At 37.4% G+C, this 143,700-nt stretch overlaps 1 protein-coding gene and 1 long non-coding RNA gene across 7 annotated transcripts; both read left to right on the top strand.

Moving 5' to 3' along the window:
* The first annotated feature begins 44,804 nt into the window (after window positions 1-44,804).
* Window positions 44,805-111,313, top strand: MACC1 (MET transcriptional regulator MACC1). Of its 6 annotated transcripts, XM_023639342.2 has the most exons (7): window positions 45,199-45,320; window positions 63,982-64,056; window positions 67,636-67,747; window positions 87,616-87,739; window positions 89,498-91,539; window positions 94,769-94,957; window positions 107,808-111,313. In XM_023639342.2, exons 4-7 carry the CDS (start codon window positions 87,625-87,627, stop codon window positions 108,009-108,011), a joined length of 2,550 nt encoding a protein of 849 aa, XP_023495110.1. In that variant the 5' UTR covers window positions 45,199-45,320; window positions 63,982-64,056; window positions 67,636-67,747; window positions 87,616-87,624; the 3' UTR covers window positions 108,012-111,313. The 6 variants fall into 6 exon arrangements, with proteins under 6 accessions (XP_005609307.2, XP_014594661.1, XP_070120765.1 ...); XM_005609250.4 differs by lacking the exon at window positions 63,982-64,056 and having other exon boundaries at window positions 44,805-45,320; XM_023639343.2 differs by lacking the exons at window positions 63,982-64,056; window positions 107,808-111,313 and adding an exon at window positions 101,435-102,117 and having other exon boundaries at window positions 45,187-45,320.
* A 7,404-nt stretch (window positions 111,314-118,717) lies between these two features.
* LOC111773185 (uncharacterized) lies at window positions 118,718-132,446 on the top strand. Its single transcript, XR_002807450.2, has 5 exons — window positions 118,718-121,093; window positions 128,106-128,285; window positions 129,301-129,355; window positions 130,728-130,839; window positions 131,541-132,446. It is a non-coding gene; the product is annotated as an uncharacterized lncRNA (long non-coding RNA).
* The last annotated feature ends 11,254 nt before the right edge of the window (window positions 132,447-143,700 follow it).

Genomic DNA, 143,700 nt, shown 5'->3' with positions numbered 1-143,700 from the left:
CTTCCATATCTCTCAATTCCGCAATTTGCATAAAAACTCAGAAAATGTTTAAGCAGAAGTTCAGAGTGGTAACTCATTTCTCCAGTTGAAATAAACAAGGGAATGAAAGCAAAAGGATTTGTATGCTATTAAGACCAGTTTGTGCTTTTATTTTAATCCAAAATAAACCTGAAGGAACTTTTATGAATATCTATCCTTGGATTCCTTCATTCAATAAATATTAGACCAATTATTTGCAATATATTCTTCCATTTATCTATCCAACTTTCCTGAGAAATATTTTATACTTATTTTGTAGCTTGTTACTTTAGGTGTTTTATTAGTTATCTATGCCCATATAATAAATTACCCCAAAATGTAGTAGCTTAAAACAATACATATTTATTATTTTCATTTCTGAGGGTAGAGATCTGAGTTCAGGTTAGGTGGGTGCCTGTGGTTCAGAGTCTCTCACAAGGTGGCAATCAAATGTCCTCTGGGGCTGCAGTCATCTCAAGGTTCTCCTAGAGTAGGTTTGGCAGCTTTCAAGCTCACTCATGGCTCATTTGGCTGTTGGCAGGCCTCAAAGGCTGCTGGCTGGAGATATCACTTCCTTGTCACATGGGCCTCTCCATAACACAGCCCACAACATGGCAGGTGACTTCCCTCAAAGTGAACAAGGAAAAGAGCAAGAGAAGGAGAGAAAGACAGAAGCCAGAGTCTTTTTGTAACTTGTTCTGGGAAACAACACCCTGTCACTTTTACAGTGTTCTGTTTGTAGGAAGTGAGTCACTAGGTCCAGCCCAGTTTTGAGGGAAGAGAATTATGCAAGGGAATCAATGGTAGGAGGTGGGGATCACCCGAACAACCACAGTGTTCCAAGGATACACCCTATGGTTCCTTGCTTTTGAGGTGTTTGCCATAGCCTCTGTAGAAAGCACACATATTTACACAAGGGTAACTGATAAGGCAATATGTAAATTATACAGTCAGTGAATAGCAGAGAAATTCATAGGAGGAAAAAGTTCGGTGGCTGCAGTTAAGGAAGTTGTGGTGTAATGGACTTAAATATTTTGGCCTGGATGTATGGATAGACTTTGGACATGTCCACAGAAAGAGAGAGAATATTCAAGGTTTGAGAAAAAGCAGTTGTAAAAAGCAGAAGAATCTTTAGGGATTTAAAGGGACTTAAAATGACTAAAAGTGAAATATAATCAATAACTGTATTCTCTTCAGGATAAAATTCATACTCCTTACCATGTTATATATATATGTATATATCTCCATGGTTCTTCAGCTAGTACCCTAAGATCTGATCATGCAATGTTCCAAATGAACTCTGCTTTCTTCACCTACGTGCTCTGGTAGATATTTCTCTTTAAGCTTTCTTATTCTCCACAATTTGTTTTGCTAACGTCTACTTAGCAACCATATCAGCAAGCACTGTTTTCTAGAATGTTACCATTGAAGAAGCAAGAGAAAGCCATGTCCCACCTCCTACAGCAAGATTTCCTTCTCCTCCCTGTGGTGGGTGCTCCGCCTCTGGGCTTGTCTGCCTCCCCTTTTAGTAGGTACAGAGCTTCTCCAGAACAAGAACTGTGCTTGAACTTCTGTCTCTCTGTGACCAACACAGTGCCTAGTAGCGTAATACGTGCTCTTTTTGTTGCTAAATGAAGGAATAGAATCCAATTAATGAGACTGAAGGACAGTGAAATAGATCAAACTAATTAGAGCAGAGGGACTGGTCTGGCGAGAAGTGCTATAGTTGAAAATAACCATTCACCAGAATAGAAAAATAAGAAGCATCTTTCTGTGTCTCTGTGTCTCTCTCTCTTCCTCTCACCTTCTCTTTCCCCTTGATGATAATTTAGATGTGCCCTTGTCTGAGACAAGTGTTTTTTTTGGTCTTATATCATAACATGAGGTAAAAGAGAGATGGTAAGTTTTAGTGGAGCATTTCCCAAAGTGTGTTTTATTAGTATAAACAAATACTTACTAAAAAAACAAAAGACAAAAAGTAATATAGAAAGTGATGCTGAGTTAAATAACATTTTTGTTACTTTTTAATTGCAGGACTTCGCAGAACCTTTAATGTGTGCACTGTTTATGTCTAGAGGCACAGAGTTATTATGGGAGATTACTCAAATACATTTGACTAAGAAACCATTTTTACAAAAATATCTCTTGGAACCCTTGGGTAATTCTTTGAAAAATGCTGGGTTTGTGTATTTTATCCTGGTCAGAGACCTAGGTCATATACTCCTGTATGTTCTGCTTGCTTCTAGTATGACATTCAACACCCAACTGAGCTTTACTCTTCCTCCAACCTGTAAATGAAAATAATAAAACCTGACCTTCACCAACCTTTGAGGGGATATTAGAAGATTCAATAAAATAAACACAGCGAAAGATAAAAAGCAGATACTATCCTTGCTCCCTATTGCATCTTCAGTAGAAACATGCCAGAGCAACATTTCCTAGTGCTACCTTTCAATCACTTAAGAACATAGAAATCAAAGCTATCCTAATATCTATTAATATTGCTACAGTGTATTTAAAATGAAATTTAGAGAAGTAGGAGACAGAGATATACAATTGCATGGAACTCTGAGAGGAAAGGACCGAAAGGAGAGAAGACCACTGCTGAGTATTCCTTTTTTCTCCAGTTCTTTCTGCTTCTCTGTTTGCTTTCAACTTTAGTTTCTTTCACAGACTGAAGAGAGGGGTCACACTGAGTGACTTTATTCTACTGAAAGGGGAGTGCTCCTCCCCAGTGACCATTCAAATCCTGCTGAGCCACTTTCTCTAAAGAGACTGCATTTTTTAATAGAAGCCAGTCTATTCACTAATGAACTGACTGAAGTATCAGTTGACTTGAATAGTAGTCAACCAATACTAAATCTCAAGTAACAAGAACTGAAAGCTGAATCTAAAGAGTAAGTTTAGAGGTGAAAGTAGAATTCTTACTGGCACTATATTTGGAGGTGGTGGAGCACGTTTCTAATTCCTTATCTCCCACAGGAAGATTTTGGAGTAAGTCCATGAACTTGCTTCAATTCCACTTTGAGGGCTCTATCATCTCTCAGAAATGAGTCCAATTGTAGTTTTGCTGGTGATTGGGGACTTCATCTCTTCATCTTTAAAAATGAAGTTTTGCTCACTTTGCAGGGTTGTTGTGAGAACCAAGTGAAATAATGAAGATTCAACCAAGGGCACTTAGGCATTCAATAAATAGTAGCCTTGGGTTTTCCTTTATATTTACAGGGTTCATCAGCTAACACACTTCAGGCCTAACCTTTCGGCAGCTCTAAAATCAAATTGCTCTGCTGACAATAGAAAGGTAAAATTCTGTTCCTTGGAGGTTTGCCTAGTAATTTATGTAGTAATTCTTTCTTGATTAGTGCATTTTTCTTTCTCTATAAAGAGTTAAGATTTCATTTTAATTTTAATCTACTGTGTGTAACAGAATAACTCTTCCACGTGTGTGCTTTTTTATTAATATGTATGTATTATATGTTAATTATTTGTTGTGGTTATTGCCCAATTAAGGTATTACTAAACTGTGCTCTTGTAATGGACGAGGTGAAATGGAAGCTCTGATGTGAGCCTCTGTAACTCCACTAATCATTTACTGAGAGGGAGGGTCTAAGGAGGCTAGAGTTTGATTTTTGTCATTCCCTGAGGGCCAAGTATGTCCAGTGATTGTACTTATGTGGTGGGAAATATATAACATAGAAAGATAAATGGGAAGATGGGAGGAATTACAGAGATACCAATTTTGAGACGTCAAATCAATGTGTTTTAGCTCCCAGCCATCCCCAGTTCTTAGGTATCTGGTTTTGCAAACCACTGGATCAATAGCATGCATTGCTTCATGAGGAAAGTATAGCCTTGTTACAAACAGGGATGCATTGGCTTTGAATTTAAAAGTGGAATATTTTTTATAGTGTGAAAACAAGAAATTTTGATCATTCAAAATGCCTGTCTTGCTCGAGAAGGGGATGATTTTCTCAGAACTCGCAAAGCAGGCATATAGCTTGAAGAGGATCAGGCAATTTATATGAATGACCTATGGAATAGGAGGAAAAAAGATGCAATGCAAGGAAATTGTTTGGTATATAAAAAGAGGAAAGCCCATCTGGTCACTGAGAGATAGAGCCCGGGACAAAGACAAAGAGAAGAACCAAAGATCAGGCCCTAGTGTTCTGATTCTCCACTTAAGGGTGAATCCCAAAGAAGGAATTAACAACATATAAGTAAGTTTGGGGATTACAAAGACCATTGGGGCTGATGCCTTGCTTTCCTGGGCATAGCCTCAGAAAACAGAAAGTTTCACAAACAAGTCCCATGCATCTGAAATGCCAGGAACATTTACATAGCAATAGTTGAAGAAGGTATCAAAAAAGGTCAGCCTGAGCAAAGTCCCACTTTGGTGTGGTGTGAAGAAATAAAACAAAAATTTTAGGCCCCCAAGGCCATTCATAAATGCTACGTGCCCTAGTGATCATCAGCAGGACTACTATAGCCATATAGACTATAGAGTAAGGAATCCTTGTTACTGGAGGCTAGGGCAAAGTCCATGGACATCAGCAATGGTAACAGGATGCACTCTAAAGACCAAGCAGGATAACCTCAATTCAGAAGGCTGCTCAGTGGCCACGTGGTTACACCATTGCAGAAGCAGCCATGATAGAGACCAACTCAGAGACCAAGCAGGAGTGATATGACACCTAGAAACTCATATGCTCTACCCCCATGTCTGAGGACATGTTAGCTTCATTCTGAACCCAGTTACTATTTTTGGAAGGAGAATGGAGAGAATTTATACCATAAGAGAATCTTAAATACAAAATAAAGATGTATATTCTGACTTTTGTGGTAAGGAGATTTCTAGAGTAGATAGAACAAGATATTAAACTAAATCGCATTGATATCTGGATGTATACTTGTTAAATCCATACCTGTCCTACAGGCAAGAGAACTGTGAAGTTGTGTCAGCCCTTCTAGGATAGAATTCATTTGTCTTGGAACAAGAATTCTGAAATCTGAAAAATTAACCAAAAGCTATTAGGATATTCTGTAATTGATTACTTTTGTTTCCTTCTTGGAATTTTAAAATTATCCTCTGTGTGCCAGGGCAGCTGAGGCTTGAGTTTTGAAAGGGAGATTAGCATCTTCTTACAGGCTGCATATTAGCCTGTGGGAATCAAAGTGAGAAAATGCTGATGCCAACATTATAGTCTGTGGAAGCACCTTAGGAACTTCTCCACTTGTGGAATCGCCTATAGCTCATGTCTGCTCAGTCTTCAAGGGATTTCCCTATTGCTTATTCATGGAGGCCATTCCTTAATAAACCTCCTGGGAGTGGTGTCCTCTTCTCTAGCCATCCCACCATAGTCTCCTGAGTAGGTGGAGAGGAGAAGCCAAGAGTGATTGTAAGTGTAACACATGGATGGCTACAGGACTGGATTGAGCAGGAAGAGCCAGGAATTGAGGTCTCATTAGACATAGAGGGTCTCGAATATAACAGGCTTAGGCAGGCAGGCAAGGTGAAGTCCAGAAAGCTGTGCTAAGACAAGGAGAAGTAGTCAAGTATTAGGGACGTCCAGCCCTCAGTAGATCCAACTGTAGGTGAGGGGTTTGGATACTGAGCGTTGACTTAAGTTTAGTACCCAGTTCACTGTGAGAGGCAGTGAACTCCAGTCTGCTTCTTGCTCAGCTGTAGAGATGGACTGAGTATGGATGAGCCTGAGGGAAAAAATACCAGAAATGAGGCATAAAAATGGAGTACACTGTGAACATGGTAGAATGGCTTCTCCTTGTTTTATCCCAAATGGTGTATATCTGAAGGCTTGAGTTCAATTGCCTCCTGCTTGAAGGCAGATCTCCATGCCAATCTTCAAGACCAACGTGATCCACTGCCAGATAAATCTATGCAACTCTTACCCTTACATACTCTGGTGTTGACCAGTTCCTGCCCTGTATCCATTCCCAGTGTTGATTAATGGACTTCTGCCTGTTTGCTGTGCCTGAAGCCCATTCTTAGTAACTGCCTGCTCCAGCTGTCTTCTAGTGCCAGCATTCTATTTTGTTTTTACTGTAATTCTCCCCAGTAATTTCAGCCTGGCCCTCAAAGCTGTTTGTTCTTGGTATTGATAGTAGTAGTGGTGGCATGCCCTGTTAACTAACAATGGTTTATATTGAGGTTTAAATGAGACTTTATAAATTAAAGTATATAGAATACTTGGTACAGAGTAGGACTCATAAATGCTAGTTGATTTGAAATCCAATTTTTATTGAAAATCTCACATAAATTGTATAACTCTATTAAATAGAATATTAGTAATAGTATTTCATTCACCAACTATGTCTAAAGATAGGTATTTGCACAAACTTAGCCTAAGAAAAAAGCTAAAAAAAAAGTGGTGCAAAACCAGTATTTTAAGAAAAAAGAATACTGAGATCACAGCTGGACTTTTCTCATTTTATCCAAATCATTGACATTTTAAAGATACAGCTAAATACCTGGCCAGATAATGCAGAAGGTATTTGATGATCCTGTACTCCAAACACTTGGTTATGTCCTTTGTTTGTTAGATTTCTATGAAAGTCTAGACGGTGGGAAACAGAAGGCAATGCAACTAAGAATAGTACAGCACCAATCATTTCTTTTGACAGCACAACTGTTTCATCATAACTTGGTTATTAAGCAGATGAATTAAGCAGATGTCAAAATAGACTTGAAGCTCCAGGGACTCCAGCTTTGTAAAATTATTCAAAATACAAATTAAAATGACATTCTGCACGATGGGAATAATGTTATGAATTATTCCTCCATCAGGAATACTTTTTTCCAATTAAATATTTATTATCATAGACAATAAAGAGATAAAATAAATGACAGATAAAGGAATTGAACACATATAATAAGTAGACAGATAATAAATCTAGTTTGAATGCAAGAAAGTAAACTCTAAGAAAATAAAGCAATATAATAAAGATACATATTCTTAAAAAAGTGAACATAGAAATATTAACGCATTGTTCCGTAAAAGTGTAGGTAGCAGCACATCTTCCAAACCTTTGAATGAGAAAGCAATATATTACTTGGCTTATTTATTTGTATCTGACACATCATGGCACAAGGCCAACTGGACTCAACAGCAGGTCTGCATTTCTGCATAATACTCTATCTGCCTACCTGAAGGTATAATTATTCTCATTTGGAAATCAATGTATGGTTGGATGTCAAGAACTCTTGGCACTGTCATGATTTTTAGTTAAATAGGCATGTGCATGTGAAAGCTTTTAATTTTCAGGAACTTATTTTTCACATTTAATTAAGGAAATATTTTGTATCTTTTTAAAAAATCTTGTCTGGAAAATTGTTTATTTCATATAAAATGATAGAAGTATAACCAATAGTATTTAAAATAATATAGGTTGATTTAATCAAATGTAGTTTAAATAATAAGTTAAACCTCATGTATAGTTATTTTTTAAATAAGTTACCAAAGTAACAGCTTCCCTCATCAGTCCTATTACTGCCATCTCTCATTCTCTCTACATTGTCGGAAAGGTCAAACCACAGCACAATATATTAGAGAATACAGGGCATTCTAGTTTGGTCATGGATAGGTTAAATAATGAAATAGTTGTAAAGTGTTAATAAATCATAAAAAGAAATAAATTCATCATCACAAAATAACCGAATAATCACAAAAGAGCACTGGCTAGATAAGAATTTCCATGTGAGGAACAGAATTATAAATACGTTACATGAAGAAAACCCATTTTTTCGTAAGTCTATGTTGTGTTTTGTAAGTTTTATAACCACTCTCCACATAATAGCCTTCTGACTGTTGTGTACTTTTTGAGAATAGTTACTTGCCTGGGATTGCATTGCTATAATATGCTAAATTTTTTATTGAAACCAAAATTTTCTTCTGACTTTGTGTGTACTGTTCTTTTTTGTTATGTTGGATAAAATCAAAATCACACAGAACTCAGATTGCTTACTTAACCAATGGATTATTCATCAAGTAATTTTGGGGGCTTCAAATTTGCAATCTAGTCAGCAGTTTGTTGCTTATGCTCATAAACATTCATACTTAGCAGATCTACTCTTTCCTATGTTTGTGCCTTAAATGAGAATGTCTGATCTTTGAGTCGCTGTTAATATTTGAATAATGGAGCTGTATCAGTAAATTAAGTTACTACAATGAGGTATGACACAAAGGTATGAAAGGCTTAACTTCCTGTTCTCAGTTCATTTTAAAGGTAAACTTTTATGAACTAAAAGCATGCTTAATAACAGTGACTTATTCATTCAACTATAGCTTCTGGTACCAGATATATGATTACCTACGCTAGTACGCCAGTTCAGTGTTACACAAAGAAAACTAGAGGCTTTCCTTTGAGAATAGCAGGTGAAGTAGAGAATGCTCAAATTACATGAATTAAGAATCAGTCAAGTCTAGTGAACGTTATTTATGATTAAAATTATATGACATTTTCTCTAAAAGGGCATCCAGGCCTACTCTTTGTATCAAATAGTACAAAAGCAATGTGTTCCCCTAAAGATGCCAAAAATTTTTAAAGACATTTTTTTAATTTCTTCTTTAAGACAGCTACAGAGATTTGCTCCCTTTAAAGTGGCAGGCTTCATGTTCAATTTCTAAGCCTTTCCTCCCTTCCCTTCCACTCTCCCTCTGTAACTATCTATGGTAGTCCAGTCTGTGCCAGACACTGTGCTAAGTGCAAGGGATATAAGAATGAACAAGTCTGACATGAATCTCTGTCTTACAAATACTCCTAAATTTTATTATAAAGTTATTACAGGAAGGGTAGAAAGGTATTCTAAGGTCTACCAAAATTACGAATGCTTCCATTCTGTAGGCAAGAGCATATTTTAGTTATTTTATTCCAGACAGTGAGGTAGAAGCTGCATGACACCAGCTGCATTATTGTCAGGTTAGAAAATGGATCCTTAGGAAGCCTCTTTTTAAAACATGAGAGTTTCATTTATGTTTTATCCCCTTTCAAATTCAAAACCAAGTAACACCTCTATCACTGGCACTGCTCCTGCTCTTTGCCTAAGAAGTCCCTTTTTGATTTCCTGAAAGTCCTGGACCCTGAGAGGTGGCATGGCTCATTTGGCCTTGGATATTGATGACAAAGGTTGCCCAAGGTGCCCTGAAAGCACAAACAGGCAATCTTTCCAAGAAAGCGGAGCATTCTGACCTCTTTTATTATTCTTCTCAGGGAAGAAATTTTGGTCTTCCTGACAAAAAAGTCACAGCCTATTCACCCAAAAGGCAGGAGTTCTTTCTTTTTTAAGGCTGTATAGTATTCCATTGGATATATATGCACATTTTCTTTATCCATTCATCTATACATGAACACTTAGGTTGTTTTCACGTCTTGGCTGTTGTGAATAGTGCTGCAATGAACTCGGAGGTGCAAATATCTCTTTGAGAAAGTGATTTCATTTCCTTTGGATACATATATCCAAAAGTGGGATTGCTGGATCGTATGGTAGTTCTATTTTTAATTTTTTGAGAAACTCCATACTGTTTTCCATAGTGGCTCTGTACTAAGTTACATTCCCACCAAGAGTGCACAAGAGTTCCCTTTTCTCCACATCCTCATCAACACTTATGATCTTGTCTTTTTGATAATAGACATTCAAATAGATGCAAGGTGATAGCTCATTATGGTGTTAATTTGTTAATTTCCCTGATGATTAATGATGTTGAAGATCTTTTCATGTGCTTGTTGGCTATCTAAATGTCTTCTTTGGAAAAATGTCTATTCATGTCCTTTGCTCATTTTTAAATCCTATTATTTGTTTTTTTGCTGAGTTGTATAAGTTCATTATCTGTTTTGGATATTTACCCATTAATAGATATATGATTTACAAATATTTTCTTCCATTATGTAGGTTGTCTTTTCATTTGTTGATTGTTTGTTTTTCTTTTTGGTGTCTTTTTGTTTTGTTTTGTTTTTGCTGTGCAGAAGCATTTCAGTTTGATGTAGTCTCATTTATTTTTTCTTTTTTTTGCTTGTGCTTTTGTTGTCATATTCAAAAAATCATTGTCAATGCCAGTGTCAAGGAGCTTTTCCCCCAATATTTTCTTCTAGGAGTTTTAAGATTTTAGATCTTGCATTTAAGTCCTCAATCTATTTTTAGTTAATTTTTGTGAGTGGTATATGATAGGGGTCCAGTTCCGTTCTTTTGCCTGTGGATATCCAGTTTTCCCAACACCATTTATTGGAGAGACTATTTTTTCCCCATTAAGCATTTTTATCTACCTTGTAAAATATTAATTGACTATCTATGCATGGATTTATTTCTGGGCTCTCAATTCTGTTCCATTGGTTTATATGTTTGTTTTTATGCCAATACCATACTGTTTTTATTACTATAGCTTTGTAGTATAGTTTGAAATCAGAAAGTGTGGTACCTCCAGCTTTGTTGTTCCTTCTCAAGATTGCTTTGGCTACTCAAAGTCTTTAGTTGTTCTATGTGAATTTTAGAATTGTTTTCTCTATATCTGTAAAAAATGCCTTTGGAATTTTGATAGAGATTGCATCTTTTTGATAGAGAATCAACAGATGGCTTTGGGTAGTATGCATATTTTAACCATATTAATTCTTCCAATCCATGAACATGAGATATTTTTCCATTTATTTATGTCTTTCTACAATTTCTTTCAATATGTTATAGTTTTCAGTGTGCAGATTTTTCACCTTCTTTGTTAATTTTATTGCTAAGTATTTTACTGTTTTTGATGCTATTGCAAATGTGATTTTTTAAAATTTCTTTTTCAGATAGTTCGTTGTTAGTATATAGAAACACAACTGATTTTTGTACGTTGATTTTTGTATTCTAACAGTTGAGAATTTTTTCATCTATATTCATCAGGTATGTTAGACTGTGGTTTTCTTTTCTTGTAATGTCCTTATCTTGCTTTGGTATCAGGGTAATGCTAGCCTCATAAAATGAGTTTGGAAGTGTTTTCACCTCTTCAATATTTTAGAAGAATTTGAGAATGGTTGGTATTAATTATTCTTTAAATATTTGGTAGAATTCACCAAGGAAATCATCTGTTTTTATTAATTGTATGCCATAATTCGCTCTTTTTCATTCTTTTTTCCTTTTGCTCCTCTGACTAGATGATTTCAAATGACTTGTCTTCTAGTTCACTAATTCTTCTGCTTGGCTGAGTCTGTTGTTGAAGTTCTCTACTGAATTTTTCAGTATAGTCATTGTATTCTTCAGCTCTAGTATTTCTGCTTCTTTTCTTAGGGTTTTTATTTCTTTGTTGGACTCTCACTTTGTTCATTCACTATTTTCCTAATTTCATTTAGTTGTCTGTGGTTTCTTGAATTCCACTGAAATTCTTTATGAGGGTTATTCTGGATTCTGTCAGACAGTTCATAGATTTCCATTTATTTAGGGTCAGTCATTGGAACTTTATTTTATTTATCAATGGTGTAATGTTTCCTTGATTATTCATAATCCTTGTGGCCTTGCATTGGTGTCAGACATTTGAGGGAGTAGACATCTCTTCCTGTCTTTACAAACTGGCTTGGGTAGGGAAATCTCTTTATAAGTTGGCCCATACGGAGATCTGCATGAGCTGTCTGATGCTTTCTGTGGGCAGGGTTGCTGCTGGAGTCTTTGGGTGGGCAGGTCTGAGGCTGGGTCAGCAGGTGGGCAGGCCTTGTGCTTGAGCCCATGGGGCCAGGCCTAGGTCCTAGATCAACAAGGGCAGGCATGGAGCCTTGTTTCACTAGGGCAAACCTGGTGCTTGAGTCTGTTGTAATGGGCCTGGGACCTGGATCCACATATGTGGGCCTGGATCCTGGGTTGACAGGGACTGACTAGGTGCTGGGGCTGAGTAGAGGTGGGCCTGGTGTCTATGTCTGCATGACTTGCCGCAGTGCTTGGGCAAGTCAAAATCCTGGGGCCATGGGAATTGACCTGTAGACTGAAGCCTCAGGGGTCAGCCTAGAGGCTTGGGCTATGGGAGCCAGACTGGCGTTTGGGTAGGATGGAATCCTGGGTCTGCAGGAGTTGGACTGGTACTAGGTGGGCTGGGGCTTTGGGGCTTGGGAGCCAGTCTGGTGCTATGGGAGTTGGCTTGCTGCAGTGGTCGGCTAGGAGCCCAGGTCTACTGTAACTGGCCTGGCACTGGGTTCAGCAATGAGCCTGGGTTTTCAGGAGCCTACCTGGGGCTGGGAAAGTCAGCCCGGTGCTGGAACTGGTGAGTGCTGTGGTCCATGGTGAAGTCAGGTTTTCATTTCATTCTCCCTCTCCCTCATGGGATGTGTTTCTCTCTGCACTGGGCTGCCCAGGCTTGGGACAGGATTGACAGAGGTAATGTGAAACTTCCCTTCCTACTCTTTTTAATGCATTTTATATCTGTGCTCCATCCAGGTGCTATAATCCCTTACCTGGCATCCTTAGCTCTTGCGGAGGTATTTTCATGCTTGTAGTTGTTCAAAGAGACATTTCTGGGAGGAGACAAGCACTAAAAGTTCCTATATCAGCACTTCATTGACATCACTCTCCATTCATGTGCCTCCTAAAACACTGCATCCCAAGATGGCCTCAGCCTGGAGCCATAGGACCTCAGCAGAAAGAGTTTGGAAATATATTATCAAAATCAGGCGTTTGAAGAAGAGGGAGCAAGTTCCTTAATGACATCCATAAGAAACTTTAACTTTGTTAAGGAACCCCTTTCTTTGGGCTATTTCTAAATATCAAATCAACTTTCAAAAGATAAAGATCTGATTTCCACTTCTGGGCAAGATAGAATAATAAGGACTGGATTATCTTCTCACCTGCCTCAAATTTATTCCTTCACGTACTATTGCACCTGCACTCTCCCTCCTCCCCCCATTCCAAGGTGGTCTCTTTTTCCACATTTGAAGTCTGCTTTTTCTTGAAGCATAAGACGAGCAGCCTTAGCAACCTCCACCTTGAAGCAATTCACGTATTAGCTCTTTCTCATTCTGTCTGAGTATCTCACTGAAGTGGAGGTAAGTAAGAAGAGGTCAAAGCTGGGGGACCTATAGTTTCTTAAACATAGTAGATTGAAATAACCATTTGTTAAGAGGAGGAATAAATGAATGAGTGATAATAAGGTAATATTTTTTACTATTCTTTCAAAACTTTTTTTTTTGCATTTGTTACTCTTCCTTCAAACTCTTTTTGGCCCTAATAAACATTGAGAATTGTCCAGCTGATATTCCATATTCCATTGTGTACACTTATACAGCTGTATAAACCATAAGCAGGTTCTCAGAAGTTCTAGGCTTTCAATATCTGGCTTTTGTATATATTTTGTATATTTTATTTCCTCATTCTAAAATATTATTTGTTTCACTTTTTACTTACCTATCTCCTATCCTTCCTTCAGATATCACTTCCTTCAGGAAACCTTACAACTTAAGGTTGGAATAGATGTTACTTCTTTGTGCTCCCACAATATTCTCTGTTACATTTACTGTAACCCTTAAGATTCTGTATTGAAATTGCCTATTCTTTTCTTATTCTCCTATTAAATTTTAAGCTCCTTTGGGTGAGGACTATATCTTGTTCACTCTTGTGTACTAGTCTAGTATCTTAAAATCTAGTCTTGAAATTATTGTATGGTACAAACTGACAGTCTTTGTTAGGGAAAGATCCACAGCTAAAGTAAATTATTCTAAATCCCTCCACTGAAGTGTGACAAAAGTTGGCACCACATGTGATATTTCTACTGCGGAGTGCTTTGGCCAAGGAATGGGCCTTGATGCATTTCTCTTGTGATAGAACAATAATAATACCTACGATCCAGCCATGTGGAATGGATATGTTACGGGTGAATTGCGCAAATATGTCCTCCCCCAGTCAAGGTTATCCCATAAAATATATCTTGTTCATTTATATGAGCAGGTGTGCTAACACTGTGGGTTTCTAATAGTGAAAAGAATTATATTTTAAATCTTTTCACTTAAGTGTATTTTAACTGGGTTTTCATCATGTGTTACGGTTTATAATGTATTTGTGCTGCAAGACAATCTGTCTTTCACTCTCAGTTGCAATGATGAATTATGCAAGATTCTCTAAGAGTTTTTTCTTCCTAATCACTTTGATGTTCAACTTTCAGATTGTGTTAACATTACAGACTGCTGCAGCTGAAAGGAGAAAAAAGAATTTGACGATAATTCCTACTGCTGTACAGAGTGTATTTTATACCCTCATTAGTAAGAAAGTTTATTTGTAATTCAGATGAGACAGGCTGAACACGTAATCTGTTTGTTGTAATTGTTCACCACTTTTAATGGATTTGATGTTCAACTGAAGACCTTAATTGCCAAGTATCTACCTAGAGCAGAAGTAGTCAATTGCATGGTATTTTAAATAACATTGAGTTAAAAACTTTAAATTAGGAGATTTAGCTTCAAAATACAATTTCTGAGATCTCCTGAAAAATCAAGTGATCTGGAAGCAGAGGCCACTACAGCATAAGATCCTGGAGTGGTGTAGCTGCTGCCCATCCCCTTTCAGGTACGGGCATCTCTAGTGCCTTACACCCGCACATTTTCCCTTTTATGTTATCTCCTTGGCCCTCTTGGCATTGATTTCTTGATATTTGGACTAAAGTACTCCTGTTTGTTTAAATAATGATAACTTTGTCAACCAATCAAATGGATCCAAACAAAATCTATTTTCAAGATTAATAGCTACTGAGTTATTTAATCTTCTTTAAGTGCTGGGGAATATTTTTTAAAAATAGAATGACAACACGATGGGAATAAGTGAACGTTCGGCCAATATTATTTTGTGTGTGACTTAATTTAGTTCAGTAAGAATTTATTGAACATTTGTGAAGCCCTTGGGGTATAGTCATCTTCTTTCAAGGAGCTTACAGACCTTCTCTGCCTGTATCAGTCAACTCTCAACAACCAGTAATAGGACTGCGGATTTGAGGTAGGGTAGGCTGCAAGATGTTAAATAGAACAGTTGGAAGAATTCAACTTTTTTAAAGCTATCTTTTTAGAAATGTGTTAGTTCGTAAATAAAGATCATAGACTTTTCATCAACATTTTTAAAAAAGCAAACCCTTAAATTATATTCTTTATTTTAAAAAAAACCCTAAGTGTTTTATGAGTAAGCATTTTTATTCTTGGGGAATGAAAAAGAGTCCTTGCAAAGTAAGGTTCACTTGTTCTCACATTCAACATAGTTATAGAAAGTAGGTCATTGCTTTCTTCACCAAATTAACTAAATATGTTAGCCCTCGAACTTAAAAAGAAAAAATCACATTGTTAATGCTAGAATTGCCATGGTGTTCTCTCTGTTCCCTAGTTGGGAAACAGCTGTTTACATGTTCTTTTTCCTACTTTATTGCCTTCAGAATGCTTCAGTGTTTCTTCTACTTTCAAGATACAACACAGAGATTTGCTGGTTCCTGGCATCAACTCTCTTGGTTATGGCCATTACGTGGCATTTTGACTTTGGAATTTCTCATTAGTTTGATCTAATTTTCTACAATCATGGCAATGTAATGAAATGAATCCAGAGTGAATAGACAAACTTATAAATCAGTTGTCAAACTTGAAGTCTATCAATTTATATTTTTACTCCAAAACTACTTCTTAATCTCCTTTAAAAGTCCTGTGGTCCTTAAAACCAATACCTCTTCCCTATAAGATGATGGTACTGATCTTGTAGGTAAGTAGAAATTTTTATGTTTACTGGTATTTTCCTACCGCCGTGTTGACTTTCTTGAAGCCTCTAATAAACTCTGCACACACAAATCAGTGTTTTTGCTCCTGACTGGAGTCCCAGTACCTTCTTTGTCATTCAGTGAATTCCTAACTTTCCAAACTGTAGCACCACTTCTGCTTTCACCATTCCATCTGTGGATCTGCTGTAGCTGAAGTCTCTAAGGAGATGCATATTGCCAAATTCAACAGATCCTCCTTAGTCTTTCTCTTGCTTGACCTTGCAGTGTTTGACCTTCTTCTGGAAACTTCTGTTACCTTGTGTGACACTACAGTCTCCTAGTTTCTCCTTCCTTCTTACTTAGCTTCTTTGACAGATTTCTCTTCCTCTGCCTATCCCACAAATAAAATAAAACATATTTTATTTTTGGACTTTTCATGTGCTCACCTATTCCCAGAGTGATCTACTATATACATATAACTAAAGACACACTCCTATGACACTAGCTTTCAAAGCTGTATTTTCAGTCTAGATCTTTCTTTCTTGCCTCACACTTTTGTGCTCAACCCTTGAATACATGTATTCATTTACATGGACCACATTACGTCAAGTTCAGCTGGTTTTTTTTTTTTTTCCTTATCATGGTGAAGAATACCTTAATATATGCAAAAACCCAAACTAAAATCTGGGACCAATCCTGATCGGCTTCTTCTTAATCTTGAATCCAATCATTTACTCCAGGGAGGTGTAGAGGAGTTATAGAGACCACTAACTTTCTGTTTCAGTGGCCTGCTCTCCATCCCACCTGTTGCCATCTTGGAATAGGCTCCTCAGGTCTTTCACCTAGGCAGTCTAATTATTCTTAGCTTCTGACCTAAGGCTCCTTCTACCTCCACTGAAAATTCAATCAATGACTTCTTAAAATGTAAATCTGTTCTCATTACTCTCAAAAGAAAAGCCTTTCATAGACTCATTGCCTATAACAGAGGTTTGGAAACTTTTTTTCATAAAGGAAATCTTAGGTGAGGACCTAAATAGATAAAAGCTAAGAAGCTTTTATTTCCTAGCAAGCCCGGAGGGGACTCCACTCTGTAAGTTGAAAACCACTGGCCTGCAATATAAAATCCCAATGCTTCCATATGGCGAACAAGGCCCTCCCTATCTTAACTTCCCCTCCCTTACACCCTCTTTTAACCTGCTCTCCAGGACATAGATTTCCCTACCTTTCCCTAAACTGGCCACTTTTGTTTTAGGCCTCTCTGCTGTTCCACATTCTCTCCTGGCTGCCTGAATGTTCTTCCTCACTTTGTATGACTGATAACATCTGGCTCATCTTTGAGACCCAATTAAACTGTCCCCTCAGAGGTGTATCTCAGTGCTCCCCCTTCCTGCCTATACCCTGTCCCCACAGCAGCATTGACCATTCCTGCTTCTGAGCACTGTAGTATTTTTATATGCATATATTTTTATTTTATATATACCTCTATTTTATATATGTTTATTTTTGGTTGTTTATAGGTTAATTTCTCCCATGATATTGTGAACTCCTTTAAAACAAGTGCTATATTCATCTTTGTATTCCCAGCTGCTAGCAGAATGCTTGGATCAAATTCAACATTTGGTAACATTTACAATGATTTTAGTTCTTTTTTCTGGATATATTGCTTACAACATCTAACTCTTCTCCTCAAAAGCACAAATGTACTCATCCCCTTTTGCAAAGTCTGCAGCGTCCTACTATGGTTCTTTTAGTCATGATTTCAGTAAGTACCAACCAAGTGATTCACCTTTATAGATTTATTTAAAATTTTGAAAGTTTTTTTAGATTGTCCATTCATTTGCTAATTAATCCAACAAGCGTTTATTGAGAACCTATAATGTCCTCCACACAGAGAAGTAGAGAGAAGCAGGTATAGCCATCTCCCTTGTTAAGTCTTGCTGTCCATAGTGATAGCTTTCAACCTAAACACATTACAGATCCTTTGAAGAGAAACTAAATTTGGCTTTCAAAACGCAATTCCTTAGAATGGATGGTGAAATTCAAGAAAGGGAGAGTAAAGCCTTCACAATTCTGCCTTTACTTTTAAATGTATGTACCATGTTGAAGTCACTCACTTCAGAAAAGGATACTTACATGATGTAAAACTAAAGCCAGAATTCATTTTCTGTCTTAAAATTCTATGATGTCTTCCTTTTATTAAGGTAACTATGAGAGTTCCTTCGGATTTTAGTATTTTATTTGTATTACTTATGTATATGAGCAAAATGGTTTTTATCCATTTTGGTGGGGTGGTTTGTGTGGTTGTAGGTCGTTAAACTGGGAATTAAAAAGTGATGATTATTTCTATTTTCCTGAGTTGATTATTTCTTAAAAATCTTCTGATTAAAGATTTCTCATGACTCCCAAATTCAAGCTATTTACTGCTTGAAATGTTCAAATTTTTATGCAGTCAGCATGGAAAACACTTGACTTTCCTTGGACTGCTTTGTATTTTTAGAAAAGGAAAATGGGAAACTAATATTTATTGAATATCAGTTATGTGCTACAATGGTGCCAGATGCTTTTGCTTTAATCCTACCAATAAACCTTGGAGCAAGAGGTATAACCTCCATTTCTGCTAATGCAGAAAATGGATCTCAAGGGAAATGAAGTAATTTGTCCCAGATTCCTCCCTACAAATTGGCAAAGTCTGATTTAGAACTCAGCCCTTCAATGTCCATCCATACTGTTTCTCTATGCAATATCGCCTCAGACACAAATGTTCAAGGTCAGCAATGAATAATATTACCCAAGAAAATGGGCTAAAATATGCCGTTTTTAAAATGATAACACTTCAGGCCTGACTTTCTTGTTGTATTTGTCATAGTGACACATTCTATCTATTTGTCAGTATAAGTCACTTTTCACTATCCATAGCTCATTTCTAGTTCTTTCCTAAGGCTGTGAAGCTCGTTAGAGTGTTTTCATGATGTAATGTTTAGGACATATAGGCCTACTAAATAGAAATCATAATTTAAAAAATTATTGTGGCCATCAGTATAACAATCATGTGCTTTTCTTATTGTATAAAAGGGAGTATGAAGTGAACAATCCCTTTTTCTGACTTATTTGACCCTGACGCAAAATTATTCTTCTAATTTTCAGATTTTTAAAAATTACTATATGTTTTTTGGTTACTAAGGCTTTCAGAAATCTCGCATTCTTTTAGACTGATATAGTACACTGTAGTCCAGTTTTTATATGTCATGAAAAGAGATCTGCTGTCCAAATATGAGTCTGCTGTAAGGGAAGTCAGTTCTAGAGCAGAAAATACGCAGGCCTGGAACTAGTGTGAAGTTTGATACTTTTTTATTGGACTGAGAATTTTATATTATAATTTTATTTCAAAGCATTAAAATACATTGTGACTGACATTTCAACAGTGAAATAATCTGGGACATTTTAAAAGATGTGTCTGTTAGCCCTGATTTCCAATATTTCTCTTCAGATCATATTAAATAATCTTGGATTTCCAAATATTCAGACAATAACTAAATATACTTCATTAGCATCTATTCACAAACTTACTATAATGCCACACATCTATCATGGGAATAAAATGGATACAAGCTTTTCTTAGGAAAGCAAAAAATAAGAAAATTGCAGATTGTGCTTTTCATTGAGCTTTTGAGCAAAGGGAGCCCATTATTAAAACAAATTGCAATCTCAACCAATGGAAAGTTGAATGGGAGGAATTAGGTCTATATTTTAATATGCTTACTTTTATGTTTCCTTAAACTTTAATAAAAAGCCTAGGGGGCCGGACTGGTGGAACAACTGCTAAGACTTCATGCTCAGCTTTGGCAGCCTGGGGTTTACCAGTTTGGATCCCAGGTGCAGACCTATGCATTGCTAATCAAACCATGCTGTGGCAGGTGTCCCACATATAAAATATAGGAAGATGGCCATGGATGTTGGCTCAGGGCCAGTCTTCATCAGCAAAGAGAGGAAGATTGGTAGTGGATGTTAGCTCAGGATTAATCTTCCTCAAATGAAAGAAAGAAAGAATAAAGAAAAAAATTAAAAAGCCTAAATTAGCAATACTTCAAATTATAAATTAGTAACGGAATATATGAAATGCTTATACTATCAACAACTTATTATTTTCTACAATTTCAATTAGATTCTGCTTTGAATTCTTACCAGTTTTATTTTGCAGAACAGAGAATCAGAAGAGGAAACTCGTTTTTTTGTAGGTAGTAATGGAATGACAAAAGTACGTAGGTGCTTATCCTGTCCTCCTCTCTGCTAATTGCTAATAACTTCCTGGGTCTGAAGATTCCTTTAAAGATGTTGACTCTCTCTCCCGACTGCTCATCTCCTTCCCATCCCCTTGTAAACCAAGCCCTCAAAATAAACAATCTGAATCTGTTAATAGGCAGTTAACAGGGTGTAATTTTTAGTGAACTGAATCAAGCACAGCAGAGAAAATGCTTCCCTTATCATCAATGTCATTTGGCACATGTGAAAGCCATACGTTCTTTGCCTAAATTCCCACATTTGGTGACAGAACCAAATCTAAAATCTAGATCTCCAGGCTAATATTTATACCACACCACACTGTTGCTTATATTGAGTTCAACCAGTGATTCGTCTAGAGTCTGTGCTGTGCATATAAATATATTGCCTCAATATTTTACAGATTTTAAGAGATATTCATTCATTCCACAAATATTTATTGAGAACCTACTGCATGCTAGAGATATAGCTATGAACAAGATGGACAAATTCTAGTAAGGGAGATAGACCATAAATAAACTGACAAATCTATAATATAAAAATAGATATTCAAAGCAGAGTAAGGAGATAGAGTATTTTGGATAGTAACTTCATGAATGCCTTGTTTGGCTTTATTACTTTTTCAAGTGAAGATGGAATTGAGACATTTTTGGGGATGTATTAACAGAAAGTATGCTTTTATCCATCTTGGCCTTTGGACTTTATTCAGTGTATTCATATACTCATGAACACACACACATGCACACACACAGTGTGTTAGTAAGATTGGCATGACAATGGCTTTTCTGATGAATTGTTAAAATGCTATTTAAAATTCAGATTCATCTCTTTCCCTTGTAAGTTTTGCCATTCTCTCTTACTCCAATCTATTTCAATGACATTGTCATCTAACACTGTTAACATGTCTAACTATTGATGCAAAATTTGAAAGGCCAAGAGATATAGAAAAAATACAACAGAATGACTTAGCAAAATAGGAAACACATTGGGTTCTCCTCAGTACAACTGTGAAGAAGCTTTTCCCATTCCTGGGAAATTCCAGTGTGCTGTGGGAAAGAAAGTTCTTATGCTCCCTCTCATCTTGTTTTATCAGGAAAGAGTAATGATGGTATTCATAACTCCTGAATAGCCATGAGGCAAGTGGCAAAGGTTTTCTTTTCTTCCCTCTCTACTTTTTTCAAATACCTGAGAGTTTCTTTCCACAATTGAAAAATGAATATCAAGTAGATAATGACAATAGCTAATTCCCAGCTAACATCAAGCCCTTACTATGTGCCAGGTGCTAGGAAGTACTAATCACTAACAACTTCCTGGTACAGTCCATATACAAAGCACTTTACAGGAATTATTTCATTTAATGAAAACAAATCTCCATGAGTTAAATGTTATTATGTTCATGTTATGGGTAGGAATGCCAAAGAGGTTAAACATCTTACTCAAGGTCACATATGTAATCAGGGGAGTCAGGCATGGACCCTACCAAGTAGACTTAGGGCCTTAAATGTTGAACACAGCCATTTGTGTGAATCTTTTATTCTGACAAATAAACTTGTGGATCGGATTCTAACTGAAAAGTGGGAAAAAAATGAACTGCATAGCCTAAGGCACAAAACATCTGAGGATGGTCACTGGTCATCATCAGTAGGAAAGTCATCCAGTGTGGTGAAAGATCGTGGTTTTTCTAAGTATTGTCTACTCTTCCTGAGGGTGATCCCCATGAGCACAACAGAGAAGTTGTTGAACAGAATAGCACAGGTTGATACAAACAGAAACCTTGGAGAAAATTAGATAATTTTTTCACTGCAGGAGTTTTTTAGACAAGCACTCTCAGTAAAGCATTTGTAGGGTGTGTTTGGAAAGACCAGGGAAAAGCCTTGCAAATATCAACCAAAATCAAAAGGGTACTTGTGGTTGGTGGATACATAGGCTTTATAACATGACTTTCTGCTCCCTGCTTCTTCTTCTGTCTCCTCTGGCTGCATAGAGTGACATTGTTCACATTTGCAGACAATTCTTCCATCATACATTCATTCACTCAAACAGTATTTATTGAACACCTGCTCTATGTCAAGCATGGAGCTACAAGGTTGAGATATATAGAAATTAAAGAGCTAATTCCTCCTTTAAAAGTGGTTATGGAATGTTCCTTCTCTCCTTCCTATAATCATTTAACACATATTATGAGAGTAAATTGTATGCAATATATCACTTGGTCTGGCTTACAGCCAAAAACAGGGGAGAAATTCTATCTGAGCTTATACACCAGGCATTCTAAAGAAAAGTCAGAAAATAATGAAGTAAACACACACAGACAGATTATGATTATCACTATGATGGGATTAAGCAAATGCTGTGAGAGAGAATAATAGACTGTTCCATTCGTGGGGAGGAGATTAAGAAAACCTCTCTGAAGAGATGACATATAAATTGAGACGGAAAGATGAGGTGGAGACAATCATGGAAAAAGTCAGTCAAAAAGAAAGCCAGACAAAGGAAATGAAAGACTTAACATGGGAAGTAGGAGAAATGGAAGGAGGGGGGATTTAGTGACTTAATATAGATTTTTTTAAAAAAGAAACTTGTTATTTGAAGAGCCAAGAAAACCAAGTTTTCAGAGACTTATTCCTATGATTTCCGTTATACTTTCCTGTTTCTAAGACAGTAAGATGAGAATTTTAAATGGACTGAAGAGCCATGAGTAGGCAAGAGGAAAAAATTCTACACAAATTTTAGCAGATCTTTCTTTAAGATACTAAGGGATAAACTGTATTTCTAGAGAATTAATAACTCTCTGTAGAGTAATATGTCAGGGTAGAATATTAGGATAAACATGCTATATTTGCAAAAATATGTTATTTTCCAACAGTAAATTGAGACACTAGGGATGGTAGATTTGTTATAAAAAGCATTTTGAAACTTCGATTAAAAGGCTTTAAAATTTATTTAAAATTTATTAAAAATGTTTGTCATTACAATTACCCCACTTAACTTTTCAGAGAAGTTGTTGCTGAGGTCAATATCTATGGAAAAAAATGACATAATTTTTTTTAGGTCAAAAATTGCAGAAATAAAATTTCGCTAATGATTACTTCCTCATTTTAACGAGGTACTTTTTAGTATTGTCACCCTAAGGTGCTGACACCTCATTACTTGGCAAATTTATATGGTTTTCAGATCTCTGAGTTATAGAAAGAAGTATTGTGAAGCCGTAATTCACTCGGTTTCAATATTTAAATGACTGATTAAAAATTAAGTCATGAGGGAACCACTAACAATGTGACTGAAACTCTGTGGTTGACTACTAGGTTGTCAAAAGAATCAAACATGCATGCACACATATGCACACACACATGCATGGACACACACACACACATGAAAACCATTTTTTCACTGAGCATGGGCATAGGAAGGACAAGAGGGTAAGAGGCTCAATGTTGCTGCTTCATGCTTACACTAGGTGAGTCTCTGGTCAGGATGGTCTAGTATTCTTCAAAGAACATTGGAATGTTCCCAAATTACTCCACAATATTGCCTTGTGACTCTCTCCTGGAGAAATGGCTTATTACAGGGGGCCAAAGAGGAGCACTATCCTAGAATCTCTAGTTTTCATCTCTCCTTTCTTTGCCACACCTTCAATCTCATTCTTTCTCATATACCTAATTCTCTAAATCCTTGCTTCTCAAGGGGAGGTCCACGAACCAGCAGCATCATCTGGGAGCTTGTTTGAAATGCAGAATTTCAGGTCCCACCCCAAGATCTGCTGAATCAGAATTTGCATTTGAACAGCAAGTGTTATATGTACATTAAAGTTTGAAGCTTTCCTCTACATTCAGACATGCACAGGATTTCCCTATCTGGCAAAGTTATCATCAGAACTTACCTCTGTTTCTTTACTATAATTATATTTTCCTTTTCTTCGTGGCTAGACCTCCATGTGCTGCTATATATTTTCCAATTGCTTTTGCTTTCGCCCCATAGCACTATGGAATCTGGCTTCCTGTCCATAGTGCACACGTCAGAGTCATTGCCCCTCACCTTTAACCTTAACTCACCTAGCATCCACCACTCCTCCTTTCTCGGACCATAGGTTCACACTCCTTCCCCAGGGTATAGCGTATAACCAGGTTAAGCCAAATAGTCAACCACATTCCTCCTAGCCAAGGCAATTGGTGCCAAAAATGGTATGGGCTTATGACACTTAGAATGAATGAGGAAGAGCCAGACTTGATTGGGACTTCTAGGGAGGGAGATTTCTTACTTTTATTTCTGTGGGGTTTTAAGATGATAGGATGTAAGTTCTGGAGCTCCTCCTACAATCCATCCTGCCTTTAAACCCAGGTAGAAGTGGCCTCTGCCATGGATACCATGTTCTGGTTCTTCTCTAGCTGTGCTTCTTCCCACTGGTCAAGGAATCTCCAGGGCCGTGGGGATGGACCAGCCAGAGCCCGTGACACCCCCTTATCCAGGAACCCAGGACTCTGGAATTCACAGTCCAATTGACTTCAAGCCTTCTTCTGAGGCTTGTGCAGAAAGAAAGTTTCTTGTGCTGTCTCCTGAAGTGCATCTTGCTGCTGCTGGAGTATGTACTTCTTGACCTGAGGGGTTACCAGGAGAAGCTTTTTGTGAGGGGTATGGACAAAGTTTGCTCCTGTGGACTGTGTGTTCACACATCTGTGAGAATCCCCTCTGTGGTACAGGGTAGAGCCAAGGTGAAAAGAGAAGCAGCCACCAATAGCCGTCACTGTTCATTCACTGTTGGTAGCATATGAGACCTGCCCCACAATCTGCTCGAGAACGTCGCTGGAGTGGCTTCTACATTGCCACACCTTTCCCTCTGTTTTCATCTTCTTTGCACGCTTCCCTTCATTTGGCCCTATTGACTCACTTAAAACTTAGAAAACTCACTTGTCAAGTACTTGTATTGTATACATGTCATAAACCTGAGAGTCAACCTAGACTCTCCCCTCCTCCGTGGGTCTCCTCCTCACCCGTAGGTCCTTCCAATTAAAAACTGTTTTGAATCAGTCCCATCTTTGCCTTCCTCACTGTAGATGTCCTGGATTAGTTACTTCAGTAGATTTCAAACTATTCTCCTTCCTCTCAAATGTGTCTTCTACATAATCTTGAGAGTGACCCTCTAACAGGAAACTAACTGTATTTTTTCCTACTTATTAATCATCAGTCATTCTTCTCCACCTATTGAATATACATAATCATTATGAAAGCTTACAAATTGCTTCATGCTCTGTCCCTTGCTTACACATCCAACCTACTTCATTCATTAACCAAATATTTGTTGTCTACTTTGTGGTATACAGAATTCTAGGCAGTGGGGATACTGTGGTAAACAAGATAGAGTGTCTGCTTTCAAGGGACTATTGGGACAAATAGTTTGTAAACAAATAAATAGATAGCCAATATGGGAAATTAAAAAATATTGGTAAGCATTGGTCACAGAATGAAAAGAGGGTTGTTTGCTAGAGAGTGACAGGGTCGCTAAATTAAGCTGTATGGTCTGAGAAAGTGTTCCAGAGATGTGGCATTTACAGCTGAGACTTGAATGACTAGAACACATACCCGAAGTACAACTGAGTAAACCTTCTGAACAGAACTCACAGAGAGTACAAAGGCCTTAAAGGAAAAACTATTGCCGACTCTTTGATTCACATTGTGTGCTTCAACTTGACCTCAAACTTGCAATTCCTCAAGCATGTCAGGCTAGTTCAAGCCTCTGGCTTTGTGCATGCCGATCTGTCTGCTGAGAATGCCCTGTTCTTCATTCTGCCCAGCCAATTACTACTCATCTTTCTGCTTTAATCCACCTGTTACCTCCTTTGTTAGGGCTGCTTCAACTGTCCTTGCCAAGCAGATGGAGTTGCTCCCTCCTCTGTGCTCTCTATTTTCCTAGCATGAATTTCCACTACAATAACCCTGTTATAGTATTGAAATTCTCTTAAAGGGAAAGAACATGTTTTATTGCTTTTTTTTTCTAGAGCCTTGTATATATTACAGACTCAATGAATATTTATTTAAATGGATGGAGGAAACTCTTTTGAAAATCTCTCATCTATTCAAATCCTTGTGCCACTTTGTTCTAATTCTTTTCAAAAACTCTTTGACTTGCTTATTTTTCTCCTTAGTGGGCTCTTCTTTCTCTTTTCTCCTCCCTATTTAGTCTTTAGGATTCTCAAGGGCTGAAGACTTATAGCTTTCTAGTTCAGAGAGCCTTTGAATTTTCAGAACTTCAATGACAATTTCTGTTGTTTTAAAAAATTTTATTTTCAATAAGATGCTAGTATTTTCTTTAAAAAATTATTTATGGGGCCAGCCCAGTGGCGCAGCGGTTAAGTTCGCATGCTCCACTTTGGTGGCCTGGGGTTCTCCTGTTCGGATCCCGGGTGCAGATATGGCACCACTTGGCAAGCCATGCTGTGGCAGGCATCCTGCATATAAAGTAGAGAAAGATGGGCACAGATGTTAGCTAAGGGCCAGTCTTCCTCAGCAAAAAGAGGAAGATTGGCAGAAGTTAGCTCAGAGCTAATTTTCCTCAAAAAAAAATTTATTCAGTTGACTTTCAGTTCCTTGTTTTATTCCTTGTTCTTAAGATCTTAAATATTATTGGGAAAGGAAAAACAGAGAAATAGTAGGCATAAAAATCAGTCAGTGTGCATTTTCAAGGAATCCCTAGTATCTACATGTGTGGTAATTGTCGAATAGCTTTGAGTCAGAAATGCTAAGTGCCTTGTAAGTATTAGTCATCTAACCGTCACAAGATCTTTTACAAAGTAGGTACTTTTATTACTTCCATTTTACAGATGGGTCAAATGAGGCTTAGAGAGATTGGGAATTTGCTCTCAGCTGCCACTTAGTGCTGGAGCCTGTATTCTAATCTGCATCTGTCTGATTTCAGAGTTCAACCAGTAGGCCAGCATTTCATGACAATTCTGTGCCTCCTCAATTTCTCACTATATAGCCATATTCAAGTAAAACTAGGAATGCAATAGGTCTTAAATTCCTTCAGCCATTTAGTAATCCGGACTTGTATCCAGCCTTTTACTACCTTGTTTTGTCTCATAAACAAGAGACAAAAGCATTTCTTTCTGAATCCAGCTACAACACTTCTGTGTTTCTTGCATAGAATAAAACATTTTTAGTATTGGAAAGGGCAAGAATATGACTCAGACAGTGGCCTGACAAAATTTTTGCTATATGATTTGTAGGGTGGAAATTTAGGATTCACTAAGGATGCTAAGAAAGGTACATTTTGTAAATCAAACAATGCTATAATCAGGCTTCAGGTACACCAAAATGGCCTCTTCCAGACAATGTTTTTGAGATTAAATATGCTTCCCTTGGAGAACTGTATTAAAATGTGACAGCAATCAGATTCCTTGACCAATTAAATACTTAGTGAGCATTGAGATCAACTTTACATTTTCCTCCCCTGCAGGCAGGACAGAGGCTTATACGGGGCCATCACAGCAGCCATCCTGTGAGGAGAAAGGCAGTTAGGTGATACCTGGTCACTACAGTAATTCAATTATGCTCCAGAAACCCACCGACAAAAAGAGTACATTCCACCCTCCCTCTCAGGAAGAGGTAAACAAGTTGTGACTTCAACAGCAAGTCAATTCACAGACACTCCAAAACTTTTGATTTCTGAAGGAATTGCTTTGATCAATTGTGTGTTCTCTTTTAATCTGGTAAGGAAAACCAGTTGAACTCTGTAGGGGCGAATTCTTGTGACAGTAAATGTCAGGTCGTGTTCATACCACAGTGGAATCGAGGGTGATCATGAAGTTCTGTGTTGTTGTGGGCATTGTAGAGGAGGTTGCTAGGGTAATAGTCTATTTTTGAAGTAAAGAATGATGCAAGCTATGCTCACCTCCAACTTTAGTTCTGACTTTCCTCTTCAGAACAGAATTGCATGTGAATATTAGGGGATTTTGGGGGAAGTGCTATAGCACATTTGGGAAAACTGAGACTCTGGAGTTAGGTTACCTGGGGTAGAATCTTGACTCTAAGAATTACTAGCTGTGTGACCTTGGATGAGAAATTCACTAGCTCAGTTTCTTCAACTATAAAATGGAGTTGTCAGAAATACCTGTCTTATAAAAAGTTGGGAGGACCAGAATAAAAGATTCATGTGAAGAAGGTGAAGGACTTCGTGCGTTATTTGGCACTTAGTGATACCAACACGCATTCCTTCCCTGCAGTTATACTCTCAAGGAAAATGTAAGTAAGCTGGCTTTGCTTCAGTTCGTATTTAATAATGGCGAAGATAATGGCCATGCTATTCCCCATGCAGGAAAGACTTTTACACATCAACATGCTATGCACCAGAGCACAAAGAGAAGTATGCTGGACCCAGTTTATGTGTCCCCACCACCTAGATCTGCTTAGCATCACCTGTCTTCTTATGGCTTATACCTTTCCCATAGTCATCAAGGCCATCACAGTCCTCACCTCATTTCTGAGCAACACCAGTTGTCAGTGCCTCCCCTGAGATGAGATGAGGACTGGACTTTAAGGGAGCCATCATAACTCATCTCCAGCATCTAGTCCCAATCTGACTGGACCCATAGAGTCTCAGGTTTGTCTGTTGGCTTCCCAGAGAGGCTGATAACACACTGTGGAGGACTGGGAGTTAATGCCTTGTGGGGTGACTCTTGACTAATGAAAGAGAGAAGAATAAATAGATAAATTTCTTGTCTTTCTTTTCTAGATGGCCTAGTCTGAGGCACAGTGGTTCCTCATGATCAGTTCAGTAACAAATCATCTGCTATTTGCTTCACTCCTTTCTTACATCACTTCAATTTCACCTTCTCTCTTGCTTCCTTGGGATTATACTCTTTAATAAAATGTTAGTACATTAGCTTTGCCTCAGGCACTGTTTTCTAGGGATCTAGGGACTAGAGGCAAGAAATGCCATTTTTCCATAATAAGCGATAATTTGACTTAATAATCATAAATATTTTAACAGCAACTTTAAAACAGTGTGCCAATGGCTATTCTATTGCCATGGCAGCACAGAAGATGGAGGGATATATTTCACCAAAAGGAAGGAAAGAAATGTCAGACAGACTTCCCTGAGAAGGAGAGTTTTTTGAAAGATGAATTTGAAGGATGAATAAAGATGGGAAAGAAAGGCAGAAAGAATGAATTGAGTGAAGGCAAAGGTATCTGAACAAATGCAAACTTGCATGCAAAGAATAATGGGTCGCATATGACTGAAGTGGAGGGTGTGTGGAGGGGATGGTATAGATGAGCTGGAAAGCATGCTGCTTCTGGCTGTGAAGGGCCCTGATGCCATGTTAAGAAGGAAATTTGGCATTACACTCTAGGTAGAAAGATGCTTTCAAAGGTTTTGAATAGGGAGGTGATATGATCAGAATGTAAGATATTGGAGGCATGCAGCCTCTTACTACTTAGGTGGCTACTTGCAAAAGTCCACATGTGGCCATAAGAACTTAATCTAAGAAAGAAGAGGGACTAGAAATTGAAGGATAAATACCAGAGATGTTTTGGTGACAGAATCAAGAGGATTTGGAAACTTTGCATGTGGAGTGAAAGAGAGGAGTCAATGACGATGCTCAGATGGTAGTCACACAGGTGAGTGAATGATGATATCATTTACCAAGATGGAGGGCAGAGGGGAAGACACAATTTTGGGGAAGAAGCTAATTTTATAATAGTGTAGTTAAGTTTCCCAATGAACATATAGGTAAACATTCCTTGAAATAGTTGGAAATACAAATCCAGACCTAAAGAATGTTGTTAATCTACTGATAAAGTTGACTGCTGACATTCACTAGTAATAGATTCTAAGGTTTTTTAGAATAATCAAATTTGTAAAAATCAATTTAGCATGTAACACAAGCCTCCATCCCCCCCCCCCCCCACTCCCAAATGCACTACACTACAGTAGAAAGCTCTAAGAAGCTTGAATAAAGATGATGAGTTGTGTGAAGAGGTCGCTAGGTTCACTCTCACTTGCGCATCTGGTTTCTTTATAGAACAAAGGAACCAGATACAGGCCTCAGAAATATGACAAATTATTATGTCTTTGGGACCTTTAGGGTCCTTCATGAATATTCAAAATTGGGACTATTAAGAGCTATTTATAAATGTAAAAGACATTCTTACTCAGATGATGAATGAAGGCAAAGTAGACCAGGAAGAGTTTGCAGAGTGAGAAGATTTATTACGGAGAGAAGAAAACCTCACCTATATTTATATTTCAGTAGTGTGTGCCAATTTTATAAATAGTAACAACAACTAACATTTATTAAGACATTATCATAACATGCCAGACACTCTTGTTGGAACTTTAAATGTGTTAACTCTCTTAACCCTTGCAAAATCCTAATGATATAAGTATTATTGCTATCACTTTTGAGATGAGAGTACAGGAGGGCCATAGATCATGTTGATTGTGAGCCAGGTTTCGAACCAGGCAGTGCTGCGCCAGCCCTCGGCCTTTAACCATGATGCTATTTCACCTCCCTAGTTCTATAAGAACAGTAACAATATTCCTTACACTTACATTACAATTTATAGTTCTTGATGCATTCTTTCATATTGACACAAAACACATAAATTTGAAAAGACGAGTATTATTAAGGAAATTGAGGCTGAGAAGGTTTGTATTCTGTAAGGTTACACAGTGATTTCACAGCTCTTCTACAACATGAACTGACTTTGAGATTAACTGTTATCAAGGCTAGAGAGTGCTTACTTTTGAGTAGAGAACATGAAAAATTCAAAGGTGAGTGAACCCGTAGAATTGGGAATCCTGCATACAATCTAGGAAGTGTGATTTTTATTTCCTAGATTTGGCATTGGCTTAAGCAGATTCTTTGGGGGTCTGGTCCTTGGGAGAGAGAGCCACAAGTACCAGACTTCTTCACTGAACACAGTTTACTCCCATCGTTACCAGGAGTATAAATGTACTCTGTGGGATTGGATTGGAAGACAAAATGCTGCCATTCATTTTACCCGAAGCCCACTAAGACTTAGTGGGCAACTGCTTTGCTCCTCACTGTTCTGTGTGATCTGGCCTCAGGCATGCTCAGAAAATGGGCCCAGTTTCCCTTTATTGCTCCAAGGAGGTATTCTTGGTCATTTTGTATGAAGACAAAAGGAAATGACCATCCTTCTTCATAAAATGTGTTTAACTAACATTGTATCCTTAATGTTATTACGGTTTAGTTATTGACAAAGAATTGGAGAAGAAGATGAGGATTCACTCATTTATTCAACAAATATTTATCTCCAGTAAAACATAGCATTTAAGAGAAGGGACTCTGGAGCCAGACTGGGTTCAAATCCTGCCTCTGCCCTTTATTGGCTGTGAGATTGATCAATGCCACAGTTTCTTTATCTGTAAATTGTGGGTAATAATTGTACCTGGATCACAGGGTTGTTAAGATGAGATGCCTGGTACACGGGTGCTATCTTAGGGTTAGTATATTACTGAGTGCCTACTATGTGCCAGACACTATTGTAGGAATAGGGAATAAAGTCTTAATCAAGGTAGGCAAAACCCCTGACTTCACAGGCCCTGTATTCAATCATTCTAGTCAGGAAGACAGATAACAAATTCAAAGCATCAAATTCAGTAGACATTATGATTTCAAATTTTGATCTAAATTGTGTAATAGCTGTACATATTCATATGTTTTACAATATAATACTTTATATTAGATAGCACACTACAGTTTTTAAGTACCTTCCACATCTCTTATGATCAAATATTCATTGGCCCAGAACTTATTAGGCATGTTTTATTTTGAATCCTCCTCTAAATCCTGAAAGGTAAGAAACTGAGATGCAGAGAAATTCTCTAAGGTGGTAAGTGATAGAGGTAAAACCAAACCTACATTTGTCTCGTTTTAAAATCAATCTCCCTGCTCTATGCTGTCTTACAACCCTGAGATGTGGCGGGATGGGAAAGTATCCCATTTTCAGATAAGAAAAGTGTGGCTCAGGTTAAGTGTCTCGGATCAAGGTCTTAGAGCCTAGTAAATGGAAGAGCTGGGATGTGAATACAGACTTCTGGATTCCTATGTCAGTATTTTATCTACTATAGCAAAATTGCAAAATTCCACAAACATTTGAAGAATGTTTGGAAATGCTGTCTAGTACCTCACACCCGTCTCATTCTTTATTGTTATTATTCGTATCATCCTAGGGCTTAAACAATATATACTTTTTAAAATCCATATCAACTGTGTGTGAGTCAAGTTTTTGGAATGGGAATGCAGCTTCTCAAAGAAACAATGTTCACAATATTGGTTAGGTTTTTAGACCAGCCCACAGAGTCTCCTTAACATTTAGGGGCATAGAACTATAATGTTAATGGAAGCCACTAGATGCTAGTGATTTGTTAGTTTCTCTGGCTTTACATAGGAAAGTTTCCTTTCTAGGGCAATCTGAAAGTCCTGCAATCAGTGCTCAGTTGGGCAAGGGGAAAACGGAGGGTGATTGTAGAGAAGGATCACTTTATCAGTCAGTGGGCATTCATTAGTCAGAGAAAGCCTGCATTTTCGTTCTCCTAGAATAATCCCATGACAGAATTAGCACAGCTGTTTCTGACTTTTGTGTGAGACAATTGTCATATTCTCTACAGTTTTAGTTTTTAACATTCATAATTCTTTTTTTTTTTTTAAGATTGGCACTGAGCTAACATCTGTTGCCAATCTTTTTTTTTTCCCTTCTTCTTCTCCCCAAAGCCCCCCAGAACATAGTTGTATATTCTAGTTGTGAGTGCCTCTGGTTGTGCTATATGGGACGCTGCCTCAGCATGGCCTGTTGAGTGGTGCCAAGTCTGTGCTCAGGATCCAAACTGGTGAAACCCTGGGCCATTGAAGCAGAGTGCACGAACTTAACCACTCGGCCACAGCGCCGGCCCCTGTACAGTTTTTAATTGTTAAAAAATGGTGTGACAGGGTATTCATACAGTGACCTGTCAACTCCCCAGTGCCATCCCCATGACCCCCAAGAAAGAGATTATGTGTAGAAAGATTCTTTGGAAATCACTTTCAAATCTAGTATTTCTCTGCTACTCCAGCATTCTCAATGATGTTGGAAAAGTTGGCCAGGAGAGAGACCAATAGGCAAATCAATATCAGCAGCATAAATATAAAAGGAAATTGTGTGGTGACACCACAAAATATCCTCCTAAGGCCATTAAATTGGCCAGAAATATTCTTTTATATTATGTGGTTTACCTTTTGGAAATACAAGCAAATGTATCCAAATGAGTCCCAGAGCTCTTTCGCATCTTAGAACTTTTGCTTTCATCTACCCACCAGTGAATATGAAAGGGGCTTTTCTCTCTTTAATTTCTTCTTTGGAATCCTAAAGCATTTCCCTAAAGTGTTTTTGATCTTCAAATACTCTTTTGAAAGTCATTTTTTCCCTTTTACTAAATGGTTCCTTTTAACCACTTATACAAAACATTTATCTAAAAGTATGCAGTCTTAAGGTTTCCAGAGTGTTGGAACATTGATGATTCCTGAAAGAAGATTATATTAAATGTTGTCTTGGTAAAATGGAAAGAACACTGAATTAAGAGCCCAGAGACCTAGGGTCCAGCCTGTTCATTCACTAAGAAGATTCACTGAAATCCCTTGAGCCTCAGTTTGTTGCAGTACCTGATACCTTGTTGTGTGTTATGTGAATAAGTAATGTTGTATGAATTTGCAAAATAAAGGTAATCTTAAACCTGACAAATTCTAAGTAACTTTTCAATAGTAAGAAATTCTTTTTAGATGCTACCCTAGTGTCTTTCTAACAACTTTCATGATACCTGTGAGTGACTTGGGCATCATTACAATCTTGTTCAGCAAGGCGTTTCCTAGATAATTAGTAAACCATTATTCTTCTGCAAAGATGAATGGAATAGGAGCAAATCTATTTTATAAATTTAGATAATATCTATTTTATACATATAGATAATAGAAACAAATATCTTATAATAACACCAAAATGCACTGATTAGGCATCTACAAGAAGTTAATGCTTTGAAGTGTTAAGGAAAGTTTACAATAATTTAATTACACAGAGTAATTAATGTGAGTAATATCCCTCCAATTTTAGTCTTAAACATATTAGATATTTGCTCTTTCTTACATATATTGAAATTCTTTTAGTCATGTTCATTTTAAAATGCCTTATTGATTACACATGCTCCTCAAACATAGATTTGAATCTTGAAAATGTAAAATTTTTTGTGCCTAGTCCATTATTGAGAAATTGATTACTCAATTTCAAATGCAAATTATACCCTTTAAGTAAGAAGAAACACATTTGTTAAGCAGCATTTAAAATTTCCCCCAAGGAACCTTAGTAACTTAAAAGAGTTAATGTATGTCCAACTTGAGATGAAATATTTCCTTTTTACTGGCAGCATCAGTCCTTAGGATGACTACCTACAGTTATCAGCTTGGAATTTAGGGTGACACATTGCCTTAATCACTTGTGTGTGTGTGGCTAGTTAATTTCATTTCCCAGAAATTCAGTGAAATCTGCAGGTCTGTATTTATTTAATACAGCATCCATAACTTTGAACTCTGGCTTTGGAAATTCATAAATTTCTTCTGAAATGAAAAGAGGGGAAATCACTGTAACAGTGTTCCAGTTAATTCTTCTTTTTTAGCAATGGCCATCTGGATATGTGTCTAGTCTCTAAGTATCAAGTTCAGAGAATATTCATGAGATATAATTGGGAAAAGATGAGCAACCGTGCCTTTTTTGTTAGTGAGGTTATCACTAATAATTTCATAAACAAGTACATTTTAGCAAACTCCTAATCCAGTCCTAAAAAAATATTTCTTTATAAATTTCCCTAAGATAAGGACCTTGCTTTCTCTCTTTTTCTTTTTTGGAGCAACTTTAAACAAAGATATAAATTTTGTTTCCACTAAAATCTAATATACAAAAAGAATATAAAATTTGCCATTCAGTTATACATTCAAACTACGTTTAGCAAACATTTACTGTATCCCAGACACCATGCTAGCAGCTGGGAAAATAATGGTGAAGAAACATAAACGGAAGCTCTGACCTCATGTAGATTACCTGAACAACAAACATGAATTATTCACAAAAATTATCATGGAATTAAAAATTTTATATAAATACTCTAAGGAAGACTTTCCTGTGGATGGGCGAGAGCTAAAAGGAAAGAGGGAAGAGAGTATTCTAGTTATAGGGAATGTGCAAAGACTCTTTAGTGGAAGAAAACTTGGAAAATTCCAGGAACTAAAGGAAGTCTCCTCTGGAGCAGAGCAAATCATTGAGAGTGACATATTATGAGAGTGGACAGATAGGAAGGGACTCCAGAGACCATGGAGGCCTCACTGAGAGCAAGGGAAAGCTATTTAAGAATTTTTAAAGTGGGACATTGTATTTGTACTTTGGGAAAACCATTCCATTTTCAATGTAAAGGATGGATTGTAGAAAATCAAAAGTTTATAAGGAGGGGCCAGTTAGGTTATTGTTGTATTCCAAGCAAGGAATGTGGGTTTGGAGTAGGGTAGTGACAGTGTACATGCAAAGAGGAATGCAGGATGGGTTATATATAGGAGATAAACCTCACAGGGGCTGGTGATGGATTAGATATGGACAGTGAGAGAAGTAGGGATCCGTCCTGGAGTTTTGGCATTCAAAATTGAGCGGCTCATGGTGCCACTACCTAAGGTAGGAAACACAGTGAAAAAACCATTTGGGGGCAAATTTATCAGTCCAGTTTTGGAATGAGATGCACAGGTAGAGATGAAGAGTGGAGATCTGCGTATCTGGGTTTAGGGCTCAGAGGGAGGCTGTAATATAAATTTTAAATCATTAAATGTATAAAAGCTAATAGAAACAGTGGCCAGGATGAGATTGCCCAGGGAAAGAGATGAGGTGTGAAGACTAGCTGAGTAGAGGAAAATGAGCCTGCAAAAACAGGAAAAGAGCAACCAGAGAGAGAAGAGCACATTAAGAGAGTGTGGTCTCTCAGATGCCAAAGGAGAGTAAGTTCCATGGAGGAATCAGTGAACCTTACTGTAGGAATTGCATCCAACTCATCAAAGTGTTCCAGCTCTCCGCCTGCAGGCACATGGTAACATCTACTTCCTCACTCCTTGTGGGTGGATATGGCCATCTGTTTAGTTTTGGTTGAAATATTATGAGCAAAAAGGATGTGTGTTGATTATGGGCACACTCTGTAATTGCCTGAATGAAGTTCACCAGAGCTCTCCCTCTGCCAGGACTGTACAGGCAATGTTCAAAATAGAGGCTGCTCTCAAGTTCTAAGTCCCTGAGTGAATAAGATGAGAAGTGCCTTCCTGTTAACCCTCAATGGACAGGCAGAGTGAGCAAGAAAGAAACCTTCGTTATGGTGAGCCTGAGATTTTGTTGTTTGTTTTTTACTGCAGTGTAATCTAGACCATTCTGACTGATATGTGTTAAAATCTGCTGAGAGATCAAGAAAGATGAAGATTTTCAAGAAATCCATTGGATTTAGAAAAATGGCCATGAGGAGAGCTTGATGGGAAGCAGAAGTCAGATTAAAAAGTTTTGAGGACTGAGAAGAAGATAAGGAAACTGACAGCAAGTATATATAGAGAGATTCTGTCAAAAGCTTATCAATGACGGGGAGCAAAGATTATCATGGTTGCTTGAGAATGACGTAAAGTTTGTTGTTTTTATAAAATGGTGGAGACTTGAGATATGTGTGAATAAGGAAGGATTCTGATGAAAGAAAGAGATAGATAATGAAGGAAAATGAGATGATTGACACTGAATATTTCTTGAAAAGGCGGGAAGGATATGCCTTGAGAACTACGAGAGTTAGGCAAATTTTGACTAACAAGTAATTCTTGGTTCCTTATTAAAAAAATCATTTATTTGAGTAAAAATAAATAAATTAATTAAAAATAATAAATATTCTGCAGTGAGTAAACGAAACAATGAAGAAACCTTTATTATATCTAATTTACCTCTTTTTCTTTTGGTCTCAATGTCATCTGCAAGAAGAGACAAACTCTTAGTTCTTCCCCTCCAGAATGAGACTTCTTGATGTTTAGAACCAGTCCTAGGCAAAACTCTAAGTAATCAACTTTAATTTGAACCACAATCATTAGGCTCTTTCAGGATGCAAGAAATGTAATGGTGAGGGTGTGTTGAAAAGATAGAGAACAAAGTGAGGGAGCACAGAAAGTCCCTATGACATTGCTACTATCAGGAAGAACTCAAACAGTTTAGGGTATAACTCTTAGTATACATCCACTAAAATGTAGGCTCTGTGAAGGCATGGATTTTGCCTGTTTTCTTCACTGCAGTATCCTCAGCTCTTAAAACATAGTAGGCACTCAGTAAGTATTTGTTGAATGTGAGACTGACTGACAGCTCACCCTACCTTGCCCTTATAAATGGGTATCTAATACTTCTAAACTCTGTGATCTGCCACTCCTGTGACTAGCCTTTCTCTTACTCTACTTCTTTCTCTGTCTGTTTCTACTGTCACTGCCAATCACCCATCTTCCACCCTGCTGCTCTCTACTCCCACAGTCTCTGCATATTACTCAAGCTTTGACTAGTTTGTGGTTTCTATTTTCCGTCTTGTCAAGGTGTTTATCTTGGTTTTGCAATACTCCAGAGCCTGTAACTCTATTTGAAGTTTTTCACTTGCATGCCATAAGAGAGAAGATTTGATTGGTCAGTTAGTTAGTTACTATCCAATATTTAAAAACTCTGATAGGGCTAACTCTCATGCCACAATACCTCATAAGACTACCATTTACCTCTGTTGCTCTCAAATTTGCCCACAGAAAGGAAAACATTTTATGTTCGACCCAACACTCAAACAGACACATGCACACACACACACATTCACATATACACTGAAATGAACACTTCATGAAACAACCCTGACCCTTTTTAGTGCAAAGCACTCAGATTTATTCTATTCTAGGCTAGTGTATTTTTTTTTTTTAGGAAGATTAGCCCTGAGCTAACATCTGTGCCCATCTTCCTCTACTTTATTTGTGGGACTCCTGCCACACATGGTGGGCCAAGCGGTGCCATGTCTGCACCAGGATCTGAAACGGTGAATCCCGGGCCCCTGAAGCAGAATGTGCAAACTTAACCACTGCTCCACCGGGCTGGCCCCTAGTCTAGTGTATTTTATTCTATTCATTCCATTCCATCCATTCTGTTCTGTTTCATTTCCATATATATTCTATTTCACTTAAAAAAGTTGATGAATTGATTCGTGACCCACAAACAGTTCTAACATATAGTTTGAAAAACCATGGTCTAGCTTGCATATGGCCAACTTTGGTTTGGACATCAATTTTCAATCCAGTCATCTGTGATCAAATCATATGCAGTAGTCATATCTTACAAGGCATGAAAAATTATATCTGTGGCTAGATTCTTTCACGAGAAGGAAAAGACACTCCTTTTTCATGTGGGTACAAGAGGAACTTCATTTTGTCTCTTTGATATGGACACACTCCTACTATTTAATTTAATGCTGCCTTTATCCTTCCCCGACTCTGCCCATTTCATAAACTAATTCCTATGAAAATGTTGGTTGATGAAGCCTTGCAATTGGGAACCCCTCTAAGGTGTATTTCTGTTTTAACGTGGTCTTATTTAATTGACTTAGTCACTTTTGAGAACAAATCACTTTTAGAACTGAATCATGGGTCTCTCATAATGAAATAGTGGGTGACAGCACAGAGACAGATGATGTTTGGGGATCTAGGGCCTTTCTTTATGCCTCGTCAATTTTGTAACTCCTCCTAACACTGGTCCTATGTGAAAATAAAAGCATTTTCTCTCAACTCCAACAAGAAGCCTGCACAGAGCTAACTCTACCCCTAGAATACTATAGTATAGAGAATTTCCTCAAGTGGTAACAGGGTGTGGTAGCCAGAATAATGGCCCCTCCAAGATGTTAACACTCTAATCCCTGGAAATTTGTTACCTGACATGGCAAAAAGGACTTTGCAGATGAGATTAAGGGTGTGTACTTTGAGATGGGGGTAGTATCCTGGGTTACCCAGGTAGTCTCAATGTAATCAATGAGTCCTTTGCAGAGAAGCTTTCCTAGCTGTTGTCAGTGAGAGAGAGAAAGAGAGAGGTGATGACAGAATCAGAAAGTTGTGGCTTGAGAGGACTCAATCTGCTATTGCTGGCTTTGAAGATGGAGGAAGGGGATCTAAGCTGAGGAATGTAGATAGCCTCCAGAAGTTGAAAAAGGCAAGGAAATGGATTTTCCTGCAGAGTCTCTGGAAAGGAATGTGGTGCTAATGACACCTTGGTTTTAGCCCACTGAGACCTGTGTCAGCCTCCTGACTTCCAGAACTGTAAGATAACAAATTTGTGTGGTTTCAGCCCCTAAATTTGTGATAACTTGTTATAGCAGCAATTGAAAACAAATACACTCAGAATGAACTTGTTAGCACCAGGAGAATGTGTAGAAATATAAGCTGCCAACCTCATATAGGCTGTGACATCCCAGATGGGAATCCTTACAAGGTAGTGGATGGGTGACTTAAGGCACTCCTCTTCTTCTATGCCAGAGAACACTGGATTTTTGTACCTTGTAGATAAACCTATCTGTGTCTCTGTGGAGTTCAATCTCTTAACCCCAAGTTAGAGAATAGAGGTTTAATACTTATTAGGAACATACGAAATAAGAAGCAGTATTCCCAGGACATGAAATATACTGCTATTTTCTTACAGAGCTTCAAACTGACAGAAAAATTAAACTACTCCTGAAAAATTCCAGTGATGGTGTCCATGGCCCATAGTGGTATGTGAATGGATATTAATGTTAAAAAATGTTCTGTCTTGTGCAAAATTTTTAAATGTTCAAGAAACATGCGTGCAGTGAAGTGTATTATCTAAACTATATTTGCAGATGAATTAGGAATGTCTGCCACCCCCTTGTCTTGGCTTCCAGATTGTGAGCTTTATAGAACACAATTAAATGTTGATATTCCATTTTCAAATAACTTACAGTTTGGTGTACTAGGAACTCAAAGTAAACTCCCTTTTTCCTCTAAAGTGGGTGAAGTAATTTATATGCTTATACAGGCACACACACACACCTACAAAGACATTTGTTAATGGAATGCACAAAATTACAATTGTAATCAAGAGACACAAAATTCTACACATTCCTAGAACTTAGTGACAAAAATATACTTTGAAATTTTGTGGAAAATCATGTAAGCTCCAGGGAAGTAGATGTGAAGACAGCTGAAGATTTTTCAAAAGGGTGATCTTGGTATGAACGTGGCAATTGTACTAATAAACATACAGAGTCAATGAATGGACAACTTTTTAGGTTACAGTTATGAGGCAAGTAATCCATAGGCATTCCAGTGAAAACTGCACAGAGGGCTCTCTGTTGTTGATTAGCAGCAAAAGGGCAGCATGGAAACGTCTTACGATCATGCAAAGAGTTGGCACATTTTTCCTAGTGTGTTATCCTGAAAGCAACAAATGAAAGAAAGCAGTGACAAACTTCTAAACTACAGCTTGGTGGGTGTCAGTTTCTGGATGATTCATCTTACGGTTGAGTAAGGAGCCAGAACTATGTAGTAAAGGAAAATATGAATTTGTAAGAACAACTTGGCTCATTCTCTTAATCTAGGGAAATAAAATCAATCTGACCTAAATTAACTTTGGCCCTAACATTTTACAGTGATTTGAGGTATTCACTAAAATCAACTGGTAAATGGCAGAGTTATTAACTTTTTTGGGAAAGTTACAGTGTGATAATGACTCAGGGACAAAGAAACCCAGAAAATGGATGTCACAAGCAGCCCAGGGGTCTGAGAGTCAATGCATACTGAAACAGGACAGAGAAAAACTCCAGGGGGAACTTTCTTATAGGCTTGCAAATGTGGCCTTTCTCTTCCCAAGATAGCCTCATAGTGGGAAAAATCTGAGCATGTGGGGAATATGGCTATTTCCTATCACCTTTCTGGTATATTTGTACTACAGGGACCAAACATGAGTGACATTTAACATAGGTCATTGAAGGATACCAAGAAAATCCCCTTTTGATTATTAAGTAACACCCTGGACGTATTCAAACCATTTTTCTATGTGTTTGATTTCCCCCTCTGTGTGTCAGTATCACTAGCTCTGCTCCCTATTAGATACAGGGAGGGGGTAAAGTCTGAATTCTAAACCGGCTGCTGCATTAGGAGAAAAATTTACCTCTGCATTAATAAGCAACTGACAGCTTCCATGTGGTTAGAGAATTTTTAAGTTAGAAGGAACTGTAAGCAACACTTCCTCATTTTACTGGTCAGTTCAATTTAGGTCAGTAAATATGTACCATGGCCAGGCACTGTGGAGCTTTTGGATATTTAGAGATTAAATAAGATCCAGTCCTTGATCTGATAGAGTCTAAATATAGTGGAGTAGGCAGAGGTGGTATTTGTTATAGTGAACTAAGAGCTGTATTAGATGTATGTGTAGGTCAGAGTTTTTAGCTCCAAGCAATAGCAAATGACTTTGGGTGATCTAAATTGAGGAGCAACACATCAAACTCCAGTCCCACCATTGCTAGGAGGGCTGGAGAATCAGGCACACAGCTTGCAAAGCCAGAACAGCAGCCAAACTAATGCTACTGGATAAATTAGTTGTTTCTGCTAAACCCCGCAAATCACAGTTTGCATGACCATCTCTGAGAGTCCTGAGCTCTACTCTCCGTGGCCACAGCAGCCACATCCAGAGCAGGACATTGTTTGCACAGCTGCCTCTGTTTACCATGAGAGGATTCTCTTCTGTCCCTGCTTCTTTGTGTCACCAGTTCCTAATTCCAGGTCCCAGATAGCTGTGTCTCGTAGTCATTCTAAGTGCTTTCCTTCTCCCGTATCTACCAGGCTGGCCAGGACAGTAAGTCACTGGCATTTCAGCTTCCATGTTGGTTGTTACTGTTAGATTATGGATGGGGCGAGGCAGATTTTAAACTCGTAATTTAGTACATCACAGTCTCTTTTAGCTTAAATAATCTTTTGGGTGACTCCTTTTTTATTTTCAGTCTTTCAGTTTCTCCTTCTCCTTCTCCCGTTTCTTTCTAAGATGGTACCTGAGTGTACCGTAGGAGAACAGACCTAACATGCTAACATGATGGTGTGGGGAAAAGAAGAAGGCCTAAAGCCCACATGAGACCATCTGGGGCCCAGGTGGTCACCAGCTGTGGGAGAGTCTGGTTTGATTCTGGTGCTTGACGAAGAGGCCTTTTGGGAACATTGTACAAAAATGACCTCCATTGACAGATGATTCTTACCATTTTTTCTGGAGTCATGAAGGCATAGTGTAGCCTCTTTGTCCTAATTCCTGGCATCTGCAGGTCCACTGGCCCTCTTGGCACCTTCACATTCCCACACTGAAGAATATGGGAATAGTTCGTCCCTGATTAGCTCTCCCAACTGGGCAAAGACTACAATGGTGTAGGCTGTGTGGCTGAACATGCAGGCCCTGCTCCTGATATATTTGACTCTTCCCTACCTACCAATATGTTTCTTCTGAAGCACCCTTAGTATTCCACTCAAACTCTGGCTTTCTTCTTCCCACAGACTGGAGTGGAAGGGGCTGGATTTCCATACCCCTTTTTCTGTCAGAAATAACAGATGTTGATATTCTACTTATTTTTTAGGTGCAATAAATCTCATGGCTGCAAGTGATCTTGATTTCAGGGGAGAAGTGAAAACATCTTGGATTAGCATCAACCCAGTCAGACATTTGCATAAATCAGTACAAGAGACATGTAATGGGGCAAGGAAGGGGTAGGCAGAAAAGACTTTCTTAAGGAAGCAACCCTGAGCTATGTCTTGAGGATGAACTCCGTGCCCAATTTTAGATAGCTTGGATTATATTCACACAGGCAGACTAAGTGGCTAGCAGTCCTTATGATGTGATAGAGAGTTGGGAAGACTCGCAAACAACAGTTGTGTTCACCACCCCACCTTCATATCTGATGGTCCACAGAAATCTCATTGTGTGTCAGCAAGATCTAGAAGGTTCACTTCCTCCACAATGACTGAGGGCTAGAATACAGAGCAGAGTGGGTGAGGACCAGGAGAATCTCATAGGAGCAGAGGTGCGAGGAACCAACAATTGCTGAGAGAATTCCCTTCCCTGGGTAGGAGAGATCACTGATTAAGAACTACTTAAAGGAGTCCAAAGGACAGTGTTTTAACTTCAGAGCCAGGAGATTAGATTACAGGGGAAGGGAGACAGAAATGCTGGAGCTGATGATCAAAAATCATAGATGGCAGCAGGGCCAAATCTCCAAGATGCAGCCGTGGGACTGAAGGCCAGTCATTGGGAAGCTGTCAGCAAGCCAAGACCACAGCATAAGGCAGAGCTAGTGAAGCAATTAGTGCTGACCCATGAGAGCCTTCATTTCAGGTATGGTCAGGGGTTAAATTGATAGATTTAATACCTTACCATTCTACAAAAAACAGTTGTGGAAGCCACACCAGACTAGACCATAGCGGAATTCTGATAACAGTATTCCTTCCAGGCATTTAAAGAGTTCTTTAAAGGCAAATGTTTTCTGGGAGAGATAAAGGTGGTATTAGGTATTAACATCCAGCTTAGAGTTTATAGCTCAGTTATTTCATTCACTGATTGTTTATCAGAAACGTCTACATGTAAATAATTGAGTTAGTGAGGTGGGAATAAAATAAGGTCTTGCCTTCAAATAGGAAGGTAAGACTGCATGTATGTATACACACACACACAAACACACAATGATGAGATAAGGTATAAAATTTATTATGAAGAGGGCTAGATAAAATATTATGGAATTTATTAAGGGAGAGAATAATTCAGATTAGGGCAGACTGGGGAGGACTTCTTGAAGGGTGTTTTTTCACTGAGCTTTTAAAGAAAGGAAAGATCTGAACATTTAAAGGTAGGCAAAGAATTTTTTAGGAAGAAGAAACAGCATGGAGAACAAAATCTATAGGGTTTGGGAAAATGGAGAGCCATTTGTTTTGGAAGGAAGATAAATGACATAAGGGAGAGTTAGGTTCTAGTCAGGAGATTGAGGGACCTGTGACAAAGGAAAATAGGATATGACAATTGATGACCCAAGGGAAAATTTCAACAGAGCTCTAGGTGGATTAAGTAGCTTGGACGCATGAAGACCCAGTGTTCTTTAGGGAGGTGGCATGTAGAAATGAGGCGGAGAAAGTTGCCGAAAAGAGAAAATAAATTTTTCCTTTGTTACCTTTCTGCTGTTTACTTACTTTAAATGAATCCTCCCATTATATTTTTGGGTCCAGACCAAGCTAGGGCTTGTCTATATCCATTATCTGGGCTGTGTTCTAAAAGGAAATAAGAAGCTAGAGAAAGATGCTGTATGAACAAGTGGAGGAAATACATTTCTTAGTTTTTCTTTGTTTTTAATATTCTCTGTTCCTGATGCAAAGAAGTGAAGCAACTATTGCACCTCTCATTTTACCCATGTTTTAAAATTTTTTTCCCTCCAATTTTCTTATTCTTGAATTTTGAGCAATCAGAAATAACTCTGGAATGTACAAGGAAAACACAGAATTAGGAAATGGAAAAAGAAATGGAAATATCAACAAGGGTTCAAATGTCAACATCTTACCCACATTTTTGAAAGCACCTTTTAAGACATCCAGGGCAGTTTAGAAGATGACAGGTAAAAGGTCACCATTGTATCTGTAGTACCTCTGTGTGACAATTACAGTACTGACGTAGGAGGAACTAGAGGCTGTCAGGCCTCACCTAGGAAGTCCTTATTCACCTGCTCCACAAGGCAGTGAGGCATCCTCAGCTCTGAATCACTGAAAGAGAATCTGGTGGGGCAGGTTCCACAGCGGCAGGAGGATTTGTTTGCATGAAGATTTTTTATTTCTTTCCAAACATCTTATTCCTCTGCAAACATCAACCACTTTTGTTTCTTTTTATAGAAATAGGTACATATTTACAAATTGTTCTTAGATACACCCACCTGATTTTTTTAACTTACTGCTTTTCCATTTATTTACCCGTTCTTACTAGGGTGAAACTGTAGCCACCCACCCTCTTCTCTTGGTTTCAGCTGAGGAGTCTGAATTGTGGGTATTGTAGTTGTTTTGCCTATTAGAATTTCTGGTTGGGCAACCTTGGAGCCACACTGGGAGGACTTCTAGTCCCAGGTGGCTTAGTAAGCTTCAGTTCAGGCGCGGCACACAGAGCAAGGCACGTTTGAAGAGAGTCCTCGGTTTTGGCAGACTAACTTCCATTCACTAAAACAATGTTCCTGAACTGAAGAAGCTGGAGTTCATTTCCACAACTGTAAGTGTTGTTCTTAAAAAATTAATGGGTTTTTCACTATTGATGTATGGCACACACTAGGAAACTCTGTCATTTCCAGAACAATTGAACAAACTAAATGTTTCTTCCATCCTAAGCCCAGCTTGGGAAGAAAAAAGGGAAGGTAATTATGTTCTGTGGGTTTGTGGGATGTGGTTTATGATAAACTTTGAGACATAGAATAGAATAATACCTTGAGAGAGGATACAGAATAAAATAATTTATAAAAAGAAGAGCAAGACATTGAACATTCAAAGTCAAATGTAAAAAAAAAAAAAACAGTCTGATTAGCTTCAAACGTGTAGATGGTCGAAATCCTCAAGAAATTTTAAATATTTCAGAAGGCAGCCAGTTGTGTTGAAAAGACTGAAGTCAGATAAAGTTGGATTTGGTGGCCCCACTGCTTGTTAGATGTGTGACCTTTGGTAAGATGCTTCATCTTGTTAACCTTCAGTTTCCTCATTTGTAAAGGGGGTATAAAACCTACCTTATTGGGTTAATAGAATGAAATTAGCATAGTGCATTGTACTAACTAAATGGTTAGATAATAACTGTCAGATGATAAGCTTGGTTTCTTCCTAAATAAGTTTCAATTAAGCTTCAAAAGTACATCAAAGAGACCAAAAAAAAAAAAAAATGCTGTATGATTCCACTTATATGAGGTACTTAGAGTAGTCAAATTCATAGAAACAGAAAGTAGAATGGTGGTTGGCGTGGACTGGGGGGAGGGGGAAATAGTAAATGTTTAATGAGTATAGAGTTTCAGTTGTGCAACTTGAAAACGTTCCGGAGATTCGTTGTGCAACAATGTAAATATACTTAATAGTGTTGAAATATACACTTACAAATGGTGAAGATGGTAAACTTTGTTATATATTTTTCACCACACTTAGGAAAAAAACAGATCAAAGAGCATGTAGTGAAAATTCTGGTGCCTCCCATTTACTAAGATGTCCCTGACTCCTTAGAAATGTCCAAGTCCATTTTTAGTGGATCTAATTTTGGGATTCACGTTGGATCACCTATATAGTGTCTGGTTTTTACATAACAGTAATTAGTATGATGATGATGCATTTCTGGTGTACTCTTAAAGTTCTCTGGACCTTTGTGGTGATCCTTTTATACTCTCCTTAACTTAATTACACAATTATCTCTAATTCGTAATAGTGATTTTTCATATGATTTTAATGTGTACTGTACAGAATATTGGAATTATGAAGTCATAATTATTAGTTACAACTTACTTGAAAACTTTAGCTACAACTCAAATGTATTATTTATCCCAGTTTTCTCAGCTTCCCTGTAGCTAACTTATAAACAGATTATTTTTATGTGTCTGTATCTTAGAGATAAAAAAGACTATTAAGACAGGCTCTGGAAGCTGGCCCTGTGGTGTAGTGGTTCAGTTTGGCACACTCTACTTCAGCGGCCTGGGTTTGCAGGTTCAAATCCCAGGCATGGACCTACACCATTTGTTAGCCATGCTGTGGCAGCAACCCACATATAAAGTGGAGGAGGAGTGGCACCAGATGTTAGCTCAGGGCTAATCTTCCTCAGCAAAAAAAAAAAAAAAAAAAAAGACAGGATCTGTTAAACACCATCTTATCTAAAAACTTATTAGATAATTTGGAGGACAAAGGACAATTTGGAATTATACTGATCTTAAACTTGAAAACATGTTGTTGGATTTTTGGAAAATCTTTTCTTGAATGGCCACACATATGCCTAGCTGTCTATTAAGACTAAGTATCATTTATGGTATTTGGTGATAGCTGAAGGTGATAGCAAGCAGTGTTTGTGCTGAGTGTTCAAAGTTTTGCATGTAATACACCATTTAAATGTAAACTCTCTCAGGAGCTATTCAGCAAGTCCAGGGGAGCATTACAATGAAAACAAAGGAGAAGGAAAGCTGCAGAAGCACTTGATAAATATAGTATACAGTCTAAAAGGGCAGCATTGTTTTTGCTGTTGAATGCCATCTATAGTCTACTTCTTCTAGGAAGTGTCATTTATCCATTTAACAATTACTTCTAGCAGTTCTACAGTATTCTCCCACTGGCCTGGACTTGAGGTTAAAGAGTGACTGAGGCATAGCCCTTGAGGCAATCCTAGTATACTAGAGAAGATATGTACTCATAAATAGCTAAAAGGAGGAAGTCCTAATCCATCAATCACTCATGCCATTCCTGGAGTCACTGTTGGTTAATTCCCACTCCTTAGAAGGTATGATGTTCAGTATCATGGGATTAAAAAGAAGCCTCCATAAATCTTTGCTTGAACTATAATCATTGGAGAACAGAAAAAAAAAATTTGAAAACTTGCATATGAGTCAGCAAAGGCAGAGTAAAGTGACTTTCCAAACCTGGAAGAAATGCATGCCCAGAATGCCAGAGGAAGGGGAGGTCATGGTGTACTGAATATCAGGATGATACTCAGGAAAGTGGTGGAGATGTAACCAGGCCTGGAAGAAACAGATGAAGAGAATATCTCATCTAAAGTAGTGTTTCCAAAACTTTGTATGGATGAAATGATTGTAGGCAATATATGGACTAGAAAATCAGTAACATTAAGTTACACACTGAGAATGTTATTATATTTTTCAAATTACTTTCAATTCTTCAAGGACAGAGTTTTGTTGTTAATATGATTAAAATTCTTCCAACACTTGTTTAATCCTCCTTTATAACAACAATACAGTAAGTAGCAGGCCTGATGATTTTAGGAGGAAAAAGAATTTAGTTATAGCTTAACTTTTAGAATAACATTTATTTTTATAGCTATTGTCTATTTATTCCAATCAATACTGGTTTTTCCATATATGATACTGATGGAAATTTGCTTTTAAAAGACTTATCTGAGCTAAAATGACAGTGGATTTACAGAAAAATATTAAGTAAAAAATAGTTCAGATGATACTTGGTAATAGAAAAATGAAAAGGTATCAGAATGCCTGAAGTTTGGGAAACATTGAATTAGATGCAGTATCAAGTGAAAAAATTAGGAAGTGAAATTAAATAGGCTGTTTTTATGTATAGCTGAAAAGGAGCAATAATGGATGTTCTATGGAGGTGTCCTAGGGAGCTTTGGGTGATGATGCAGGAAGAAGGTTGATTGTGGAAGCTTTAAAGGGTTTTGACTTCAGCTTCTAGATGGTGGAGTTCCAAAAGGGTCATGACCCAGCGACAACATCTCGAAAGCTGTGCTTTAGGAAGATCATCCAAGGAATGGCATATAGGTGGGTTGGAGATGTGGGAGACTGGAATTGGCCACCCCAAGATATGTCTCTTTAGCATGAGGATTATTTGGGGCTGGTTACTTTTAAATAACTAAGGACAGGAAAGAAACTCTGAAAAGCAGAATTTACTTACCCTTTGTTAAGTGACATTTACATTTGTAAAGGAAATCTCCATCTGTAAAGTGTCTCCTTCTCTGTACCAGGAAGAAGAGGGGTATGACCTTATCTCTAGAAACTCTTAATGCAGAAGGCAAGGACTTAAATCTGCATAATAATCTTACTCTTGTTTACTGTACTTGTCTGGTAACCTCCCATAACTGACCACCCCACCCCCAACATCCTCCTTTGTCTGTAGCTGAAGATGATATTTAAGGTGGTGGCTTCAGCCGTTTTGGCAAGTTGCTCAGGTTGGCTGAGCCTCTCCCGTGTATACGTGTTATAAAGGTGTGTTTCATTTTCTCCTGTTATTCTGTCTCATGTGAATTTAATTCTTTCTCCAGCCAGAAGGACCCAGAGCAGGTAGAGGAAATGTCTTCTTCCCTACAGAGCACAGGGAGCATGAATGCAAAGAGAACACTTTGGAAATAGGTTTTAATAATCTAAGCATGAATAAATACTGGGTGCTGGGAATGAAAATGGAAAAGAAGAGAGGGATGAGAAAGTCATTCAATCAAAAAGAAAATTAAGTAATAATAAAAAGACAGCTTCCACAATGCTCTCGAGTTTTTAAACTTGGTGGTCTGAGAGAATGACAGTAACACTGAGGCAAAAGAGAGGGAGCTAGTTTTTGTGGGGGGAACATGATCTTTGGTACTTCAGGTAATTTGAAATTGAGATGAGATGACTCTCCAGTGGAAATGGAACTGCATTGTTAATCACATGGGATTGGAATTCTGGAGAGCCATCAGAGTTGGCCAGAGAAATGGAGACAGCAAGCAACTCCCTCATTAAAATGAAACTTATTTCTGCTCTTCCTTCTGCCCCACTCAAGAAGGAATGCTGAAGAAAGAGAATTTCAGGTATCTAGGGATGGGAAGGGGAAGTAAGAGCAAATTGACTGTTTCTTCCCAACATTTTATTTTCTCTTGGGAGTTCTCTCTTGATTACTGTGGCCACTACCTGCCTCAGAGATGAGGCTTCTTTATAGGATGTGTCCTCACAGTAACAAAAACATCTCCATTTCTAGCTAGGAGAATAGCCACCAGGTTTCATTTTCAGGGATGGTAGAGCAGAGTTTTTTGTGTCTTCTATTTCTATTGGGAAAAGCACTTAATTTAGATGTTTCCCTAATACATACAATACAGAGTAGAAAGATATTTAAAGATAGATAAATATCACAAAGACTTATGTACTCACCTCCCAGCTTAACAAATATAGTATTCAAAATTAAAAAAAAATAGGAGCCGGCCCGTGGCCAAGTGGTTAAGTTTATGCACTCCTCTTTGGGGGCCTAGGGTTTTGCCGGTTTGGATCCTGGGCATGGACATGGCACCGCTCATCAGGCCATGCTGAGGTGGCGTCCCACATAGCACATCCAGAAGGACCTACAACTAGCGTATACAACTGTGTACTGGGGGGCTTTGGGGAGAAGAAAAAAAAAAAGGAAGATTGGCAACAGATGTTAGCTCAGGTGCCAATCTTTAAAAAAAAAAAATAAAAGAAAGTTAAAAAAATAAAGCACCCTCCCTTATCCTATTCCTCTCTTTCCCTCCTGAGGGGTTAATGCTATCCTGACTTTGTAGATTCTCTCTCCATTGTATGTTTTTATTTTGTTTTTACTTTTTGTTTTTATTTTTTCCACTGCTATGTGAATATAACCATAAACAGTATATAATATTGTTTTGAATGTTTAAAAATTTTATATAAATATTAGAGTATACATTATTCATCTATAACTTGCTCTTTTCTCTCACTATTGTACTTTTGAGATTAATCCATGTTGACTTTTGTAGCATAGTTATTCATTTTCATAGGTGTAAGGTATTTTGCTATTGTAAGTAGCTCTATAACAAATATATTTTTTTGCTTTTTCTCCTCAAATCCCCTCAGTACATAGTTATATATTTTAGTTGTGGATCCTTCTAGTTGTGGCATATGGGACGCCCCGCCTCAGCATGGCCTGAGGAGCAGTGCCGTGTCTGCACCCAGGATGCGAACCAGTGAAACCCCAGGCCACTGAAGCAGAGCACATGAACTTAATGACTCCTCCACAGGGCCAGCCCCAACAAATGTTTTTATACATGTCACTTGAGTACAAATGTAAGAATTATTTTAGTGGATATTTCTAGGAGTAGACTTGCTGAGTCATAGGCATATGCATCTTCAATTTTATAAGATACTGATGAATTACTTTCCAGAATATTTATACCACATTATATTCCTAGTCAAAATGAATGAGAGTTCTTGTTTCTTCCCATTCTCAACACACTTGTTTATCTCAAATGTTCTAGTTCAATAATCTTTCCAGATGTAAATGAAAACCAGACGCTTGTGGCATCTGGGAGACTCAGATATGTTTGGAACATTCCAATCTCTACAATATAGTTCAAAAGTTGATCTCAAATCAACCTCCTTGTTTCTCAGCCTGTGGTATGAGGGATTGACTGACTTGTCCATTTAAGAGACATTATCTTTAGTGTTAATTATGTTAGTAATAACGCTGATAACAACTGTTAACACCATTGAACGCTTACTATGTGCCAAGTATTGTCCTAAGCACTTTAATTACATTATCTTATTTGATTAATTTTGGGGGGCAGATAATGATATCCTAACCACTTTAGAGATGAAGAAACTGATTCACAGAAATATTACATCAATAGTTAGTAAGTAGGGTGGTGGATTCCATATCTATTCAGTCTATCCCAGCGAGGACAGGTGAGAAAGGATAGGTAGGAAGAGACTGGGAAGAGAGACATTAAAGTATCATAATCCTTAACTTCCAAAAATTTAGAATCCAGCTAATATTTAAATAACATGAAAAGAGCCTAATTAAGTAATGGGAAGTCTCAAATAAGTGCTGTATTTGTACTGGGGAGAATTTGATTTGCCTAGGAAGATTGGAAAATGATTCTTATAGGTGATCAAACTTTACTGAGCCTTGAAGACAAGAAAAAGGAAGTTAAAGAGGCAAGAAATGGAGGGAGTAGTTTTTTAGAAAATATGGGGAAGTGGAAAGTGTAAGATATATTTGGTAAAGTTAATTTATCCAAACATTGATTCAACAAATAATTTCTACACACTTACTATGTATGAGGCACTGAGTGAGCTAACCTGTGGGATACAGCAGTGAGTAAGGCAGGCATCATCCCTCCCATAGATAGGCGTGCTTGGAGGTGTAGTATTTGGGGAAATGGGGACAAAAATTTGAAGGAAAAAAGACTGAAAAGAAAGGTTGCCTCTAATTCCAAAGGCTTTTCAAATATCAGCCTAAGAAGCAGGCACTTTATTCTGAAGGCAGTGAGGAATCAGTGTGAGTCACTGTGAGATAAGTGGCATTATTCATTGATTTATACAGTAAACTTTTATTCTACCTGTACTTTGCTTAGTGCTGGGGATATAGGGAGGAGCTCAGATTACAGAGGAAGTGGCCAATGTGTATGTAAAACTGATAATACAATGTGAGAACTAAGGCAGGGGTTTGCTCAGGATGGAGATGCCTAACCCAGGCTGGGGAAGTGTGTGAGGAGAGGGAGGCCCACAGTGGGAGATATTCCAAGATACTTTTTGGGATAAAGGAAATTGCTTGAGGAAATTTGACAACTGAGTTTTGTCTTTTATAAAATAGCATTTATTTTAATTTTTTTTCTGATTTCAAAAGTGTTGCATGTTCACTGTAGAAAACTTGAGAATGCCAATCATACTTAACAAGGATGTACATCTTCAAGATTTCTGTGTATATCCTATGAGTCTTTTTATGCCTATAATAGATAATAAGAATGAATAATTTATAAAAAAAAGTTATGTAATCATTTTAGTTCACTTAACAATATACTACACATTTCCATATCATTTATATTCTTCTATAATATGATTTTAATTGCTCATTGTTATGTGATATTATAATTTAACCAAACTTCTACTCTTGAAAATATCTGTTTCTCCCAATATTTTCAATTATGAATACTGCCACATTGAACATTCTTGTACAAAATTCATAGGACATATCTTATTATTTTTAAAGAGAAATTTCTAGAATTTGAATTATAAGCCATACTACCCACTAAAACTCCTGACTGTATCATACAAGAGAAGGAAAGCCCGTATAGAATACTTAACAAGAAATTGAATTGATGAAACTTCATTTTGGAAACATCATCCTCAAAATACTGTGACATGAGAATAGAAAAGATTGGAGGCAGCAGACCAGGTAGGATTTATTACAGAAATCTAGATGAGAAAAAAATAGAGCTTACACAAATGAAATCTTACTGGTGATGCAATGTGGCAGAAGATTTCAGAGATATTAATTTTACAGAAATTAGTGGATTAGGGACAGTGACTGGGGTGCAGGAATGGAGTAAAATTGATTGTGGATTACCTCCACATTTCTGACACAAGTAACTAACTGTTTGGATGGTCCTGTCCTTGTTCCTTTAGATAGGGAATGCAGGAGAAACAGGTGTGGGAGAAAGGATAGGTGAGTTCACTTGAGGCTAGTGGACTTTGACATGACTTTGACCATCCACATGGAGAAATTGCTTAAGCAATTGGATGGGTCTGGGAGTCAGGAGTGTAGATAGATTAGAGATAGATAGATGTGGGAGTCAGCAGTCCCTAGGCATAACTACAGTCATGGATGTGGATGGGGTCTCCTGGAGATATTAAGGATAAGAGCATGAGAAGAGTAGGGGGCTTAGGGTGGTGCCCTTTGACTTGATAATATTAAGGTTTAATCAGAGGAAGAAACAGCCACAGTGGAGACTGAGAAGGAGAGACCAGAGAAATAGGAGAAATTCCAATGGAGAGTAGAGTGATTGAAGACAAAGGAGGAGAACTTTTTAAGAAGGGAGAAGTTAATAGTGTCACGTGTCACAGAGGGGCCTAATAAAAATGAAAGATATCCTTTCAATTTCACTGGAAGTCTTGTCCAGGGCACTTTTAGTAGAATGGCAGGGAAAGACATCAGAATGCCATAATTAGACCTGTGTTTCAAGAAGATGACTTTGGTGGCAGTGGGTGGAATGGCTTAAGGAAGGAAGAGATGAGAAAGTGGGAGACCAGTGCAATGAGGAGGCGATTGGGGCTCCAGAAAGGAGATAATAGGAGGAAACCCAGGGTAGTTACCGTGGCATTGGATAAAAAAGAGACTGTGGCAGTAGGATTTATCAAGTAGACAGATGTGATGTATAAGAGAGAGAATGGAATTCAAGAGGGCTCCAAGATTTTCATCAGAAATGACTGCGGAGGTTATGAAACTGTCAACAAAGGCAGAGTCCAGGAAAAGAAACAGGCGTTTTTGTTGGTGGAGTTAAGAAAGGAAAGATGAGTTAGTTCCACTTTGGAAATGTCTAAGGATATGGCAGCATTCACACAGAGACGTTCTGAAGGTGTCTGTTACGGTTCTGCAGCTCAGGGCAGAGATCTAGGTTAGAGACAAAGATCACTGACCTTTCCAGTAAAAATGGAATTTGGAATCATGGGGAAGGCTGTAATAGCTGAAGGAGATCACTGAGATTGAGAAGAACTAGAAAACAGTGGGGAGTGTTTAAATAAACAGGTAACATAGGTGGAGCCGCAGGAAAAAAACAGGGAAGGAATGATCAAGCAATAGCTGGAAAACCACTAGGATATTAATTTAAGAAAGTAGAGGAGGGGGCCGCTTTTTTAGGAAGCTGAGGTCATGACCTAATCAGCCACAGACAGGGAAAGCAGGAAGAGGACCAAGGAAGGCCTTTGGGATCTGGGCTTCTTCCAACTCTTGTTTGTCCTGGAAAATACATTTTTAGAATATTTATTGTAATACTGTAATTTGTTGTCTTCTAGTGTTTTTCTTCTCATTTTTTTCTTTTGTATGAAATTAAATACTTAACTTTAATTCTATAACATAGCTTTCAATTTCTCTTCCTGACTGAAGTTACAGGAAATATTTTACAACCAAATCTATGTTATTGGAAAAAAGCCAGTTTGACTTTGTGAAAATTTATTAGAGGTAAACTATATGTGGGTTTCTCTTCTCAATTTTTTGCCATTCTAAAGAAACAAATTGTGTTAATTTACATATTAATTCATATGTCAAACTGTTTTTTATTTGCTGAAACTTTCTCCTTTATATCTATAGCATTAATTTAATTCTAAGGTGCTAAGAGGATCCTCTGTATCCTTTCCTAAGTGAAAAATAGCAAGTCCCCAGCAAAGTGAACAGTCTCTCTTTTTGGATGATTTTAATAAACTGAAAATTCAGTAAAAAAATATTACTTGTTTTTGAATATCAAGAATCAAGCATCATTTTCCACGTGGAAATGTTAATTCCTCCATATTTTCATATAGCTTAAAAACTTATAGTATGAGTGTAGTTTTTATGTTATACCTGTAATTCAACCTATCTTTTCTGTATTCTTCTGTGAAAAGAAAGCATGTTCGTTACAGCTAATGCATCTACTGAAAAATATAGATTCATTTATTCTGTCTTTGGTGTTTCATTCCCATTTGCAAAGGTTGATGTTATAAATGAGCTGGTAAATTGTCTGGGAGTTGCATTTCACTTGGTCTTACATTTAGAAATAACTGGGTCAGGATGTCAGGGCTGAAAAAAAGATGTTGGAGACTTTGTGCCAAATAGAAAGACTTGAAAATAATATTTTAAAAAATTGAACAATGAATAGAGTGTTTAATATATATCCAAGTATATTTACAAAGATATTTTAAAAAAAAACTTAAAGTAACTCTTACACACAATAAAAAATCTAAATAATATAAAAGCATGTGGAATAAAATGTAAGCTGAAACAACAGGTTTCAGGTTTCTAGTCTCTGAGTCCTCTCCTCAGAAGCGCAGCTTGGCAGCTTTCAGTTTCTTTTGACTTCTTCCAGTAATAAATATTCTAAGCATATAGAGTGTCTAATGTCCTTCCTTTTTTTACTTAATGTATTTTAGTGATTGATCCATATCATTGCATATGAAGATACTACACTATTTTTTACCTCAACGATTATGAATATGCCAAAGTTTATTTATTGGTCTCGTATTGATGATTTTTATGTAATTTCCTGTCTGTAGTTCCTATTAACAAAGCTGCAGTGATCAAGGATGTTAAATTGGAAATTTGGCTAAGAGTTTTAGACAACTGATTTCCAACACCAAAAGAGGTTTCTGACTAAAATCCCTGTTGGGAATATTTTCACAGTTCTTGCCCTTCACCCACTTCCAGGTTATAAAGAAAAATAAGGGGAGAAAAAACACCGAGAGGATTTTGTGAGAATGGCTTTTGGAGAGCTAACCCAACATAGAGAGATAGAAATGAAGGATGATACTTTTTTACCTCAGGCTTAGAGGAAGTGGCTTCATTTCGCTCTCCTGGAAAGCTTGATGTGTTTTCCTGCTAGAAAACCAGAGCTGAGGGAGGCATAACTAAAGAAGAATTAGATGCATTGCTCGCTTCACAGGCGGTACAATCATAAGCCTCTGAGGATCCCCCAAAGCTCACTTGCGTATACTTGTGTGTGGGCCAGTGCCCCTCCCCCCATCCCCCCAGTTTCAGCAATAAACATTGCAGAGGCAAAGCCAGCTTTCAATCATACCAGTAGAATAAAAACGTCCCTGTTTTATTTCTCCCTTCCCTTCCTTCTTCTCTAACTTTGGAGGCTTCAGTAACAGCAGCTTGCAAGTTGGGTAATGGAGGAGGTGAGGTAGAAAAAGACATGTGCACTGCATCTCCTCCCCAGAAGGCTGTGTACTTGTAGGGCATGGAGACAGGGGGATCTGCCTTACGCTGGAATATTGGTGTGCTGATGGAAATACTGGACGGGGCATTCTCATTTATGAATCAAAACTAAATTTTGCAACTTAAAGTAACCACAGGATTTTCTTTAAATCTAAGAGTGACCAGAATATATAGAGGGCCAACTGGGGAATTTTCATCAGTGGTATGGGAAAAAAACTCCCCCCAGTGAATAAACTTTTAAAAGGAAAGTGGTGGACAAAAATGCAATTGCACTCTGATTCTTCTCACAAATTGTATTTAAAATGGTTACATACCTATCTTTGCTTACATATAAGGGAAACACTCATTCTTACAAGGACAATATACTAATCTATGAATTTCCAAAGCAGAGTAGAGTTAGTTAACTTGCAGTAGGAATAATTGAAACTAAAACCATACTCTAGGGCTGCACTTTCCAATACAGTAATTACTAGCTATATGTGTCTTTTAAAATTTAGATTAATTAAAATCAGCTAAAATTAAAAATACACTTCCTCAGTTGCACTAGCCATATTTCAAGTGTTCAGCAACAACATGCAGCTATTGACTACCTGATTTGATGAAGCAGATATAGAACATTCTCAAATCACAGAATTTTTGGTCCTTATTACAGACATGAAACCATTTAATTCTCACAAAACACAGTGGAAAAGGTATAATTGTTATTCCCACCTAATAGATGTAAAAATCAAAGATCAGAAAGGTTTGGAAGCTTGATCAAATTCCTTGATTCCCGGGCCCATGTTCTTTCCTTTAAACCACATTGGTTGACCTTCAAGGCAAATGTGAAATATAAAATTGGCTTTACTTTACTTTCACAGTACAATGGAGAATATTCTGAAATCTAGAAATCCCTAAGGGAAGGAGGCTTTATTCATTTCCATGTTGTTACTGGACTGGTGGGAAATGCAATCTTGTTTCTAGTTTCTAATACTTCTTATTTTACAATCCATAAAATTTATTCACAGGGGTAGATTCAACTAAAAGACATTTTTAATGAATGGGAAAGTCTTTAGTAGCAATAGCAAATACTAAATAATTGCACTTATCTAGATTATCTCTTCACTTTGGTATGGTTCTCTAAGAAACTACTCACTGACTTGGTTTTGCATAGATTGTTTTAAGACCAGATTTACTTTCTGTTGTCTTTTACAAATGAAGATAAATGAAATTCATAATAAAACTACTGCTTCACATTAAACATGTAATGGTGTATGTGGATAACTGTTTTATTGGAGGAAGAAAATATAGGAGCAGTTAAAAAAATAAAGATAATTAGCAGTAAGTGAGCTATGAACATCCCCCCACTTTCCACCCTTCCTTTATAGGAGGCCAGAGAGGTCCAGCTCGTGCGTGGACTAAGGGAGTTACCTCCAAGCTCTGCATCCTTAGAGACTGAAGCTCAAAAATGGAATCTAAGGAGGGCTTGAATGCAAAACCTCAAGGGATGACTTGTAATCCTTAGAGAGCTCAAGAGTGGAAGATGAGGAATGAGTTGGGCTCTGTCCACTTTTCTCCATTCTGATGACCATTTTCCTAGTTTAGGCCACTGCCACCTTTCCTTGTAGTCTTGTTCCACCTTTTGTCTTCCATGTTTCTAAAATGTAGATCATAAATTAGAGCATGTCATTTCCTTAATTTAAACTCTTCTTTGTCTTCTTTCTTTTAGGCTAAAGTTCAAGTTCCTCAGGAAGTCTCATAAAGCCATTCAGGACCAGTTCCTACTTCCTTCTGCATCCTTTCCTCTTGCCACTTCCCTACTTCTCCTAGCTCTCTCCCTACCCCTCTAGTATGGCCCAGCCTTCCTGAACTACTTGCTGTTTCCTGAATGAGCCATGCTTTGTTTGCACATCGAGTGTATCCTATTCCTTTTACCTAAAGCACTCTTCAGCCTTATCCCTACAAACTCCAGTGTGGAACTGACATTTGAACCCTGATAGCTTAACCTCCAGAACTCATTTCATAAACACTATATGATACCATGGGGCAGACATGCTGAAGGGTCTCTCCTGCCCTCTTGTATTTTGTGATCCTGGCTATTTTCATCCTTCTATTGTTATAACTGCAAACTGTGTCCACCTTCCTTTGAGTCTGACCAACACCCACCAAGGTTGTCTTTATATTTGATTCATCGATTTAGATGACATAGTGCCACTTCCCCCTCTTGAGATTATATATATTTTAATAAAGAAACATAAAAATAGAAATCCATCCTACTAAATAATACCCAGTCATCTTTGAAGACTTTAAAAAAGAGAGTTGAATAACTATCTGGGTAGGCTTAGATTGATACTTTCCTGGATGCAGTGATATTAAAAATATTCAACAATGGATATGGCGTGGACACTGGCCTCTCAGAATGGATGCTGGCCAGTATATGGTACCTGGATGTTCTCATTGAATGTCCACTCTGCCCAGAAGCAGGGGATAGGCATGAAAATATTGCCTGGCTTTTATAAACTTCCAGTATTGGATAGCACCCATGTTTCCAGTTTAGGATGGCGAGGGATGTCTTAAGGCCTAGCCATGCATCAATGAGAATATTTCTTCTGGCTCAAGAAAAAGGAAATTGGACACTGATGGTTGAGCACATTGCTTCGGCTCTCCTCTTATGTAATTCCATTGCTTGATCTCTCGTGTCTTGAGTTCACTTTGGCTGTTTCCTAAAGTTGAAATTCCCTGTGATTAACCTATGCACTCTTGCCTGTTGCAATTTGATAACAATTTACTTTCTCTTCCAGGATTTGTTATTATGACCAGTAAGTTGGTTGAGAATGTTGATACCAGAGGTCTCTCAGTGACTTCTTTTTTTTCTTGGATGTCATCATGTTTTTTCTTCTGTTTTTATTGCTATTATTTTGAAATATGACAATATTGTTTGCTAAGGGGAGAGATATTTTTACATTTATCTGTAGCTCTCCATTTCTAGTAATCTTTTAAATGAGCGTATGTGTGTGTATGCATGTGTATGTGTGTGCATGTGCATGCAAAATGGTATAGCCACTTGTTTTCCTTTTTTCTCTATCTTGCTAATAATTATATAGGATGTGGCTAAATCATAACTGTTTTAACTCTGTTTGTAAGGCCTTTTTCCTTTATGAAAATACATATAATTCACAACTTTCTTATTGATTCATTTTATAGAACATTTAGTTTTATTAAATTTATTTTAAACATTGTTTTAAAGTAAAAATAAGTAAGAATTATTTGTTTTAAAATAAAAAGTCTATATTTTTTATTAAAAGAAGGTGGTTAGGACTAAAAGTGGATTCTGTAGTGTTATTTTTGAATGACACTTTATGTACTCTTGACTCACCTCTGTGAAGTCCTCTTCATTCATTTTGATGTTTAATTCTCATGCTAATAAGTGTTCTGTTGTTGCTATGTGCTTCCTATTTAGTTTGAGCAATTGTACTTATTCTTTCTTTCTAATCCTTCTTTCAGAGCATGGTTCGGAAGGGATTGCTTCCTGATGATTATGTGATAATCTCCCTGGTGTGGTTGGAAGATGTGGTGGCGGAGGGTGGTACTAGAGCAGGGGCTTGGCTTTGACCACAAGGATGCCAGAGTGTCCATTGTGCTGATGAAAGAAGCCAACCCTCTTACCTGTATATTGCACTGGTGTCTCCTGGGTTAAGCTGTTGCCTCCAGCACTCCACACACACTCTCAGGCCTTTGCTCTGTGTAATCCTCTTTTGCCTCAGATATCATCGGCTGGGATGATGCCTACTTTTTCCATGTGTCTGGACAGAAGAAAGTCAACTCTGCCAACTCTTTATCTATGGACCACATTCTCACCTTTGTAGCTAACAATTTTTCCTTCTACTCCCAGCTTCCTTGTGCAAGCCTTCTATAAACCACATAATCTGCCCGTGTCTCAATTTCTTATCTGCAAAAGGAGTTAATAACATCGGCTATCTTTCTTCTAAAATAGTTCTGAGGAGTAATAACTAACATTCAAAAGCATGAGTTCTAAGATGATAGGCCCTCCATAAATTCAAATTACTATTATTACCGTCATCCCTTTTTACTGCCAGCAGAATAATAACTCACATAGGATCTAGTATTATAGAGGGCTTTGCATTTTAAAAAATATTTCGTAATGTTTAATAATTTAAAAAAGCCTCTCTTTGCACAGTCTCAGCATCATACTTCTATGGTCAAGGATTTACTAAGAGTCCTCTGTAGATATCTCTTTTTCATGAACTCTTCATTGTTATGCCAATTTGGATTATTATTCTTTTGGTCCTATTTTGTCTCTCATTTGAAGGATTTGTTCTATATTAAGGCTGCTTATGGTGTATGGAATTTATTCTTCTGATTGATGTAATTGGATAATATATATGTTGACTCATAAATTGGTAACCCTCATAAAAATCTTGCTTCCTTAGAAGGGAACTAGAGAGATTAAAAATGAGGCTGAGATCTGAGTGGAGAATTCCAGAATGGAGGCTAGGACCAGGGGCAGACTTTAGTTGCTTATCAAGACAAGATTGAATAATCAAAGGGTGGAGCCTGAACAAAATGTTTACTTCTCTGGATAAGCTTTAAATGTTTATGTTGGCCAACTGATCCCCTTTCATTCTCTCCTGCCCACCAGGAGACCAGCATCCATTAAACTGAGTCCTTGGCAATCCTGCTTTGTTCATTGTTTATATCCTGAACTAGCATGATATGCTTGGCTCTTTATCCCTCTTGATCTCCCATGCTGCCTCTGGATCCAGTGCCTAATTCTGGCTCAGAAAAGTCCCTGGGACTTTACCCAGGCACTAGTTTAATTAGTGCCAGGTTTTTCCCAGCACTTGTGAAAAGAGATCAGCCATTGCTTTGATCAATATCTTTTGGCAATAGTTTGCTTTTCTTTCCATCACTCTCCTCCATACCCCAGGTATCCTATGCTCTCGGGGACATCCAGATGTATGTAGTCTTCTTGAGGTTTCTTTGCTAATACCCAAACTTCAGACCTTCCTGTCGTTCCCTTCTCTACTTAGATGAGTCAGTGTGGTAACTGGAAGACAGTTAGCCTCATGGCTTTGCTCTTACAGAGTTTCACCACTAGAGAATGGTACTTTTTTCTTATGATCCTTGAAAGTGTTTATTTTGAAATTGTTTTTATTAAATAAATATTTCTATAAATGAAATTGCCTATATATTCTAGTGGACAAAATAAGCCTGTATATATATGTCAAGGAATAAAAATGAAAACAAACAGTAAATGGTAGCTTTGGAAGCATTTTTCTTAAACCCATGATGTTAAGTCTACTATTCGATGATCAAAATTTGACTCAAACTTTTCTGTTCCACCTGAAATTGAGTGTGAAGAATCATGGCTTTGAATTTTGCAGCTCAAATATGGCTTTTTAAAACTTTGCATGATATATCCAAAGTTTGTCTGAAATCCCTGTGCATCATACAATTACATTCTATGTTTTTAGTTTTTGTCTGAAGACATTTGTAAAATCAACATTACCCCTCCAGTTTATTCAGTCCTCAGTTTATTGATAATGCATACGCAAGGACATGTGCAGGTTTTACTAACAGATGAAGGAATTTGATATGTATAATGTTAAAAATCAAAGTCAGTCAACATTTAAAAATGCCCAAGAAAGAAAAACAAGTTGTCACTAAGATTGCACTGAATCTTTATCTTAGCCATGCTTATTTAATACACAAAAAATGCAGAGCCACATGGTTATTTGCTTAGAGGATAAAAAAATTTAAATCCATTAGTTTTGCATTAGGAATAGGCAAGCGGCAGAACCAATTGTAAGCAGACCTGAAAAGAAGAGAGGGCAGCCCCTCACTGGTTAGGCCTGGAAGGAGGAAAAAATAGATAAAATAATGTTTGCTGTCTTGTTGAGTTTAAGGAAATCTTAGACTCTCTTTAGTTTTTAACAAAACCTCAGATCACTCAACCCTTTTCAAACTCCACAATTTTAGTTTTAAGCCAATATTAAAATTGACCTTTCTGTTGTGACAAAAATAAACATCTGGCAATCAGGGAAGCTGAGATCTGGTGTTGACCTAATCACCAACTAGGTAAGTGGTTTTAGATAACTCATAACGTTACTGCCTCAGTTTCCAAATTTATAAAAGGAGACAACTGAAGTTGATTGCTAGCGTTCCAATGTGTACCATGGAAAACGATGAGTTCTGTGGGATGATGATGAGTTCAGTGCTCCCCACTACAGTGAAAATGGTGGCTAGCAAAGTGAGGGTAGACAGCTGTCATCCTCTTACCTTTCAACCAGAGGAGCTTTGCTTTTATTTGTTTTCCAACTGTATTTCTTTAAGTTTTGAAAAGTATTTCATTTGAATAAATAAGTTCTCCATGCATGAGAGAATTATGTTTAAAACCATTCAATTAAGTTATTGCTGAAGTCTTTTCAGTTCTAAGATATTTTTTCTATGACAATGATAGTAGATATTGCACATCACACACACACACACATACATATACCAACACACAGTGTTATATATGTATATACTACCTTTCTCCAATATAACTTGAAGTACTTAATCATAAAAATGCATATACAATAAAATTGAAAGCCATTAACAATAAAAGCTAAGCCTCCCATAATATTGACAAGGTACAGCGAGTTGGGTGAAGAGATTAATTATATTATACAAACAGATAAACAAAAGACCAGGGATGCGGGAAATTACTGCAAATGCACAAAAACCCAACCTAAGTTTCCTTAGTAGCCAAGGTAAAACCCAAAGTAGGAGGAGACACCAGTCTTTTTTTTTTTTGGAGGAAGATTAGCCCTGCGCTAACTGCTGCCAATCTTCCTCTTTTTGCTGAGGAAGACTGGCCCTGAGCTAACATTCATGCCCATCTTCCTCTACTTTATACGTGGGACGCCTACCACAGCATAGCTTTTGCCAAGCAGTGCCATGTCTGCACCCGGCATCCAAACCCGGGCCGCGGAGAAGCAGAACATGCGAACTTAACAGCTGCACCACCGGCCAGCCCCAAACACCAGTCTTTTAATAAGAGAAAACATTAGGATTAGGAGGAGAAACTTTTCCTACCCCCAAACTGTGAGAATAATTTGCCATACATGGCTTTATATGATAACATAATGGGCAAGTTTCATGATTACAGTTTTACAAAAACATAGAGAAATTTTGTATATGGTCACATCTCATCTTTACCAAGAGTGATACCAAGGAAGTAGTCCTAAGTCATCAGTCTGTAAAGCCCATTTTGATAGGAGGCTGTAGTAATATGCTTTACTTTTAAAGTTGCCTTGTGATTGAAATTGATTTAGTAATAAGACTAGAAGAACTGTGTGCTATGAATGGTTCACATATCCCCTCTTAGTATCAGCATGGCTTTTAATGGAAACTACGTGGTAGGCAATTTTTAATTCACATTGTGAGAACATATCTGAAAGGCAGACTTTATTTATTGTTCTTGAATACAGAAAAATGATGTTTTGTGTGGAAATAAATTTCCTAACATGGTCTTTCTTTCCTAGTTGCCTACTGGACCTCAGCCAGAGGAGCCCAGAGGTTGACCTGAATTTCACCTTAATGACCTGAATGAATCAAGTGTAAGCTTTTAAGGGTAGAGTAAAAGGAGTGAGTCCTACTTAAGAGGTTTCTGATACCTCTGCTGTGGGGCCAGACTAAAAAGTCTCTCCCTGTGTTTTCTTTCTAAAGAAAACTAAAAAGAAAGAACATGGAAGGGGGCCATTGCTTTATTGTACTGTTTTCTAAGTCTGGAGAAGAAAAGAAAAGCTAGGTTCCCTGCCTCTGTCACCACTGAGCTGTGTGTCAGAACCTGGCTTCCTTTTTAATTCTTTTCTATCACCTAAAATTATATAATCTAAAATTGTATGATCTAAAATTATGATATAAAAAATAGATAAAACCCACTCAGTGCAGCTTGGCCTCACAAGTTCCCTGGTTTTTAAATGGACCCCATTTCACTTGTGAATAGAGTCAGATGATGGTGGCAGGAGCTGAGATTGGTGATCGCATCGTGAAGATCTTCTCATTTTATAGATGGAGACATGGAAGCTCTCAGCAAGCTGGGAGTCACTGCCGGTCATTTAACCGGCTGGCCACAAACCCAGAACTAGCCTCTAGACCTTGCTATTTCTATTCCACCACTTCACAATATCCAAAAAACTATTACAATAGCTAAAGTTTTATTTAAACATGTCTACTTGAAGGAATGTGTGTGTGTGGCTGCATGTTCAGGCACATACCTGTTTGTGTAAAGATGGAGGATATGGGGATGTAGACAGTGTTGGCTCTTTGATTTCTGGCTTCTAACAGTTTTACTTTGCCATTCATGAGGCAAAAAGGGAATAGAAAGATGCCAAACTTCCCCAAGAGTCTGAGTTTACCTTCCTAATGAGAAGTTTATTTTTCCACATTACATCTTGCAAAGAAGAGAGAAGTGGCCCTTCGCAGCTGGGCCTGCTTTCCCTAGATTTGGGCATTACAGTAATTCCCTTGGTTTAGCTGCAGCTTTTACAGGATATCTCTTTTAAAACCTCAGAAACTGATTTCTGAGAGAGCTTGCATCACTTACCAATGACTGAAATGAGCTGCAAGTTAGATGAGAAATGTGAATAAAAAAAAAAAATTAAAGGTAAAATTACATCTTATGACCATTGCCTCAACATGACTGTTCTCACTTCTTCAAACTTTCTTCTAGTTTTTATCTGTAGCATATACATTTTTATTCTTGCAATCGTAGTTTATATAAACTTTCAAGATTAGCTTTTTCACTTAGACATACTATAAACACTTTCCCATGTTGTTAAAGACTTTGCAACTACTTTATTAGAAGATGACATCATGCTCTAAATTGATAGCTTATAATTTACCCAATTATTCATCTATTACAGAACGTTTGGGTTATCTTCAGTTTATTTTTCTATTATATATAATTCTCTGAAAAAGATTTTTATAAACATAGTTGTCCCTCTTCCTTTTGAATTATTTTCTTTGGAAAATACAAGGTACTGAGAAAGGCTAAAAAAGTTTTATGATTATTCATATGTATTCCCCAGGGAGAGATTCTATTTTGGGGGTCCTGAAATTTATACAACTTGGGGAAGGGGGATCTTTGAGAAAAAGAGTACAAAATTACAAACATAAGTTATCAGGGTCCCTCCCAGTGTCTTGAAGGACTCATCGCGGTGAGGAACCCCAAACTCAACTTGTATCAGCTTCCTGTTGTCAAAGAGGTTCCCTTAAATACTGTAATAATTTTCGATTTCATTAGTAAGATGTGAGAATACTTCATCTCTGAAGCTTCTTGAGTACTATTTTGTGATTCAGTTTTTTTTAGGTGATTTTGCCAGCATAGCCAGGTTACATTTTGACATGGATAATTTGCTTTCATGTGCATGTCTTTGCTTATTAGAAAGACCATATTCCAGTATCTCTTGCTACATAACAAACTACCCCAAACTTAGTGGCTCAAAGCAATCTTTTATATTATATCTCACAATTTGGTAGCTCAGAGATTTAGGTAGGCATTGGCTGAGTGATTTTCTGCTCCTCATGGCATGGATTGTGGCCCTCAGTTTGCAGATGGGCTGGTCTGGAGGGTTCAAGATGGCTTCGCATTCATGTCAGGCACTTTGCAGGGTGTGACTCGAAGTCAAACCTCAGTTGAGACTGTTGACCAGAGCACTTACATGTAGCCTCTCCAGCATGGTGCCCTCAGGGCAGCCAAACTTCTTAAACGGCAGCTGGTTTCACCCAGAGCAAATTTTCAAAGAGACCTGGACAGAAGTTACAAGGCTTTTTGTGATCTAGACTTGGAAATCCCAGCACGTTGCTTTTCCTGCTTTCTATTAGTCAAGTAAATCACTAAGGCCAGTCTAGATTCATGGGGGAACCTCAATGAGAAGATAACTAAGAATCGAATTAGAGGTCATCTTTACTCTACCAAAGGCTAATAAATTTTCCTTGATTGTATACTTCTTGCATAAATTATCTGCTCAATAACATCATATATTGGAATTTGAACAGAATTGTAAGGGTTTAAGTAGACCATTAACATGACTTCATGACAGTAACAAAAGATAGGTATCATTTTATAGCTTGCATAAATCTACTAAATGTGCCTTTATTAAAGTTGAAAAAAATCAGAACTTCTTCAATAGCAGGCTTAAATAAGGTCACTAGTGTATAGTTATATGTTACATATAATATTATATATATTATATCCTTATCTTCTATTTATATCTTATTTATTTATTTATTATTTTATTCCTTTAGTAAGGTGATAAAAATGAGATAACAAAATTCTCATTAGCGAATTTAGGTGCAGTCATGTTTAATAAATACTACAGAAAAATTGGCATAGAAGATAGGAAATGTGCCAGCCATTTGCCTGTTTGCTCTCGCCTCCATTTTTGCCCCTCTGTGCTCTTCTTTGTGCTGTAGGTTTCTGATACCCCACAAATTATCTTTCCAGGTTTTTTATTGCCAGCAACATTCCAGTTAGGTCTTGCCAATGAGAGGTCCTGGTAAAAGACTGAGAAGTGAAGCAGGAGGAAAGTGACTCACTTCCTGTTTTCAGCTTCTGGACCTTCATTGGCAGTGGCAAAAAGCTATGGACTCCAGTATCCTCTGGAGGTTCCAGTACCCATAGTACAGAATTCTTCCTTGTTCCAGCACCAATGCCACCTCAGATATCCCCACACCTGCCAGGTGGCATTCCCCTTGGCTATACCAGCACCTGTAAGCAGAGTTCCTTAGTAGCCTGGGCTCCAGCTGAGTGGTACCTCCTCAGCAGTTCCAGCACCAGTTACATAGGGCCCTGTTGTGTTTCCAGACTTGTGTTCAACACATCTTGCCCTAGCTGTCCAAGTATCCACTGCATGGCACCTTATCCATGGTCCAAGTACTGACATGGGGGGCCCCTGTTTGGCATTCCCAGAGTCTCTTGAGGCACCCTAGAAATGTATTAGCAAGCAGGCTCCTGTGTTCTACCACTTCCTCCTCCCTTTTGTTTCCCTGGCACTGGGTATAGTAGCTGCTTTTTGCAGGTACCAATGTCTAGGTTAAATCACCTTCTGCTTTTTGCTCTTTCAGCCTCCCAGACACATTTGTAACTAGTCCCCTCTGCTTGAAATACCTCATATGGTTTCTATTTTCCTTAGTGGACCATGAGTGATACAGTAGATGCTGCGTTACTACCACTCATTTGCAGATACAGATAAAATGTCCACTAAGCAAGAATGTTCAGACTGGTGCAGCTGATGTGACAGAAAGGTAAGCAAACCATCCATAAAATATGAGTGCTTTGTTTTCTGAGTTTTAATACCCTCCCTTGTTTATAGGCTTTGTGTACATGGTGGCAATTGTATTTTCCAAGGAAAGTCTGTATTTTCACAAAACAGAAAGCAAATATTATTGGGAGTAATACTTGTTCTTCTTGTCAGCATCAAATTGAATTTTGTAACAGCAGAAGTCACGGAAATATGTCCACTGATCATTCTGTCACTAACAACGGTTCACAGCCAGCCTCTCAAAAATGAAAAACTGGGTTATTATTAGGAAAAAAAACCTTGTGATAAAAACCCTTCCATTTTTCTTGGTTTGACAAAAACTAACAGATTATGGCTTTGTTGCCATTTTGAAGCTGTGGACTGCTCCAGACTTTTCATGCTTTAGAATTATCTGTGCAGGCTGTGAGAATGGAAAAAGACACTGCCAATTCCTTTTTGAACAAAAGAGTCAAAAGAAGAATGTTTATTTATTATGTCTTGACTCATATTCATTTGTCAGTTCTGAAAAATTTGTATTGAGAGAAAAATTTTATTTAATGTCAAGACCCAGTAACAATTTATTAGTTAATTTTTGGCTTTAAATATTATACAATGCTGAATAATAGTTAAAATAGTAGGATCAAAATGTTTTGAATAAAGGAAGCTGAAAGGAAAACTTTTCAAAATTAAACATTTAATTTGGCATAATTGTAATTATATTTGATATTACAAAATGATATGATTTATATATGTTTGAACAAACATATAAAATGGTCGTGGTTTATTTTTTTACTGCCCTATGCCTGGTCCTGTGACTACCCATTGGATAATTATCTATCTTTAGAGTGCCACTTATTTATAGTTATTCCATATTCTAGATTTCCGTCTTTTATTATTAAGTCACTTTGGAATACAAAAGACTGGCCTCAGTCAAGCTAAGAGTTTATCTATTAAAGCCAGTGGGGACTGACTTAGAATATCACTTCATATGATTGTTTTTGTGAACTTGGAGATCAAATGCTTGAAATTGATAACCAAGATAGGTCAGGAATCAGCTATTCAAATCTTCACAGAATGAGGTCTTAGGATGGATGTAAAAACTAGAAAGAATTCAGATACTTACTAGCTTTCCAATGTATGAATCTGAAGATAATTTAGGAGAGTGAAAATATTTGTGACTGTCTGGTCTACTCACTTACAATGAGACACTTTAATCCTCTCATATAACATAGATCATAATATAGATTAGAAGGTGGAAGGATAGAAATCAGAGTCTCATATCTTTCCTGAATCTCCTTCTCTCTCTCTCTCCCTCTTTCTCTCTGTATATCTGTCTGTCTCTGTGTGTGTATGTGTGTCTGTCTGTCTAACTAATCTGTCTCTGTCTCTTTCCCCTATCTCATATTTGCAGGCAGCCTCTCTCACGTTGGTCTAGAACTAATAGATGGTGGAATTTAAATATATCATTTCTTGGTTAGTCTTCCCAGAACTTTCACAGTGTGGTTGGCATGTCTCTCAAGAAAGCCATTCATGTAAACTACCTATATGCTAGATTTGCAAACCACCTTGAAAACCTTCACAGACTTCCATTGATTTGTTGCACATGAGGTTGGCCTGTTAATCCAGCTCATTTCTTTTTCAGTTTTCAAGGGGACATGAAATTCATTCAACATTCGTTCCATTATTATTTATTGAGCATGTATTATGTATTAGAAACTGTTCTAGGTTCTGGGGATACAGGAGTGAACAAAATAGACAAAGAAATAAATCATCTTCCTTATAGGGTTTGCATTCCAGTGTGGGGAAAATAGGACATAACAAAATAAATGAGTCATATATATTGCATGTTAGATGTTGTAAGCGGTATGGGGAAAAATAAGGCCGAGAAATGCAACAAAGAGTGTGTGTTGAGTTGTTACTTTTAAATGGAGAAGCCAGGGAAGGCCTCATTAATAAGGAGATATTTTAGTAAATATCTAAAGATGCTGAGGAAGTCACCATAGATATTTGGGGAAAAAGCACTTTAGCAGAGGAAACAGCAAGGGTGAAGGCCCTGGGGCAGGAATGTGCCTGCTGTTTTCGAGGAATAGCGAGTAAGGCCAGCGTGTCTGGAGTCATGTGAGGAAGGAGGGAGTATTAGAAGATGACCTCAGACAGGTAATGGGGCCAGATGTTATAGAATAGGGCCATATAGGCCATATAACTTTGGCTTTCACTTGGTTGGGAAGGGAAGCCAGTACAAGGTTTTAAACAGAAGAATGATATGGCCTGAGTGATACCATCTGAATGTTTCAAGGAGGGCAGAGTGATAAGCTGTTTTCATGATGCTGATAGGTGAAGTAAGATGAGAAATGAGAATTTACCATTGAATTTGGCAATGGGAGATCATAGGTGACCTGGCAAGAGTATTTCTGGTGGACTGGGAAATGATGAAAAAGATTGGTGGGCACGAGAAAGAGGAAAAAATATTTGTGGATAAAGAGAAAAGGTACTTTTTGTATGTCTGTTTTTGCTGCAAAAGGAAGGGGGGATATGGGACGGGAGCTAGAGGGCAAAGTAAGATCAAGACAGGTTTGGTTGACTTTTTTTTAAGATGTCAAAAGTGTCAGCATGTTTTTATGCTTATGGTAAAAATACAATAGAGGAACATACACTTGTAACGCAGGAAAGATGGAGAGTTGCTGGTGCATTTTCTTTGAATAAGTGAGCAGGAATGGGACCTGCAAAATACGACAGGGGAGACTTACTGGCAGCACTGACAGCTCATCCACAGTAATGGGAAAGAAATCCAAGTATATAGGTCCAGTTACAGGTAGTTTAAAAGATGTGTTGGTAGGAACAGGTGGAAGTTCTCTCTGATTGCTCCTTTTTTTCTGTTCTCAATAAAATATGAAGCAAGATCATCAGCTAAAAATTAGAACAGCGAAGGATGTTGGGGATTTGACAAGGAAGGGGAGGGAGGTGTATGTTCCGGGGATGTTAAGTAAGATTGCCTGGCAACATTAATAAGAGTCCACCTGGGGTTAGTTTGTGTGCTTTTCTTCAGCTACAAGCAGCTCTGTGGGTTATTATAAGTAGGCAGAGTGTTGGATTTCACCAAGGTATGGTTCTACTAGTTAGTAGAAGAAACTTGTAGAATAGAGAGTTAAGGGAGCATGCAAGAAGGTGATTATAATGACTGTTCTTGTCATTTAAGCTGAGAAGATAGGAAGAGAAGGTTTGCAAGGGAGGCAAGTGGGGGCCAGTGAAAAGGTGACAGGATGATAGGTTACTGGTCCTGTAGGGTGAAAGGGTTGTTAGAATCAAGAGATTGCCGTGAAATATTAATTCATGTTATAGTTCATGTCAATTTAAAATTTTTTCTTTATTCCTGTTGTTTCCCTCTTCATCCTGTTTTACTTTAAATGTATCCCTCTTCAAAAATGAGGTGTGATTTAATCACTATTGCCCTCTCTATGTAAAATAGTATTTTTATAATAAGATAATATAGGCTCATTAAAAATTGGAAAATCTAGAAAAGGAAAACAGAAATCAGTGTCAAGATTCTTACCACTTAAACATATGTACTGGTAGTGTTTTAGAATATGTCATTCCAGTCTTGTTTCTCCTTATCTAGCTTTATGAAACATAATAGTAACCATTCTATGCATTTGATTTTGTACCATGTTTTAAGGTTTTTCATGTTACTGTAGTCTCATAAGCATACTTCATACTATTACATACTTTCATCAAGATTATCCTTAATGACTGCATAATATTCCTGTGAAGGGGTGTTTCATAATTTGTTCAATTTTGTCTACATTACAGGATATTTATGTAGTTTTACTTTGGCATTAAAGTTATGTGGTGATGAGTGTTTTTATGCATAGTTTTTAAGATGTATTATTTAGATTCCCTAAGGAATCTTTATAAGTTCATTCTTCCTTTTTTCCAAACAGAATAATACAAACCCCTCAAACCAATCTTTTTAGTCTTCTTTGTGTGACTCCTCTCAAAGTTTCCACATAGTACTTTAATAACCTTCCCAGTGGATTTAAATATAACAGACTGATCTTACATTTTCAGTATTTTTGGCTCCTGTTTGTTTTATTATTTTACTTACTTTTCCATATGATGCTACATTTTTTACGGTGCTCCATCCTGACCGCAGCCATAAATCCATACAGTCTATTATTTTGTTGATTAAAATAATTTAATTTTTAATTACTTAGCACAGTGAATTTATTTTATATTTTTTAACCAATTTTTTCTGTTGAACATTTTCAAAACTGAACCATTTAGAATGTTGTTGGTAAATGCCTCATCTTACTTACATTGGAAAACTCAAAAATCATCCCAGTTAGCAAGTCCCTTTGAGCTTATAAGGATCAAAGATGCTTGTAGAATGCAAAGGTTATGGAGAGGCAACAAGAGGAAGTGAGGAAGAAAAACAACCTAAGGACTCAAGTAGCTATGCTTTACTGAACTGGAACCCCATTATGGATGTAACAGAAGCTGTGGCCACGTGGTGGTAATTCTTATAGCTGTTGTCTCGGAAGAGCTAATCAAGGCCTTCTACATTAGGGTCTTTAGGGACATTGCCCACAGATTATGCTGCGTGTAGTCATTGAGAGTGTGGACTCTGGAGAAAAATTCTCTTTGGCTCTTGTCTCCTTTTCTTCCTAGCAGTGTGATGTTGGGTAAGTTAGTTAGTCTCTATGTATCTCAGTTTCCCCAACTGCAAAATGGAGACAGTAATGTCACCTACTCCACAGTACTACTGCGCAGGTTAGAGGACATCTCCTCTAACAGATGCAAAGTACTCAGAACACTCACAGAGCAGGCCCAGTAATTGTTAGCTATTATTAGTTACTGCAAATTTAAATTAACCTCTGTTAGACCATCTCTTTTCTACTTCTGCCAGATTTCTCTTGTTTGCAGTTTCTTTATTTTTCTATTATCTTATTGTATTCACAATGATTTAAAATTATTAAAAAGTAATTTTTTTTCACTTTGTCCTCTATTTTCATCCTCTTCCCTTTGTAACTAAGCAGACACATTTTTTTCATTTTTCTTCATAGATTGAAATCTGTTTAAAGGAATGTTTCTATTTCCTTCCATGTATTTTGTAATGCCATCTCAGTTTTAGCTTGGACATCCAACTTAATCCTAAGAGCCTTCCTTATTTCTTGTCTCTTTTCCATAATTACATGCCATCTTCAGTCAGTTTAGGTCTCTTTGGTTGCATTTAATTGGCTTGTTCATTTTGGTTATTGTTTGAATACTAAAAGATATATTTTGGAAAAATAAATGTTTTAATATAGTCTTATAAAAGCTTACAATAGATAAGTGGTTGGGATATTGATAGAATTTTCAAGAGCAATTTGTCTCTTATTAGTTCTTATATTAGCAAATTGTAGGACTCTGTACAAATAACAATTTCTTGGTGATTCAGATTTAGTTTTTCTGCCTCTTAGAGAGGACAGATGCTGTTTATCTTCCAGTCTAACCAAGAGGCTAAAGAGAAATATGGTAAATATGATACATGTTTAGAAACCTGGAATAGAGAGCAAAAGAGAATGTTGAAAATTTTATCAATCCAGCAGGAGAAGACAGAAATAAAAGAAACTAAGTAAAACACAACATAAGGTAGTAGAAATAAGTAAAAATCATACATTTTTAAGAGATTATAAAGTGATAGAACTCACCTATTTAAAGACAGAGATTAACAATCAGTGTGAATTTTTAAAAATCCAGCTGTTTGCTGTTTATAGTGGCATACCTGATAACCAAACAAAAGAGCTGAAATAAAGAGATAGAAAAAGATGTCAGGTAAATACTGTATTTCTTTGAATCTAAGACACCATCCATTTTAAGACACACTTTTTTTCGTGTAATACCAAAAAAAAAACCAACTGCAAAGCCATCTAAACTCTGATATCAGTTGCATATGCATCTTGAATTCAGATATTAAACTGTGTAAAAACAAAGTATTAAAATTCCGAAATGCAGTAATGAAAAGAAAGTTGATATGGCAATAATAATATCGCATGAGATATACTTTAGTTCAAAAAGCATTTATAGAGATAAAGAGAAACACTAGAGAAAAATAAAGAGAAAATCCATTAAGAAAACCTAAGCTTTGCATACTTATATGGTTTTAACAGCAAAGCCTGAGCCTTATGAAGCAAAAACTGACCTAGTTATAAGAAAATACGACAATTTCAAAATCACGGTTGGAAATTTTATCACACCTTTAGCAGAAACTTATAAATCAAACAGTCGTAAAATATTTGTAAGAATATATTTGAACACCATAGTTTAAGAACTCCATCTAATAAGACACAAAGAGACTCAGGAATTTCATGCATAATGTTACTAATTTTTTCTTCAATTTCAGACATTCTGTGTGTATTTCCAATTTTTTAAATGGGAAAAATGATAATTCATTACACATCACCCAAAAACCCTCAACTCCTTTCTTTAAAATGTAACAAAAGCTGCTAAAACAAACACACACACACTAAATACCACACAGTTAATATAGTTCTATAAAAACCAAATAACCAATATTGCTTAGTGCCAGTAGCTTCCAAATTCATATCCCCTTTATTTTCACTCTATTGATTTTGAAGTGTATGATTCTAGTCAGCCCTGATGGTCTAGAGGCATGGATTCCTTGCCCTCATCATCGCGGCCGGGCTTCATGTCCCAGTCAGGGAATCACACCACTCGTCTGTCGGTTGTCATACTGTGGTGGCTACGTGTTGCTGTGATGCTGAAAGCTATGCCACTGATATTTTAAATGCTAGCAGGGTTACCCATGTTGGACAGGTTTCAGCGAAGCTTCCAGACTAAGACAGACTATGAAGAAGGGCCTGACAGCCCACTTTTGAAAAAATTGGCCTTGAAAATCCAGTGAATAGCAGTACAGCATTGTCTGATAGAGTGTGAGAAGGAGAGAGGATGGTGCAAAAAGACTGGACAGAGTTCTGCTCTGCTGTACACAGGATCGTTAGGATTCGGAATCAACTCCACAGCACCAACAACAAAAAAAAGCATTATGATTCGAATGTTCTACTGGTTAGATTTGAAATAAAACTTCAGATTTTCCTGAATATTATTTAGCTAAAAATGTTCCTTTGAGTTTAGGGGAAATAAATACATTTTTTCCCAGAGAACCATTGGCCAATAGGTTGTAATTTGAGATTCATACGTTTTATAAAGTTTATGTATTAAAAACTAAGAGACTTTTACTGGGGAAATGTTAACCAGGGAGATGTTCTTTGTGATATACCTGTATTTGTTTATGCGGTGAGCTAGAAAATGCCACCTGGAGCATAAGAAAACTCTTTTTGCCTAACCTACAGGCAGAACTAATGCTTATGCCAAAAGCCAGCTTTTGCATTATCTTAATATCTAAAAGTGTCTCTATCTAGATCTTATAATTCTCAGAGAAAGAAAGGACAAGGAGACATGAACCTCAACAAAGCATGCTGAGGGAGAGAGTATTTGTCCCTACAGCCTGGAGCAGAATTGGTCTTAGATGTGATCCCTAGGCTATACCAGGATGGGCCATGCCACTCACAGGGAAGGGAGAGGCCTACATTTTTCCTTTATCACTCTAAAATCCCATGTCTAGCACCATGTCCTAACAAATGTTTTTGCCCCTGAAAATGTTGCTTTGTAGGGATGGGCACCATATTTTATTGTGTCCAGTAACATGTCCATCTAAAATGAAACAAAATGGAACAAATATATTCTCATTACCTTATAATCATGTTTAATGACTCTCAATCTTCATTGTGCATCAGAATCTCCTGGGAGATTTTAATAACAATAATGATATTTGGGCTCTGCACCAGGCTCTTGGATAGGTTCTGGGCATCTGTTTTTTCTTTTAAAGTTCCATAGTTGATTTTGATGCAAAGGAAATGTTGAAGACCTCTATTTTACACTTAACTGATTAGGCCAACCAATCAGGGAACCTGAAGCAAGGCTAGCACAAAGCTCCAGAACCTGGAGGACCCTGACCTGGCACCAGGTGGTGCTGTGAGCACAATTCTGAGCCTCCTTCCAGTTTCCCCAGCTGAACACAAGGAACTCACCAGCTCCCACAGAGCAAGAAGGGTCTCAGCAGAGGGAAACAACTCCCAACCCTGAGGATTCCACCTGCTTTAAATGAAAGGGGAGATGGAGTGGAAGGGAAAGGAAGAGATCCTTCTGGAAAGATTCGAAGTGTCTTTGGGCAGCTAAGTGAGGGGGTTCACATTTTCAGGCTGATTTAATGAAGTAAAAAGGACAGTGATGGACAATTCTATTCATTCCACTCTGGATGGTTTTCTTTGTATTTAATTTGCTATTTCTATTAGAATTTAACGCCTGAACATAGAATAACAAAGCACAATTTAAATATTAAAATTAGTCATTCCTATACAGCTCTTATATATATATATATATATATATATATATATATATATATATATATATATGTCTATATATTTACTTTTTTTCATGATTGTTTTAAATACTTAAAAAGTTTACAGATAGAAGGAATTTACACTGAATGTTTCACATTCTTTATGTGGGACTCTGTGCTTATACCCTAACATGTGTAATTACATTGACCAATCATCCTGGTTTTCCTTGGGCTGAGAAGTTTCAGTTTCAAAATGGGACATTCCTGGGCAAACCCAGACTGACGGTTGGCCCCCTTACTTGCAACCCACATATTCACTTGGGCAGCTGTGTTTTCCTGTTATTCATGTGTTTAAGCAGGACACAACACCTCTTATCATTCACTATAATTGTTTTTGTATCAGTAAGTAATATGAATATTTCTGAAGATTATATGGGAGAAGTAGATGGTAGGGTTGACAATGCATATCCCTCAGTGTTCCATAGAGAATATTCTCATTAATTAGTCTTCTTATTCCCCATCTCCTTTTAGACTGCAATCACTTGCAGTCCCAACCCCCAACCCCCTCAGTTAGCTTCCTGTTGTACACAGGAAAATTTTGGTCTCTCTTAGCTTCTTCAGACTTCTTGTGTCCTCCATCACTACTTGATGCTATCTTCAAATAAGTGAAAATTTTAAGATTTAATTGTCTTTCATAAAGGAAATGATCTTCTGGTTTCCAGTATTCCAAGAACAGTGAAGCATTACTAGTAAAAATATTTCTTGTTTGGCTAAATCATGTCTGCCTGTATATCTATAACTCTATCTATCTACCTATCTATCTGAATATATATTCACATATGTACACATATTAGTATTTTTCAAGTCTGTGCTTTAATGAACAGTTCATACTTTGCCCATGATTCTCAGTTTACAAAATTGACGGATACAACCACTGAGAGCCCAAGAAACATTAAAAATTAGACATGATAAATTGTTGAGGATTAAGGGGATCCTGCTCTACACATTGGATGATGTGGCAGAATGAATGTTCCTTTCTTTAATCTTAACAGCTCTACCAACTTTCAGCTATGTGCTCCTTCTCATGGCAATTATTAGTGCATGAGTACTCTGTTCTCATTTACCAGTGATCGAACATTCAGTTACCCTCTATCAAGAAGGCAGCCTTGTCAGATGAGATGTAAATGATTCACACAAGTGTTCTAAGTTCAAACCAAGGAAGACCGTGGGAGTACACAAAATGTTTGTCTGAGGGTGATTTTCTCTTGGCAAAAAATATTGGGAATCTTTTAATTCTATCCTGTGTGAGTGGGGCAAATTTTGGTTGAAAAATGTTAGATTTTGTTGCAAAAGGATGATAAAATCTAGTTAGAAAATAATTTCTCAATTATCCTCTTTAGAGAGGTGAAAAGAGCATTATCAGATTGGATAGTCAATTAAGCTAAAATGGTGATTAAACTTCCACGGTGCTTGTTGTCCGTCCTCTTTTCCAATGTTCCTTAAGTATCGTTGTCAGTAACCACTTATTACTCTTGGTAAAACCAACAGAATTGGCGTAGATGTAAAAAAAATAAAAGACAACAACTATCATTTTAAGCAGCAATTGGTGTTAATTGGGTGTTTATGATATTTAATTTAATCTTTATAACAACTTTAAAACAAAAAGTTTTATTGAGATGTAATTCACATACAGTTACAACAACTTTTTAAAGTAGATATTTTTATACTCTATTGATGAGAAAAGTGATGCTCAAACCAGTGAATTCGTTTGTAAGCTTTTCTTTGAACCCGTATATGCCTAATTTCAAAGCCTACATTCCTTCTAGTGCACCCCAGTGCCTCTGTTGTCATGAGCCTGACACTCTTTTTGGCAGGAATAATGCAAATAGCTGTTAAAATTTTTCTAAGATGAGTGAAGAATAGGAGATAGGGTCCCAAGACACAACTTATCGCAGTCAGTCTTTTTCCCTTAGGGAGTGAGGTCAGCGTGTCAAGCCATCTGAGTGAGAGGAGAAGCTTCTGGAGCGGGCCCAGATAGAGAAAGTGTTTCTATATGCACAGGAATAATAAGAGGGAGGGACTAGAAGAAAAGAAAGGGCGTCATCTTGTTGTTCTACTTTTTATACAGTATTTCACTTGACTATTAAAGCAGCACTGTGAAGAATGTGGGCTTATTAAATAATAATAATCCTTGCAATTTTTATTTCTTTTCATTTTTTCTTTTTTTTTTTTACAGGTGATAAGCAGAGTCACAGAAATGTTTAATAACTTTCCCAAGTTTATACCCATGGGTCAGAAACAAGAGAATTTTTAACTCCGAAGCCTGTATTCTTTGTACTTTGCCAAAATGCATTTACTTATAAGAAAAAACCAAACACGGCTGATAGGGGACAACTAACGAGGTCTCAGGATGACAAGTATTCTATAAAGTGGTGGAGTTTTGCAGGGTATGAAGCTTATAAGAAAACAAATACAGAATCAGGCACAGGGCCTTGGAAAGGGCCATGCAAGTGAGAGTCCTACAGTTTCAGCTTCATTAGCCACACTGTAAATCCGATTTTGGCTCCACTCCTTCCAAATCAGTAGTTTACCTTTGTACCTTTTGAAAAGTATAAGCCAAGAAACTTCTCTTGCATTGAAGGGTTCAGAGAAAAAAAAAAGACTTCAGGTCACTGTTACATGCTGAAGTCATATCTGACAACTCATGCAATAATTAAACTTGTTCCCTTACTAGGGATAGGTTTTGCAGCTCATTTGTCTTTGAGAGTTTGCTAGGAACATATATTGCTTAAAGTTAAACTTGAGAGACACATTGCTGGGAATATTGTTCGGCAACAGTAAGCATTTGATAAGAAATTCATTAAATTTTCTCCACAAAGAAAGTACTAAAGATTGGCTCCATGGCCTAGAAGTATGACTTAGAAGTATTAAGCTCTATGGCTTAGGAGTCTATGCTTTTGTGTATGAGCAATGACACAACTGTGTTCTAAGGAAAACTTAAGACCATGTCACAGCTACAATAAGCAGAGGTAGAATATCTTCTGTTTAGGACTACCTTGTAGCTACTCGTTTCAATTTTCACAAAAGGGTATGACTCTTCTTTTTAGATTAGCTGATTGTTTGGGTCTTTTAAAGGAAGTGCGGTTCTGGATCCTCATCAAAGGCTAGAACATCTGAGACCATGTAGGTTGAAAAGTGGAAACAGAAACTCACTTGAAAGAAACTAAGTAGGGTGGGCTTTACTGAACCAGACAATCTATCCTGCCCTTTTGTAACCTAACCTGTATCCTTGTATTAGGATAGGGAGGCAGATAGCTGCTTAGCTGGACCCCCTGCTTTCCATCTGACTTGACAGAATTGCCTTCAGTGATGTGCCATCAGCACACATTAAGAAAGAGTTCCATGAAAGAGACTCACTGTTGAACACATGATAAAGGGTGGTGTGAAGATGTCATTCCCAGCAGTTGCAAGCTTCTTATCACTCCTGGTGATGCTGGTGCTTCTGCTAAGTGGTTTATTTGTATCATATGGTCACTGTGAAGCTTGTAACTAATAATGTTTTCCTTATTGTGGTCTCTCTGAGAAAGTGGAGAGCCAAATTTGTATTCTATTGCTAATAATATACTACAACTTACAGCATGATGTTTGTGAAACTATTTTGGTTTTCCTACCACCTCCCTGCAGGTGTCACCCTAATTTATTCACCTACTTGTTTTTGTTTTCTTTTAAAGATTGGCACCTGAGCTAACATCTGTTGCTGATCTTCTTTTTTTTCCTTCTTCTTGTTCTTGCCAAAACCCCCCAGTGGTTAGTTGTATATTTTAGTTGTGGGTCCTTCTAGTTGTGGCATGTGGGATGCCACCTCAGTGTGGCTTGACAAGTGGTGCCATGTCCGTGCCCAGGATCCAAACCAGCAAAACCCTGGGCAACTGAAGCAGAGCACACGAACTTGACCACTCGGCCACCAGGCCGGCCCCTCTCACCTAATTGTTTATTTTTTAACTTTTTTACTGAAGAATAATATACTTGTTTAAATGCATTTTGTCATTTGAGTATTTGTAAGTATTCTCAAATTCTTTTTAAACTGAAGAAGGGTTGTGTGTGCATGTGTGTGTGCATTTTGTCATTTGAGTATTTGTAAGTATTCTCAAATTCTTTTTAAACTGAAGAAGGGTTGTGTGTGCATGTGTGTGTGCATGCACTCACAAAAAAACTCCATTCAAAAATGAACATACTGAAGGGAATTCATATTAAAAAAATAAATGTCTATTGATCAATTATATATGTTTAGGTCAATATTAAAAGATTGCTGATTTACAATGGATATTTATCAGAAGTCTGTAATACTCAAACACTAATATCTCTATGAAATATCCTCTGAACTTTCAAAAGATCTCTTTATCAACTTGTTGAATGTTGATTACATAGTTTTGCTCTGTGAGGTGAAAGGCAAGATGCTGCAAGAATGAGGTAAAATCCAGACAAGTAGGACTGACCTTACCAGGAACTTGATTTTCTCTTGCCTTGGCCAAATGTCACATCCAAAGAGTCCTTATTTGGCGGGAAGTATGATGCTAGGGGAGCGTGAGGCTAGAGACCACTTTATTTCACTCTCATTGAGTTAAACTTTTTTATCACTTTTGCTTCGAGGTCTTAAAATCTAAGCTGTTACTACTTTTGACATTATATAGCATCAGAATTCGAAGGGATCTCATTTTTTACTCTTATAGAATTCACGGAACAGTTAGAACTACTCTCATATCCTCCTTATTGAATTCAAATCAGGAGATGACAGTTTGATTGCTGAACCTACCAGTGACAAAGGTGCTACCTTGGACAACTCATTTAACTTCTCTGCAGCTCAGTTTTATCATCTGTAAGATGAGTATTCTTCATCTAAAATAATGCTGTTCTCTTTTCTTCATGATCATTATAATTGCTGTCATTTGCTTTGGGTTTGAAGACTAAGGGTTGCCAACTTCATAAGCCAGGACTAGCTGCATAATTGGCAGTGCCCAGGGCAAAAGAAAACTATGAGGCCACTTGTTCAAAATTTATTAAGTGTTTCAACAGCAGAGGATTACACTAAGCATGAGGCTCTTCTGAGAGTGGGGCCCTGTGTGACTGCACAGGTCTCATGCTCACTTTATGGGCCCTGCTGTGAACATGATGGTGAAGATCTCCTGGGATCAAAACTGAGGCTTGATGCTACTCTCCAGCAACAAGCCCAGGGCATAGTCTCAAATCTCACTTCCTTTGGAAGGTAAGATCTGACTCATGGGTAGGAAGCATAGTGTAGGCTTCAAAAGCTTGTTCTCTAGAGTCCAGTATCCCCAAGTTCAAACAATGGCTCTGCTGCTTAGTACCTATATAATCTTGGGCTAATAAACTCCCTAAGCCTCCATTTCCTTATCTTCAAAATGGAATAATAATAGAACCAACTTTCTATAATTGTTGCCAGTTATAAATGAAAAAATTCATGCATAGTACTAGCAATGTAGCAGGCTCTCAATAAATAATAGCTCTTATCGTGGTTATTCTTTATTATTTTACAGGCTTGAAATACTCCTTTTGTGTATCTGTTTAGAGACCTTTACATTTTCTCTTATAAACTGAGGTTTCTGGGAAGGTTCCTTGGCTACGTTATTAAGCCTAACATGAAACAATTTTCAATCTACTGTTTCTCTGTTCCTGATTTGTGCTTACTAATATGATCCTATCCTGAACAATTATTACAATTTTCCAAAATTTCAATTCTGCCATTGATGGAAGGGTCATAAGATGTAATGGAAGTGATAGACATCTTGACATGGTAATATTAACAAGAGGAGATATTTATGGAATGTCTTGAGTTACCAATATTGGAGGCATCATACAAATTATTGTACATTTCTAACACTGCTTAATGCATCAGGGTCCCTCCTGCCCTCCCTGGAGAATCTTGTAAAGCCATTTTCCTTGGTAAAAAGTGCTGCTGACATTTTCCCATCAGATCTTTTCAGTCTTTGGTCGTAATGTCCGGAGGTAATACTCAAACTATCTAATAACTGGTGGTAGGGTAATTATATTACCAATCAGAGAATGCCCCTAGGCCATCAGAAGGTACCCTGGGGGTAACAACATCCAGTAAGGCTACACACACCCTGGTAAGGCTCAGTAAAATCATACCAGTTGAGCATCATCTGCTGATTATAGTTCCCTTGTGAGCCACTCAGCCCTTTTATACCAGTTGCATTTACAAAGGAACACAAGTTATTTGAATAGGTTTGGCCTTCGGAGGATGAGGAAATCCACCAGTTATAACCTCTAAGAGTTATAGCATACATGGAAATATTTTTAATATCACCTAGGTCAAGAGTTAAATACAGTACAAATCATGGAAACATGTAAAGGAGATCTGAGGTATTCAACGACTAGTTGGAAAATACTTTGAACCTGCTGGGTGGCTAAAAATATCAATTTTCAGTATATAATGACTACCATAAACACTTCAAAGGAACTCATTTTAGAGGAACAATTCTTTTGAATGGTTTTGCTTCTCTGGTTACTCTTTTGCAACCTCCCCTTCCCCCACAATCATCTGGGATATTTTGCTAAATTGTACAGTTGGTAAACATTCCCAGTTCCTTAAGGCCTAGTTTAAACAGTATAATAAATTAAGAGCGAAACTTTATTCATTGGTTCTTTAAGGAAAAAAATAATGGATCATGCAGAATCAGAATAAGTGCCTTGTAAAAGGCATATTGACAAAAATGTGTCCCCAGTTAAGTGGATAGTAGACTTCTTTCCCCACGTACTCATTCCAACAAAGATTGACTGATGCTTCTTTAGGCAAAGTTTAAAAAATTCCCATTTTGGACAGCAATTGCCTATGAGTATGAAGTTTGTCACACTGAGTTGGAAGAAGACACAGGAAAATGATAAATGTAGCTAGTGCCATTTGCACCTGGGTAAACAAGAACTGCCCTCCACAGGTCAGCATCAGGGTTTTTTCCTGATACTACCTCTCTCTGTATTCATAGAAAAAAAAGTCCAGATTCAAGGTGAAGTCCTGTGAGATGGGGGGGAGGGGTTTTGGTGAAGGGAGAAGAAGGATTTATTGGGAAATAGTGGGAGCAGCCAGAGAGTAGGGAGAAATCTACTTGGCCAGGTAAAGATATTAGCATGGTAGTTTTCAGGTTGTGATTTTCAAAACGTGCCCCCAAGAACCACAGTGTCACATCTTTTGGTCACTTTGTTAGAAATGCAAATTCTTGGGCTCAATCTCAGACCTTCTGGATCAGAAACACTGGGGTGGGTCCAGCAAACTGTGTTTGATCAGACTCTCCAGTTGATTCTGGTACAGCAAACGTTTAGAACCACTGCTTTAAAGGACAGAGATCTGGTTGAGTGACTGGAGAATGGGGCTACTCCACAAAGAACTGCAGCAAACCTGTGCCTTTGTGTCTGAGGTGTTATGATCTTCCAGGACCATAGCTGCCTAAGCCACCATTTCTGGTTCTTATGTGGTCGAGGACTTCTAACTGTATCCCACTAGATTATAGCTATTTTTTATACCAAGAGTTGTTTGCCTCAAAAGAATCCTGGGTATAAATTATTCCTTTCTGCTCTTTCTCCACAAGAAATTAAAGAGTTTAGGTAGATTTCTGTCTAAATTTGTTTTCCATTTAAAATGTACTTTGTTTTTATGAAAACTGCTTTTATATTTAAGTATTTTTTCTCATTTTAATTTGATTTTCTTAATTTTGCAGAAGGATGTGAACTTAATTTTCTTAGCTCAAAGTTTTGGCTACCCATGGTGTGCTAAGGACTTTTAGTTTTGGACATTCTATTTAGTAAAATCAACCACAGAATTTTGACGATCGGCCAGGAAATTTGAGGTTTCAGCATAAATTGCATATTGCGTAATTTGGTTTTTCACCTAATCTTTCCATGTAGTTTCACCTATCAGAGGAAAAAATTGCTATTGCACCATTTGAATTTTTTTTTTTTTAGAAGCAGTGATTCCTTTTTGGTGAGGAAGATTGACCCTGAGCCAACATCTGTTGCCAATCTTCCTCTTTTTTGTTTTTGTTTTTTCTCCCCAGAGCCCCAGGACATAGCTGTATATCCTAGCTGTAGGTCATTCTAGTTCTTCTGTGTGGGATGCCGCCACAGCATGACTTAATGAGCAGTGTGTCGGTCTGCACCCAGGATCCTAACTGGCAAACCCCAGGCCGCAGAAGCAGAGCGCATGAATTTACCTACTCTGCTAGGACTGGCCCCTGTTTTTTTATTTTTTTTAAGTAATTTTGTTGGGATTATAATGGTTTATAATATTGCATAATTTCGAGTGTACATTATTGTTTATCAATTCCTGAATACACTTCATTGTGCTCACCCCCAGTAGTCTAATTTTTATCCATCACCATACATATATGCCCCTTTGCCCCATTTGCTCACCCCCCAACCCCCTTCCTCTCTGGTAACCACTAATCTATTCTCTTTATCCATGTATTTATTGTCTTCCACATATGAGTGAAATCATGCAGGATTTTTCTTTCTCTGTCTGGCTTATTTCGCTTAACATCATACCCTCCAGGTCCATCCATGTTGTTGCAAATAGGACAATTTTGTCTTTTTTATGGCTGAGTAGTATTCCACTGTATACATATATACCACATCTTTTTTATCCATTCATCTGTAGAAGGGCACTTGAGTTGCTTCCACATCCTGGCTATTTCGAATAATGCTGCAATGAACATAGGGGTGCATAAATCTCTTTTGGATCATTGATTTCAAATTCCTTGGATAAATACCCAGTAGTGGGATAGCTGGGTCATATGGTATATCTATTTTTAATTTTTTGAGAAATCTCCATACTATTTTCCATAGTGGCTGCACCAGTTTGCATTCCTACCATCAGTGTATGAGCGTTCCCTTTTCTCCACATCCTTTCCATAATTTGTTGTTTGTTGTCTTGGTAATTATAGCCACTCTGACTGGTGCAAGGTGATATCTCATTGTAGTTTTGATTTGCATTTCCCTAATAATTAGTGATATTGAGCATTGTTTCATGTGTCTGTTGGCCTCTGTATATCTTCCTTGGAAAAATGTCTATTCATGTCCTCTGCCCATTTTTTGATCAGGTTGTTTGCTTTCTTTTTTTGTTGTTGTTGAGTTGTATGAGTTCTTTATATATTTTGGAGATCAACCCCTTGTCTGATAAATGATTTGTGAATATTTTCTCCCAGTTGGTGGGTTGTCTTTCCGTTTTGCTGATGGTTTCCTTTGCTGTGCAGAAGCTTTTTAGTCTGATGTAGTCCCATTTGTTAACTTTTTCTTTTTTTTCCCTTTCTGGAGTAGACTGGTATTTGAAAAGATGTGGTTAAGACCAATGTCAAAGAGTGTGCTGCCTATATTTTCTTCTAGGAGTTTTATGGTTTCAGGTCTTACATTCAAATCTTTAATCCATTTTGAGTTAATTTTTGTGCATGTGCAAGAGTAGACCCTGTTTTTTTTAATGAGATAATTTTTGCCATTTGTTTATTCACCATATTTGGAAAATATGCTCCCCTCTTTTCTTTCCTTTTCTTTATTCTTTCTTTTCCTTACTCTCCTCCCCTCCCCCCTCCGATTCCTTCCCCTTTTCTCTCCTCTCTTTCAATATGTCCTTTCTTTTTTTATACCAGAAAAGACTTTTGATTTCTTTAAAAAATAAAATAACCCTCTTTGAAATTAACTGTGAAGAACTTGAAAGAAGAGTGTGACAACAAAGATGAGTCAAAGGTGAAGGAGGTGTGGTTAACATGTGAAAGAGAATGAGAAGTAAAGTTTAGCACGACTGGAAATTTGAACTAGAAGATAGGATACTCTCAGAATGTACTGTTGGAAATCTTGAGTCTGAGAAGGGGAATATGACATACTGAGTCATGGGCTGTATGAGGTAGCTATAATGTGCCTGAGTTACTATGTCTGGGTGAGTCACCAGCTATTTGAACTTGTAGGTTAGTTATATGTCCCATTGCTGAGATTCACTTCTGTACTCTGTAAAATCTGATTTAAAATATGTATTTCTCAGTGTTGTCTTGGGACTAAGAGAAAACATATATGTAAAGAAGGCTGAGTCTCAGCAGTGCAATACTTACAATTAGTATATATTGATGCTTTTTGTTGTAATTCATCTGTTTTCATAGTTGCATAGTACTCCATTGTATTAAAACATCACAATTTATTTGTCCATTCATATGGCAAAAGATATTTTGGTTGATTCCAGTTTTTTGTTAATATAACATAATGAACATTCATGTATATCTCTTCTGATGCACATATGCAAGGTTTTACTAGAACAAATGACTGGGATTGGAATTGCTTGGTACTAGGCTGCAAGCATCTTTCTTGGATAATGCCAGACTGATTTCTAAGTGGTTGTACTTATTGACACTTCCACTAGGAGTGTATTAGATTTCTCTTTGCTTCACATCTTTACCAATAATTGGAGTGCCAGATTTTAAAATTTTTGCAAATTTGATAGGTGGTAATTTTATCCCATTTCTCTGATTATCAATATATTGAGGTTATTTATGTTGACTTTTTGTGAGAAATGCTTATTCAGATCTTTTTTCTATAATGTTGTTTTTATTTTTCTTATTGATTTGTAGGAGTCTTTGATATGTTTTAGAATCCAATCCTTTTTTCTTTTTTAGACATATATAATGAAAATATCTTCTCCTAATTTTTAGCTTGTGTTTTAACTTTTTGTAAACATGTTCTTTGATGTATAGGATTTGTCTTTCTTTTTTTTATGGTTTACATTTTGTGTGCTTGTTAAGAAATTCTCTACTTTTCAGAAAGCATAAAGATAATTGCTTAGACTCTTAGTTTGCTTTTCAGTCTTTGTCTCTTAAAAATGACTTTTGTGTATTACCAACGTAATTTTTTTTCAGCATGGACAACCAATTGTAGCATCACTGTTTACTGAATAATCTGTACTGCTCTGCACGGCCACTTTGGTCATATATCAAGTTTCCACGTGTGGGTGGGTCTACTACTGGGAATATTTTGTCCTTAGTTTATTTCTATCCCAATTCCACATTGTCTTACTTAGCACATATTTATAATAAATGCTGATATATGGTGGCACTTGTCACTTCCATCATGTTCTTCAGATTGTCTCAAATATTAACCCTTTGCTTTTCTATATAAATTTTAAAGTAGCTTAAGAGTTTACAAATACAGTGCATTTTTTTTTTATAGGATCGCTAGTGCATTTCTAGGTTTGCTTGTTGGTGTTAATCCAGGATCTGAGCATTTTTCAATGGGATGCTAATGCGTATTTCGGGATACCTAGTCCAGCATCGTCCCAGAAGTAGAGGACCTGTGTGGAGTATTTTTATATGTAGTTTTCTATTTAAATATGTGAGCTATTTTGAGTTTGGTTTCTCTGCCAAATTATGTATGTAAGCTTACAAGAAATATATGTATTTACTTTGTAGGTGGAAAAAATGCTAACCAGTGAAAGAGGTCATTTTTGGTCAAGAGGAATTTCACAAAATAGATCTGAAGGAAATTTGTTTGACATGGAAGCCCAAAAAGCCTCAAAAAATTGCAATATTACAGGTACAGGGATTTATAACTATTGTAATTTTTCATCCATTACCAGTAACTATTGGAGGGCTACATCTGACAAGTGCTACAGAAGATTAAAAGAATCATAAAATCCCAACATTATCATAGAAATACTTACATTATCATTTAAAAGATGAGCAGGGGCTGGCCAGTGGCGCAGCAGTTAAGTTCCCACGTTCCACATCAACAGCCCAGGGTTCCCCAGTTCGGATCCTGGGTACAGACCTATGCACTGCTTGTCAGGCCATGCTGTGGCAGGCATCCCATATATAAAGTAGAGGAAGATGGGCACAGATGTTGGCTCAGGGCTGGTCTTCCTCAGCGAAAAGAGGAGGATTGGTGGCAGATGTTAGCTTAGAGCTAATCTTCCTTAAAAAAAAAAAGATGAGTAAAATATAATAGCATGGCCAACAGATTATATAAATATTATGAGGAGGCAAAAACTCATTATTAAATGAGTGGTATATGCAGTAAATATAATAAATTTGGGGGTTAAAGAGGTCTCTAGAGGTTAGAGTGGCCTAAGAAATCTTGATGGATCATAAAAGAATTGATCTTCATAGGAAAAGTAAGTTTTAACAGAATTAGATGCAACTGAATTGAAGAAACTTGCGGAAATAAGAGAAATGCAATTTTTATTTTTCAAAATGCATTTCTGATTTTTAATATATGATGCTTAAAACTCATTTCAATCAAGATATAGTTCTCCATATATTAAACAAAATTCTGACAGTTTACTTGAATTCGTTTTTCTATTTTGGCTGGCCATTTTGGCTTTCAGTTTCTCTGAAGCAGCACCAGTTTCACACCTCCTGTAGACTGTGAATCCTGTATATTCAGTCTACAGAATTGTTACCAATATTTATTGGAAAATTACTAAGTATGAATTGCTTTAAACATTAAAAAAATGACTTCAATATTTGTGAGATATATAGAAATTCCTTCTGGTTGATATGTGAATATTTTAATGTGTTGCTGATTCTTAAAATACTCACTTTCCAAAGTAGTAATATGTTTTCATTTCATAGTGGTAAGCCTGTTCTTTGTCGTTTAAACTTGAAAAAGCTTAATGAATTCCTTCAAGAAGTAAATATAATGCTGGTTCATTTTTCAATGTTCATTTTCGTGGTGTTCTTTTTCATGAAAAAATTTCAATGTTATTAAAATTTATCAATACAAAATTATCAGAAAATAATCTAAGAAATTCATTATCATCTTATTTGGCATATTGTTTTTTTAAAACATATTTTAGCTATTAACAGATGTATTTGATATTTTTCACATATTGAATATTATAAGAAAAGAAAAACATTAAAGGAACAATAAATATAATGAGAGCAATGTTTAGAAAACTCTACATACTGAATTATTCTATTCTGAGGTTTTCTTTTGTGAAAATGAAACATAAAATAATAAGGCATAAGTATATGTAGTCTGGGACATTTTTAAGAAGATGTGTTCAACTGATTATGTAATTTGTTAAACATTTGTTTGTTTATAAATCATGATGTGCTAAAAGATAAAATCATATTACATATGGTCAAAATAAACTGGTAGAACAATTTACCTTTCCTCACAACATGAAAATTTGACCAAATTTAACATTAATTTTGTAATAGCTGTTAGACTGGAGATCAAAAAGCAAAATAAAAAGCCTTGAATTTTTAAGCTAAAATAAAAGTTAATTTTGATCGTATCTCAGAATGCCACTTTATATTTGTTTTGCTTTGTTTTTGTTTAAATAACAAGAATGTCCAGACCCACGTTTGCTTCTCAGTTGGTCAGATGCTTTCATACTTCATGGCAATAATGCTTCCAAGGCTACAAATCCATTCTGGAATGAACTGTCTGCTTCTAACCCATTTTTGGATGACATAACTCAGCTAAGAAATAACGAGAAGAGAGAGAATATTTCCATCTTGAAGGAAGATCCTTTTCTTTTTTTTAGAGAAATAGAAAACGGAAATTCTTTCGATTCCTCTGGTGGTGACCTTAATGTGCATCAGTTGCTTAGGCAGTCTTCCTCAAGGAAATCTGGAAGATCTAAAAGTGTTTCAGAACTTTTGGACATTTTAGGTGACACAGCACATGCCCCTCAGAATATACATAACTCTGATGAGATCCTAGAACAAGATTTAGAATGGCTTCAAAATGATCGAGAGGCTTATAAAATGGCTTGGTTAAGTCAACGCCAACTGGCCCGCTCCTGCCTGGATTTGAATACAATTAATCAGAGTCCTGGATGGGCCCAAACACAAGTTGCAGAGACCATGATAGTTTGTAAATTAAACCACCAAGGAGGGTCAGTGCAATTACCTGAATCAGATATCACTGTTCATGTGCCTCAAGGCCATGTAGCAGAGGGAGAATTCCAAGAGGTATCTCTAAGGGCTTTTCTTGATCCTCCACACATGCTTAACCATGATCTTTCATGCACTGTAAGCCCACTGTTGGAAATGATGTTAGGCAACCTTAACACAATGGAAGCCATTTTGCTGGAGATGAAAATAGGGGCTGAAGTAAGAAAGGATCCTTTCAGCCAAGTCATGACAGAAATAGTGTGTTTACACAGCCTGGGTAAAGAAGGCCCTTTCAAAGTGTTAAACAACTGCTACATTTATAAAGACACCATCCAAGTCAAGCTAATAGACTTGAGTCAGGTGATGTATCTAGTGATTGCTGTGCAAGCGAAAGCTACTCTGTCGCCAGCTGCCACCATTTGGGATTACATCCACAAAACCACCTCAATTGGAATTTATGGGCCCAAATATATCCATCCCAGTTTCACTGCTGTTTTCACAGTTTGTGGACACACTTATATGCCAGGAAAGCTGACAATCTCTGATGTTAAGAAGGGTGGAAAAAACACATCTCCAGTTGTGTTTCAGCTCTGGGGGAAGCATTCATTTGTTCTTGACAAGCCACAAGATTTAAGTATTTCTGTTTTTTCATGTGATGCTGATTTTGAAGTAAAGGCAGAAGGAGAAAGGAAAGAAATTAAACAAAAGCAGTTGCAAGCAGGTGAAGTAGTTCATCAACAATTTTTATTTTCCTTAGTTGACTGCAGAGAAATGCACTTGTTTGTTTTCCGTGTTCAGGTGGAGCCTCCCAATGGTGGACCAGTTACTCAGTTCTTTATCACTACACCTGACCCAGCCCCACACCTAAAAAGGCTCTCAAATCTGCCAGATGATTTGCAGAAGGAAACGGAAATCAAGTCTGCTCCTTTACTACCAAGAGTGTGTGTTAAATATCCCACATTCCAAGACAAAAATTTGAACTTCACCAACTATGGGGTAACCCTGAAGACAGTGCTAAGACAAAGCAAGATTGACTACTTACTTGAATATTTCAAAGGGGACACAGTAGCTCTGCTTGGGAAGGGTAAGATAAAAGCCATTGGGCAGTCCAAAGTGAAAGAATGGTATGTGGGAGTCCTGAGAGGTAAGATTGGACTTGTACATTGCAAAAATGTCAAGGTGGCAGCAAAGGAAGAAGTAATATCTATGCCAGAGAGTGTCTTCACAACCAAGAATCTTATCGAACAAATCGCCCTCCCCTTTAGAAAATTCACTTACATCTACTCAGTTGTATTGACCTTGGTGTCAGAAAAAGTTTATGACTGGAAAGTTTTAGCTGATATCCTGGGTTACTCGCACCTGGAACTGGAAGATTTTGATGGACTACAAGCAGCTAAAGAATCAGAAAAAGTTTCTTATGTTGTAAAGAAGTTAAAGGAAGATTGCCATGCAGACAGAAATACCAGGAAGTTTCTTTATGAACTTATTGTGGTGAGTATTGCTTGATCACAATAATGTATTTAGCATAGAGAACTTTATTAACTTGGCAATATTTATAACCAAACATTTAAGAGGAGAAGTTAAAAAATTCTCAACACTCTCAAATAAATTGAAGTCGCTTTCAGCAAATATAGAGCTTTTCCTACAAGATTATATAATTTATTTCTTAGATTTGAGATTCACTTGTGATTTTCCCAGAAATTAGACACTTGAGGATCGTCTTTTAAAGGAAAATTAAATATTTTGTTTGTGTCAGAGCATAACAGTGAAGAGATCTCTTTTCTTCCTCTGTTAAATAATTGGACAGCTCTTAAAATATCAGAGAAGCTCCAATAACATGAAAGTAAATAAGAGCAAACTGAAACAAAACTAACTTGGCCATTGTTACAGGCACACTTGTTAGTGTTTTTTTTTTTTTAAACATATCTGTGTCCTTTAGCGATTTAATATTCTTCTTCTGTATGCAATGCATCAAAACTCAAAAAATGATATTGCTAATTCTTTTCTTAATACTCATGTTTTCATAGGGCTCTCAGGATCATATTTTTTCAACATAGTATTCACTCCGGTGTAAACCTGAGTGGAGAGTTATAAAGAAGATGAAGAACTGTTTTACCTGAAAAGTGGAAATTCAGTATTTTATAAAAGTTAAAAAAAAAAAAGAGAATATTTCTGAGTGGCTAAAATGTGAATGTATAAATAATAATAATGATAGCTAACACTCCTCTGAGGTTGTCTATCTGTTTGGCACTGTGCTGAACACTCTATACACACTATCTTCATTTAACCATTGTAACAACTCTATGGGGTAAGTATAGATAGTATCTTCATCTTACAAATAGAGGAAACTGAGTCTTGGGAGGTTGGACAACTTGTCCAAGGCCCCACAGTTGGTTAATGTCTGAGATGGGATTTGAGAACTTTTTCATTCCAAAGCTATATTTAAAACCACTATGCCTGAAACAAAGTTATGAATGTGTGTGTAAAAATGCTTGTGTGAATATGTCTGTTGGTGTGTGTATTAAATACTATTATAACTGTGTGAGGCTGATACCCTACAAGAGATGTGTAAGAATATACAGGTAGGTATATTCTTACTCAACTCAGGTGTAAAGGAGCAAAATTTTAATCAGGGCGCAAAAGGAGGAGAGGAATTTTCGGAGACGAATTTATTCTGTGACACTAACAATTTGTATATTAAAGAAATGGTATATATAAAACATTTCCTCTCTTTCAGTTATTTTTATGATACTACAGTGATACTGAGAGGGATTAAATTTTAAAAGTCCGGATACCCAGTTGTTAAACAGGTAGTTTTGTGATAGTATGCTGCATTCTCACTTGATCTGGGCCATTTAGAGTCATTGGTTGATCTATCTGGTTGAAGCTGCACATATGTTTTGTAATAGCTCATTAACTCTCATAGATCATGATCAGCATGGACCCATGAAGATTTGAATTGAAAATTGCTTTCTTATTTCTCTCAGTGTGAAAAAAAAGGTTATATTGGCCAAATGCTCTGAAAGTTTAAGCCTGATCGTACCTGCACTATGTTGGTGTGTATGATAATTGAGTGGCTTTGGTGACTAACTAGACAGTGCCAGTGGAGAGCTCATCCAAGGAAGTAGTTCCTAAACGCTCATCCTGTGCCTCAGTGGAGGCTTCAGGATTTCTATTTGGAAGGGACTTGGGCCTGGGTATCTGACGGGAAGATGATGCAGCATGGGGTATAGAGGCCATCACTTGAAACTTTATTTGCATAGTAAGTATATGGTTTTCTAGAATTGTATATTAATTTGGGGTTAGCTGGAAGGGAGCCGAGAAAGATTGTGGCTTCTAAACACCTTAGTCATCTCTAGACATTGAGACTGGCTGTCTTTGTGTACTTGACTCTTGGCACTCTCTAAAGCACTTTAGCATCTGATTCAACTTTCATAACGATTATAGGCAGCTAGATAGGTGGCTAGACTGTATCCATTTTTAAAATCATTAAATAGAGATATTTTGTAATTTATCTCAAGTCCTATACTTTGTGAAGCTGGATTTTAAACTCAAATTTTGTAACTCCAACTGCAGATTTCTTTTCCTTAAAACAAGAAACTGGAATAAACATTGCTAAACCCACTCTACACTTTACCAAAAGTACCTTCAGGGGTCTGCTGGCTCAGTACTGCTTCTCGCTGAGGTCATAACTCCTCATCATAAATTTATGGGTTAATATAGTCTACATATAAAACCCATGAGTAGTCCTTCTGATGCTTCCATAGGAATGAACACACTATGGACTTTAATAGTTGCCTTACTTGGTCATTTGTTTTTACTTATTGTTTCATAATGATAAATAAAGCTTTTAAGTGCCATTAAATGATGAGAGCTACTAAACATGTTTATTTGCTTATTTGAACAGAGAAGAGATAGAGATAGATCTAATCCCATAATTTTAAATTATATTCAAAGCAAAAGAGAAACTTGTAGACTAGTTTGAAATATGTATGGTGATTGACAAAGCTCAAATGCTTAATTAAGGAGAAAGAGTCTGATGGTTTTCCGTTTTACATTGTTGAAGACTGAGTGCTTTATCTTTAATAACTAGTGGTTTATAGTTAGCACAATTACACTGGAGGTGAAGGGAGAGAGTTAATTTTTTTTGTCATAAATATCAATTGCTTTGTTGCATCTTGTAGGAATGTCTCTCATTTTTATGCAACAGGCGTGATTCTGAAAAGTTTTAAATCACATTTTGATAAAAAATAGAACAATGTTTACTAGTACCAGTGTGACGGTCACACTTTAGAGAAATCCTGTAACCAATCGTCTGGTAAGGAAAGGAATTATTTTTTGTAGAGTGAATAATCATCCCTTGGTTGATGAATTATAGACTGCTAGGACCTCAGGGTATCTTTGGAAGTGTCTACTTCAACTTCCTCTTTTTGCAATTAAGGATATTAAGAAACGTATTATTTAAGTGGTTTACTCAAGGCCCTATAATTAGTCACTGAGCTCGTCTTGACTCTCCCCTAATTTTGGTCTAGTTGTGTCTGCTATACTTTGCTGGTTGCATTTGCTTAAAAGTAAATCAACTTTTTGAATTTTAGAAAATTCAAACGTATGTGTGGTGAAAAAGAGGATGCGAGTTTCTACAATATGAAATGAAAAACTTAATTTATAAGAAAAAGCCCAATTAGTTGCTTTTAATTATGACATGTAATTGTTGCTGCAGGCTCTGCTGAAGATGGATTGCCAGGGGTTAGTAGCACATCTCATCCAAGAGGCTGCTATTCTGACGTCAGCTGTCAAGCTTGGAAAAGGCTGGAGGGAACTAGCTGAAAAGTTAGTACGACTCACAAAGCAACAAATGGAGGCTTATGAAATTCCTCACCGAGGAAAAACTGGAGATGTTGCTGTTGAGGTAAGATTTCTGTTTGTCTAATTAAACAGTGAAAAATTGCAGACCAAGCAAACTAAATGTAATTAAGTCTGCACCACATACATGGATTAATTGAAGGAGTGTCCAGAGGATCCAGTAACTGAAGTCATTGCACCTATAACCATCGATATTATCTAAAATATACACACATCACTTTTTAAAGGCATCAAGAACCGGTAAAATATATTGATATTTCTCCTATTGGATTGCATATTAACATGCCCTTTGATCAAATGAATTGACCAAATTGGACAGCTAGCCAGTTAGTAGGCAGAGCTCTAAGAACTTGAGGCAGAGAACAGATAAACGGTGAAGGGAGGAGATGGAACCAAATCAGGACAAGGAGAGAGGATATAATAATAAGTATTTATCAGCCTCAGGCATAGACTTAGTCACTTGTGATAAATACTGTTTGGTGACAAGAAGCATTAACAGGGTGGATGGTACAGGATCACTGGTAATTAGAGATAAGAGATATCTAAGAGCTTCATCATTTCCTTCACAATTTTACATACCGTAATAGCTAGACACATCAAACACAGAATAACAGCACTTAGTACAAAGTAAATATTTACCATGCAAATATTGTTGTTATTAATATAAAAACAAATGTATACTATTAGGCATGTTGGATAAATATTTTCTCTATTTACCATAAAGAAATGTGAGTCAATTTTTATTAACTTAAATAAAAATGTGCCAGTGATGACCACATATAAAATGTTCCTGTATCTTTCTCTCACATGAGTGAAAGCATTTTCAAGATATTTCAGTTGGGGAAAGATTATCAGTCTAATTAGGTAATGCCTTGGTAGGAGGCAGAAGCTACGTCCTCCACTTCCTTTTTGGGCACAGAGCTGGGTATTAATTTCTTGAGAAAATTGTCTTACTTTGAAGCAACTACCAGCTGGGTGAGCAGGAGAAGACAACTTTTCCCTGAAGAATCAAGAGTTAAGTCAGCAGAATCCCAGCAGCTACAGTGGAAGGCTGAGCAGGCCAGCTTCTGGGTTCCTGGAGCCTGGCTCTCCAGCAAGGACTCCTCTAAACAAGGTTCTATAGCCAGGAGCAGCCAAGACATATTTCCTCCTCATAGACTACATTTATCTCCATACACTAAGAAAGGCATTACAATCTACAAATCAGTTTTTACTGAATGAGCTAAAAGATGATAAACTTTTAAGAAGGAAGAAAACAACAATATTATGAGGGATATATTATTGTGATATTTTAGTTAATTGGTTAAAAAGTTGTCTAATTGAGATACCGCTATCTATTAGAATGGCCAAAATCCAGAACACTGACAACACCAAATGCTGTTAAGGATGTGGAGCAATAGGAACACCCATTCATTGCTGCTGGGAATGCAAAATGGTACATCCACTTTGGAAGGCACTTTGGCTGTTTCTTACAAATGAAGCATACTCTTAGCATACAATTCATCAGTTGCACTCCTTGGTATTTACCTAAAGGAATTGAAAACTTATGTCCACTCAAAAACCTACACAAGAATGTTTATAGCAACTTTCTTCATAAATGCCAAAACTTGGAAGCAACAAGATATTTTTCAGTTGGTGAATGGGTAAACTATAGTCCATCCAGACAAAGGAATATTATGCAGTGCTAAAAAGAAATGAGCTACCAAGCATGAAAAGACATGGAAGAACTTTAAATGTGTATTACTAAGTGAAAGAAGGCAATCTGAAAAGGCTACATACTGTATGATTCCAACTATATGACATTCTGGAAAAGGCCAAACTCTGGAGACGGTAAAAAGATCAGTGGTTACCAGGAGTTGGGAGATGATGATGAATAGGCAGAGCACAGAGGATTTTTAGGGCAATGAAACTACTCAATATGGTACAATAAGGATGGATACGTCTTTATACATTTGTGCAAACCCATAGAATATATAACACTAAGAGTGAACCCAAAGGTCTACCAGAGCCTTCGGGTCATTATGTGTCTATATAGATCCATCAGTTGTAACAACTGCACCCCTCTGGTGGAGGATGTTGTTAATGGTGGAGGCTAAGCATGTGTTGGGGCGGGGGATATATGGGAAATCTCTGTACCTTTCCCTCAATTTTGCTGTGAACCTAAAACTCCTCTAAAAACAAGTCTGAAAAACAAAAGTCATCTAATTGAAAACAGGACTTTCTTTTTTCTTAATAAGGCTCTATTTTAAAAAGGTTTTGTTGAGAGTTATTTATCAGACAGTTATTTGTTCTCTCAACTTCGTTAAGTATCTGACTTCTCTCTAATTGTGGTTGTTTATAGTTTTTCTTCCCCTAAATCTTGATGGATGCCAAAAAACAGCCTACTTTTCCATTATTTACTTTTGCACAGCCCAAATCACGGAAGACTAAGTCTATGCCTGAGGTTGATAAATACTCAGAACCAGAAAGGAAAGCCCCTAGGTGTCTTTCTAGGGGCAATCATGCAATTTATAGTGATTAATACTGACGATCATCACTCTGACGCATGTTATTAAATGCTTAGAAAATAATCTATGGCATATTGGCCTAAAACCATTCCAAATAATCTACAGGAGTCTTCTTCTGTCAGGCCACTTACACTAAAAGGTAAATGTATGCTAATTTCCATCTCTGAAAAAAAATTGTTGTACAATCTTTTTCTCTTAGGAGGAGGTGATTCTTAAATATGGTTAATTTACAAGTCGAGTAGCTGATTTCAAAACACACTGATATTAGTTCTGGGTAGAAGGAGCAGAGAGAAGGAACTGGAATTGGGGCAGGGAGATAACCAGGTCTGTGTTTCTTGTCTGCTTTTGTTTCCTTTATCTCACTTCCTCAGAGGGCACACACTCCCCAAATTTCCCTCTCTGGGTGCCAATGCCTACAATCAGGCTCTTTCACTCACTTTCCTTCCTTTTCAGCTTCTCTCTCTTCCTTTTGTTCTATTTTTATTGAATCTAAAAGACAGTTATCTAGCACTTACTCCGTGCCAGACATGGCTCCAGGAGTGTTACAAAAATTATCTCTATTTAATCCTTTCAACAAAAATTCCTGGGGCAGACACTAATATTATCTAAGATATAGAGAGATTAAGTACATATGTAAGCTACGTATGCTTAAACATGCATAGCTAGAAAGTCGTGGAATCAGGTTTGAGCACAGGCCTTTAACTTCAAGGTCTTGTCACTTAACCATTGCACTCCGCCCTCCCATCCAAATCTAGTATGGTGGCTGAGTGGCAGAGGCAGAAGGTGTGGTCAGAACTGGGGATTTACGCAACTCATTTCATTTTTTCTTTTTCCCTTTTTTCAAGCCATTTTATGACACTACCAAAATTTGCCTTCACATCTACATCAAGCCTGAAGCTAATTAAAGAATGAAGATTATTAATAGTATGTCTGTCAGATTTTTCTTGAGTACTTTTGGCCATTTCTTCTTTTATGAGGTGAAAAAAAATTCCCTCTCTGGAGACTTCCGAGAACGTCACTTTTTAAATTAACCAACTCTCCTAAGTTAAATTTCAAGAAATGTTACTCACCTTTTCTAACAACATTGCAACATGAAAGCAAAACTATAATACTTGGAATCTGAATTTAAGCAAAATACATTTTTCAGATTATTTCTTTTGGAAAAAAAATACACATACTACACAGAGATGTTTACTTATTGCCAAAGTTTTCCTGTGAAAGTTAGTGAAAATTCATTGGTTTTCTGAAATATTTAGACCTTTAATTAAAAAAAATAGAATCAATAAAATATTAGAAACATAGTTCATTTAAAAAAATGGTTGGATTTTCAAGGGGAAATGCTGGGGATTTCAAGGTTAAGATATTCACAGGCCTAAACTGAATACTCTTTACTTAGCCTTCTGGGGATTACTACCATATATGACAATAATTTTCCTAGCAACTCTCTCCCATTGGCTCCCTGCCTAACAATAAAGAGTATGCTCTTTCCATCTTATTCAGTAAGGACGCTTATTCACCAAGGACAATAAAGTTTCTTTCCCCTTTTAAAATACCTTCCACAGTGCCCACTGGGTTCCCCCTCAACCGCAGGCACAAATAGGCCTATTGAGGCTGATTTCTTATCTGACCTGCCAGAATGGGCCACCCTCGCTATGGAAGCCCAATGAAGTCAGCATACCTAATTGTAATATTGTTCCATCTCAGAAACCACTCACCTCTAGAGAGTTATAATTGGCAAGGTATGTTTATGAGTCTTTTTGTAGTCAACACTCAATCAGTGAAAATCTAATTCTGTTTTATCTTCTAGCCATAATCTTTGCTTCTCTTCATTTTTGACTAGCAGCTGTATGTTCAGAGCACTTTATTTAAGTCTAGATTAAAAATGAGAAAGTAGGTATTCCTCAAATGGCTAATTTTTAAAATTTTTTTATAAGTGAATGAAAATACTATATGGAAATCTTCATACTTGTTTAGTGTCTCTCCTCTGTGTTCTTGCTCTCAGTATTTAATTCATCTGTATATGTAACACATTTTCTGGGACTATCAGCTCTCAGCATTGGAGCATCAAGAAGTACAAAAAACACAAAGAGAATGAAAAATATGACTTTTTTCTCTCTGAAACCAAATTTTGTTTAGCCTGGGAATTGGCATAAACGGTTAACATTTTAATTGTTGCATTTTAAAGAATTTTATGATTAGATGCTGAAATAAGGGAAAATAATAATGAGAATAACAGTTGCAATTTATTGCGTGTTTACTGTGTCACCTAATCATTATGAACATTTTCTTTACAATATCTCATTTATTTCAACAAACTTTGTAAGGAAGACATTATAACCATATGCTTTTTACAGATATGCAAACAGAGAGTGAATGCATTTGTGTAAGTTATCCAGAATTACATGGTTATTAAATGACAAAACTAGGATTCAAATGCAGGTTTGTTTCACACACAGGATTCAAATCCACTGCACTCTACCAATGATAAGTATTTTCAGAATTATCTAAGTAAAAAAATGTCAAAGTAGGCAGGAGCCATCGGGGACACATCCTAGTCCTGAAGGATGGGTAACATTTGAATAATTAGAGAGGACTAGAAGGAGATTTCAGTGATTCTGGATACCAATGACTTCTGGAGAACACTGAGGAGACTATGTCAGCTGGATGAGAGAGTTCCTCTTAATAATTATTGGGAGATATGGTTGGATATATATTTTTTGGAGTTGATAGAGGAGGCTCTTGAATGCCTGCGAGAGCACAGAGTAAGATTCCTGTTCCAGCTCTACTATCTATTAGCCCTAAAACCTTTGGTAAGTTTTCTAAGAATCATATTGGGTTTTTTTTTGTAAAATGAGGTGAATAATACTATCTTACTCATCAGATGTTTGGAGGATTAAATGAGATAATATATATTAAATATTTGGGACAATGCTTTGCACATTTTAATAGCCAAATACATATTATCTATTATTTTGACTAAGAAGAAGAGGTGAATTTGAAAACTGTATAACAGTAACTGACTTTGGAAAAGGCAATACAGTACAGTAATTTTTGAGTAATATAGCTGAGAGTAACTATAGAAAGAATATAGGTAAGGGAAAAGTCAGCATAGATTTCAAGGCTCCTCTTCTGAGAAACTGGCGGAATGGTATTGCATGGAGAAAATAAGAAAAAAATCTTGACTGATGAGCTCTTTCTTACTGGCTTAATGACACTTAATTTTCCTTGGAACTATCTCTTGCAAAAAGTAAAAAGAATGTCCTTGAACTCTTATGGTTTTCTGGCTCACACGGAACCCCAGGATTCTGCTTACAGGGATGTGGCATTGTCCCATTTTATATCTGGGCCTGGCTCAGTTCTAGCCTTGGTACTTAAAGATATGGTTTGCTGTTCTTTTATAGTGAGAAATATATTTACAATTTCTTAAAAAAGGGAAAAGTATTAAGTGGAAATTCATCTACCAGTGGTAAAGTATATAGAATAATTTCTCAGATCATTGTTGTTTGTACTAGAAATTTGGCACAGTGATATAATATTTATATTGTCATAGTCTACTTTGTACAATGCTATAATGCTTGTTGCTACAAGCTTTAATTCCAAAAAGATACTCCATTTTTTGAAATGATGGAATAAAGAAAAAAGACATCACACTGAAATTCATGGGGTAACATCTTATATTCCTATGATCTTTGGTTTAATTCTGCAGTCTTTGTCTCATTACCACACTGAAAATAAAATAGAAATATTAATAATATTAGGTTAAATATTATAAAGATATTTTAAAATGGATTTAGAGACTCAAGTATTTGATTTAGATTTTAAATTTTCTTTATCAAGGTTTCTTATTAGGGAGCATAAACAACAAGGAATTTCAGAAAGCCAAAGTCCAGCTAATTATAATAGACTTAAATCAGCTTTTATTGAAACTGCTCAATATTGAAATACCTTTGTGGCAATACTTTAGTGAAATGCCCCTGGATGTATAGCTAAGTGACCTGGATTCTTTTTCTAACTAGGAATCAATGAGCACGGCTTGACCAGAAGGTTTTCCTAAGATGTTAGACTGAGCAGATGCACTGGCAAAGATTGGGTCCTCCATCTTCCTCTGGTTCATGCTTAAGCCGCGAAGTTCCAAGTGGTTATTCCTAGAGCAAAGAGAGCTGGCTGTCCCCAAAGAGACTTTTTCAAGAGATCTTATGTCAAGTTTTAAAGCAAGTACTATCTCCCTTCTGAGGAAGTAGGGACCCTGTACATGTTAGCCTCCCTTATATTCTGAAGATAATGGCAACCTTATCTCAACAATATTTATGTACATACGAATTACAAGTGATGAAAGGCCCACCTGGGTATTGTAAGTGATGTACTGAAGATAGAATACATGTAATAATCATAAAGCAAATTTGCCTTAATGCTTCTTTAACTATTTGTACTTAAAATGAAACATTGCTCCTGTAGTTTTAAAAGGCAAGTAGGTGGATTATTAATCCTTTACTGTGGCAAAATGTAATTATCCAAAGGTAGTTAAAACTAATTGTATTCTTTATGCTATTCATAGTTTATGAGCTAAAAAAAGGCGTAGAATGCTATGCTCAAATCTGAGTTGCTTTTATTCATGTTGCATTTCATTATCTAGTGCATTATCTAATGAGTCTCTCTGGCTTCTGGAAACAGCATTATAAATTTGGAAAACTTTATTTTTTAACTCTGTTCCTGTTTCGTTTCTTTTCGCATTACACTTTCATCACTCCTTTACCTTCTTTGTTCCCTAACACCTGGAAGATAAACCAAAGACTTAGTCCTTCTCCACAAATGCTGGGACTCTGGAAACGGCTCAACTTTGGTAGATTAAATGCTTACTGCTGCTGCTGCCCTTTATATAAAGAAATTTGAAGCACATAGATGAGAAATGAACAACTGTCTGCATTTATCAGCCTCATGCTTCCTATTCAAAGATGAACCCATAACACCGTGAAGTTAACAATAAAAAGTCTAAGAGTAGAGGGGTAAGAATGACGCCTGTGTGTCAAATATTTGTGATAGAGATGAGAAGGCTGAGAGAATTTGTTTTGTGGCTAAGAATAATTCAACAAAAACAAACCTTTTCCTTTTGATTTGTCAAAGCTTTAGTGCGGAATTTCTGCATATCTTCCCTTAAATCATAACATTGAGCAACAGCGGAAGAACTATTTTTAAACCACTGAATAGATAAAAGATAACATAAACCTGAAGAAGATCTTGGCAGTCCACATCTCCTTTCCAGCTTTTGGAGGATTTAACTTAGGTCATCCTGGAAATAAAATTGTTTATTCTACTCATTTGATTCAGTCAAACATTTCCAGAGAAAATGACTTCATTTTCTCTTTAATTTATTACAAGATTTAGAATTCTTTGTGACCTTGATGTGCCTGTATTTGGGGACATTATTTCATAAAGTCTGTAGTTAATTAATGTATGTAAGTTAGCTCTTGTGTCTTTGATTTATGCCCACTTGCTGAGAAAGAAAACTAGAATGACATAAGATAATAAGAAATGCAGAAGAAATGAAAGTGTAAGTATTTATGGACTTGAGTCCAAATGTCATATATCTATATACCACAAAGATAACAAACAATTGATTGGACTATTTATTGCATTGATGAGAGCTGGACTTTTGTTAGTCTTTGTTAAGGCAAATCTCAATATAGAAAAAGTTCTATTTACCATACCTGGCAGAAATTTTCCTCCTAAGGGAAAACATAGTTCTTGAAATTTAATATTTTTCATCATTTTGTCAAGTACTTAACTATAACATATGGTTTTGATCCCATTTTTTCTCAATTTTTCTTAATACTTGCCCCCTTAATTACATACTCCAACTGCATAATGATATTAATATTTATCTGTGTTTATGTTTCTGCCTAAAGGAAGTTAACCTTTCTTCTTGAGAATTTTATGCATGCTACTTCTTTAATCCTTAGCAACCCTGAATTATCCATCTGGCTAAATTAGGATTCAAACCAAACTCTCCTTTCAGTTGTAGACTATTACTTTTTTATAGATTTTTTTTCCCCTTTAAACATACTATTATTTTCCACTGCTTCTCCCTCTACCATTGTCTCTCTTTAACTTTCAAATTCCAAATGTGACCCATTTGCTCTGTGGCTTCCAGTTCCTTGGCACCTGCTCATACCTGCAGTCTGCCCTCCGCCACGCTCTTTAAACTGCCTTCTGCAAGGTTACCAAAGTCCTACTAATGGCCCAAATCCTGGATTTTCTCAGTTTTCCTTCATATTTTCATATTATTTGATGTTAGAGGTAGCAGAAAAGAGATATCCTCAATGAGTGGCATGCTGGCAGATGTTTAACAACTAGCTTGTCAAGGAGGAAAAAGCCCTAGTTTGTAGCTTTTGCCAATTTACATGGTGTGAAAACTCCCAACATGGAGGCCAACCTGGTGGTGTAGTGGTTGAGTTTACCTGCTCTGCTTCAGTGGCCCAGGGTTCACGGGTTCAGATCCCAGGCACGGGCCTTCACACCACTCATCAAGCCATGCTGTGGCAGCATCTCACATACAAAATAAAGGAAGATTGGCACAGATGTTGGCTCAGTGACAATCTTCCTCCAGCAAAAAGAGGAAGATTAGCAATAGATGTTAGCTCAGGGCCAATCTTCCTCACCAAGAAAAAACCCGCAAAAGAACCCAAAAGCTCCCAACATAGACGATTTTAACCTCCCAATGTGATGTCACTGAGCATGGAGTTGGGCGGCTATGTGAACAGTAGGCTCTGGGCAGCTGGTGTGAGTCGGCTCTAGCAAACCACTGAATGGCCTTTTGGGGATGCTGTTAGTCTTTGACTTTTGTAACATGAAGCACTCTGCTTCATTTTCTATTAGTCTGACATCAGCTTCTCTCCATCCTTTTATTGCTTCTGTTTCTACTTGTGGTCCCTAATTGTAGACTTAATTGAGGGTTAAATTTTTCATCCCTTTATTTTCTTCCTTGGCATTTTCCTCTACTCTCAAGCTTTTCACAATCTCTTTAGCATGAGTGATGCTAAACCCTTGACTGCTCCTTGGAGGTCATATCTCTATTCAAATTTCTTATTGGAGACAAGAGCTACCCCTTCCTTTACTTCACATTCAGTAGAGCTAAAACTAGACTCCTTATCTTTTCCTCACCCAACCGTAACTGCTTTCCTTTGCATCCTATTAAAAAGTATTAAATGGAAACTATATGCCAGACACTTCATGAGGTGCTTTGGACACAGACATGGAAATTATTATCCATATTTTATAGATCGAATAATTCAAATATTTCAAATATTTGATATTATATTATATATAAATATTATATTTATCAAATAATTTAAACTTTGATTAGTTTACTCAAATTGGCTCATCCACTAGGCAGTGGAACTCAGATGTGGACCCAGGACTCTGACACCAAAGTCCATCTTTCTTTCTGTTACACTATAGTGCTTCTCAGTTAATGGAATTATCATTTCTTTTCTTATGCTGAATTAAAATATGCAAGTAATTTTTGAGTTTTGTTAACCATTATTAATTACCAAATCTTATCTATTCATACACTGGGCCAGTGTTTGTGCAAGTATCTATCTCCCTTCTACCCTGTAACCTTCTAAAAGCAGGAGCCATGCTATAGTCATCATTTTATTCCTTTCTATAACAAAATTTCTTGTGGTAGTAGCTATCCAATAAATCTTTATTTAATAAATGAAATGATTAATTAGTGAACAACAATGTTTTTCGAATGTTTTCTTGTTTTTGTTCCACAATAGTGTTTCTAGTTGTTGAGAGCCACCAATGATGTTATATATAGCAGATCAAATTTTGCACTGAAGGAACATTGAGGTTTAGTCTGCTGCAAAAAGGAACAAAAATTAGATGTAAAATATGCTCATATTTTAGTACAAATCATGAAGTTTACCACTGCTCTAATGTTGTCAGCCCAAAAGCTCTTAGACCCAATTCTAGGCAGCTTATGGTTTAGACTCTAGAGACTCTCCAGTGAGTTTGGGGCAACATCCATCTTTGCATTTCTGGCTAATTCTAAGGACTCCTGGGAAGTCTTTTTACGCTTTAAGAAATCTTAATTAGAGTCCAGGACTCAACAATCTATCCAAATTTCTCTGAATTGCAAGAGCTGGCCGTATGGTTCTGGTACCAGTACAAATTGTCAAATGTGAAAGGGTTATAGGGCTCTCTGGTAAGTGAGTGAGTAAACATATCACCGGATTTCTTCTGAATCTGTAGTTTCCAATTCCTGCATCATCGTGGTGTGTTTCCTGCTTCCCATAGCACTGAGGGGCTGCTTCATGATTGAGTATGCCTCAGGGCTTTTCTATAGATAGAAATCCACCAGGCTGTAGCCAGGTATGCAGTGCAGAGCTTTTCTAGCCAGGAAAAGTCAGTGGGGCCATTTTGGCAGCCTCTGTCTATGAAGGTACTTTGCATCTGCACAGTAGTGCACAACCTGGAAATTACCCATGTGTGATTCTTAAGAGACATCTGTGTTCTGTGATGCTATGCCATCATCTTGGTACTGAAATGCTCTCACTTGCTGTTTATCATGAAATGTCTTTAAATACATCTTTTTATCAGACTCAATCACTAAGGGACTTAGAATAAAGTCTTAGAAGCCTTTAGTTGTAAACACCATTGTTTTAAACGAAATATGACAAGTTGAAAATTAATGTACCAGGTAGCTGAGCATCAGAGAATTTTAAATGAATGCAACATAGAATACAGGTCTTAGAGCTTTTACAGAGGGCTGGGATATACCCACTATAGAATAATCTACATGTTTAGTGCTTCTTTGCATCTGAGCAGTGACAGTCAGGATTGAGCCTGGCAAAAACGCTCTATTAATATGCCTCAACTCGTCTTCCGTGGCTGAGCAATTAGTGGCGACCAGCACTTTGGGAGATTTGGTTTCAAAGTGAGTATTCAGAAAAATCGATGAGAGAACACCTCATTCACAGTCTATCAGTGATAGAAGATACAATTCTTTACAAATCAGGTTGGTGAGGGTAAAGCTTATACACAGAAATCTGGGATGATTTCTGTTGCTGCATCATGACCACCTTGATATGGTATAACTTTGATTATTGTTTTCCATTCAATACCTTACAGAATCAAACTTTGTCAAGAGAGGTGAAGATATGGGTGTTCATAGCTCCCCAGGAATGCCAATTTGAACAAATAACATCAAATTATCTTCTGAGCCGGATGTGTAGCCATTTACGTAGATTGAATTGAAACATAATGGAAGCCGTTATTTAAGTTTTTCATTCGTTTAACTTCAACTGTAGAATATATGGGGATATCAGAGGATGGTGAAAAATTATGTCCCAAGGCCCTACTTCATGTGATGTTGCCATTAATGGACGCTGTATTTTAAGAGGGCAACTCTGCATAACATTTAGCTCACAGTCTTTGTTTCTGCAGTTTGCAAGAGATAAAATCACAAGTGAATTAGTTTAGTGAACTTTAATAAGGAGCAAGTAATAAAGTTTATATTCCAAATATTCCAATTATAAGTGCATGGTTCATTTTGTTGTTTTCCTAGAGAAAATTCATTTTAAGCTGGCTGTGTGTCTATGTGTGTGTGTGTAATCTACAGTTTGTCTTATTTGGTCGGTCTTTGTCTCTATTCTCTCTGAGCCTGGTTGCCTTGGTTACCATTACATACAGGCTTGTATGTGAAGTTTCTCTTTGACGTACATTTATTTCTATGGAAACAATGACATCATTGGTATGAGAATGTGCTTAGGGAAAACATAATGAAGTATTGAATATTGATCTTTCTTTTGGTCATAAAATCTATCACTAAATTATTTTTTTAATTAGCGAACTATATTTTTGCTTTCCTTTGACTTGACCATGAAGCTACATTTTTTTTTATTTATAGACTTGCTCAAATAAAATCACTTAAAGCCTTAAATATACTATGTAGCTCCTTCTTGTGATATGTGGTATCATAAAGCTCACTACAGATACATATAACAATAAAAGAGTTATTGCTTTAATCTTAAAAGTCTCTCAGAGATTAAATAGTTTATCTCAATGACATTAGTTATCAAAACATTGCACAAGGAATTTTATATTCTTATCAAGGCAATGAGCAATGTATAGATGACGGATCAAGAAAAAAACCCAGCCCTACTTGTAGTCATTATTTTAAAAATCTCTAGGTTTAGAAACACAGGGGTATAAGAAGGAACTGGTAGTTATTCAAACATGTTTCCTGTGACATTAAATAAGTCCATGTCTAACTGGTATTCTGTGTTCTTTTAAGTCTTGATGCTTTTAAACCATTTTTTTAAAGCATCTATTTTTCCTCTCTGTTTTGCTTCCACGCTACTACAGTCTATTTTTTTTTCTTTATAGATGGTGTGGAAACCAGCCTATGATTTTCTCTATATTTGGGGTGCTCACCACGGAAATAGCTGCAGAGATGTGTTACAAGACCTTCAATCAGCTTTGGACAGAATGAAAAACCCTGTGACCAAACAATGGCGAGACTTAACTGGAGCTTTAATACTAGTAAATTCTTTAGAGATTCTGAGAGCAACTGCATTCTCCACTTCTTAGAAAGTATAGAAGTGAAGGGTATGTTTTTTGGAGGAGGGAGAATGGTAGGGGAATGGGGTATGTGTGTGTGTGTGTGTGTGTGTGGAAGACAAAGAATCTCAGAAAAGTATTACTTATTTTTTTCATGTTTGAAAAATATCTTTTCCTGGTGAAAGTGCAACCTAACTCAAAATCTGAGGATGGGTTTTGTACAAACATGTATTTTCATATATGTTTCAAATGCAAACATTAGGCTGCTTTGTTGTTGAGAAAGTAAAGAAAAACCTGTTTTCCCTTTTAAAGTTACTTTTAATTTCATTAAGCTAAAATAAATAACTGTTAGCATAATTACATCACAGAGATACTCAGAACGAGGAGCTCTCAATCTGAACACTGGAGTTTCACCAGGAGGCAGGTAGGGAGAGAGGAGAAGTAAACACATCCTCTGTGGCCAGGCACAGGCCTCCTGGCTTCCTACATCTGATCCCCCTTATTTCTCCGTGGAGTTTGCTAGTATTATTCCCATTTTTCATATGAAGAAACTAGGGACTGGAGAGGACGTTCAAGACTACACAGCCAGTGTGAAACAGGTTTTCTGTCTGCAAAACCTGGTTCTATGTTTTAAAAAACCATACAACATAGCAAAATAGCAAAAAAATACAAATTCATGTTAAAACTTATAAGGAAATGGTAGCTATTTCATTTTAATTGAAATCATCTCTTGAAAGACTACCAGAAGCAAAATACGACTTATCAGAAATCTGTTGTCTGCATCCACAGACTAGAATTTTCAGCACCTCCCTCCAGCATCTTGGGACCTGGCTAGTCCTGCCTAACTTGGACTTTTTCTTAAGGATTATAGTGCAGAGTAATACTTTAACACTCAGGGATTTTTAATAACAAGGATTATTTTTTTAAAACCTGATTTATCACTGTTAAGTGCAGCCGTCTTCACCACTAAAAACACTGATATCTGTCTGTGTGCATGTCACGTGCTCATGCAAACGCCTGTGTGTGGGGGTGTGGGGGTGGCTGTGGGTGTGTACAAGAGTGTTTCATAAAGCTTTTGGAAGACAAAGAGTACATAGAATTTGGGCCAGTATAAATGCTAACTTTTGGCAGAGTTCACAAAGAGATGGTCTGTGCTTACTCAGATGTTCCATCCTCTGGCCACCTGCCACTGTTTATGTGTTTTGGACATTCATTTATTGTCGTTCAGGCAACAGTTGGAGTGTATGTACCTACTCTGTCGCAGGCACATAGATGTTTGAGGTTAGTAACAGGAAAAAATAGCGTAATCTCTACTAATCTCTGACTTCAGTACTGCTAAGTGATAGAGACAGGCAGTAATAAAAAATTACACAGTTAAATGTAAAATGGCATCTGTAATAATAGCTTCAATGGGGAGGCTGGGATGCCAAGAGATAGAGATATGGGGGGCCATTATGTGCACCTAGGGGAACAGGTAAGTTTTCCCTGGGAAAGAAAGGGTGATGAGCCTGGAGGAGGATCAGGCATTGCTTCCAGTCTGGGGAGGGTGGAAGAAGTAGTTCCTCATGCACTGAAGCCTTCATCCTGGAGGGGAGCTCAGGAGCCACAGGGAGACTTAGTGAAGGGCCTGAAAGAGTGAAGGAGTGAAGGAATGAAAGACACACCCTCAAAGGTGATGTGGATGAGCCGAATAAGGATTTCGTTTAGGGATCCTGAATAAAACCTGTCCATTTGGCTAAAAAGTAAAAGCAGAATCTTTTTAGAGCTTTTAATACACTCACCCTAGGGTATTTGGTATGCTGGCAAAGGTAATTTGAATTAGGGTTTAAGAACAATCTTTAAGGCTTTCCATATTTATATTTGATGGTAAGAGAACACAGCCTGCCCAAGGAGTTATGTACCCACATTCAAGGACAGAATTTATTTTAGTTGAAAACAAATTCAGGGAGAGGAAAACAAAAACAATTTGTAAGTTTAGGACACAATCACTTTTAGTGGTGATTTTGCTTTCTTTAGAACATTCTTAGAATCTTATTAACATGTCAGCAAACCAGAGAATTTCGGGAAGGGATAGTAAGGAATTAATAACTGGGTTTTTCCAGGCTCCAAGATCTGAGAAGACAGAGATCTTGTTAGCTGATTAGGGTAGGAAGATTAAATAAATCACTTCAAGTTTACATGGCATCATGTGTTGTGATTGTGGTTGGGAAATTCAAGAAGAGTTTAAAACATGAAAAACATGATCTCTGTAATTTAAGGACAAAGCAATGGTTTAAATATTAATACACACAAACATATTTTATAATCTTGTAACATATCCTTCCAGAGGAATTTTAAACCCATGTCCAAACATTCTGTTCTTATAAATATATTCTAATATTTTTCTAAATCATTTCGACTTTTCTGAATTTTCTATTTCTCTTGCTATAATGGATTTTCATAATCAGAAAAGATTAACTCAGTAATCCTGAGTTGCCTTTAATATTTGGCAGCAAATCAAGGGGATTAATAAGGCACTTAAATCCCATCCTTGACATCATTAAAAGCATCAAAAGCCATTAATCTAAAACTTCTTTAAGCATTTCGGAAGTGGATAAAGCATAGATGGTTCTTTCAGTTCCTCAGGCTTTTCCTCTAATGAGGCATTAGGATGAGATTTTAGTTCAGTGCTCAGCATGCAGTGTAACAATTTTTCTATGTAAGCCACAGATCTTCTACTTCCTTCTGTTAAAGTCTTGATATGAAGGCCAATTAAAGAGGTGCCTGCAATAGTAGGTCATTAAGTTTTCCTGCCAATAACGGAGATAGCACACTTTCATGTCCTGTAATGTAGAAAATACTATATGAAGTTTTGAACTTCGGGATGACTAGGTTACTGGAAGGAGCAGGATGCACTACATTAGTGGATGGCATTGCTCTCAGAAATGTCACTGGTAGTAAACAGCTTTGAATATATGATATGAAGATACAATAAAGAAAATACATTCAAAATCATACAATGCTGTAATTGGAAGTTTTGAAACTTGAATGTTCGTACTGTGCTACTGTGAATTATATTTTCTGTGATTTTTTTAATGTCTAAGAAATATTTGAGATAATATAAAGGAAAAGGAGAATAATGAAAAATTATGTCACTGGAGGCTTTTCTAATTAAAATAGACCGTTTTTCTTCTTATGCATGCATAATTCTTCCCCCCTCTTCTATGTGAAGTTTCCTACCATGAGCTGCTCTATAGCTTAGTGAGTGAAATTCCAGTGTTCTTATATTGCCATTATACTAAGTAGACTTAACCCAAAGACATTCTTCAGAATAAAATAATTGTTGAAAGTTGTTTCTTGCTTGCATATTTACTAATCTGCAACACAAAGTAAAAAGTGACTTTGTATACACAGGAAACTCTAATATGTACATATCTAGCATTTGATGTGTATCTCATATTCAGCATCAAGATTTCACTAAGTATTGTAGAAATTTGTGGCTTTTGCATGTATATTTTGCTTTGATTTTCTATTTATGGGTATCTAGCCTTATGTAATCCAGAAAGTTTTAAACCTAATAACTTTGCTATTCTGAATAATAGTGTCAGTTTATATATGAGGGAGTAGGGATGGAGAGATTAGCACTGGATAATAATTAGTAATGCCAAAGGAGAAAATTCCAGAGCAAGCACTACTATTGTAGTACTGAGTACATGAATGGCTTCCTCTGCAAGACACTTGTCCAGGAGTTGAGAGCTGTGGCTTCTAACCTTTGCCTATTACTTTCTAAGAGACTCTCGACCTGTCACTCAGCTTCCCTGGGCTTCAGTTCTCTCATCCATAAAATGAAAGGTTTGAACTGGTTAACCTCTGAAATTCCTCTTAGGTTTAAGTGTCTAAGAATGTATAATGAGTAGGATATTTTAAGTATTTTGTATATTTGTTTTGTTATAAGGAAAGACAATGTGAACTAAGACTAAATAATTTGAATATCAATTGTCTGCATTAAAATAACATGAGGTATGGCACACATAGCATGCACACATTAGCACACTAAGCACTTTGTAGATATTATCTCATTTACTGTTCACATAAGCTAATGAAACTGTTTATGCAATATGTACTGTTTTGATTAGCTGAAAACTACCAACTAATCAAAACCAAAACTAGAATATGGTATATGAGTACTGAGCTCAAAGGTCAGCAATGGTTTTACTAGGAGCTACCCAAAGCACACTGCCAAGCATGCTCCGGTCTCATTGCAAAGGCCTCTGATCGGGTAATCTCTACTGCAGTGGTTCTCCAACTTCAGCAGCAGCAGAATCACCTGGAGCGCTTGTTGGAACAGACTGCTGGGCCCCACCCCCAGAGTTTCTGATTCATCAGGTCTGAGGTGGTACCCAAGTATTTGTATTTCTAAGTTCCCAGGTGATGCAGATGCTGCTAGTTCAGGAACTCCAGGAACATTGCATTATAGCTTCCTTCATCTCCAGAGAAATAAAAGAATCATCGCTAAACCAGAAAAACTTACTTTTAGATGAATAAATTTTTATCTCATTCCATCAGAGAAATAGTTTCTAAATTGTAAAAGAAACAAAAAATATGTAATAGCTCCATTTATTTATATAAAGTGAACTTGTCTGTAAAGAATTAATAAAAGCCTGAAAAATAATAATTTAATTGTAAAACTAATTAAAATAAGGTCTCTGCATCTCATTTGAAATGTAAACACATTTGAATAAAAATAGGTTAATAATTTGAGACATTTATTCAGTGTATTAAGATGATTTAGCAAAATATATGCAATGATGCACTTGTTTCTGTAAAATTACCTTTGGAGAAAGCCTTGTTTTTATTGGCCTGTCACTTGTTCAATTTCTTGTTGAATTTTCCCCACTGAAAAAAAATGTTTTTAATGTGATCAATACAACTATCTATCTGCCTCACTTTCATTGGAGAGTTACAACGTGATTACAGGCACTGGTAATAAGGTAGCCTGACGTTCTCTTTCCAATGAGTAGTTCCACATTAAACGGATAGACACTCTCACAAGGGGGGTGAGCTGAACAACCTCAGTTTGGCATTCATGTATCATATCTCATCCTCCTCCATAATTTCCTTTTTAATTGGTCTTCTGTGGGTGACTAGGAGGATCTGTGACTTTCTTTTTCTATTCTTAGAAATATTTGAGACTGTCCTTTTGTGCCTGGAAGCAGATTTTAAATGTTCCTAATATTTAAGTTCACACTTAAACCCTTAGAATGTACTGGGACATTTAACATATTCATATAAATATGACTAGTAGTTGAAAATCAAAACTTAGTCATGATGAAATTACTGGTTCTATTTAAACTGGTTCTACCAAGCTGAGTCTTTTAAGCAGAATTTGGGATCGGCAAGTTTGGTGTAATGTTGCCCTTACATATATCAGTTTAAATGGCATAATAGAATTAGCTAATACACTCCTTCTTAGCATAGTAGAAAAATCCAGTCTATGGGAGGAAGCTATACGCTTTTACTGCCAGGAAATACATACTCAATGCTCATCCAGTCACCTTACATCATGGTGGAAAGTAAAGAAAGTGTGTTCAGAATATTTCCTGATAACCCCACAAGAATCCCTCTGCTTGGACCAGTTTGTTTTGTGCTCATCCCTCAGGCAATCACTGAGGGTTGTAGCCAGTGTTCCCTTGATTGGCCAGACCTGGGTTGACCAATGACATTCCATCCAGACCATAGGGTTTGGGAGTCATTGATCACGAGGTGAAATTGAGATCTGTTCCTGGAAATGGGAGGAGTTGGATGTTGGGGAGGCCAACAGCAATTTTCCACTAAAAAATGTGAGGTGAGATGAACTTAAGCACTATTTCCTATACCAGGAAACCTTTCTCCCTCAAGTGTAGAAGCTAGGGGGCCGGCCCTGCGCACTGGTTAAGTTCACACGTTCCACTTCTCGGTGGCCTGGGGGTTTGCCAGTTCAGATCCCGGGTGCGGACATGGCACCGCTTGGCAAAAGCCATGGTGTGGTAGGCGTCCCATGTATAAAGTAGAGAAAGATGGGCATGGATGTTACTTCAGGGCCAGTCTTCCTCAGCAAAAAGAGGAGGATTGGCAGTAGTTAGCTCAGGGCTAATCTTCCTTAAAAAAACAATTAAAAAAAAAAAAAAAAGAAGCTAGTCATCTGACTCCTTCTCATGAGACTGGGCAATGGGCCTGCTTCTATAAAATTCTGCACTAAATAAAATGCTAAGTAAATGGAATCTCACCAGCAATATCTAACTGCATACTACTTTATATATTGCTGATGACACGACAGAGTCACCTAAAAGCCCATCAAGACTACTGATTCACCTGGCCTAGGAGGTCCAGGTGAGATCTCCTATTACTCTTAATTGCTCACTCTCAAGCAGGACCAATAACCTACTAGATGCACCTCACCTGCTGCCAGCAAGAAGCTGACTGGGAGAAAGGGATAGAGGAGGAGTTCCTAGAATGACTGATTGAAAAAATTGTAAAGTTAGGATCCAGTGGCATCACCTGCCAGTGAAAAACAGCATGGCAAAATCCTTTGAACGTTCTCTGAATAAAATTATGGAAGCAAGTCCAAGGTCAGTGGTATTTCTATCTTTCTCAGCCATCTGACTTTTCATTGGAGACTTTTATCTCCTCTTTGGAATCAGTAATAACCTCTCAATGCTGCTCAAGGGGAAACTGGAACAGCAATATGAACAAAGTGAATTAGATGATTCTAAGACATCAGTGAAAAATAGGGCAAAATGAAAGAGATACACTGACAAAGGTGGTGTGTATGTTTGTTTGACATATATAACAGCTTTATTAAGATATAATTCACCTATCATACAATTCACCCTGTTCATTGTTAAGAACCCATAAGTATTTTCTTTCTTAATACATAGTTCCTATTTAATATGTGTTCACTTATATTTGCAATTTACCCTGCCTGGAGAGGAATACCATATTGTCATGTTTTTCAGGGTGGAGTGGAATGCCGTGGGTGGTGGCAAGATAAGAGATTAGTGATCAAGGTTATTTGTGAGAAGACGAGGAGAGAGCACTTGACGTTACATTCCTAAAGCTGTTGTCAAGAGGTTCACTGATAGTTTGGAAAAAAATGTCTAAAGTCCTCCTTTCACACTCTTAGAGAACATTTGTATTTATTTTCATTTTGATTGCTAAGAAGATTACTGTGTGCTTATGGATAAGGCTCCAAGTTTCGATGTGAGAGCTGCAAACCCAATGCAAGCAATTAATCCACCCACCCTGGGTTCCTGCCTCGAGCAAGGCTCTAAATCTGTCTTTAATGAGAGCTCTATTTTGACCACTTAGTATATTCTCTTTTTCTCTACTAGAAAATTTTAATAGTTTGCTAGGGCTCCCATAACAAAGTGCCGCAGATGAGTGATTAAACAACAAAAATTTATTTTCTCGTAACTCTGGAGGCTAGAAGTCCAAGATCAAAGTTTTGGCAGAGTTGGTGTCTTCTGAGGGTCGTGAGGGAAGGATCCGTTCTAGGCCTGTCTCCTGGCTCGTAGATGGCTATCTTCTCCCTATGTCAGTGCATGTGTCTGTGTCACAATCTACTCTTCTTTTAAGGACAGCAGTTATATTGGATTAAGGCCCACCCTGGTGCCCTCATTTTAATTTAATTACCTCTTGAAAGACCTTGTCTCCAAATACTATCACATTTTTGGAGAGTGGGGATTAGAACTTCAACCTATGAATTTGGAGGGGTACAATTTAGCCCATAACAAAAATGATGTAGTCAATTTTTGTTTTTTATTTACTAAAATTAACAACTTTGTTCAAATTCATTTTAAACAGTCCTGCAATGAGCTTTTTAAAGTTTTGCTTCCTTGTTTCTCTATCACAGGCAAATCATAGATGCCTGAGAAATGATGAGAGTCCCAGAGCCACAAAATGAGCAACATTGTAGAGAGATGGCAGACCTAGACAGAGGGAACTCTTTCACGACATTGTCCTTATACCTCAGGCAAGATATGTCATCAGAGTCAGCTTATTAGAACTCATGAAAAATAGATAATACATACTTGCAGATTGTTTCCTTTGAGTTTTCTTTGTTGTCACTATAGGGTCTGAGTGCTGCAGATAAAGAATGTTCTTTCCACAGGTGGGGAACTATGAAGACAGTCTAAGAACAGACTGAGTCATGGGTGGGGACTATGACATGAATCTGGACCTCTTTATTTGTTTATTTTGTTTGGTGGAAACTGAGATGCCTGGGAAGGCACACATCTCTTATTGAGCAAACTAAAATAACGGAAGGCTTAGATCACCCAGAAAACACACTGAGCAAATCTGGGAAATTTGTCTTGAAGAGTGTGGTGGGTGGGGAAGAAAGACAGGACATGCTGAACTCCTGAAGAGGCCAAGTAGATCCTCCAGAAAAGGAGTTTGAGAGAAAAGGCAGAAAAATCTCCAACTGGGAACTGCAATTTGAGAGAGAAGGCTAAAAACTCTTCCCCATTTGTCATTTTGTACAGATTCCTTTCAGTGCCACTAAGGTGAACAAACTTTCCAGGCTTGCCTAGGACTGAGGGGTTTCCTGAGACTTGGGATTTTCGTTGCTGAAACCAGGAGAGTCCCAAGCACACTGAGACAGTTGGTCACCCCAGGTACAAAACACTGAAAGACACTGTTAAAAATGAAAGTGGCACCTGGGAAGTATAAGACTCCGTAAATCATTATCAGGCATTTTGCACCATAGCCCAAATAACCACAATAATTAAACCTGTGTTAGCCAGGGGACATGAGAGGTTTTTATAGATGAAGAAAGCCCTGAAAAGTACCAAGAATGTGTCACGGACTTGGAGACAGACTGTTTTGAGAAAAGGGCAAAACTTAAAGTGAATACAAGGTGCAAAAGTTGATAAGAGAGAGATACTGAGAGCAAACCTTGTTGATTAAAATTGTGGCTGAGGACTAGACCCAATAAAACTCATGGGGCTCTGTTGTGGATAGTCTTTGCAGGGATATCTGTAAGTCTGTTACTCAATCACCAGTTTCTCTGACTATAAAACACTGAATTATTAACTTAATTCAGTCAAAAAAAATACAGTGGTCAGGCCAATTTGTGACTTTACTGGCCAGTTTATGGAAAGGTTATTTGTCAAAGTGCTTATTTTGGTTTGTGAAGGTCAGTATTAGGCATATTCATCTGCACATTAAGTTTAAAACATGGGGAAGGTGTGAAAAGCTTTTACCTGTCTAACTTTGTGATCTTTGCCATGGGTCTTTGAAGATCCTTCTCAGGATTGCTTACAATATGACAGTGACTTAACATGGATACAGTTATCAACCAACCCATCAATTATCATTTAAGGGACACTAATTTGTGCCAAGTCAGGCACCGTATGTGTCATCAATGATCCAAAAGAATTTAAATGGGAATTTATTGCTTTGATTATGACAACCCACTCAATGTCAGTCTCATCTGCTACGTTTTCCTTCTCTTCCTCTTCCACTCACGCGTCTCCTCTTCCTCTTTTTACTCCTCTTCTTTTTTCTCATTGGCAAAATAATGGAAGTAGACCTATTATTCTTAGAACAATATATGAAGTAACACTTCTGAGGAAACAATGTTCATTGTCTATCATGTCTAAAGTACCGTGAGTGGTGTGAGACATAAATAAAGAAAATCTTGGCATTCTTACATCATTTTCTATCTAGTGGAGGAGGTAAGCATGCAAACAAATAATTATTGACATAGCAGAAAAAACACATCTTAAGAATTTCTTAAATTCTTAAAAAACTTAAATTACTTCCTAAATTCCATTTTTCTATGTACTGGGAATGCAGAGTAAGCACAATCGACCAGCTTTCCTGCCTTCTCAGCCCTATTTGTATATTGATAACTTCTATATTATTTAGGAGCGAAAAACACCTTCAGACGGAAAGTTTCTAAAATCTTACTCAAGGATCCTTATTAAATATTACAGTGACAACTGTATTAATGCACTCTTTGATTCCTTTGGGACAAAGGGCACTTGGAATACAACATTTAAAGCTCTGGGTAAATTCAGGAATCTATCAGTAAGTCCTGACTCAACAGAATTAACTCAAGTTTACGGGCAGGGCTCTTACATTAATAAAGGAGATTGTGTTTCCAAAACATTCCAGTGTTTAAAAAAGTCTTAGAAAAACTACAACCCTGACTAAACAGTGTTCAAGTAGAAATAATTCCATGACTAAGTACTTTATACAGGAAAAGACCTTGAGAGAGGCCCAGTTATAATTAACTGTGAAGATGTGAGTTTGATAGTTGGTCCTCTCTTTAGAAAAAGATATAAATATTTTAATGATTGGGATGTAAAAAATAAATACTTTTTGGATATTGGATAAGGTAATTGGAAATTCCCTGGAGCAACGGGGTTGATATAATATATCTCTGTAAAACACTCTTAACAAATAAAATTGTAGATAATCAAAGCATGTCTGTGAAAGGACTACCTAAAACTATATCATATATAGGATTACATCAAATGGCCCATTCCAGTCAGACCACATGCTGTAGCAATTTTTAAACAGAAATCTGTAATGCAATAGATTTTTAATGTTTTTGTCTATTTTTATAAACAATTTTATTTCATTGTTTCATTGTTTATTTCATTGTTTATTTCAACTTTATTTTCATTGTTTGAAGTGCTTTATGAAAAAAGGGTCTAATAAAATATGTACTTTGAAGTCTTGTTATTGTCATTGTGTCTTTCTTTTGGCAGCAATGATGGATTGGATTCCTGTCTCTAAGCTTCTTGTCTGGTGTCCCCTGGATCAACACCATGATTTGCAAGATGATTGGATAAACTCACTGGTGAAGCAATGTGGGTGAATATCAGTCACATTCATATTCAGTATTATTTTCAGAACCAATTGACTCAGAAAATATATAGTAATTCATTGAAAGTCCAGTGCATAGATCAGAAAATCTTACAACTGAAAGAAACCCTCCATATGATCATCCAGATTTTATTTCCACAGCCTAAATACTGGAAAACTCACCACTCAGAAAGGCAGGTCATTCCGGTTTTTATCATTTCCCCTTTTATGAAGGTCTGCCTGTACTTGAGCACATACCTACCTTTTGAAGCTCATTAATGAATTCATTCCTTCATTTCTTCATCATTTAATACATACTTATTGAGTGCCTAATCTGTGGCAAAGTGCTGAGGAGAAAATGATAAATAAGGCATATTCCCTGCTGTCATGGATCTTGCAGTCAGTGGGAGGAACCTATTCCACCAACACCATATTACACCTGTTTTTTTCAGACATTTGAGACAACCTTTATTCCCTGTATTTTAGCACATTTCTTTCTTAGGCTACACACCCCAAGTTCCTTCATTTCACATGAAGAGTTTCCAGATTCTTCCCTGCATTTTTCACTTTCACTGAGGTTTGTCCATGCTCCTCTTCAAATATGTGCCCAGTACTAAATCCAATGGTCTCAATGAGGTCTGTCCAGAGCACACTGATTCAGCCAGTCGGCCATTTAGAACACTTGTTTAGCACCTATCATGTGTCAGGCAAATGTGAATATGACCATAATTCCTGTCTTCAAGACTTTCATATTCTAAAGGAAGTTCCAGAATGAGTGAACAAAACAACTGCTTCTCTAATTGTGGACAACACAGTCCCATTAATTCAGCCTGTACTCTGCAGATAAGGAAATGAGGCTTCATAGGCTTATGACTTGACTCTTCTTGTGTTAGATTGATGAGTTGTGGTCCCAGGCTCAGGCCCAAATACAGCAAAATTCAATGAACTAAACCAATAATCTGCAACTGAAGACCTGAGAAATAAGCAAGCTACAAAGTAATCAGTTTCTTTATATGTAAAATGGAATGACATATACCTCTTCAGGGTTGTGGTAAGTTACAACAGACTGCTGGATTTCTAATCAAGATTAACTTGAAAATAGAAGAGTATATACAAATATTTCTGATAGAGCCAAGTAGCCTTACAAGTTGCCACCATTATGAATTAGTAACATTTTTTTCTTCCTCTTCCAAGTAGTGACAGCTTCTGTGTCTGAAACACTGTCTTATCAGTGATATCTTGGATATAAATATCCCTTCTCTGTTCTCCCTGTCTCTGGATTGGGAGCAGGTTTCCTGCCCACTTTGTATTCTGTGTTAAGGCCTTTTATTTTGAGAATAGTTTATATTTGTGCTACAAAGAGAATTAGCGAACAAATGGCTTTAGTCATTCATTCACTCATAAACCTATTCATAATGTTTCATTTACTCATTAAATTTTTAAAATAAATTTAGTACCTGGTCCATATTTGGAATTCAGTTAACTTTTGTGGAATAAGTGAATGAATGGGTGGGGTCCTAGTTGACCAACCTTTGTCTTAGTAGATTAAGATTCATCTACTTAACAGGCAGGAACAAGACAAGAGTTTCATGAAGAGCCTCATGAAGCTATATAAGTCTGTGATGGAGAACTGATGCTAGCAGTGTCAGGAATATCACAAAGGGTACCAGTCCAATGGGGCACAGGGTTACTATAGTTCTGACATGATCCTGCACTTCTCAAGTGTGGAATTATGCTTCTAACAAAGCCAAGGACTACAGGAAGATATCTGATGAACTTTAACGTTCCTTTGGGCCTTTTTTATGATCATTTTGAAGATGCTTCATTACTGCTACATAACATTAAGTATCATTATTGATTGGTCTGTGCTATTACCTTACTTGCTATTAAATATTGTAAATATCACCCCTGCCACCATGAGATCAGCTTTCAGTTCAGATACCATTTGGAAATGGCTCTTCCCATGAAGAGTTTATAATGATCCTCCGTTCCTCCCAACATGATGGAGAGAAAGGCACAAGTGCCCAGTTCAGTGAGAAGTGTTGCTCAGTTGAAAAACAGGCAGGTGTCATTTCCAGGGCAATAAATATATAGGTAGCAGTGGTTTTACAAGATGAAAATTCCTATAGACATCTATTGCTAAATGTTGTTCTTGTATATGTTTTGGGGAACTGTATAAGCTGAGATTGAGAAGTGAGGATCCAGACACAGAGAAGGGATCAATTCCCAAAGAGAAAAGAACAGCATGGAAAACAGAAACCAGATGAAGAGGAATTCAGGTAGGATGAAAACAGAAACTTACCTTGGTTACTTGTTATTACTAGCATCTTAATAAGGAGGAATTTGAACCTGCAAAGTAATTTCAAATACCAGATATAAGCAGTTGCAAGGATATAATTTTATGCCAAATTTAACTGTATAGTACTGTGAATGTGGTAGGATGAATTTTCTAAACCTCCCCAAAACCAATTCAAGAAACTTCTTGAATGTGTTGTATATCAAAGTTTAAATAATAAAGGAGGGTTGTTTTATCAGTGAAAATCACAGTGAAAAAACTGATAGACATATTCTGCACAATGAAACATAGAAGATCTGATGACAGAGGGTTACTTTTCGAGGAAAACATCTGATTACCTTTAGGTGGTACGCCCTGAGACCAGACAACGCAGAACTTGTTTCTTCTCAAGTCTGGTATCAAAGATGACTAACAAGCCATGTGCAAAGCCAAACAAAAGAGGAGACATGGTCTTAGTGGCGGATAAATCACAAAGACTGAGGGTCTTTGGATGAGGGTGTCGAGAGCTCAAGACCCCAAGTGATACTTTCTTGTGATTGCAGAGTAGGCCATTGGGTGCCCTTGAAGTATCCAGGAGTCATGTTCTTTGCCATTATATTAGTTAGTTGGGGCTGCCATAACAAAATACCACAGACTGGGTGGCTTAAACAACAGAAATTTATTTTTTCACAGTTCTGGAGGCTGGAATCCCAAGATCAAGGTGCCAGCAGGGTTCGTTTTTCCTGAGTACTCTCTCATTGGCTTGCAGATGACCACCCTCTTGCTGCCTCTTCACATGGTCATCCCTCTAATACTCTTGGTATCACTTCCTATTCTTATAAGGATACCAGTCATATTGGATTTGGGGCCCCACACTCAGGGCCTCATTTTAACTTAATTACCTCTTTAAAGACTTCTCTCCAAAAGCAATTACCTTCTGAGGTATGAGGGGTTGGGACTTCAACCTATGAATTTGGGGGGGACACAATTAAGACCATAGCATTGCTGTGTACGGCATTCAAGAGACGAGTTAAATAGACTAGAGAAGACATGTCCAAATCCCAGGCACATCTAAGCTTTTTGTGGAGCAAGAGAACATTCTCCAGGTGCCAGTGTGTGTATGTGGCTAAGAGACAGAACAATTATTATGGGCCACCCCATGTTCCACTCCTTCTATCAGGGACATATGGCTGGGGTTACAGGAGCACAAACAGAATCGTCAGTCCCAAGTGTAGATTAGGACATTCTCACCTAATCTTTTTTTCTCCTAACGCAGTTCAGAATTATAAAACTGTCCAGATATTATTGCAAATATCTAGGTTGATTATCCCTAATTTCAATATTTCATCAAAACGTCAGCAGCCAAGCGGACCTTATCAGAGGGTAAGCAGGCCCCTCTAGAGAAGACTGTTTTCATAACGCTCATTTTTCTCAGGTGTGCCACGTGTTTCCCCTTGATTTGGCATTTCAAAAGGCAAGCCTCAATCCAGCTTTTTGTCTGGGTGCTCTGTGATGAGCAATATATGTGGAGACAGAGGCAAATAGAAGGAAGAGTAGTCTGAAGCTTTAAATATGACTCTTTTTTTAACCTCTCACTGTTGGGAACATCAATAAGGTAATGTAAACAAATGTGCTTTGTAAACTATTGAGTGACATACACAAGCCAAACATTACTTTGTAGGTAGTTGGCCCTTGTGGTGGTACTTCCGGCATTTATCTAGTATTTGGGTGAGTTAGAGACCAACACTCTTATTGGTCCCTCTAACTTTCAGACTTTCTTATTAATCTTTTTACCTATTTATAAAATCAGTATCATACATTTTATATGGTATGACTGTAGAGTCCTAGAGAAATATCACTGGAGAAGCCATTTTAATAAGTAATTTTAAAATTACTTATAATTGCTTATGCTTTAGCCACGCAACAACTGATACGGAAAATGAGAAATTTGTGCCAAAAAGAATAAAATGCCTTGAGGAGTTTTCTGGGACTAAAAGCATGAATAATGCAACAAGTAAGAAGTGCAAGATAATTTGTCAAAGGGAGGACGTTTGCAACAGAGCTCCTGAGACAGGTGGAGGGCTTGTTAGGAGATTTTTATTGGGCTGCAAGGTTTCAAGGGAAAGGAAGAGGGGGACGTTCCCCTGGCATCTCCTGTCAGGGCTTAACCTCAGAACTAGGCTGAGAGAGGATAAAGAGCCTTTGTAAGCACAGGAGATGAGGGTGGGCACGAGTATTGAAGGGGCACAGGCTGGTAAGGAAGGGCTGAGCAGGACTCAGGGCCGAGAGCACCTGGAATTCACTGCACTTCTTTGGTGGTTCCCCCATATCCTAGATTCTCTTGTGAGGTTTTCCAGCTTGTTTCTCTGAGTGTAATACTTGATATTGTTCTATCTGTGCTCCAGTTTTATGATGTCAATTTCTCACCTTTATTTAAGAAGTATACCACCTACATTAAAGATTACAATATATGTGATTTATGGTACATGCCTTTGCCTTACCAGGATCTGCTATTTAAGTATGTTTTTCCTCCATAATCATATCTTATGCTCATACTTGTCATATGCCTTAACACCAAGGATATCATTTATATACTTAAAGACAACACTTTCTAACTAAAAGCTGAAACAAAAACATAATGTTGAGTGAATAAAGTAAGGCGGAAAAGGACTCATACAATATTTAGCCCTTCATATACATTTTTAAATATAGAAAATTATTGTATATTATCTATGATTACATGCACACATATGTCGCAAAAGTATAGAAGACATGCATAGGGGAAATACATGGCAATTTCAGGAGAGTGATCACATTTAGAGAGAGGAAGAAACAGATGAGTAGTGGGGCATGAGCATTCCTCTTACATTATTTTTTCTAAATGGAATTTTCAACCATATGCAGCAAAATATTGACGTATGTTTAATCTAGTTATTTCTGCATATGTATGCTTACATGAAAAATATATTCTACACTTCTCTTTGTGTTTGAAATGCTTGGTTAGTAAAAATACATTAAAAATTAAATCAAAAATCCCCTGAAACCTTTCTTTTTCTGCTAGGAAAAATCCTTATGAAGCAGAATCTTTCTTGAAATTCCTCATCAAGCAGAATCTCAAATCACTCACTACTCTAAGCCAACCTCTCCACTTTGTAGTTGAGAAATATGCTTTCCTTCAACATTAAGTAGTAAGGATGCTACCTTTAAAATAATTAGTTATTATGTATTAATATTTTATGAAGGATAACGCATGTGCCATGAACTAAGTATGCAAGGGACCGAGAAACTTGGAGATTACTACAATTTTCCTCTAAAACATTAAAATTGCACACAAATTACATATATAGATTACCTCCCATATAGGCAGGTATGTTGTAGTGAAAGAATTCTGAGCTCAGGACCAGAAAACTGGGTTTTAGCTCAGTTCTACCATTTAATAGTAATTTAACCACAGGCAAGCCAGTTACCTCTCTGGTCCTCACCTCTTCTAACTGTAAATTAAAGACTTGAAATTCTTCCCAGCTCTGGGTCCTTTCAGTAGGTGGCAAAATAGCAGCCTTAAGGAAGTAGGTTCTGAGACCAAACTGGGGCAGACTGTCCTCCCTTCCTTACAGGGTGCTTGTGAGAACTGAATAAAGTAATACAAACATAGCCCTTAGAAGAGTGCCCAGCAAATATGAAATGGCTCAGCTCTTTTCATTGCTGTGATAAGATGCTGTGATTCTGTATGCCCAGAACCGTGCTAGGCTTGTGAAAGCTTAGGATACCAAACGCTTTGTTTTGGTTTATGGCATGTAAAATACTTTTACACTATGTCATTCCATCCCAAGATTGAAAAAACATGCATGCCCTGATCCTGGGCCTTGAGGAGTTAACAATGTAGTTGAGATATAAAAAGTAAAGTACATAAGATAATTACTAATCCATATAAGTTTCTGTGGTGAAGAGCTAGATGGTGAGGTTCATACCCAGTCTAGAAGAGGAGATTGGGGATGAGACACAACAGAGTTGGAACTTGAGCTGGAACAAAATGGTAAAATGAATAATGTGAGAACCTAGCTAAGTCCCATTGTCCATTGTTATCTTAGTCTCTTCTCAGCCATTGTCAGTGCTGATGAAAAGAATGGAACAGCAAAGTCCGGAGTGCTTTCCAACAAAAAGGCCTCTGGGTTTTCACTAACAAAAAGGGCTCTGGGTTCCGGGAAGAATCTGGCTTAATTATTTACAACTCAGAACATGGATTGATAAATTCTTTCTTGAGCAAGAAGTTTATGTGCCAAAATTTACATTCCTCCACTTAATAAAAGTATAATTTCCATTCCATTCTAAAGCTCAAATACTCTTTCCAAACAAGCTATTTACTTTTTAATCCTCTCTGCCAAGAATCCTTTCACATGCTCATTACTGATCTTCTGCTCAATGAAGCAATGCATTTGGTTTTAGGCTTCTTAGGTTGAACCAGGAGAATAATTCAGTCCTCATAAAAGGAGGAAGTAAGCCTTGAGCAGAGGCTTACTGCCTACCATTGTTGCCTAGAATGGTCAATGCCTCCCCCCCAGAAGGAGGGCAGCCTTCTTTAGAGAGCTAGCCATTAGGTCTTTCCAGGAATCAGACTCTGGAAGAGTTTATCCAGAGTCTCTCTGGCTGACTGTGCAATATGGTGAACTGCAGTGAGCAAAGGTTCACAGGCGCGTTGATCTGGGTTGGCCTCTGCCTCCTACAACCTACTGAGCTTATTTTGACAAATTACGTAACCTCTGAGAATATTTCCTTATTTATAAAATAGCAAAAGAAAAAAGACTTTATTGGATTATTATAAGGATTAACAAGATAATTCATGTAAAATACTTAGCAAAGTGACGAATCAAAAAAGGTTATCTCTGTGTGCAGCACATAGAGTTAAAATTATCCATATTAGTTCCCATCCCCTTGCCCTGTCCTCTCTTTTGATAAACTAAACCACAGCATTCCAAAATAGTGATATTTACTGTTTTATTCTTTAGAAAATGTAAAGAGGAAATTCAAATCTTAAATCATTGAAATAAAAACTCAAGACTTTCATTGGTCAAGAGAGAGAAGACGGCTATGAGCAGAGCAGAGTCATGCACTGTTGTTTTATTCTGCCCTGGCCAATTTAAAGAGGTGTGGTGTTTATTTCCCCAGTCCACACTCTGTTGTTCATATGTATTAACATTTTATTTCTCGGGGGAGCACAACTTCCGTTTGCCAATACTTTTGAATATGTCCTCCCAACATCCCAGTTTTTGTCTTGCTTTGTTTTATGATTATTCACATTTCTCGTATTATTTGGTGTAAAGGATTTTGAATGAAGAGGGTTTTCATTGAGTTAAGTCAGGTGACCTCAAAAATCTGATTTAGAATCCAAACTGAGTTAACCTGTTCCTTTTTGTCCCATACTAATCATTTTATTCACTTCAGTTATCTCTTTACTCCACAAAACTAATCAAATCTTTGAAACTCTTCCATCCTTTCTTTGGTGCTGCTTTTCACAAGGAAGAACAAGCCAAAAGTACTAATTTTTGCTGAAAGGAAACTACACAGAACTGATAACTGACTTCTGTGTTTACATCGTGGTTCTGTCTGTATTCTTGGTGTGGCGTTGGTCTCAGGAGAGTAATAGCTAGAAAGCAGCTCTTCTCAGAGTGGCCCAAAGCATCTGATAGCCTTCCATTAGCGACGACATTTCTGGAACTCAAATATTTTGTTTTGTAATCCTTACTTGGCTTAAAAAAATGCAAAATATCCAGACATCTTCCTGAAATGATGCTGATGAAACCATATATGGCTGAGGAGAGGAATGATATTATTGTGTACTCTCTAATGTTATCACCTAAAGGTAATGAAAATGGATTCCACAAGGGATTTTTAATTTTATCAATGCCTTCTTTTCTACATAACTACTTGCCTTAATGAGAGAAAAAACCTAGTTTATCAAGCATTAACTGTATGCCAGGAATTTCTACTAAGTGCCTTAACATGCCCATAGTACCTACCTATGAGGTGTAGGTACTATTATCATACGTGCTTTACCAATGAGGACGCTGAAACACAGAAAAGTTAAGTAAATAGCTCATGGTCACACAATTTGTAAGGTTAAGTGATAGGCCCTGGAATCAAACTTGAGTCTTTGGCCTCTATCTCCAACAGAACCACATTTAGAGAATGTTCTTAGAAAAGGCTGCAATTTGTCCAAGGAAACTGTTCCTCCCAGATGCCATTTAGATTGTGAAGATAGTTTTGAAAAGTGGACTCCCCGTACAGATTCAGGGTCCGTTTTGAACCATCTTACCTCAGGCGCAGTTACTTCAGCGTTGCTTATATGCAGTGAGACTCCCAACTCTCAGCATCACACAGCTGTGGGGATTATTAGTAAAGGCACAGATGACGTTAGGCTATTGACTGAGGACTTATTGTAAGAAGATTATTTTCTGAATTTATTATAAATTTCCCAGGCATGTACTAGATATGTTTGCATTTTAATACTCAATTAATTTTTTTAAAAGATTCATTCTTTTAGGAAGAGAGATAGCAAGTTGCTACAGAGAATATGTGTTTTCACTCTTTTTCAATGCATATATTTTATTATGTATATAAAAAGACAGACAAAATGGTATCTTTTTAGGGGGGATGCTAAAAAAGGAACTGCAAGAAGAACCTTAAATCACAGACTATGTGATGTGTAAGCAGGTTATAAAGGAGAAATGAAAAAGGAGAATGTGAATCAGAAATATTTAGAGGAAACTCACTTTTTACCCCTACTTGATAATAGGCAGTAAAATGAAAGGGCTTTTCTAGTTATGGCTCAGAAGGAAATGAGTAGTGATATCCTTTGTCCCATGAGGAATATCTAGTTAAGGCTAAGAGAAAAAGTGACCCTTCGTCATTGAGAACATTTTCTCCTTTTCTTGTGACACAATGTGAAACACCCTGTGGATTTTTTTTACAGAAATGTGCACTAATGAAAGCAAATGTCTCTTTTCTTAAATTTTGCATAGGAACTATGCTGAGGCATGGAATGTTCTTCTGGGCTACTATTTCCTTCAATCAAGTTAATTTTCATGCATTCTTACAACCACGTGGACTCTGATATCTACCAGAACACCTGAGAAGACCCTGTCTCCTGGTTTTCTTGCTTTCACCAGCCTTACAAGTATTTACAGCATAAAATATCTATGGTAATATTTTAGAATATACCTTAAACAAACTGAAACTGCTATCATATATGGAGACCTGCACCTATGACTCTCTTTAAATAGAAATATCGTGAATTGGTATAGCTGAGGATAAAAACCTAATGACATACAAATATTCATTTTTCCTTTGAAAAGGTATTGTCAAAATTCACTACAATTAAGAAAGAACCATATGGTCATTGTTGATTTAGAATCTTCCCTAATGTAGAGAACAGCTTTATTCTTCTATGTCAAGACTTCCAAATAAAGTAATACCATGCTTACCTAGAATTATGCAATTATTCCACATAGGTTTAATCTGTTTAAAGTCCTATTCTTTATATACCATCCCTTTCATGGTTTTTAAACATTTTATCATAGTCTTTATAAAATGTCTTATAAAATTTCCTACCAATGTATACTAAGTATACTCTAAAGATAATTCAACTATTTCTGAATGATGTAGATTGCTCTATATTGTGAACTTTTGTAAAAGTTTTTAGATTTTTTTCCTGTCTCTTCCTTTGCTGTTGTCCAGCTTTTCATATTTCGGCTCTTGCTGATAACCAGGGCTTCTCTATTAGCTCACTTCTTTTTTTTTCTTTTTTCTGCTTTATCTCCCCAAACCCCCCTGTACACAGTTGTATATCTTAGTTGCAGGTCCTTCTAGTTGTGGGATGTGGGATGCCGCCTCAATGTGGCCTGACGAGCTGTGCCATGTCCACGCCCAGGATCAAACCCTGGGCCGCCGCAGCGGAGCGTGCGAACTTAACCACTCGGCCACGGAGCCGGCCCCTCACTTCTTTTTTGAGGTTGCTATTTCTAATCTGTTATAAACATAGAACCAGATAATAGTTCTTGTCTGAAGTTAGAATTAGCAGGCTCTAAGTTAGTGTCTCTTTGGTCTTTGTAACATAGATTTTAGCTTATTTGGGGACCTATTTAAATTTCATCCCAGAGTCTAGTCAATATTCTGGATGGTTGACATTTCCAGATGTGTGACCTCTGATTCATTTAGGTCAGTGAAGAGGTGGAAGAGGAATCTCCAGGCATCCCAAGCAACATGAATAGAGGTGAGAATGGATGTTGAGAGTACGGCATGTTTTGAAAACTGCAAGTAGTTTAGTAAGCTGCAGCCTCAGCTATAAGACAGAGAAGAAACGCAGGATGTGGCAATAAGCAGGGGCAAATAACAGAGGTTCTTATATTTCATGCTAAGGAGTTTTAACTTCAACAATGAGGTGTAAGATGCAGCTGAAGTGTTTTAGAGAAGGCAGCATCATGATCAGATTTGCATTTTAGAAAGATAACTTTCACGTCACTGTGAAAATGTTGCTGTAAATGACTAAGGAAATCGTGTTTATGTTATGTGTTACATTAGCTGGCAGCATTCGATTCAATAGCTGGAATAACGGAAGGGAGTTGTGTAACCCTTCCTTATAATATGACTTCTCGTATTTGTATCTAAAATATTTTAAAAATCTATACAAACTTGAGCTAAAACTCAAATACAACAATAATAGATGGACTACCTCCTACAAAGAACACAGGGAAAAGAATCACTAATACTCCGTATGGCCTCTTCAGAGAGTTCCAGAGAACTCTAGTGTGTGTGTTTTTGGCATCTGGCGTATAGCAGTGAAGCCTGGAAACAGGCCTAGAATTCCCTCCTTTATGTAAAGCGTTACAATTGAGAGAGAATGTAAAAGATTATACATGGAGAAATTTAAATTGAGTGAAAATATATGAAATGCCCATTACCAATTATTAAAAATTTTCATCATTATTATCGTTATTACCATATATATGTAATAACCATTATCTTAAGTTTTAAGTCATAAAAGAGGTCAAGAACTGGGACTGGCCCGGTGATGCAGAGGTTAAGTTCGCACGTTCCGCTTCTCGGCAGCCCAGGGTTCCCAGAGCACATTGTCTCTTGGATAAGGGAACAGATTTTATCAAAATTGCTTTCAGATGTGTACATGAATGGCCACACATTTTCCTTATGAGTCATTTTCAGCAGAATCCTAGAAATACCTAGCCATTCATACAATTTTTAGATCATGAGTCATACCTTTTAATTACCTGGATATTTTCTTGGATTTTCCTAGTTGGGCAAAGAGATCACTATAAGCTTATAAAAATAAAGCAAGCTAATTCTGTTATCCTAGAGTAGTTTAATAATAAACAAAAGGAACAAAAAATATATCCAAAGGGCAAAAATAGATATTTTTGTGTCAGATTACTGATACCAATCTCACAAAATCTAAGCTTAAGACATTGTTGAAAGACACTGGTACCACTGGGTGATCAAAGATTTTCTGGATTTTAATGATACCCAACAAAATTCTGAATTCATCTAAAGAAACATATAAGCAAGAAGATATGAGGCACATGAGATCTGTAGCCCTTGGGTGTTTCAACTATGCCTTTTCATCCCTCCAGGGAGTTGATTTGCAGACGCCTACATTCTCTGCCCTTCTGAAGAGAAATGAGTGTGCTTACCTCACAAGGTCCATATAGCTGCCAAGCAGAGCCAAGGAAACAATCAACCGAGGCATGGATTTCAGTGGTGTCAAACCACTTCTGTCTTATTCTCTCTCACTATCCCTGTTGATTTAGGGACTGAGCCCCATAGGGCCAGTTATTTTAAAAGACATTGAACACATGAGAAACTTGTACATAATCCTGGAGAAACTTGTACCGAATCCTAAAGTGTATGGAAGCAGGATGCTTTGAAACTCTGTGTCCAATTAAGTGGCCTTTCATCTCTTCTGAGCTTCAGTTTCCTAATCAGTAAAATTAAAGGTTAGAATTTAATGATTTCCTCTATCTCCTTAACTAATGAGCAGATTGGAATCAACTTCATGTTCTCAACTGCTCCTACACTTTATTTTTTAGGATTTTCCCATACTTGAAAGCAAAGGGATGCAACTGCTAGTAAGGAAAACTAAATCATCATCATCGTTACTACCATCATTATCATCATCATAATCATCATATTGTTATTGTTATTATTATTATTGTGTTCATGACAACATAGTAGAATATTTCTCAGAGTTCCATTCTCAGTTTCTTAGAGCAGGCAATTTGGTACCCAGGAGTTACAGTTTTTGACCAGTACAAAGAAAAAAACTCATCTCTTGTGACAAAATCTTATATAACTTTAAGTGAAGACCTATTTGTATATTTGTCTTTGCTGTATACTTCTTAAGCAAACCACCTATCCTTCTTGACCTCTTTTTTTTTCTTTTTCAGAGGAAGATCAGCCTTGAGCTAACTACTGCCAGTCCTCCTCTTTTTGCTGAGGAAGACTGGCCCTGAGCTAACATCTGTGCCCATCTTCGTCTGCTTTATATGTGGGAAGCCTACCACAGCATGGCTTTTGCCAAGCGGTGCCATGTCTGCACCCGGGATCTGAACCTGCGAACCCCAGGCTGCCAAGAAGCAGAACATGCAAACTTAACTGCTGTGCCATGGGGCCGGCCCCGATGTGCTCCATTTTTAAGTTGTAAAATACAAATATTATACATACTGGGAATATAATAGCTTAATGGATTTTCTTAGGAATATAGTTTCATGAAGTGCATGAATGGTGTGTATTGAATCAGCCTGTCTAGATATGGAGACCAGGAAAGCTGAATCAGCTTCATTCTAAACCATCAACATCTGTGACCTTGGAACAAATCAATAGAGTCTATTCAGCTTGTCTTTGGGAAATGGAGTTAATTCAACTTCTAATTCAAGTCAATTAATATCTATGGGTCCATCACGTTGTTCCTGGCTCCAAGGATACAACATATGGTTAGTGTTCTCGTCCTCCAGCAGCCCTCCATCTAGCTGGGAGACAGATTTGTACACATTGAACCAAAGCACAAGTTCAGGCTGTGGCCATCGCACAAACAAAGCATTACAGGGAAACAGATAATGACTGAAGGTTGAAGGAAGCTGGGGGAGGGGAAAGCTTCACAGAGAAGGGGAAATTTAAGTTAGACATTTAAGTAAAAGTGCCTTGTTCCTTCATTCTTACAAAATGAATTCTCAAGAATCCTATAAAATCACATATCTTTTTTTCCTGACTGATCAGAGACTTCCAATTTCCTAATATGTGAACTATTTTTATTGCTATAGAATTGACGAACTAAATTGATGTTTAAAATATAATCATCTTGTCTTGTATTTGTTTGTGAAGTCTAGAGTTGGGAAGAAGTAGATGTTCTCACTTCTCAAACAGGAAATTTGAGTCAATACAGACAATTCAATGAAAAACCAGAAGAGAATTGGCACTTCTATCCCTAGACAGAAAATACTATTTTCCCTGGACATTTTCATTATCAAAACAAAACAAAGCAACAACAACAAAAAGCAAGCATATCACTTAGATACCTTAAAGGATTATATTTGTATATGGAAAGGGCATTAGACCGAATCTGTTCAGGTTCAGATGTCAGATTTGGACCAATGATATGTTTCCTGGGTTTGTGGTTCATAAAAGCAAACTTCTAACAATAAGAGTGGCTTAGAATTCAAATGGACAGCCTTGTGAAATAATGAGGTATCAGTTTTCACATGAAAGGAAGATCACCACTTTTCCAAATAAAGTTAGGCTCCGGGGCTATGGGCAAATGCAAACATTTTCTCAAGAAGCAATTTTGGACTGACTCAAATAGTCAAGGCCAGAGAGTTCCATTCCACTGGGTAAGACTGAGATAACTTTGCCTCAAACATTAAAAATAAAGTTAGCAGCTGAGAGGGGAAAAAGAGCAAAAAAATGCCACTTCTTTGAATCACTTGGGAATGTTATACATCCACAAAATAGATGAAAAGATAGGTTGAAAAGAAAACCAGCGAATCTTTTTTTCCCTTTCCATTATGAATGAAGAACCATCTGTACAGCACAAATGCCTGAGCAAATATAAAGTGTTCCATCATGCAATAGATGAAATGAGATGTGTAAGGAGCTAGATGTGTATGCAGATTTCTTTGACAAATGCTTACAAAATACATTTAAAATGTGCATTCAAAACATCAGGAGTAGGTGTGGATTAACCTCTTCAGTGCTTTAATTATAATTTTTCTTGACATCACAAGACTAACAGTTGCTCAACCTAGAGACAAACAAAGAAGCTGAACTCTAATTCCAGCCAGATTGTTCTAAGCGTCATTTTTCAGGCCAGTGAAAATGCAATGCTGAGTTGGGCTTTTCTATTAATAGGGATTGATTTGATATTTACTGAGATTGGATGACTTCTAAGTTTCTTCCTATCAACAAAAGGGAAAAGAAGACTTGTGTGAGAAGTCCTCTTCTGAAAAGAATCAGAAAGTCTTTCCCAGTCAAGGGAGAAAGAGGACTTGTAACATTTGGAATGTTGTTGCGTGCTACGTCTGGTGCCCCTTGGGATCAGACTCCTTGTTTTTCCACACAGGGCTCTGACGGTATTTGTTTGGCTGTTACTTCTATTTTTTTCTCTCTGAGCTTTAGCAAGAATAAAGTTTGTGGTAGAAGTAGAAGGAGCTTTGTAAGTTTGGACACATTTCAGTCCTAGATATTTGGTTTTGAGAGATACTTGATGGTCCCTGGTACCTTTGCCAAAATGACTCTTCTGCCTCTCACTCTCCTAACTTGGGATCTTACATCATATTTTACTAGGTGAGGGCATCCAGCACATTTGCCCCAAACTTCCATTCTGCCCACTTACAGTCTCTCTTGATAGAGAAATACGTCTTCATCCTGACATGACTCTAGGTAGTAGCCATCTCCATATTTTTGTCTTCCTTGCCGAGGATTATAATTAACTTTATATTGGAGTTGTTTCCTATTTCTAGTTTAGTGTGGTTCCCTGCATATAGGTGTCACCTAATGAATGTATTAATTGTCAAGAGACATGAGGTAAGTTTGGTAGAAATTTGGTAATACTGTTTTGTCAAATTGACCTCATTTCTTTTCTTTTTTTCATGGATTACTATACCGGTCAGTCAGAGGATGCCATAGACATAATATATCTGATTTTAATGCATTATCTTCTGATACCCTTAAATAAAAATCAAATTATCATGAGCTCAGTGATAGTATGGTTAGGTAAATTTATTGCTTGTTGAACAATTAGACTCAGTCTCCTGACCAATGGCTCAATGCAAGGCTATTTTGTGGGGAGTATGCTGGAATGCCATTCTGAAGCTTCTCTATAGGAGTTACACAAATCAGAGCAGCATTCTAGAGGCTTGTTTGTATCATCATTTAAAAGCACACAGTATATTACTATTAAAACAGAAAATTCAAATGATCTCTTTAAACATACTTTTCTATCTTCATATTTTCATGTTAAATAAAAGGAAGCATTTTATAAGATACTTTTTCTTTAAGTCAGTGTGAAATTTCTTCTCTTTCCTGGATCACATGTTGGCCAGCTTATTTCACAGATGCTACTGGGAAAATAATGAAAGGAATGAAGATAACAGTGAAACTGTGGATTCAATATTTATTAATTTGGGTCATCACAATAGCTAAATGGTAACCCAGGCTCAGTTCACAGTATTTAGTATTTAGTGGAGTGGCTAGTGAAAGTGGGACCTGGTCAGAAAGAACTCCTGTATGCTTTCCTTTCCATGTGACCCTTCTCTTTCATTGTCTCATTCTTATTAGATAATCATGTCAAATTATATTATAGAAAACTAATATATGGTAATATACAACAGATATAATTATCTCTGAGGTTGGTGATAACTGGAAAGGCAGATTAGGTAGTCTTATGGGGTGTTGAAACTATTCTGTACCTTAGTATGGGTGGTGAAGACATGCATTTACACGCATTAGGTAAAAAGTAAATGAGTAGTTTGTGCACTGAACTATATTTGCTTTATTTCTCATTTTTTTGAAATAGAAGAATACAATGATTAATGGCCTTAGGCAGTATTAGGATAACAACCAGATATTAAACCAGTTTGACTAGACTAGATGGACTTATATAGTAAGTAAGTGGAAGAAGAGTTGAGAATGTTGTTTCATACTAATTTCTTAGAGTCCTAAAAGACGTAATGAGGAAACCAAACTTTATTCTTTATATCTGAGGTAACTGTTGGGGATTCTATTCTTTTTTTAAATTTTTTTTTGCTGAAGATTTTCCCTGAGCTAACATCTGTGCCAGTGTTCCTCTATTTTCTATGTGGGTCACCACCACAGCATGGCTAATGAGTGGTGTAGGTCTGCATCTGGGATCCAAACCCACAAACCTGGGCTGCTGAAGCAGAGTTTGCTGAACTTAACCACCAGGTTACAGGGCTGGTCCCTGGGGATTCTATTCCTGAACACTTAATCTTGCACTTCATTGCAGTGAATTGATGACTACAGGAGTTGGTTGGGGATCCTTTGGAAAGCATATTGTTATTCCTATGGAAGGCCACCCTCTAATAGGTCATGATTCCTGACTGGAGGGTCAGAATCACTGACCTCTGCCCCTAGGCAAGAGTAAGTCAAGAGTATCCTCCAAGAGATTTTGTGACCTTTGGTAGCTGGTTTTAAAGTGAACCATGTCTGGAGAATTAAAGGACTGGAGGAGAAAATGAGAGAGAAGGCAGAGAGGTGCCTTCTGGGCGAGTTCCTTGGGACGTGGGAGAGCTGATCCAGGGCCGTCTGGGAGTAATGACCTGTCTGCTTAAAATGACTTCCTCACCTCCTCCTCCGAGAGTCTATGGACTTGTTTTTCTTGGATAGGGCTGGCACATAGTAGGCATTAAATAAAGTTTCTTGAATAAATAAAGGAAGAATGGATAATTTCCTCCCAAATGCTAGAATCTTTGCAAAAGAATTATTTGATGTTTTGTTTTTTACTGGTAAGATCATTAAAAATTGTAATCACTCTAAGTTAATATATTGTATTTCCATGATAAAATATGTCTTAATTGCCAGATGTACCAATAATTTAACAACAGGTTTTATTGGTGGTTGTATATGTGTGTAAGAAACATTGCATTAAATGTACACATAGTCATAAGCTGCATCCCAATTTCAGAAATACTAAAAACTGAAAAATAATGCATCTTAGAAATGAGGAAATGAACACGCATAAGTCCCCTTCCCCCACCCTTTCTTGAAGACCTACACCACGCATTCGTGACACGCTCACCGTTCTTTCTTTCACGTCTTCAATGACTCCCAGGATCAGCTGTGGATGTCTTTATCACTGCAGACTCCATGGGGATGTCCAGTAGATTAAACTCCGAGGGGGAAAAAGGGTCACCACACACTCGCTCTGCACAATTTACAGGAAACAGAGTGCTGTCCTAGATCTTACACCTTTTAAAAAAAACTACAACTGAAAAAGAAAGAACACTTGGAAGTCCTTTCCTCTAATATTTTATTCTTGGCAAGATAATTCCATAATTATTGTTATTTGTTTGAAAGTTGAGTTTTCCGGCATATGCATTTCCAGTAAAACTTCCCCAAATGTAAACAGTTGGTCTCAACTTCACCTTACTTGTCCTTATGTAGATTTCCCCCTGTGAATTCACCCGTCTCTGTTTACACTGGAGGCCCGTCTATTCACTCCTTCAGCTTTTTCAGGGCCTCGGCTGTTTTTTCTGACATTTAATAATAATATTTAATAGTAATAATATAATATTATAATTATATTACATATATAATACAGTGTATATAAATGTAAAACTGCTTTAAAATGCTCAAAGTACCTTCATACACTATTTTGTTTAATGTGGGTAGGGCGACTATTATTAATTCCGTTTTAAAGATGAATGGATGGAGGCACATATTGAACAAGCAACTTGCCCACAATCACACAGCTATTAATTACCAGCTAAGGAGTTAGAACTGAGGTATGGCAGGCCTTTGACGTGTGCTTGGGAAAACCTTTCTACTCTTTCTTATGCTCCTAGCTACTTCTTTCTTTGTGATTGATTTTTAAAGGAACCATTTAACTAAACAAGTGCATCTGACTGCCCCCTTTGTTGACTATCTCATTACATGTAAATTTTAGCAAAAATTCTATCCTCTCCCTCTCCCTTTCCCTTCGTCTCTGCCTCCATCCTCCTACTCCCATTTCCTCTTTCCAGTAGTCCTCAAACGCTTGAAGAGAAATGCTACGAAAGATGCAACAATGATGCTTCAGTTACCCTTTGATTTAATGTTTCTCACTCACCTTTGGGCCGTTGGATGCTGTTCTTAAATTTGCCCTTCAATTCCCTTTCGCATGCTCATTGTTTAAAATGCGGTTCATAATCTGCTTCCCATTGCAGCCTTTGGGCCAACTCCAACCCACAACTAGAGCATGCTCGAGTGCTGAGGCCAAGAATCTGCTCCTTTGGTTCTCAGTGCTCTCCCACAGTGGCTCAGACCTGTTCTGCTTCTAGTTTTTCCTATTGTAGGGAATGGTATCACCCAATTACACAAGTCATGGAGCTATCCACGGAGAAATCAGACACCTCTCCATTCCCACTCCTCATATCCAATTCCTCACCAATTCTGGTCACTTTTTCTTCCTAACCATCTCTTAAGTCAAACCACTTTCCTCTACTTACATGACAATCCTAATTCATGCCATCATCTCTCTGCTAAGACATCTACAGTAGTTATCTAACCCTTCTCCTTATTTCCACTCTCTCCTCACCTCCCATGCTCATGTCATTTCTGGGCACCCCCCATTAAAACTGCAATGTTTCTATTTGCTTTTGAGATAAAGATCCCTAATCTGTCTTGCTCTGCCTATGGTTTGGCCCCTTCAGATCTCTCTGAAATAATTTTTCTGTCTTGTTTCTCATAGTCCAGTCTCGCTGACTGCTTTCCGTTACTTAAACAGGCCTGCTCCTTCCAAACCCACATGCTATTTCCTCTGCCTAGAGATTTCTCTGTCTCCCTGTCACCTAGTTAACCCTTACTCTTCCTTTAATTCTCAGTTCAAACACCATAATTTTTCATACAGACCTTCTCTGACTTCCCCGACAAGTCAGTCCCCCGCTTTATAGCAGCGTGCACTTTCTTTTGGGTCATTCACCACTGTGCTGTGTTTACTTTTATTTTGTTAATTGTTTGATCAGGTGCTGAAAAGGAAAAGGTTAACAGTGGGTCTGTAACACATTCTTTCCACCTTGCAGATGCCAGAGGCAGTTTTTCTATTAACTCCAACCATACTTTCTGGCAAATATGGACTGATGAAATTTACTAGCTCCTAATTACTGATCTAAGAATACTTTTAACAAAATGTACCTGATCTGCCTGGCTTGTTTGTTGCAAATATATCTGTAATTTATGTATTTATGAACTGCGGATGTGCTGATGAATGCAAGTTAATCCTATGGCTAGAACTGGACTGTGAGATAACAAGATGTATAAACTGTGAGACCATAGCGCTAAGAGGCTTCCCCTTGCTAATTCAAGCCGTGCAGAGTGAGCACCCTTCACTCCAGAACCAAAACACATCATAGTGCAGAAAACAAGTGGCTGCATCTGATGAGTTTAGGTCTGCTAGATATTGCTGTGGTATATTTTCTTGGTGTTCCTTTCTTATAACCTTTGCTAATCATTTGTAAAGCTTGATGCTGGATAAGATTTGTATTTTACATGAGTCTTATAACTCTGACTTTTGTTATTATATAAGAGGAATATTTATATTTTCTTCTCATTGTCTCATGAACTCCATGAAATTAGGAAGATGATTATTTTATCTGACAGTTACATTCCTATTTTCTTGCCCATTATTTAGCACATAGTATAGGTGCATAATGAATATTTGTGTGGCAGTGACTAGAGCTCATCATATCCAATTCTTTCCTTCCTGCACACATGGGAAAACATCCAGCTTTCCACAATTAGATTGGGGCCATCCAGCAATTAGATTGGGGCTATGTGGTTAATTTTGGCCAGTGGACTTTGAGAGGAAGTAACATACATAACTTCAGGGTAGAGGTAGTTAAGATCAGATGTAAATTGCCCACGCTATTTTTCCCTTCTCTGGCAAATGCTGAAATGTTGTGTTGAGATGGTGGTACAGAAAGATGGCAGAGCTCCTGTCATTTCTTGGTTCCTGACTAATATGTAAAGAATAAACATCCTCCTACCCATGTTGGATATATGCCATGAGCCAGAAATGCCGACTGATTTTGTGAGGCTTCTGAGATTTTGAGGTTAATTTGTTACCTGTGAGTAACATCACTTACGCTGTCTAATGCATGAATGAAGCAGTAGACAGCAAGACTATGCAGAGCATCACTCTGGAGCACACCAGCCTTCTTTTTCTTCTCTTCCCTTGATTCTTCCATTCTCTCCCTTCCTTCTCAAAATACAAATTATAAGTGAGGAACAGGAGAAAGTGGGGCTCAGTTTCAACTGCACTGTAGATCAACTCACCTAAACCTGCGCTTCCAGGTTCACCAGTCAGTGGCAATACCTCTATTCTCTATACCATGGCAGTAAAGTATTAGAGGGTCATCTGGACCACATGGCCTTGAGGAAAATTTAAACGAAAGCAGGAACTTTTTACTAGTAACTAAAAAATACATCCTGTGTTCTTGGTCTGTGTCCTCACAGGGAATTCAACTATATCTTTTCTTGTGGTTCTCAAAAAATTTGGTATGTGTAAGATTCTTCTTAATAGTTTGGTAAAAATGACAATTTTAAGGTCTCTACCCAAGAATTAATTAGATATATATGAGGCCCCGGGATTTACATTTTAAATAACACCCCAGGTGTTCTGATTTACATGGTTCTCAAACTACACTTTGATAAACTGCTATATACAGTAGTTATAAAAGATCTAATAATACGGGCCTTTTTTCACTGATGTCTGTTGTTCTCAACCTTGGCTATATATCACAACCACATGGGGAGGTTTTGAAACAATATCAATGCACAGGCCATACAACAGACCAATTGTATCTGATTATCTGGAAGGAGATAAATACAAATGAAGTTATATTCTGCAAGCTATGGCAAATTGTTGCTTAGAAAGTCTTCTACTTGCTGTGACTATTAGAAGAAATTGGTAAACAGGTCCTCTGTCAGTCAACAGCTTCTTATCTGAGAACCATGGTGAAGAATATTCTAGAATGAGGCCAAACAACTACCAATTTCTTAAATGTTTAGAATATGGAGAGCAGGCCTTCTTGGTAAGATACTGCCTTCAGGGATCTTGGTTCCTCTAATTCGAACTCCAACCCATTTGCCCTTTCCATGCTAAGCTGCTGCTGCAACAAGCAAGCAGGTGGGGACTGAAGAGTGTGAGCCTCAGGCTCTTAGAGGCCTGACAGATGGACCTCCACGTTGGGAGGAAAGGTAGAAATCAGAGTTAGAGAACCATGATGAATATCTGAAGGCTATCAGTCCTCTACTTGCCTTAAAGAGATCCTATTTAGTGAGGGGGTATGTGTGAGAGTGAGGATGAAGAGGCCAAGATAGCCCACCTGAGTGTGCTTGTTTTCTTTGGCTTTTCATGAATGGAGGAGTAGTTGGAAAGGGAGGCTGAATTTTCTATCCCTAAAGATTGGAGGCCTGTGGACACTGGGCAGAAAGACATCCTGCCATAACGAAGGACAACCTGGTGACTGCAGCACGGCCAGCCCTCTTGGACAGAGGTCAACTCCTGTGGGACTGCTGCCATTTGATGTCTCCCAGAAGCTGGATTTTAGCTGCAATGAGCAGAACCCAGAAGATTACAACTCACCTATGGGGGCCCAGGAAAAAGAGAGAGAAAGAAGTGGTAGACCCTCAAACCAGGCTCCTGATGTAGCACACCTGCTGGACATTTGAACATATAGATGATACAAAGCATTTAATAAAATTTGAGTACAATTCAAAGCAACTTTATGTAACTTAAACAACATCATATTCAAGTTTAAAAGTTCAGCGTGCCAATAGAAAGAGAAGCTGTTTAACTATTGATTGCTGAATTAGTAGCATAGAAGAAAAAGTGAAGGAAATACACAGGAATAGAAAGCATAAGGGTGGAGATAAGTGACGTTAAGAAGACAGTCAGAAAACAGGAATTCCAGAAGATGGAAAAAGGGAAGATTATGTTAAGACATTAGTTAACTAAATAGTAGAGAAAAACTTCCTGAAGTTGAAGAAAGCCCAATTAAAAGACTTTTCAAGTACTAGTCAGGATTTATAAGAAAAACTCACATGGAAGCAAGGTAAAATTCCCAAATTTTGGACATGAATAGAAAATATTAAGATTTCCATATCGGAACAAGAAGTAAGTTACAAAGACAGGCATATAAGACTGAAATTGGATTTCTCATCTCCCACGCTAGACCACAGTATGAAAACATCAACGGCAGAACAGCATCACAGTAGAAAAACATACACAGGACCTCAACCCTGGTTGGACATTACAATCAGCCAGGGAACTTTAGAAAATGCCAACTCCAGGCTTCACCCCAAATGAATTAAATCAGAATCTCTGGGGGTGGGGCGAAAAATTGGTATCTTTTAGCCCCCTGGGTGTTTCTAATAAATAGCTAACCTCGCAATCTGGTCTACAGACTACTGGGAGAAAAAGGAATGCAACTTGAAAATCCTGCGCCCAGACAATCCTATTTCCCATCCATGTGCCAAGGTGAAGAAGGAATGCTTATTTATAGATATACATGTCTCCAGAAAATATATCACTATTTACCTAATGTCAGGAAATGGAGAAGCTATCTAGCCAAAAAAACAGATAAATGGGAATAGTCAAGGTGGAGAAAGACAAAGAGTACAGGAAACAGTGGTAAGCAAGGAGACACACGATCTCCGGTTATATCTGAATGGACAATGATAGAGACAGTGGTTGAAATCCTGGGAGTTTACAACAGGAGACCTTAATGAAGGTTCTTGAAATGGAAGAGACAAATTGTGTGGGGAGATTCTAATAATAGTCTGGAACTGAAAGTGTCAAGTTACTTCACTAAAATTTAAAAGTTGGGTTAGACTCATGATGAGAAAAGAGAAGTAAAAGGATTCCAAGAATTTCCTCTAGGGTTTGAAGAAAAAAATGGGGGTGGGGGGAGGAAAAGAGTGGGAATAGTTACAGTATTCTAAAGGTTTTATCTTATGGGTGGGACATCACAGGAGAAGAGAATTTTGGTGGATGAGATAGTTGAGATATTGTTTTCACATATAGTGATAAGGTATTTTTTTGTAAGCATCAACAGTGGAGAGGTAATCATGACTGGCATGGAAAAATAATATAGAACTCCTAACACAGGGAATAAAGAGCACTTTGTCCAAAAGAGCAAAACATAAGTAAAAGGGCATCTGCGGTCCCATAATTTGCCTCCCTCCCTCAAATTATAGAAGATTTATCTAACAGTGGTCTCTCTACTTGTGCACTAGGACACATGCCGTCTAGTCTATTCAATGATACATCTCTAGGAATGTTCCTCTCTGTCCTACATTATCACTATTTCACTGTCTACTGGATCATTCACATCAGCATCCTAACATGCTGTTAATTTTTCCGTATTTAAAAATATCTTCGGGCTGCCCCTGGGCCGAGTGGTTAAGTCTGCGCTCTCCGCTTTGGCAGCCCGGGGTTTTGCCAGTTTGGATCCTGGGTGCAGACATGGCACAGCTTGTCAGACCACATTGAGGCGGCGTCCCACATGCCACAACTAGAAGGACACACAACTAAGATATACAACTATGTACTGGGGGGATTTGGGGAGAAAAAACTGAAAAGGAAAAAAAAGAGAAGATTGGCAACAATTGCTAACTCAGGTGCCAATCTTAAAAAGAAAAAAAAAAATCTTCATTTCACTTCTATGAACTACAGTCCTGTTTATATACTCTGTTTGAAATTCCTTCTCTTCTCAACTCTCTTTAACTTAATCATATTTTGTGTACCCCACCACTGCAGAATTTCTGGTCAAATCTCCATGTTGGTAAACCCAGCATTCAATTGTCAGTCCACGCCTCACTCAACCTTTCAGCCACACTGAGCACAGGTAGTCAGTCACCCCCGTCACCTGATAATCCTTCTTCGCTTGCCTTCTAGATACCACACCATCTTAGTTTTCCTCCTCCCCTACTGGCCATTCCTTAACAGTCTTATTTGCTGATTCCTTGTCTTTTCCCTATGACTTTATCCTGAAGTGCCCCGGGTTCAGTTCTTCCACCTTCTCTCCACCTACACCCATGCTCTTGGTGACCTCATTCCATCTCATCACTACCAATTCCCAAATTTCTGTCTCTGGCCAAATATGGAATTGATAGCCAAATGCCCACTTAACATCTCCACTTGGATGCGTAATACACGTCATAAGTCAATATGTACAAAACTAAACTAGTGATATTCCTGTCGCTATGTGCAACCTTCCCCATTTGATTTAATGCCAACTCAGCCTTTCAGTTGCTCTTGCCAAATAACCCATCTGACTTTATCCCCTTTTATTCTTCCCCTTGCTCAGTTTTCTTAATGGCACTGGCTCCTTT

Source organism: Equus caballus, chromosome 4, assembly GCF_041296265.1.
Source record: "Equus caballus isolate H_3958 breed thoroughbred chromosome 4, TB-T2T, whole genome shotgun sequence".
Classification (NCBI taxonomy): Eukaryota; Metazoa; Chordata; class Mammalia; order Perissodactyla; family Equidae; genus Equus; species Equus caballus.
Note: the sequence above shows the minus strand (reverse complement) of the source record. Positions and strands in the feature narration are given on the sequence as shown.

Bases quoted from the DNA above. Each gene is read 5' to 3' on its own strand.
- MACC1 (XM_005609250.4), top strand. From the start codon at position 87,625: ATGCTAACCAGTGAAAGAGGTCATTTTTGGTCAAGAGGAATTTCACAA. The intron at 87,740-89,497 runs GTACAGGGATTT...TTAAATAACAAG, and splicing joins AAAAAATTGCAATATTACAG to AATGTCCAGACCCACGTTTG. The intron at 94,958-107,807 runs GTAAGATTTCTG...TTTTCTTTATAG, and splicing joins CTGGAGATGTTGCTGTTGAG to ATGGTGTGGAAACCAGCCTA.